General features: G+C 47.9%; 3 protein-coding genes across 6 annotated transcripts; 2 read left to right on the top strand and 1 right to left on the bottom strand.

Moving 5' to 3' along the window:
* Positions 1-16,652: 16,652 nt before the first annotated feature.
* Positions 16,653-51,159, top strand: ACOT11 (acyl-CoA thioesterase 11). 4 transcript variants are annotated; one of them, XM_078605691.1, is made up of 16 exons: positions 16,653-16,792; positions 30,981-31,213; positions 34,096-34,165; positions 35,414-35,474; positions 36,133-36,234; positions 36,366-36,501; positions 36,858-37,023; positions 38,625-38,744; positions 39,087-39,237; positions 39,692-39,747; positions 45,777-45,843; positions 47,488-47,571; positions 47,859-47,992; positions 48,461-48,592; positions 49,662-49,791; positions 50,492-51,159. In XM_078605691.1, the coding sequence occupies exons 2-16, from the start codon at positions 30,982-30,984 to the stop codon at positions 50,621-50,623; spliced, it is 1,773 nt and encodes a 590-aa protein (XP_078461817.1). In that variant the 5' UTR covers positions 16,653-16,792; position 30,981; the 3' UTR covers positions 50,624-51,159. The 4 variants fall into 4 exon arrangements, with proteins under 4 accessions (XP_078461817.1, XP_078461818.1, XP_078461816.1 ...); XM_078605692.1 differs by lacking the exon at positions 16,653-16,792 and adding an exon at positions 25,283-25,657 and having other exon boundaries at positions 50,492-50,757; XM_078605690.1 differs by lacking the exon at positions 16,653-16,792 and having other exon boundaries at positions 30,894-31,213; positions 49,665-49,791; positions 50,492-50,757.
* A 9,982-nt stretch (positions 51,160-61,141) lies between these two features.
* Positions 61,142-76,602, top strand: FAM151A (family with sequence similarity 151 member A). Its single transcript, XM_078605687.1, has 9 exons — positions 61,142-61,482; positions 66,405-66,545; positions 68,774-68,923; positions 69,914-70,076; positions 71,618-71,845; positions 72,241-72,380; positions 72,788-72,895; positions 73,644-73,816; positions 74,238-76,602. Exons 1-9 carry the CDS (start codon positions 61,281-61,283, stop codon positions 74,814-74,816), a joined length of 1,884 nt encoding a protein of 627 aa, XP_078461813.1. The 5' UTR covers positions 61,142-61,280; the 3' UTR covers positions 74,817-76,602.
* A 1,003-nt stretch (positions 76,603-77,605) lies between these two features.
* LOC144726791 (cytokine receptor-like factor 1) lies at positions 77,606-98,697 on the bottom strand. Its single transcript, XM_078605688.1, has 9 exons — positions 98,610-98,697; positions 95,923-96,031; positions 93,277-93,567; positions 88,578-88,701; positions 85,384-85,553; positions 84,297-84,454; positions 82,734-82,899; positions 80,820-80,893; positions 77,606-79,419 (listed from the first exon to the last, which is right to left on the bottom strand). Exons 2-9 carry the CDS (start codon positions 95,999-96,001, stop codon positions 79,345-79,347), a joined length of 1,137 nt encoding a protein of 378 aa, XP_078461814.1. The 5' UTR covers positions 96,002-96,031; positions 98,610-98,697; the 3' UTR covers positions 77,606-79,344.
* Between the last annotated feature and the right edge of the window lie 9,712 nt (positions 98,698-108,409).

The following is a 108,409-nucleotide window of genomic DNA, read 5'->3' as shown; positions in this document are numbered from 1 at the left end:
AGGATGGAACTGTGGGATGGAGCACGAATGCAGAATGAAGAGCTCCCATTTCCCAATAGTTGATGATGCGCTCTGTGTCTCTGCATCCTTGCTCTGGTGAATCTTGAAATTGACGTGCTCTGGAGAACGGCCTTTGCCCGAAACGTTGCCTCGTCAAAAACACATTTTCTTTTTAAGGCCACAGTCTTATTGACAAATGTGTTGTACAGTTTTCATTTTTACATCTCTAATGAGTTTTCCATTTTTTCTTTTGGTGCCAGGTCATGAGTTGAATCAATCTCCATTTGGTAATCCCAGCGAGCGGTGCACCACCCTGTTGTTTTTCGATAGGCCTCTTCATTCGTACTTTTTTTTTGCCCTGAAAAGAGTGTGATATATTGATCTGAAAGTGTTCGTTCTCCCAGCTGGGTGTAAGCTATCCACGACCCTATTTTATCCACAACTGCTGTTATCCAATCCATAGGAGCTGTAAGATCCTTCAAGACTCCTATTATCTGTCACACTTTTCTTCCTATAATCCACGAGAATATCTCTCGTGGGTAATTGGCATGAATTTGCAGACAACCCCATGGATAATAGTGTCCACGACGTCCACATCTGTGCGAATAAGAAGAGGTATTTGTAAGTGAAACACCAAATTAAGGTGATAAGTTTTCCGTGTGGAGTCACTGGTGACCAGGTTGACACCATGAAGCGACCAATATCCTTGAGAACCAGAGGCGGTTGCCTGGTGTCGAACTCGGCGACGTTGTCACTGGACACCTCACTGGACACCACACTTCAGGACAGTGACAGCGGTGACTCCCAGTGGCTTTCGTCTGCCTCTTAAAGGGTCAACAAAGGTAAAGGTGCAGCCCTGCAGTTTTTTTTGTTCACACCACTGCCCTCTAGGCTGGTGGTCTTCACTGCAAGGCCCGCGGGCCAATGGCGGCTCCTGGTGGCCTTCAGTTCGGCCCCTGACGTGAGGCCCCCGACAGTACACAGCATGTGCTGCTGTCAAACCTCAAAATGGTTTCAAATGTGTGGCGGCCCTCACACCGATTATGTCTTATCGGCGAAAGTGGCCTCCCCCCCCCCCTCCTCTGAAAATAAGTGCAGGACACACTGCTCTAGAGGGTACTTGGCCTACTCTTCTACGCAAGCCAGTGGCCCTGTACCCACACTTTATCCAACCACAAGAGACCTGCCCGCCGTTCGACTAACTGCCGGTGTGCTCATTTATACAGCTGGGTGGACAGAGGCGGGGGGGACTTCAGATGCTTATTTCACGGTGTCAACTGCTGCGCCAGGACAGTAAAATTCGAATAGGAGGCCTCTGGATTACAAGTCCAGGGTGCTAACCACCATTACACAACGGCATCATCACAAAGAAGAGAATAAATCTCAGTAAATGGGATTAAATCAAATTTATAGTTGGCGTAAATGCATTTGCCTTCATTTATCCATTGATTTTCATTAAATCTGTTGTGAGATGGTCATTAGAATTTTTTTTCTTCCGTGGGAGACGTAAAAACTATTGTTCAAAGAAAGGCAGTAATTATTACAAGCTCATAGAGCCACACTCACAAACATGGGAGAATCGTAATGCGAGACTAAAGATTGTTGTAATGGGAATTAAGTTCGAGTGAAAGGGGCACATTTCAATTGAGCATCTGACCAGCAGAAAGCCATAGCAGCAGCGTGTTTATAGCAGTTAGTTAATGATTAATTGCAATGCATTGTTGTGTCAGTGTGGCATGTTGGGATCACTCCATGGGGGATGGTAAAAGCTCTTGTGAGAAACCCCGAACCCATCGCCTCCCCTCTCTCGCTCCCTCTCACTCGACCTCCCCCCAACCCTTGATCCTCCACCCCCCCACATTCATTCCATTCCCCCAGCCACCTCCCGAACATTATCCACACCCTCCCACCTCCCGGTTCATTTAACAGGACACATCGGACTCTACCATTGAGAAGAAAGTGTGTAAAATACAGTGGATGCTGCACAAAACATGACACTATTTAGGTGCAGCGCTCGTGTGTGTATGTATGTCTGTGATATGTTCAATATGCTTCACCTTTTACGTATAATGACATTTTCAACTTGTTAGGGCATAGTATTCGCTCACTCTCGGACAAGAGAGAACGACTCGGATGCGCGAGGAACCACAGATGAGTGGGAAGCCAGCAGCCACACGGTGAGCCGGTGCCAACAATTTCCCAAGCTCTGCAGTCCTCTATATACGAAGCTGTAAACAGCCAATTGGTGACTGTTGACATGTGGGAGGAAACCGGAGCACACGGAGAAAAACCAATGCGTGCGAGGGAGCAACACTCTATCCCATACAGATGGAAGAGGTGGAGTCCACATGGTGCTGCCTTCTGTCGAGCCAGGGCACGGCTCCTCCCCGGTGCCCACAGCAAGCGAGTTCCACGACGTTCCTGTGATCCACCAACCCTCGCAGCCTCCGCGGTGCTGGATGAGAGGGCGTGCGTCACCATCTACACGAAGAGCCCTTCTGCCAATCCACGAGGGGTGGGTGTGGGGACATACCCGCGGGGAGATTTGACCATATTTCACGACGCTGATGAGCGTCGGCTGGTGAAGGCAGGCTAGCGTAGACGTGGGAGGTTATAAGAAAAGGTGAAACTTGGCAACGACCAAAAAAATCCGCCACGCACGCTCCTTTCGTTTCAGGAATCCTAAAATGTGGGGCATCCCCCAAGGTCCGTGACAATTCGTAAGTTCCGCAGAAGTCGCGCTAACAAATAACTCCTCTCGTTCGTCACGTACAGTACAGGGTGGTCCAGATGTCGGGTGACCCCGTTTATTTAAAACGTCATATTTGTGTATGCCAATGGGTGTGGAAACAGAAATGATCAAGCAAAAGAAAGAAACCGTTTAGGGGTCAATTAATTGGGGGTCACAAGACATCTGGAGCACCCTGAACACCGAAATGTCACGATGAGCACGCCATCTGGGACATGGCAGTACAGAACACAAACTAAACTAATGTTTTTATTTCACCAGGTCAAGCTCACTGAGCTATATTGCTGTGTTTTTTTTTCCAAAAGCCCCCTGTCCACAAATGATATCTCCACGAAGTGGCTCATCGCGGGGAAATGTACATCAGCCAAATTCTTCTAAACGCGCGATTCTAAATGTGGAGGGGAAACCCCCGGAGGACCTGGAGAAATATCCACGCCACCACGGGGAGAGAGACACGCAAACTACAAATACACAGCAGGGGTCAGGGTCGGGATCGAAAACCACACGACCTCCCGTATACCAGGGGAGGTAGTTAACATCTAGCCACCGTGGTGCATCTATATTGTATACAAATGTATGTAGTACACGTATATAGAGCAGAAAGGAAATTTAAAACTCAACAACCTTATAAGCGCGTGGGAAAGTGCGACCCCTTCTGTGCAAATGCCGCAAACGCCACTTGGTTTTATTGTTTAAAAAAGCCCTGCGAAAGATTTCCAAATGAATTCTTCGCCCTGTGCCCCCGATGACGAAAGCGCAATTGACATCAACAATGAGGACATTAAACACGAGCAGTAACAGGCCACAATCGAAAGTTAATTAGCACGTGCGTGTGCCCTGCACGCGTTTGTCTTTGTTAGCATATATGACACCGCAACTCATTTCAATTGCAACGGAGAGCTGACCCACCTGCGGTATTTGGACATTCATACATTTGTATCGTGCGGTATTAGAGCCTCAACAGACTGTTGGGGCAAGTGCTGTTAGCGAGCACCGATGAAGACCGGCACGGCACACGATGGGGTGGGTGACCAGCATCACGCCCGACCGCCTTTGTCTCCCAAGCCGCGATGTTTACACACCAGCTATTCATTTGAGGCTGAGTCGACCTCGGGGAGGCCCAGGAGTGGTTCAGATAATCGTCACCGGTGTTGGCGGTGAGCGGGAATCGAACTCGGGTCCCTGGGTTCGTAGCGCAGTGTGCTAATCCGCTCCACTACTGCTCATCCAATATATATGTATACACAGGCAGCTACACAGACATATATATAATCTGTCATGGAAATGCAAGCTGCATCCCAGTCATACCTAGGGGGTTGCCACCTCTTGAGGCACACAAAAAACTGGGACCCATTATTGGATGATGGATGAACGTCTCACAATACCGGAACAGGTGTAGGAATGTAGGAGCTGCATGTAAATGCATTGTCTTGAGTCACGCGTTATGAACGTTATTACTCAACTGATAACAAAAAAAAAACTGGGACATTTAATGTCCTGGGAAGACTGACAGATTTTTCCCAGGACAGCAGCGACCTCCTCAACAAGAGCACGATCCTGGGAAAACCAGGACGGGTGGGAACGCGATGGTAACACACACGTCCCAACAGCGCCAGTTTCACAGCCGGAGTGAGTGTTGCACACTTCTCACGTGCACGTGAGTGGTGCCAGTGCACCGAGCACGAACCTGGTGCACACTATTATAATTATTATAATAATTATTACCACGACGCTTGTTTATCCAGCGAAGCCTCAACGAGTCTCACGACTCGCAGGAGGGTCCTGCCAAGTATTTTTTTGGCAGTCGGAGGCAACGCTGCTACGTGGAATTCCAATCGAGCATTTTTGAAGGTGAATTGTCAGCATTTGCGGTTGTTTCGTCCAAAACCAATTACATTGCGAGTATTTTGTAGATTTGCTTTGGCAGTAAACTGGAAAAAACCCGGAGACACCCCATGCAGAACAGGAGGGAGGGACATACAATTGCACACTGAAAGGCGCCCAAGTCGGGAACTGAACCCAGGCGCTTGTTGCTGTGAGGCACGATCGTTACCACTGCCGATATTCACGTGCACAGGGCACACGCGTGTGCTCTGTGCAGATGCACGGCGCACGCCCCCACCATCACTTTCCCTGCCGCGTGTCACGCGTGCCGCTACAGTCCGTCACGCTTGCAGCACAGGTGATGCAACTGCATTCATGACCATCCGTGATCCTCGTCGTCATCATCATCACCCTCATCGTCGTCGCATTGCCCAGGAGTTGATTGGTCATCCGTGATCGTAGGTGACGCGGTGTAAATCCACGCAGGCAACTGTCAGGCGGTGTCTGAAATGAGCGAGGCAAGTAGTGGCGAATCCGCGATTTCTCGCGGATCCCGGGGGCGAGGCCTGGGATTCGAAGACTTTAGCGTGAATAATTACTCCTCGTGGTGTACACAAGTGTGCAGCAGCAGCAGCACCACCAACACAATTCGGACACCGCCCATTTTTTTAAACAAGGGTGGTTACATGGCCCAGCCGTGCAGTGGTTTGGTTATAATCGGTGACCATTTTGATCCGTTGTTGGGTGACCATTAATGGCAGCCCAAATCCACAAAGCGAACCGTGGATGAGCCGAAATGGAAAATGTAGAAATTGACTTAAATTCTCACCGCAGAATCCCACATCGCTGGTGATGTCTCCGTCCTCACCAAATTCAACACGGAAGATGATCAGAGGCCGGCGGAGATGCGAGTTACATTTCAAAATTGCCAGACAAATGATGAAGGTAATCACGGTTCAAAACTACAGTTACCATTAAAACATCTATGGCTGATGGATTATAATCGTCATCGTCGTTCAAGGATCAATGAGTATCTCAATGCGTGCTAGTGGTTGTCCTCACGAACAGCTCACGGACCTCGTAACCAACACAAATCAAAGTGGGCTTGGGCAGGAGACGTCTCGATGCAGTGGATGCCAAGTGACAGGGATGATGAGACTGGGTGGCACCACTGCCGTCGAGATGGGACCGATGAGATTAGTTCGCGTGCATTGAGTGAGACGGATTGCAGGAGCAGCAAGCAGCGCAACTGTGAGGATTGCCTCGGCCTGGAGAGGACTTCATCCAGTCGTGTGGAAACAATGGCTGATGGTGGTGATGGTGGTGGTTTATTTTTAGCCGAATGCTGTAAATTCGCCTCGTCACGCTCCCTCCCTCCCCTCCCTCTTTGCGTTTTCCCGAGTGCGGGGCTTGGCATGGATCGGATCGGCGATTGAATCGATACTTGATTATAATACTTAATATTCACGGCATAAAAAAACACCACCCACTACACCATCACCGTTTTATGATCTCTGCAGGAGGTTCTTCGCGTTTCTCTGCTCTATTGCTCTTTGCACACTTTCTCATTTTCCTCCAGCACTCTGTACCGCCGCATTCACTTGCCGTATGTTAATTTAACTTATCCATCTGCGGCACTCATTTCTCTCGAACCCGTAAGAAAAGGAACCGTTATCTCCTATCTCTCTCGTACCTCTCCATTTCCCTCCATGTCTGTTCGTTCGCTCCTCAGTCTCTTTCTCCCATCTCCTCTCTTGATGATGCTCTCCCTGCCATACATATCTCTTATTCTCTCATGCTCTCACCACACTCTCTCCCTCCCTCCCTCCCCCCTTCTCTTCCCAACCCTTACACCCCCTCCGCCGCCCTCTCCCATCCTCCTCTCCCATCCTTTCTCTCTAATCCCCTCCCCAAAACGCCAGTGCTGCTGCTGCTGCCGTGCAGTTTCAAGGCGGCCCATGGACTCTACCAACAGCCACGCACAAGCACGCGGGGACGGGGGGGGGTGATGCAGACATCTCTTAAACTTTACAACACAGACTTAAAAAAACAGTGCTAAAAAAACCCACCCCAGCCGCACACCAAACCAGATCCTACTCAAACATGCGGGGGGGCTGCCACTGTCACTACACTGGATGATGGCGTAGTACGGATCTTCAACATCCGCACACATTTGGTCCGGCGTATGGACGGGGTTTTAGCCACATGTGTGTGTGTGTCCATTCTCATTAAGATGGACAGCCTAGGGTCAAGCCACGCTGCTAAAACCATCAGTCCACCTCCTCCACCCTGCCAAGCCAGAAGGGCTGGGAGGAACGGAAGGCGGCTCAATGCACATTACTTAAACTATCAGGCTAGAGAGTGGTGGGCGGGGGGGTATTGCTAAAATTCTGGCCGTCTTTAATCGTCATTCTTCTATCTGCATTTATACCTGCATCTACGTTTTATTTCAACGAACTTACACACGCACATATACCGCCAGAGAATATGTTATAATCTACATTGTGTACACTAGTTATACTCTTACTTACACGTTAATCGCTGCAGTATGGATAATCGTATATCGAATATGCAATGTGTATTGTATACGTTATACAATATTAATTCAATGCGCGGTACACGAATTGCATTTATTCTATATATATATGTGTATACTGCGGTACACGTGTAGAATATATGGAATACGTATACCATATACTGTGTAGTTGCGTGCAAGATGTATGCTGCGTATGAGCAGTGCCGAACAGTGCTTGATATTCATATTCACAAACAACAGTACAGTTGGTACATGCGGAATATCAGCTTGCTATTTGTAAATGGTGTTTTGCTCGGCCAAATCTGGCACGCGCACACACGCCCACACACGGAATAAGAAGCAACATCAACGTGCACCACACGTGGACACGAACATCACATTGGGGCGAGGTGCATTGTGGGGGACACGTGCGCGCACACGCACACCTCGCGCACACGCACACCTCGCACACACGACCTGCCTTCCCCGCAAAGACAAAGATCCCCCGTGTAGGACTTTACAGACTGTCGGAAGCAGAGTGTAGGAGCAAGTGCGCTTGCTGTTAACCGGTTAGCCGCCTATGAAAGCGAACACGGCACGCCAGGGGCCGTGGTGAAGCCAGAACCACGCCCGGCCGCCTTTGTCTCTCCAAAAGGGGATGTTTACTCGGGAGTTATTTACAGCTGAGTCCACCTAGGGGAGGGAGCCCCTGGGACCGGCTCTGATAATCGTCACTGATGTTAGCCGTGAGCGGGAATCGAACGCGGGTCGCCCGGGATTCGTAGCGCAGTGTCGCTAACCACTGCGCCACCGCTCCCCATACACACACACACTCCACGTCAGGAGCTTCCACACGCGACACACACGCGACACACAGGACTCCCTCTGTCACCCCCACACACAGGGTGACAGCTCTCCGTCACAACCCCCACCCCCCACCGTACATCCCTCTCAAGTCACCATCAACATACTGACTGCACACACAACACACCCTCATCTCTCCCCTCCTCCTCCTCACCCACCCACCCACCACCACCACGCGCCTCCGATGCGCACGGTTGGCTACGTGCGGTGCGAAAGAAGTTCAACATATACTGTATCCACATGGGCGGGAAGTCCCTATACCCATTTAACCACTGAATGCATGCACCTCTCCGAGGCAAGGGGTATAGGGACTTCTCGCCCACACGTGTACAGTGATTTTTGTGTGTGTTTTGGCCACAGCTTCCACGCAGCACGACCACGGCTCACAAGCTGGTGGGAGGGGGGCTGGGAATGGGTGAGAGGGTCCACGCGAACCGACGGGGAGGGAGGGAGGGCATTGGAGTTGATTGAACAGATGCCAGAGATGTTGGGGGGGGGGGCAGAGTTTGCTACTGGGGAAGGGAGTTCTGTGCCAACCAAAGTTTGCAATGCTGTTGTTTTTTTTTACACCCGGGAACGTTTCAGATTGTTACATGTTGTTATTCGTAAAATAGGAGTTGTGTTCAAATTGGGTCCATTAAAAAAAATGCTGTACCGCTAACCACAAAAAAAAACAACAACCGGTAAACGGTTTTGTCACACGGATAAAGTCGACGCAAACGCGAGACATTTTTTTTAATTTCTTCTCTTTCGTAAACCCACCCAGCAATCACACCGGCAGGTCGCCGCGTGGCGGGGGGTAAAGTGTGGGCACGCCGATCTCTTCCGACGAAAGAATCCACCGCAATCGGTTACCGGTTCCCGACGTTAAGAACCGGTTTCGACACCGTTGTTACGGTTCAAACAAGCCCTGTTCACAAAGTAGCCTAGAAACGCGTGAGACGTAATCAATGATTCCACGTGAAAGCTGCAGTAGGCTCCATACACACATCTCGTCACTTTGTCCGGAAAATAAGACGCACCGAACATTGCGCCCGGTTTCAATACATATTTGGTCACACGCACACCTGATTATGAGACGCATCCAAAACGTTCCCTTTATAATCCAGATAATATGCCAACGCATGAGAAACATTTCAGCACCTCGCACACATCTCATCCTGTATACCACATCTCTATCTGGCTACGGCTGCTACTACTCTCCACCTACTACTGAGTCTCCACCTACCACTCATTCTCCACCTACCACCCACTCTCCACCACCTACCCACTCTTCCCAAGTCCACCAGATACCACGGGAAGAACAACTAATATTCGGTGACAGATGAAGCCCCGGGTCACAACCACCGCTCGCCCTGGTCGATCTCACCCGCTTGAGACGGACGTGATATTCCTCTCCAGGTTTCATTGATTAGTCGTGAATGCTATAGTTCCTCCTCCTCCCCATCCCTCTCTCCCTTCACAGCATAGACGTCTCCCACAGCATAAATGTCTCCCACTCTCCCGCCAGCTCCCCCTGCTGGTCTCACAAAAATAAAACTCAACATTCTCCAGTAACACTCGTGTGGCCTTAAAAGGAGCACACAAAAAGATAAGAGAGATACTGCATATAATAGGCGACGTTTCGGGGGATGGCCCTTCTTCACAGCACGTGAAGGGTAATTTCAATTTTTAAGGCCACGAAGTGGTATTGACGATTGCATTGTTTGTGCTTCGTGCACCACTGACAACGCAGAATCGCCGAGTAATGGGTCTCGGAGAGTGTTGCCAAACTCCTTCAACTGGCCCAGCAGCATTGGATTGAACCAATGAACCAATGCTGCTGATGAAGATGGACTTCCAGAGGGCCCGGCTGCCCATGAGTTGCGTAAAAACAACGTTTTTTAAAAATAATTGCATGCCGAGGCAAGTATGGGAAGAAGATGTTAATTCATAGTCTTTGGTTCTTTCGGTAAAGTCACGTAGATAGAAAAAATAATAAAAGTAAATTAAATAAAAACTACGACGTTTCGATCACAACACAAGCGGTCGTCATCAGGAGGATCGCTTGTGTCGTGATCGAAACGTCGTAGTTTTTTTTTTCTACCTACGTGCCTTTACCGAAATAACCACAGAATATTAATTCCTGCAGTCACGAAAGTTTTAAGTCAAGATGTTAATTCAATTAACATTGTGCACAATGATTCATGATTTTCCTTAATACGATGCTTTGTATGGCTACTAAACTGGGGGCAGGATGCAGATTAGACTGAAGGAAATGATTAAAATCGGGTAATCAAGGCCATTTGCAAAGCATAGTTACTTATAATTGGCCTAAGCAGCCAAAGCAATCGACACTAACAAAAATAAGGGCACTGAAAATAAATATTCGCGATCCGTAGTGAACACTCCCATCTAGTGGAATAGTCTCGGTAGTGTAAATGTAAATGTGTTAGAATATATTCTTTGAGTCTTTCGGTAAAGTCACGTAGATAAGAAAAACTACGACGTTTCGATCGCAACACAAGCGGTCTTCATCAGGAAAGATCTAATAGTGAGTGTGGAAACCCTCCCCGTAGAGGCGGTTCAATCTTGACTTAAAGATTTCGTATCTGCAGGAATTCATATTCTTTGGGTCTTTTGGTAAAGTCACGTAGGTAAAAAAAAGAATACTATTTTATTTTTTATTATTCTTCTACCTACGTGACTTTACCGAAATAACCAAAAAGTATGGATTCCTGCAGTCACGAAAACTTCAAATCAAGATTGACGTTTCGATCGCTTGTGTTTTACACTCGATAAGCGACTTACATATCTAAAAATGTTTTTAAAGGGCACACCCGTTGGCAGCTGCCCCTGTGCGGTATAGGTCGACTCAGCACCTGGCCTGCAAATGGGCATTAGTCTGCCAGTATGGGGCGATGATTACTGTGTATAATCCCAATTGAGTAATTTTGGGTGTAATTCTTTTTTTATATTTAGCGATCTTTAACGTCCGAAGAGAAACAGACGGCCGGTGTTTCATGGCTAATATACCCCCAGTAATGACCAGGGCGGCCTGCCGGATAAGAACCGCGTACCTCGTTAGCAAGCGGCGAACGCGCTTCCGCTGTCAATGTTCACGTATTATCATGCGACGTCCATTGTCAGCCTGAAGGTGGCAGCCAAAATCTGTACTGAATCCAACAACAACCACAACCACCACAACAGGTATTCGGGCAAAAAAACAACTACTGCAGCAAATCAGATGCCACTGGGGGTGTCCTTTGAAATGTGTTAAGATGAGGTGTAAGTCGCTTATCGCGTCTAAAGTGTTCTGACACGCCACTGTGTGAAGCAGCGCTTCTCAACCGGGGGTACGCGGATCCCGGGGGGGTCAGTGGCAATGTACCGAGGGGGTAGGCGAGGTGATTTATAAATGTGTGAAATTCTATCGTGTATGAGAGTCATTGGTGGCTCGTCATGTACGAATCTGCCAACATAAAATAACTCGGATAGCATTTCAATCCGTATGGTAGCCGAGAACGATGTCAATGACCTTTCTAAACTCATAGACCGCTAACAATGCGCGGGTTTCCAAGAGGCACCAGCGAGCGCTACAAACTTAGGTGATGCGTGCGGAGCGCCCTGTTGATTTTTATTTAATTCACTTGCAGTTACCAGGTAGCTGGGATAACTAAAAAATATGGACAACTGGTTAAAATATTGATGTTCATTATTGATATATTAATTTCTCAGAACCATGTTGTGTCAATCTTGATTTGAAGCTTTCGTGACTGCAGGAATCCATCCTCGTTGGTTCTATCGGTAAAGTCACGTAGGTAGACAAAATAAAAATAAAATAAAAAAGTGAAAAACAAATAAATTGTGATTTAATTTAGTTTTTCACTTTTTTTAATTTAAAAAAGTGAAAAACAACTCAATTGTGATTTAATTTAGTTTTTCACTTTTTTTATTTTATTTTATCATTATTTTCACCTACGTGACTTTACCGAAAGAACCAAAGAGTAATGATCGTTACGGTCACAAAAACTTCAAATCTAGAATTACGTCGTGATTTGTTTTATTTTATTTCTACCTACGTGACTTTACCGAAAGAACCAAAGAGTATGTTGTGTCAGGCAAGGGGGTCACTCGGTTGAAAGTAAATTCCACAAGGAGTTACAGTAGCCATGAAATATTGTACGGTACATCTGCGATGAACCCACTTCACCAACCTTCAATAACTAGGGTGCTCAGATATGGTCAATCAATCTCATGACCGACACGGCATTGGAAGGTCAGCAGATTGGCATATGATGTTAATACAAAAGGATAATAGTACAGTATCGCCAGAGCAGTTAATGAATATAGTAACACATTAACAAGTGTACCATTACTTCAAATAATAACAATTCACTGAAGACTAACTACAGTACTAAGAATATCAATATCCTCACAAGCAGTATGTTTAACAACTGCGGATCGCTGCCAGGTGCCTAAGTCGCATCAGACCATGTTCAGAATTCTTAAATGTCGGTATAAATCCCACAGGCTCCAAAACAGGCAAACTAAAGCGACCTACCAAAGATCATAGAGGCCAGTGGGACAGGCACACGACGCCGTTCTGCGTGGCTGCCTTGTGAAATGTGTTAGAGCATAGCAACACGACTTCTCTGTACTCCTTGCTCCCTTATTGGCACTCACAAAATACACAACTACGATTGTACAGGACGTTTAAATTAGGTTAACGCTGACTAGACAGCATTGTGAAACGTGGCAGGTTGAGAGTTACAATCTGCCCATGCAGGGATAATGCAGTTCAGGTTTGTGGAACAATTTAAAACACATGATGATGTTAATACTGCCAACTGTGCTTCGAGAATTTCGCTACAAAACCAAGCACTGTCCCATTGCCAGTCTAAAACCCTGGCGCATGAGCAGCTCTGGGGTGGACGGATAGTCCAGCATTGCGCGTGCTCACAGACTGATCAGCGTTAATTGTTGCCTGCCAACTTTTTGTTGGCATTCATGAGAGTGTGTGCGGATTTTCAGGAGAGTAATTGTGTGAGACCTTGTGCCACCTTTCACATTTCACCGCAGTGTGGACAATTTTGCGGTAGCATCATAGCAGAACATCTCAAATATGATGTTTTAATTAAAATTTACAGTATTTGAAGTGTTGAAATTAAGTATAATTAAGAAGTAGATTGGTCGAGACAGTAAGCAGGAATACAATGTAGATAGTAACACTATTAAGGTAAAGGGACACCCCAGGCATATCTTGTTAACGACACCACTGGAAAAAAGGCCGTCACTCAGTGGCAAGATGTTAACTGCCTCGCCTGGTATACAGGAGTTCGTAGGTTCAATCCAGACCCTGACGCCTGTATATTAAGAGTTTGCGTGTTCTCCCTGTGGTCGCGTGGATTTTTCTCCAGGTTCTTCAGTTTTTCCCTCCAGATTTAGAAAAATGCGTTTACAGTATTTGGCTATCCATTTCCACGTGATAAGCCACTTCGTTGAGCTATCATTTGTGGTCAGGTCGCTTCTTCAAACGAGCTACATCGCCCAGTGGGCCTTACCTGGTAAAATAAAAATAATCTATTGTTTAGTTTTACTCAGGAGAACTTTACAAAACCCCTCTTGGGTGTATTTTGGCCGACTTTTGCATGCATGCCAGACATCTTGCAAGTGCCCACACTGCACCGCACAACACGCGACTGGCCGATCGACGAATGAAAGGGACCAACATACTTAGCCTCCTTAAGCAAAGGCCTGAAGGCAGTCAGCAGCCTCCATTTCCTGGCTGCCCACCCATAACAAATTCGCACGAGACCAGGCTTCTTCAACTGGCTGTTCACTGGCCCCATCTGGTCACATAAAGGCTCTTGGAGTAGCCCACCGAAATACGGCTAATCTGTCCGCCAGCACTTGTCCAATGAGAACACAATTAAAACCCTATCCAGTGTCGGTCCACTTTCACTGAAGGTAATGTGACCCTCTCCACTCGATGCATGCCCCTCGATGGGGCCGAATTCGAATTTCCCACCAAAATTTTGAAAAATCAGCGTACTCCACATGGGGCAATTGCCGGCAAGGGCACTTCTGTGAAGTGGCAAGTGTTAAAGGATGATTTGACACTCGTCGGTGTTGCTCCATCATCTTTGAGTGCGGTCAGTGTCAGAGTCTGTGAAACCTACCATCACCCCGACTTAGATCGTGTTAACCCTTCTGTAATACGACAGAGACCCTGACCATGTTCAGGTTCCACTCTAAAGAATGGGACGGCAACAGCTTTGGACAAACAGCGACGTCCCCAATAAATATATTACCATTGACCCAAACCTTTTAACCCCCTGGGTTAAACTTGCCCACCAAAAAAAACAGAATAATCCCAAGCACTCATGGCAGATGGGGCCACCGCCTAATCAATTGAAATAAATAATAGAAAGCCCGGTGATCAGCAACTAAGAAAATTCTGACTGGGCCATTGACCACAACGCGAAAAGCTCAGCAGAGGCTTTGAAGACACCGATTCAGCCCCCCACTCCCGAAGCTGTGCCTTGACATTGGACATGGTCATAGACTTATGAGTTGCTTTAAAAAGCCACATGCAAGAAGAAGTGTCATGTGAGTGTCCGCTGAGTGGTATGGGTCACATGGAGGTAGCAACTCATGAGTCTATGTCCAGCTCTGATAGCCATAGCACATCCTTCATCACACATCACCTCTGTTATAACTGACCGCAGATAACGCAAAATAGTAATCAATCAAAAATAGTCAGGACATGGAGCAGTTGGCTGGGTTGGTGCAGCAGAAACTCCAACAGCGCTCCACCTTGGGTTGGTGCAGCCACCAATTCTGGCAAGCAGCTTTGCGACAGCAAGGCAGAGGCTTGTTGTTACTTCTCATTTGTAGCTGCTGGACAGGCCTGTGGGGTCACGTGCATCACTTGCACCGAGAGTTGAATACCCACGGGCTACCACTCTGTTTAGGGCAATCTGAAGGTCTAGGAAATAAATGGTGGTTTCGTGATCCAGGCTATAGGAAGTCACTGGAGCTATGCACTTTAAAATCTAGATTGAAAACTTTTTTTTGGGACTGCATTTTCTGTTCAGTTTTTTGTCCTTCCCGCACACCTCTGATTAGCACGTTTGGCTGCGTACGGTGCGAAAGAAGTTAAACATACAGACCTACATACGGCTTTTCACTTGCGTGCTGGAGCAGCGTTCAACTCTGGACGGGGATGGTGGATTGTGAGCGCTTTCCGAGCAACCACAATGCCCTGTGACAGGCCCACAAAGCGCATTGATGTTAAGACATTGTATTTGTTATACTGCAAGAGTTTGAGAGCAAACTCACTGAGGTATTGCGGTTTAATTGTTTATGTAAATGTTGTGAATTTCGATCTAACCCAAAACGCGATCTAACCCAAAAAAAACCTCTATTATGGATTCATATTGGTCGCGAAAGCCGACGTGTTAAATTATCAATTTGTTTGGATAATATCAAATTTAAAGTCTAACATTGAAAATAAAAGCGTGTGTGTGTGTGCATGCTCGGAGCTGCGTGTGTGACCTGACGGGGATTTTTTGGCTCGGTGTCCCCAGTCTCTGACCCCAATCACCGGCCAAAGCACTCCAGACCGACTGTAACTGAGAACACAGGGATAATTGGCTCCGTCTAGCGCAAACTGATTTACAAGGGGTTAGGTCCATAACCTATTTCTCACACAGTTGTATCAGCATAATTTGATACTAATTCAAACGTGGTTCAGACAAGGAGTGGCTCTGGTGTAAGTTAATATACAACTAAAGAATTATCACAATGCTCCTTTTAAACAATGGTCCAGAGGATCCATACATAGGTCGATGGACTAAAAACAGAAGTATTTGAAGAGATCAAATGTATATATTTGTATACGCTACAATGTTACACGTTATCCTCTGCAACAATGCAGAATGAATATTTGGCACTGAACGGGTCCCGATGGAGGCTCTTGCCAATGACATCTGGCAATACAGTGGCTTTTACTTGACAGGCTCGAATCTCTTGATGAGAGCCTGAATGTTGAGCCCTTGTCCAGAGATAATTGCTGAAATCACTGATGCTGATCCTAATGGCGCAGAAGTCCATTGGCTGATGAAACTCAACCCTGGACTGCGAACCACGACGCATTCACGAATACATTTCCTCGCTCACTTATGCCGCTGCCAGACTTGTCACACTGCAAACAACACCAACAAATTAAGTATAATACCAACAAACTAAAAGCTAATTGTAATGACGTTAGTTGTGATGACTTGCGAAACGTCGTACTCGAATTGTAAATGTTGTGGATTTTACTCTCAAACACACCAGCGCGTGCTGTATTCGTAACTAATTGGCATGTGTTGTTCACCTGACAAACCTTGCTAATGGGCTGCGTCGGGTTTAACGACGCATTTGTATTTACGCGATCTCACCCAAAAAAAATCCTCAATTGTGAGTTAATGTTGGTCGCGAAAGCCCTCCAACTCCCCCGTGTCAAACTAAAACTTCGCATTGATAAGGCCACGTGCAAGCGGCCACGCTCCACGCGCTCCACGTGCTCACGCTCGACCAATGAGAGCCGCGATGCGACTCCTGCCCCCAGCCGGGGAGGGGGGGGGTCACCGCTGAGCCAATGGGAGGCGCGTGGGGGTGGAGCCTAGGCGGTGTTGGAGGGGGGGGCTGCTACCCCCCCCCACTTCTCCACTGTGCGTTAAGCGCTCGAGTCGGGCAGCAGCAGCGGCGGCTGGCGTGGTGACCACCCCGGATTTATAAACAACATCATCATCTACAGCATCCCGAGTCTACAACATCGACTACAGCCACACAGCAGCAGCAGCAGCAGCGAGGTGAGTCAACTTTGGTTGGGCGCGTGGATTTCATTCAAAAGATCGAGTTTGCAAATCGGCCCCTGTGCGGCTGATGGAATGTGTCGAGAGAGAGAGACAAAAGAAGGCTGCGTATGACTGCGTATGGCTGGCTATAGTTTCAGGTTGTGTATCGTCAGCTGAGTTTGTTTATTTGTTATTTAGATTCTCCGCGGTGGGGCGAATTGGTTGTTTAGTGGGGAGTTGTTTTATCGCTTTGACTCGAACCCCCCCCCCCATCTCGTTCAGGGAGGGGTCATTGGGGTCAAGCGAGGCTGGCCCTGTTGCTGATGAGACACTCAATGTTGAAACCCGGACCTGTTGCTCTGCATTGAGACAATGCTGCTGGAATGATGCGCTATCAGAAGACCGTGCGGGCTGATGGGATGTGTTGACAAAAGAGTGTTGTTCTTTGTTATGCGGAGGGACAGGTGTATGTATTAGTATTCTCTGCTTTCGGTAAAGTCACGTAAAATGGAAATAATAAAATAAAACATAATAAAATAATTCTCACGACGTTTCGGCCACAACGCAAGCAGCCGTCCTCAGGTGAAGTCCAGGTCTGTCGGGGAGACAGCGTCTGAAAAAATGCACTTGAGTAGTTGAATCGCAGTGCTGCAATGCACTCGAAGCATGCAATTCGTTACAGCAGCTGCCGCTAAGACGTAGAGGTACAGCCCTGCAATTCCCTGCCCATGCCTCTTGCATTCAGGCTTGCACGACTGGTAAGTAGTAGTAGCCATAGAGAGAATATGCCCTCTCCGGGAGGGGTATTTGGGCTACTCTTTCACGCTGGCCAGAAAGATCTTGGAAAAGGGTGCCAAGAACATTTCATCGAGTCTGTTATGTATTTCCGTCCATGGCTGTGTTCACTCTCATCTTGCTTAGCACGTGTAAAGTGCCACGCTATTGACCAAGTTATGAGTTTGGAGTTCCTGTCCTGTACCCCACATTATTATTCTGTTTAACCGATGGTAATAAAAAAGGCATCTTGCAAACTTGTTCGTTGCTAAAGACTTTCAAGAGAGTGATTATCTCAAAAGGTTGGGGTTGTCTTGAAGAAATGAAAGACGTTTCTTAGAAACTAGTTTAAAATAATAAGCAATGGTTGAGTCACGCAATCTTATATATATAGCAATGTACAGCTTCCCCCATGCCACATGAGGGTTGTTCGACCATACTTCACCACGCCGGTCAGTGCGGACTGGTCAAAGGTCGTGGGATTCTGGACCGGTTCAGAGTATCGCTCGCCACTGATGTCCGCCACGGCTGGGAATCAAGAGAGGCAGGCAATTCATTCTAGATTTGAAGCTTTCGTGACTGCAAGCATTCATACTCTTAGGTTTTTTCGGTAAAGTCACGTAGGTAAATTTTAAAAAATAATAATAATTAATTAAAATAAATCAATTAAATCACGACGTTTCGGATGCAACACAAGCTTCCTTCATCAGGTGTTGTGCCTTTTTACATGTGACTTTACCGACAAAACCTAAGAGTAGGCAGGCAATTGTTGTAAGAACGTTGCATAACATCGCCTGTGTGGCATTTCCGCTACCGTTATTTGGGGAGGCCTTCATCCAGCAGTGGCTGATGACGCTGATGGTGACGAGTAATTTTGTTAAGGGAGGGAAATTTGACTTAATCTGGGATTTAATAACATCCTGGACTCACATTCTTGTGTCGAGAAAACACAGTCAGGGGTGTAATTGTGCGTTATTGGGTAACGCGGGGTTTGGATGTGAGTGCGTGAATCACTCGCTTGATGATTGATTACATCTCTTGCACAGTAACCCCTGGCTCTACACCGTCACGTTAGGCAATCCCCAGTTTGACTTGTCTGACCCATACGCACGGAGATCATTGAACTTTAAGACGAACTGTCAGCGAGCACCTATTAAGGGCGTGGGCGACACAACCTGTTAGTTTGGGGGTGTCGTCACCTTTGTCTCTCGAATTCTGACGTTTACACGCCGTGCCTGTGAATAATTTAAGGCTGAGTCGACCTAGAGGAGGTCCAGGACAAGTTGATAGTGGACACCACTTTCCACTGACTTTATCTGTGGTTCAGAGTGCAATTTACAAAGCATTGCCCAATGGCATTCCACAATCTCTCTCACCTTTGCCTGTTTAACCCCCAGCTCTCCACTGGAACATATAATAATACAGAACTGTAGTCCGAATTGGTTGTGGGTTCTAACCTTTTATATGAAGGCTATGTACCTGCACAAAAACTCTGACCCACACATACCTACAGGTACATGCACACATTAAATAATACGTTCACAAAGACAAAGATCCCCCGTATAGCCTTAACATACTGTTGGGGCAAGTGCTGTTAGCGAGCAGCTATGAAGAAGGCCGGCACGGCACACGAGGGGGTGGCTGGCCAGCACCACGTGTACAGGCACGCATAGCCACACATATGTAGTACCGTTGAGGACGCGTGGACACCCGAGTAGAGGCACACGTATTTATTTCACAACAGTCACTGGGGACATACAGTACTGGAGGGGGTATCGGCCCCCTCACCCGGATAGCTGGGAACACACGGCTAGCTACCCCTAGCCTGCCTCCTAATCCTCCAAATACTGGGCTAGGGGAGGCTGTCTGGCCCGACACTGGTCAGTCGGGCTACGGTACCCGGAGTCCCAGAGTCCTGGCTCTGGTTCACGGGACCACGCCGCTGGCTCGGTCCTGTGCGGCCCTGACAAGGGCGGCGTCCCAGGGGAGTCCAGGGCTCTAGCTAGACGATCTTCGGTCTTGACTCGTTTAGCTTTAACATTGTGCCCCGAGCCCTCTGACACATCCCCCTTTATACTCCACCCCCGCTGAGGGGTGGGGCCCCGGGCTGCCTGTTGCGGACGTCGTTGAGAGCACCCCCCCCCCCGTGCACTCACGTAGCCCCGCCCACTGTGTTTGTTTCCCATAAGCTGCCATGCATAACGGCTCTCTCTCTAACACCCCTACACATACAGCTCCTCCGTAACACCCCTACACATACATAGTCTGAGAAACAGTGGAGATTCATTCACGAACAACATCCTGTTTGTAGTGAGTTCTTGCATGGGTTTAGTATAAATACTCTAATTTGTTGTTGTTTTTGCTCGTGTAAGGGGCCGTGCATAAATGATGTCACGCACCTAGGGGGGGGGGGGTCAGACATTTGTGACGATGTGTGGCGAAGGGGGGGGGGGGTGAGAAATGTAACGTCACATCAAAATGCGCAACTTTAAATAAACAGACAACACGTTCTACTTAATTAAATAGACTTTTAGATCAATATTTTCTCCTACAACATCAGAGTGCACCGCCACATTAAATACGCACTACAATGACAATTGTTTAAAGCGATTTGAAGCATATTTTATATATATTTTTTGGGGGGGGGGGGCAGAGCTTTGTGACGTCATATTTGAGGGGGGGTCTGACTTTTTTTGGGGGGGGGATCAAAAATCGTCCAAAATCGTGTGACGTCATTTATGGACGCCCCCTAAGCACACCCCCCCCGCCACTCTACCCGCTGTGGTCTATGGATATTTATGTGACTCTTAAATGTTTATGAAACTAACGATCTCCAGTATATATAACAACTGTTAGATGGCTATGTACTGTAACTTTATGTAACGGGAATATCCTTTGACCGCCACCTCTGCCCACGGTCTAGGGCTGCGGTCGTCTCTGTAAAAGAGCTGCCAAACTCAATGGGGGGCCTCTCTCTTGACAGCAGTAGGTGCCAAGTCTTGTTGAGTCTGTGCTGAACTCTGCTGCGGACACTGGCGTGCTGGTGTCACAAGCACGAGCTTTAAACGCGGTGCCAGTTTCGTCACCGAGCTGAGTGTCAGCCTCCGTTGTGGAGGCAACCTCAGCCCCAGGTGTCAACATGCCATGTGCGACTGACCCTCACGACCTTTGACATGGTGAAACCACCAACGAATGACCCCGTGTCAAACAACGGGGCCTGGGTATTTTGCAAGGCACGTTACCGTCACTTTTGGCAGGTTAACAACTTGACGGCTTTGAAACGATGATACTGTACAGTACAAACTTGCATTCGGTTTGTTATTATTTACAAAAAAAAACATCGGATGCAGTGACGTCATTGTCTTAAAGGCAAAGGTGCAGCAATTGCGTCCTCACGCCACTGCAGGCGAAAGAGTCGTCCACTCGAGGGAAGCTCTAGGGAACCCCACTACACAGTGTATTTGGCCTACTCTTCCAGGCTGACTAGATGTCTTGATAGAGATAGACTTACCCATAACTATACTCCACCACAGGCATATGCATTGTCTTTGAAACTATCAGAGTATGTTTTTTGTTTGCATTCTGACCACAAGTATTGTGGTTAATGCAGACATGATTCCTTGTAAAAGGTTTCATTTGGGTGTTTTAACATCTTAATACCTGTTTTATTGCCAAGAATAAGGGGAAAACTTATTCTCATATTTTGGTACTGGCAAAGGAGGTCCCATGATGTAGCTGCTAACCCCGAGCTCTCATTTCTCTGGTAGTGCGTTGTCTTTGTGCTGTACGCCTTTTGGCGTCCTCTGGTCTAACACCGTCTGAGACGAGGCTCAAAAGAAATCTGCCTCTGGTGTGGACCAATTAGTTTGAAAGACAATGCATATGATATCAGAGCATGTTTTTTTTTGCATTATGACCACAAGCATTGTGGTTAATGCAGACATGATTCCTTGTAAAAGGTTTCAGTTTGGTGGTTTAACATCTTAACACAGCTGTTTTGTTGCCAGAAAAAATGGGAAAACCTATTCTCGTGCTTTGTTGAATTTGGGATTTTGGCTAAGACGGCCACAATGTTCTTCAGTGATATCTTTATCTTTACTTATCTCTCTGCTCTGTCTCACGATCTCGTATATTAGCCAGGGGGCAAACATAGATAATCGTCCTTTCCGGATTAACGAAAAAAGACTCTGTTGTTGTTATACCCTTTAGCCCGCTGTGGGAGTGAGCAATTTCCATAGTGGGGCAAGAAAAATGACCTCCGTTGGGGTTGTCCATGAGTCATCTGTGTTTGAAAACGAATTTGAATGTATTCCACGAGTTAAAAGTGTGGATTATCTGATTCAAGTGCAATGGGTGGACGGGGTGTGGAGGCATTTGGCCAACCTGTTGTGATGAATCGGTTAGCGAATGTTAATTAAGTTTTTTTTTTGGAAGAACAAACGAGCTTGTACACTTTGTTCTTCATTCCTCTGAGCGTGAGTAGGGCTGCAGTGCAGTACAGGCTGGTATGTTTAGCTGGCGTTCATGCTAAATTGTCTAGACACACAGACACGGCATCTACCCCACATGCGATGACAAGTAGTACGTCTGTGACAGCAGCAGCATCCGGATTTCGCCACTCGGTGACGTCTACATAAGTACATATTCCAGGCGATGTGTACTTGGAGGCCATGTGAAATGTCAAGGGTCATTGGACAGATCTAGGTTTTCTAGGCCAGTTTAACAAATAGGCTTTCGCGACTAATATCATCCATAGTATAGGTTTTTTTGGGTTAGATCACGTAAATATAAATGTGTCGTTAAACCCGCCACCACCCGACACAGCCAATCAGTAAGGTTTTTCACGTAAACAGAACGTGGCAATTCGTTATGAGTACAGCACACCGCTGTGTTGGAGAGCAAATCCACAACATTTACAAACTGAGCACGAAATTTCGCCAGTAATTACAAATAGCTTCATCCGATGGACAACCAGATTTGATATTATAGGTCAACTGACTGATGCGCGCACAGACTATGGATTTGCACTGGCGGAGAAAAAAATTCACGTTTTGTCGTTTGTCCGTGCGTGCATTTTATACCGTTCCAGGCCATTTGCCTGGCCGCCAACGTACGTTGTAGCATCACCACTTGTTTATAAACCAAGCCATGTAGCTCGGACTAGGATACGTTCCACCATGCTTTGGACTGTCTGCTCAGCACCTAGCCACAGCATAGCCCCAAGCGACATGCGCTGTAAATCACAGTGCACAGAATTCGTTTCTCATTACCTGTCGAGTTATTATTCTCCGTGTTTGCATGTGTGAAAATATCTCATTTCTGTTGAAAAGTGTTGTGTGAGTAGAATTTTTGGTCAGATCATCTTTTCTTAGGAACGCATCTTAGGTCATGTAATGAGACCTTATGGGAAAATACGTTTCGATTTATGATTTTGTCACTTTTACGTTCAGGTTTTTAAGAATGTCTGTGCGCGCGAGGTATTGCCCAATATTAGGGTCTAGCGAACGCACCCAGCACTCAAAGCCACAGCAGCACCGATTGAGGCTTCGTGCTGCGTATTGGTGCAGCAAGCCAAATGAATGCAAGGCAGAGAGAATGTGCGTCAGAAGCAGCAGAGTGGCCGGTGCTGGGTTTCTTGCGTGGGTGCTTATTGCGTGCAGTACTGTAATGCAATCCAAGATCACAAATGTATCTATGCATGTATATATGTAGAGTTTGATTTTATTAGATGCGTGTGTTTATCTGATCAAATCGCCCAATGATGCTGGATGTAATTACCAGCGAAACGTCACGGTACTGAAATTGAAAACGAAGTAGTCACTAATTGGCACGATTTGTTGAGTGACAAACCTTGCTGGTTGGCTCTGTCGGGTGGTGGCGGGTTAACGACACATTTATACTCGCGTGATCTAACCCCCCCAAAAAAAACCTTTATTGTGAATCATATTGGTCGCGAATGCCTACGTGTCAAACTGACACGCGTTTTTATGAGACCCTTACACCGAGCGTTGAGGACAGGGCTACAAGTCGCACTGGGAATGGCTCTGGCTCCTGCCTGCATAGCTTTACTGGGGCCAGCCCATCATCAAGGATCTGGATCATAATTTTCAGTTTAATCAGAAGAATCTGAAAGTTATGGTACGGATGCGAAGCTTCGGATGCTCTGAAAAGTTGTCTGATACTCATTCAATTAAATAATTCGATTTATTTTTTGAGTAAAAACTCGCCCCTAATAAAATGGGCATCGCAATACTTTACACTATAAATTTAAGAAAGGTCGTTCTACCTATAAAATCAAGACACGTATAAAAATATCAAATTGAGAGGACATACTTTAGGATTGATCCAAAAGTATGATGTCAAAGGAAATGACATCGCTTGCATTGCGTCACTGCCATGCTTGTCCCACCTAAAGTAGTGTCACTTGGCATGGAGCAAGTAAGGGAATTGGTGAGTGTGGTGGGAGGTTCAATGGGTAAATTGGTGAGTAATTGGGTGGGGTAGAATGAGTGAATGAATAAACGGGTTTGTCAGTTGTGAGAAGAAGAGAGTTGCGAGTGGTTGTCAAAGAGAATTAATGATTGTGTGGCAGAGCACGTGCCGAGGTGAGGGACTGCGTTTGGGCACTCAATTTAAAGAGCCCGGATGACAATTCGTCTGTGAATAACGATGTAACAACACCTCGAGATAGAGGAACAGCCCTACCTAGGAGGCTACCACAAGATACAGGAAGATCAGCCTGCTTAGCTCTTCCGCCTTCGAGACCTCTTCCTCCACTTCCTCTACCTCGCAAGTTCTCCAACTGCTCTTACAACTCCTCCACCTCAAACTGTACTGTATTGTGCAATTTATTTACGTATTGCTATGTTTTTGTTAACTATCTGAATGCGTTCATGCCTTCGTGTGGGATAATGTCTATATGAGTGGTTCTGTCAACGGGAGTGCTCCTCTACGTATGAATGACGATATCTCTGCGTGTGTTCTTACTTCTCTGTGTTCTTGTCTCTGCGCGTGTTATTGTATGTACGTAGGCGCCAATTCCCCAAGCTATGTGGCTCTATGCTTTATTGGGATATTTGGCAAATTAATAAGGAAGAATTCGATATCTGTAAACAATATATCCGTGTTTTACCTAATATACATGCGTTTATTTTTGTTTGTCCAGCCCATTATGCCAGATAATCATTGCGTTTCTTTTCCAAACTTGTTCCACAAAAAAAACAACGGAACAAACCCAAACGGGGCACGCAGGGAAACTGGTCGGCATGGGCGATGATGATGATGATGATCACGACGGCGGTGGCGGCACGGCTCTCAAAATAAATATCAGCTGCCAGCTCGAATTGTTTCACAAGTGGAACACGATCTGCCTGGATCGCAGGACGGTACACACCCCTCGCCCGCCCGCTGGCCCATCCGCCCGCCGACCCGTCCGCGTGACCGCCACCCTGCCGAAATGTCCCAGTGGAACGTGCGCGGCGCAAACTTTCCACGGCGCATGGAGCCAAGCAACCACGAGGACCTCCCGCTTTTGGCAGCACCTCGGTTCACCCGCCGCTCACGGGTGAACCGTAGAAGCACCGGAGCACTCGACAGAACAGCTGCTGCCTGCCGTGTCTCTCTCCGCGTGCGTGCGTGCGACGTCTTCCACGTGCTTAGCTCCTTCACGTGCTCCGTCGTGCGCAAGCAGCTGATCCGCTGTGTTTATCAAGCGGTGGGCTTGGGTTGAGGTTTTCATATTCACGCTTTGGCTGCTGTGAGCAGTTTCAGTTTCTATCGGGAGGCAAGCGGGAAGCCAGCTGCTCTCTCCCTCTCTATATATAAGCAGACGTTTGCCTCTGATTTAGTTTTTTCCTCTGCGACAATTGACGTCAGTCTGTGGAGCATTTTCATAATTCTCTTAAGAAAGGTGCAAGCCAAAATTTCGGCCGGATTTCAAAGCAGCGTCTTCAAAATAAAACAAGCCTCGAAGGAAAACGTCCACGTTGGAATACGAAGTAGCGCTGCTGGTAGCTTGGCTCAAGTTATTTATCTTTCGGTTTTAATTTATTTATTTGTTAAAACAATCTTCAAACCCGTGTTGGACAGCCGGGACCCACAACCCAGGTGTGTATCTTAGCGGATAAGACCTGTTCATTTTTTGAGTCTCGTCTAAGCATTGATTATATGAAGTTACTGTATATATATAAAAGACAAGACGCACTCTTAATAAACCTTGATTTGAAGCTTTCGTGACTGCAGGAATCCATACTCTTTGTTTCTTTCGGTAAAGTTTATGGATCTATTATTATCTATTATTGTTTATACCTAAGTGACTTTACCGAAAGAACCAAAGAGTATACTCTTAATCAACGTTTGCTAAAGCAATGCTTCGCATTACCATTGGCTGGTGGGTTACGGCACACAAACGCAAAGCTTTTCCAGCCCCTGTTAAGCACGGATGAGCATGGTGGTGTTCAGCGCCGCCGCCGCCGCCAGGACATCGTGTGTGCTTACAGAAGCAATGTTCCAGCAGCGGTGACAAAGGTGCCCTGTGTATTAACAAAGCCGCTTTTGTGTGGCCTGCCAATTAAACTCTGTTGCATTGTGGGGGTGCTGGCGACAGGAATGATGTCTTTAACACGGAGTAGGCTTTTGTCGCTCATATCTTTGGCTCGTAATACATTTCTGGGGTTCGGCAATGCACTGGTCAGACCAAATGTGTGTGGCTGAGAACCCTCCACCACCCGACACAGCCAAACACGTTTATTGTCACGTGGTGTACAAGCGTTTAGCGTGCCAATTATTTTTGGATCGGTGAGATGTAATGACGCCCTGGTCTTGGGGCGGTGGCGGCAGAGTGGTGGGGAGGGGGTCTCATGACCTAATGGAAACAAAGAAGCTGTGGTCTTGTGACTTATTCTGGGCACCTGATGTTTGGGTTTGACCAGGTAGGATGTGAGCTTTCCACTTGTTTGCGTGGAGGGAGCAGTTCAAGTTCAAGTTCATTTATTAGGTATAGCCCTGTGAGCCATTCGGCTCTTGAATCGGGTGCAACCGCAACAAACAAAAAACAAAAACATCAACAAAAAAACATCTTAAAGTGAATTTGTGACTGAGTGCAAACAGAAAATCCAAGAAAAGACAGCAAAATATTGCAGAAAAAAACACCGTACACCAGCGGTGATGCGGTGGTCAGTGCATTATTGCTCTATGAGCCCAGACGCCAGGGTTCAATTCCCGGCCGTGACCATATCAGTGGGGAGTTATCTCTCAACCAGTACTGGGCGCCTCCCCGTCAAAATCCCGGTGCTGACCAAGTACGGCCGTACAACCCGCATGAGTGACGCAGCAATCGTTCATTGAGTTGTGCAGCTCGCTGACAATTTTCTCTCTCGACCAAAAGGTGCAGCGGCAATCGCTTTGCTCCGCGTTGTCGCGGGGTGTTTCAGATCGCCGTGGTTCCGGAGTGCAGATCTGGTGCTGTGTAGCTCTCCATGTTCGTGCTGCGCCACGTGCTGTACGGCGCTCCGCTCGAATTCCTGCAGAAGCTGCCCGCACGTGGAGCGAAAAACGTCGAACATCACACATCAGAGAGCTAGGAAGACAATGTCTTCAGACACAGAGCTAGACATCCTGACCATTGGCGTGGTTCATGAGACCAGCACAGGTGGTGTTTGTGCGTGCAAAGGGAGCGGTAGTGTCGTGGTTCATCCATTGCGCGAGGAACCCAGCAACCCAAGTTAAGTTCCCACCCACGGCCAACATCGTTGACGAATACTTGAACGGGTGCTGGACCCTCACCTCGGTCAACTCAGGCTTACATGAGAACCTCGTGCAGTGTGTGAACATCACCAGCCACCCCCTCGTGTGCCGTGCCAGCCATAATAGGTGCTCGCTGACAGCACTTGCCCTGACAGTCTATTAAAGGGTTAAACACGGGGGCTGGGGGGTGCTGGAGTGTGTGGTGGGGGGGATCTTTGTGCAGAATTAGTCACCCTGGCAGCAGCTGGGTGGGAATGGCGCGTGGGGGGGGGGGTGTCTGGGGTCGTAGTGCGATGCCCGCTGGTGGACTCTGCGTGTCCTTGCAGACTGGGCTCCGTGCCATGTGGGCCACTGTCAACGGGTCGCAGCTCCGCGGGGTGATGGGCAGGTGGCCGCGAGATTATCTCGGCCGTGTGTTTACCCGCAGGCCCGATTTGTGCCACGGGTAACCCGGGTTAAGATACCGCTCCTCTGTTCACGTGTGCCCCCTGTCACACGTGCCGTGTGCACATTGAGCACGCGACTGTACTCATTTGTGTGTCTCCGGGATTCATGTTATTCTTGTTGGATAACATTTTCGAAACTTATTACGCCTCGAGCAGGTAATTCTACTCCGGCCCCTCTCTGTGCTTCTTGATCTCGACATTTCTCTGCAGTCACTGGTTGAGCAGCAACGTCAATTGGAGCCCAAGCCCGCTTTCCACATCCACGTTCACGTGGCCAGAGCCCTTTGTCCCATCGCGTGGCCCTGTAATCTGCTACCCTGTGTCATCCGCGCCCCCATGGCTCTCCGCGCTCTCCCCACCCGTTGTAACCCTCATGGCAAACCCTGGGAAATTGCATCGCGCGGAAGAATCTAGGTGATGGGATCAGCGTGGTGGGCGGAAGTGGTCGCGAAGTGGAGTTTTGTCAACTTTTATTGCGACGGAGCTGAACCAGAGGGGAGGATAGGCTCATGTATGGATGTATGTTGAGCGTCTTTCACACCGCACGTAGCCAACCGCGCTAATCGTCACCAGCCTCTACTGGGCGAAGGCCTCTCTCAGCTGTCTCTGCGTTGTAATAATCCAAGTGGTGCTTGTAAACGAGTTGATTCATCGCCTCTCGGAGGCGTTCCATTTCTTAGCTTGCCACTCCGATCGTCATTCTCGACCGTCGGCCATCGTCTCTGCAATTGTCCTGCCCAAGTCCCACTTCTATTCACGGGTATAAAGATCTACGGTGATTGTAACATAATTACAAACTATTTGGAAGAGTGGGGCTTGGGGCAGGGTGCGTCACTCGAGAAGGAATGATGGGCGATGGTCAAGAATAATAACCGAGTGTGGCAGCCACGAAACGGAACGCATCCAACGGGACGTCTACCTCGGAGATGGGCTAATTAAATCAGTCCATGTGCAGGTGCTGGGTGGATTGTTGCTTCACAGGATCGTGGAAGGTGGCAGTGGCCTTCCTCCAGTAGTGGATTGATCATGGCTGACGATAATTACGTCATTTTCCTGCATATGTTGTCGAATCAACGTGCACCCATTTCCGTCTTTCAGTATAATTCTGAGCGCGTGCATCGTTCCATCCCTGCCTCTTTGCACACCTGTGAGTGCGTGTTCAGCTATCAGTGCAAGAGATGCATGCATTTGGCTTGCCACCCTAACCTCTGTACGCAATGAGGGTGAACCGATAAGCTGTGCGGCGATATCTCTTGACTCCAGGCCATCCGCGACAGTGGTGTGGCCCATCTCACGCAAGGTAATTTGGACGATTAAACCGCGCGTAGCTCGTGCACATCAGAGCGTAAAAGGGGGCAACCCCTTTCATCTGAGAGTACTTGGGTGCAGCCAATGTCATCTTCATGCCACCACAAATGATTGTGCAGCTGATTGTACCTACCACTGAGCCAGAGAAAAGTCCGAAGTCTGTTTGGGTTAAGAAAGAAGCCGCTACCCAAGAGACATGGTGGTAATACTCGTGCCTCACACCAACAAGTCCCGAGGTTCGATTCCTGACTCGGGCCCCCCCTCTGTGGTGGAGGGTTTCCTCCCGGTTCTCCGCTTTTCCCCCATAGCTAAAAATAAACACAATGTAAGCCGTGTTGGGATTATACGTAGCGACATCGCCTCCTACTGGGAATTTTTGCTGTTGTCAGGATCCACTTGAAAATGAATCTTGAGACTCGGCGAGGTTCTTTCCATAATTCCGAAAACACCACGGCACCCCTGGCACTTTGCAATGTTGCATGGCATACCGGTTGCGAGGCACTCGTACAATGCACCTGATCTCACCAAATCTCACCAGATCTCGGAAGCTAAGCAGGTCGATAGCTCTCCGATGTGTTTTAAGGCTGTACCCCACCGTGTGCGGTTGAGCATATATCGGTTACCGAAAAATGCAGTTCCTAAATAAACTCCTTGCACACGGAGCAAAACCCCTTGACGCTGTGCCGACCAACGCGCGGTGCAACCCGAAACACATCGGGAGAGCCGTGCAGGACAACCGCAAAATCGTGCGCGGTCGTGTGAGCAGGGCTGAGCCCGAATAGTGCTTGGATGGGTGCCAACCAATGCATAAAATAGGTGTCGCCTGCTGCTGCTTATGCTGGGCTATGTTGCTAGCACATGGCAGAGCAGCAAAATCATTGTTGTACTGTACCATATTTCTATGTCTTCCCTTCCCCGCTTTCTCACCGACCCGCATCGCCCAGTGTGATGAAGTAGGATCATAGAGCCGCTCAGACCCGCACACAGCGGGAGTGTTCTCGTCCGGCAGTGGATTGAGTATAGTGCTGTGTGCGCGTGCACACCTATCCGTGCAGGCCGTTTCTGTGTGAAACGGCTGAATATCACATTTCTGATTCCCCTCGTGGCTACTGCCACCTCTTCCAAGACGTCCTGGACAGTGTGGAAGAGCAGGCAAAAATGACCCACGAGTGGAGGTCCTTCCACCTGCAGTGGCATGAGCAGCAGTTGCAGGGCTGCCGCTCTGTCCACGTAACTCCCCTTATCTGCACTGCGATGGGTTCATGCTATTCGAGTGTTGTTCAATACCTCCGAAGGATATGGTGATTATTAAAGATGGGAACAGTATGTACAACCACAAGGTTGCTTTTAAAGGTGCGGTTTGCTAGGGCTGATCACGTAACCTTGACAAACCAGTTGAGAGTAAATTTCAGCTTACTCCTCAGGTAAAGCAAGAGACACACTCACTGCGCAGGTCGTCGCCGGTCGTTCGCAGCCGGCGGTTATTTGTAAGTCTTAACGATAATAACACCGCTTTAAATGAATATCAACGTGCTGCATTATACTCGATGAAGCGATATGATGTAATGTCAAAGTTATCGTTTTGAAGTAGACACCGTTAAACTAGTGTGGGTTAAAGCATGTGCAGTAGATCCAAGCAAAATGACAAGCAACCCCCAGGGCTAACACAGCTAGGGAGGCATTCATCCAGCAGTGGATTTCCGGAGAGCGCAAAAACAGTGCCGGCAAGCGATGCCAAGTAGTTGCGACAAGAACAGCTCTCTGATTATGCAAGAACGGGAACTTTTGCCCCGCCTTTTGAGCAACCTTTGCCCAATTCCACGTAGGCGGTGGCTCCAAGAAGCCTTATTATATTATTATTAACGCGAAGGGCGCGTTCACGAAGTAATCGTTGCTCGCAATTATTTTCTCATGTCGGTCATTTTCATCAGAATGTCGTCCCACCCCGGAGCACCGACTCCCATGGAGAACGGAGTGGACCCCGCGGGGGTTACGCCCAACACGCGGGACGGGGAGACGGAGGTTCTGGGCGAAGCGGAGGACTGCAGGAACCCCACGGAGGTGGAAATGACCCAGCTGGTCATGCCGTGTCACGCCAACCACCTCGGGGAACTGAGCACGGGTCAGATGCTCAAGTGGATGGACGTCACTGCCTGTCTATCTGGTGAGCAGTTTCACTTTTCTTGTCACTGGACTGTCTTATCGCGACCACCATCCTGTCGCGACTCTTCCCGTGAACTTCACGCATCGATTCCTCCACCCGTGTGGAGGACTCGGTCTGCCAGACACTGTTTTGTCTCATCGACATCGTGTTCACCCGCCCACTCACTCACAACAACATTCACTCCTATACTCACTCATCCACTCACCCGCCCGCTCACTCACCATGCTGCAAGTCACAACAACACTCACTCCCATACTCACTCATCCACTCACCCGCCCACTCAGTCACCATGCTGCAGGTCACAACAACACTCACTCCCATACTCACTCATCCACTCACCCGCCTACTCACTCACCATGCTGCAAGTCACAACAACACGCACTCCTATACTCACTCATCCACTCACCCGCCCACTCACTCACAACAACACGCACTCCTATACTCACTCATCCACTCACCCACCCACTCACTCACCATGCTGCAGGTCACAACAACACTCACTCCCATACTCACTCATCCACTCACCCGCCCACTCAATCACCATACTGCAAGTCACAACAACACTCACTCCCATACTCACTCATCCACTCACCCACCCACTCACTCACCATGCTGCAGGTCACAACAACACTCACTCCCATACTCACTCATCCACTCACCCGCCCACTCACTCACCATGCTGCAGGTCACAACAACACTCACTCCCATACTCACTCATCCACTCACCCCCCCACTCACTCACCATGCTGCAGGTCACAACAACACTCACTCCTATACTCACTCATCCACTCACCCCCCCACTCACTCACCATGCTGCAGGTCACAACAACACTCACTCCTATACTCACTCTTCCACTCACCCCCCTACTCACTCACCATGCTGCAGGTCACAACAACACTCACTCCCATACTCACTCATCCACTCACCCCCCCACTCACTCACCATGCTGCAGGTCACAACAACACTCACTCCTATACTCACTCTTCCACTCACCCCCCCACTCACTCACCATGCTGCAGGTCACAACAACACTCACTCCCATACTCACTCATCCACTCACCCCCCCACTCACTCACCATGCTGCAGGTCACAACAACACTCACTCCTATACTCACTCTTCCACTCACCCCCCCACTCACTCACCATGCTGCAGGTCACAACAACACTCACTCCTATACTCACTCTTCCACTCACCCCCCCACTCACTCACCATGCTGCAGGTCACAACAACACTCACTCCTATACTCACTCTTCCACTCACCCCCCCACTCACTCACCATGCTGCAGGTCACAACAACACTCACTCCTATACTCACTCATCCACTCACCCCCCTACTCACTCACCATGCTGCAGGTCACAACAACACTCACTCCTATACTCACTCTTCCACTCACCCCCCCACTCACTCACCATGCTGCAGGTCACAACAACACTCACTCCTATACTCACTCATCCACTCACCCCCCCACTCACTCACCATGCTGCAGGTCACAACAACACTCACTCCTATACTCACTCGTCCATTCACCCACCCACTCATTCACCATGCTGCAAGTCACAACAACACTCACTCCTAGACTCACTCATCCACTCACCCGCCCACTCACTCACAACAACACTCACTCCTATACCCACCCATCCATTCACCCGCCCACTCACTCACCGTGCTGCAGGTCACAACAACACTCACTTCGATACTCACCCATCCACTCACCCGCCCACTCACTCACAACAACACTCACTCCTATACTCACTCATCCACTCACCCCCCCACTCACTCACCATGCTGCAGGTCACAACAACACTCACTCCTATACTCACCCATCCACTCCACTGCCCACTCACTCACCATACTGCAGGTCACAACAACACTCACTCCTATACTCACCCATCCACTCACCCGCCCACTCACTCACCATACTGCAGGTCACAACAACACTCACTCCTATACTCACTCATCCACTCACCCCCCCCACTCACTCACCATACTGCAGGTCACAACAACACTCACTGTCGTACTCACCCATCCACTCACCCGCCCACTCACCATGCTGTCGGTCACGACAACGCTCGCCGCACTGCAAGGCCCAACACCTCTCTGTTGACTTCTGCCCTCGCGCTGTTCCTCTTGGGAATTCTCTCCCATTGTCTCTTATCCTAAAGTTGTAATAATCCTGCTCAATTCAAGAAAAGAGTTGACTCAGCACCTCCCGTGGTGCTGTTTGCTCCCGGTCTGTGCTCAGCGACCGTAATGTAAATAAACAAAGCCACCACTGGACAGTTGTACAACCCCGGTGTGTACCGTGCACGATATGCCTCTTTACTTGCGGAGTCACACGGTGTTGCCACAGTGAAGTTGGACACAGGTGGCGGCTGTTCAAGTTTCAAGTTTATTTATTAGGTACAGCCCTGTGAGCCATTCGGCTCTTGAATCGGGTGCAACCGCAACAAACAAAAAACTAAAACATGAACAAGAAAACATCTTAAAGTGACTATGTGCAAACAGAAAATCCAAGAAAAGACAGCAAAATATCGCAGAAAAAGCACCGTACACCAACACTGTGTGCAAAAATCCCAGTGGGATGCAAGTCAAACAACAACAACCACAAGACAACTTAGATTAAGGCCATCAGTCTAACTCTGTACTACAACACACAAACATGGCCAAACCAAAAAACTTTTCGAAAATCACCAAAATAAAGCCATAAAAGCAATGGAACAGTGATCATAGGAACTGTGACCGAATTTTCACAATAAACGACGTAAACAACATGTACTACCAAACTCTGCAAAACTGTTCACGATTGCAGAGGAAGCCCCCTCCCCTCTGTCGCACGTTCACTTATCCGTGCGCCTGTCTGTGGCTTTGCGGTTCTGCAGCGGAGAGGCATGCAGGCCTGCTGTGCGTAACGGCCTCCATGGACGACTTTCAAGTAGAGGAAGCCATAAAGTAGGTGTCCTCTATATTCCACGCCTTACATGTGTTTAGTCAAACACGTGTTCGCCTAGAAGAAGCCTCCGCGGAATGTCAGGACTGTATCGTGGCGTTCTTTGGCGGCATTTGTGTTGTGTTTACGCTTGGGAAGGAGAGCATGCGCGGATGACGCACGAGAGTCGGTCGCGGCATCGCCACCGTATGTTGCCGCAGTGTGTTCACAAAAGTTACGAATCGCGTGTCTTCATTAATTCACGGTTTTGCACCTTGTAGGAATATTAACCGGGCAGGGGGAGCAGTGAAGCACGGGTTAGTTTCATTCCCGCTCACGGTAGTGGAGAGTTGGATCCAAACTCATCCCTCATTAACCAACACTAACCAGTGTGGTGAAGTATGGTCAAAAAGAACCCTCACGACTGATATAACACGGGAACGCCTAATTGTGATTGTGGATTTACAATGGATTGTAAATTACATATGAAGAAAACATTTGAAAATTTTTACTTTTGTTGTTGTTGAATGCCTTTGATTTTTGTATTTGCATCTTGACTAATTGAATATTAGGCATGCGGTTCACAATAAAATATTTATTTTGGAAAATTTTCGTATTTTTTGTACATTTATGGACAATTTTGGATATTTTTCAGATATCCCAGAGATTTGTATTTTACTGTAACTGGCAATGGCCCAAACATCCCAATGCTGAGAATGTGCCTGCAAATTACTCAACTTGGGATCATACAAAGTGACATTGCCCCCTACTGCAGACATGTCCAGGACCCTCCAGAAAATGAGTCTTGGGCAAAGTATAAATAAGTAAAGTCTGTGGAAAACATTATATATAATGTGTATTATGTATAATGTATTATAACCATACTGTATAATGTGTTCTACGGTTGTGCAATTTTATCGTTTACAAAGTAACATGGCACCGGTCGGCTTCCGCTCCGCCAGTTTTCAGGCGTGAGGCCAACCGTGATTGAACCCAGGGCCGGTGCTAGGGGCGATGCTGGGGTGGCACTGAAGCCACCAAAACGGCACTGGCGGCCCAGGGGTGAATTACTGCCACGGTTGCTCCCCCCAGACAACCTCTCGACTGCCTTCCCCCCCTCCCCCCGCTATCCTAGAGGAGCTGGAGCTCAGCCTGATTAAACGGTCTCATCATGGAAGTAGATGAAACAAAAAATAATTATAATTATCACTGTACTAAATGTCAACTTGAAACCAGTTTGACAAGGAGGACATGGTGTTTTGCCATTGCAGGGTTGGCCAGGCGGTGTACATCAAGGCCCAGGTGAACCGGGCGTTTAACACCAGCATGGAGGTGGGTTGAGTGAGACGCACGCTGGCCCCGTCCCGCTCGGTGTGAAACGTGGGCAAAGCGGCAGAGGGAAGTCAAAATTATAATAATAACAACGCTCATGTCAGGAAATTGAGCAATCGGGCTCGTCTAAAAGCATTGAAAGATGTGAACAAAGCAAAAACCAGTTGAACGTTACCACGTTAGCAGCGGAGACGCATGTAACCCGTTATATTCGTACACTTATGTTTGCATCCTTTGCTTAATAGACACTACGCGATGGCGTACTAGCTCTCCGATGTGTTTTCCGCGTGCTATTCGGCACGAGAGCTCTCAGCGCATGGAGCGAAACGTCGGATATTGTGCTGAACAACACACGGCGCAACCCGAGAGAACATGTCGGAGAGCTGTGTAGCACAACCGTGAAAACCTACGCAGCAGTATTGCCATGACGCACTCTCACGACGTGTTATAGTGGCGTACTATTAAACGTGATCTTCAGCATCCTCGCAGAACCAATCAGACCATCTTAGTACAGCATTGTCTGAAAACCTGAAGTGGAATACTTGGAGAATGGTCATTTTTACAGTTGTTTTGTATATATGTTTATGAAATGCTCTGTTCATCTCACGTTCATCTCACGCATTGCGACTAATGTACTGATTGGCGTTGTTGTTTGCAGGTGGGGATTGATGTTCGCGTTGAGGATCTGTCAACCGGCAACCAGAAGCTGGTGTGCATGGCCCACTCGACGTTCGTGGCTCGATCGCTGAGCGGCGAGAAGGTAAATCCTCTTGACACACCGCCCCTGCGATGCTTTGTGGATTACAGAACTAACCCTGTTTTACATTGTCGCGGCGACGGCGACGCACACGCTGACGCCATCGACGCGGGGCGCGCTTTGTGCGCGGGCAGGTGCAGCTGCAGGCGCTGATACCGCGCACGAGCGAGGAGAGCCTGCAGCACACGCTGGCGGCGGAGCGGCGCCGCATGCGCCTGGCCCACGCCGACACCATCCTCGAGCTGGTGCACAGCTGCCCCTTCCAGGACGGTGAGGCCCCCCCCGCCCCGCACTCGTACTGTCCGCCGCTCAGACGGGCTCGGGCCTCTCCCGCGTGGCTGTGCATACTCGGGAGTTTGTCGGGGAATTGGACGGCAGAACACGCACCACGGCACTCGGCTCACGACGATGGTGTTGTTGTTGATGACGTGGGCCCCGCCGCCCTCTGCTGCGAAGTTGCCACTCTGCGGCCCATTGCGTACGGGAGTCCTCTACGCGATGCTCTAAGCGATCCTCCACCCCTTGCTTCCAGGGCGCTGGGGGACTTAAGCACCACCATGCCCTGGCTCGCTTCGATGATGATGATGATGACGGTGGTATACCAACCTTTTCCGCCGTGTGTGAAGTGACACTGGGGCCGAACGTCGACTACGGGAAGGAGCTGGTGCCCGCGGCGCGTACGCGGGTGCACAGCGTGGAGCTAGTGCTGCCCCCTCACGCCAACCACCAGGGCAACACCTTCGGCGGGCAAATCATGGCGTGGATGGAAGCCGTCGCCACCATCTCCGCCAGGTGAGGCTGCCCCCTTGAGGTCGGATGCACAAAGTCATACGCACCCTGAACCTTATGGTCAATTTGAAAATACAATTCTTGTTATGCGTGCAAACAAAGAGAGACTCAAGGCCGGTGAGGGATTTCCTTGTTTTAATTGCAGACAAACTTGAGATGTTTACACATCAGCTATTTGGAAATCTGAATAATATGTGTTTCAGTAGTATTTGTTGTTGTTGTTTGTGTGTGTGTGTCGAAATATATATGTATTAAAAGGGAACAGAACAAAACAATAAACAGGGAGTTGTGTGTCCTCTTTTATTTAGAAATTAGAAAAGTAAACAGAAAGTGGTGGTCTCATCTGGCCGTGGTTAAGCTGGGTTCTGCAGTGCGGCGAGTTGTCACTCTCGGCCCAGTCGAAAAGGATGGCACAATAACATCGTCGTGGTAAATTTGGCTTATCACGGCCGTTTAACCTTGTCCACGCAATCGGTGGCAAAAATATTCGTCAATGAAGGGATTTACATTCATTTTTTCATATTAGTCAGCGATGAGTGGGAGTGGATTAGAGTCATCAGGAGTGTGACGATGATTAGGACTCCTGCCGACCAAATACCAAATCACGGCTGACTCTGACGAGCTGAAATTAAGTTGAATGAAGACGCAAACCAAGGTGATTTCGGGCCTGACTTTGATTCTCAGATCGTGTGCCTCTGTGTGTAGACTGTGCATATTCTCCCCTAAGTACTGCGGCGGTTTCCTTCGGGTCTGACGGTTTCCTCCCATAGTTGGAAAAAGAAAAAAAAAAGTTTAACACGTAGGAGGCTTTCGCCACCAATATCATCCAGAATAGAGGTGTTTTGGGTTAGATCGCGTAAATATATAAAAGTGTCGTTAAACCCGCCATCACCCGACACAGCCAACCAGTAAGGTTTGTCACGTAAAACAGAACGTGCCAATTCGTTACTAGTACAGCACACCGGTGTGTTGGAGAGAAAAGCCACAACATTTACAATATTTAAGTGATCTAACCCAAAAAAACCCCTCTTATGGAAGAAAATAGAAACATCCGATATTAGCCAAAACATCCAAATTCTAAAAAATTACTCAATTGGGATCACATGGCAGCAGCAGTAGCAGGACCCTCTTGAAAACAATTCTCAAGACTCGGTGAGGCTTCTCTGAGTAAACAAGTGTAGTAGTAATGTATGTACGTATGTTTAACTTTTCACCGTACGTAGCCAACCGTGCTAATCAAAGGTTCTTGGAAGGACAACATACTAAACACAAAAAGCAGTTCTAAAGAAAAGAGTTTTCAATCTAGATGATTTAAACGCGCATAGCTCCAGTGACTTCCTAATATCGGAAGGAAGAGCTTTCCTGTTGGCCGCAGAAGTGCATCCGAAGCGCGCGATGCTGTGACAGTCATTGTTCGATGGCCAGCCAATATCCGCTGCTGTAAGGATGACCGGAGTTCGCGTGATGATTTATGCTCCTTAACAACTCGACTACACGTCGCCAATGGCACGATTGGGGGGTAACGGACGCAGCGATGCGTCGTTTGCGTGCCGAGCGGCGGCCGCCGGCACGAGGATGACACTCTGCTCGCCCCGCTTGTGCAGCCGTCTGTGCCGCGCCCACGCCACCCTCCGGGACATCGACATGTTCCAGTTCCGTGGGCCGTCGCAGGTCGGCGATCGCCTCACCCTCAAGTCCATCGTCAACAACGCCTTCCGCAAGAGGTAAGCGCATGGCGCGCGCGAATCGTACGCTAACGCCAATGAAATTCGTCCACCGAGGAGATGGAGCGACGGACTCGGCTCGTGCGCGGGTGCTGGGTGGATTAATGCGTCGCAGGATCGTGAGAGGTGACGACGGCGGCCTGGGTGTCCCTTCATCCAGCAGCGGATTGATCATGGAACGATGGTGATGAATAACAACGTTATTTGCGAAGTCGCATTTTCATTCCTATTTAACCAAAAATCCTCTTGTGCGGGGTGTGACCCGGTGTGGTGTTGCGGCCTGTTACCGTTGTGGTGTCTAGGCAGTGTGGGGATGCAACGCGGTGTACTGTGTTGTTGCAGCATGGAGGTGGGGGTCTGTGTGGAGGCGTACCGCCAGGGAGACTGCAGCCCCGCGTCCCTGCGTCACATCAACAGCGCGTTCATGACGTTCGTCGTGCTGGACGACAACGGCGATGCGCGCACGCTGCCACGCATCAAGCCCTATGCTGGGGTACGATCGCTCTTGCACCTCGTTTTTATAAACAAAATTCGTGTTTTCCGTACGGTGCGAAAGAAGTGCAACATACATAATGAATCAGCCACTTGGAACTGAACTTTGCCGGCCCAGGAATGGCCCAGGGCCTGGGTCAGTCCAGGGTCTGGGTCAGTGTCCCCACGGTCCATGTGAGCAGTTCGGTAGGCCGACCCCTCTGCGGCCAGCGAGCTTAATAAAGTTAAGCAAAGGCCTAGACTATGTTAGCATAGTTGAGGTGTTTTTAACACAAACGTGGCCAAGAAGTAAAACGACGCGAGTGACGTCACGACGCTGTGCGACTCACCTGGGGAGGGCCGTCGTGGAGGCCCATGTCCAGCAGTGGATTGAACAAGGGCTGTGCATGCGCACGTACAAACAGGAAGGTGACGTTTGCTGCTCTCTGCTGAATTGATGTGGTCCCACCTCGCAGGACGGTGAGCGGCGCTACAGAGAGGCCATCGCCCGCAAGAAGATTCGTCTTGACAGGTACGAGCTCTCCGGCCAGTCGATTGACATCAACTACATCATCAACTCTTTCGACATCCACGTGCACAAGTCCGCTGTGGAGGAGGTGGTTAGGCGGCTGAGAGGCCTGATTCTGCGTCAGAGCACCGAAGAGGCACTGCTGAGATCCTGGTTTCGAATCCAGGGCAGCCGGTCGTGAAAAAAAAAGACGTTCTCCCCCATGTAGAGAGTTATATGGTCTTGACTGTAAAACTAATTGTCATGTTGAGTTTGGTTTTACGAACATTTTCGGTGGTGTTGTGCCACGATTGTCCTGCACTGACGCTTTACTCTTCTTACATCTATTTTTTTTACTTAGTCCTCTGTGCCAGATAATAACCTCAAGGATAACTATCAAGATACCTTTTATACCTGTAGAAATTATTTATCCTATTTTTTATGTAATTTTTTTTTGTTTCATTAAAAAAAATAACCCCACCGCCTGATAACAAACTACGCACGGGCGCCATTTAGCGATGGCGGACAGAGCCCTGGGAAAATTGGCTGAACTCTCAAGCTTCACCCCCACACAAGTGTCGCCTCCCGGAGGGTTCAGCAGCAAACACCTCCCATCCATCTTCCATTCAGGACATCCAGGGAACTCCGAGCACCCAATCCATTATCAGACTATTCCCAGCGGAAAGGTCGCCCGGCTCCTTGCAGATCGGCTGAATGCTTTCGAAATCCTCGCCTCATACATCTATTGTTCAACTCGCTTGAACAAAGCAAGGCAAGGTCGAGGGAAGGGCCTTCGTGTCCACGCACGTCTCTCTCCCCGGACACTGGGACCTCGCCAGGACAGATGGAATCAAATCCCAGCCTCAAGGAAGCTGGGATTACCAGTAGGAGATGGGTGTCTGGAATTCCCCTCCCCCGAGGAAACGATGGCTAATAAGGAGAAGAAAAATATCCTCTAAGGTCATCGAGGTCATCTGGGGATACCACGAAGAGAGGGAAGCTGGGAAAGAGAGGAAACTAAGCAGATGGAGAAATAAACGCACCACAGGTGCTCGCCACCAGACGGCGCCACTTGCGTTTCTCCGAGAGAAACGTTGACGATAGAGCACTGCAGCTTTCTAAACCTCATCGTTGTCGTCACGGCACTCACTTCCTGGGCTCGTGGCCCGGCTCGTAGAGGGCTCCGCCACGCGCCACACAACCCTCGGCCCCCCTGCAGCTGTGGACCCCCTCGATGCCGATGCCGTCCTCCTGTCCACGTTCACGTCTCGGACACCCGGACACGGGAGAGCTCACGTTGAGAAAGAAATCGCTGCGAGACAAAGGGCACTTCCGGCGCCGAGCCTGTCCGGCTCGAGAGAGGAAGAAGAGAGAGAGGGCATCAAACAGAGCGAGCTAAACCACGGCTGCAGATCCCAGCCGGGGAGAGGGCTCGCGCAGAACTCCCTTCCCGAGTCGACTCAACGGGAGGACGTCCTCACAGGACGGCACGCTACGAGCAGTGCTCCCCCTCAGAACCTCACACACCACGACTCTCAACCCCAGACACCACCAAAACGCTCCTCACCAAATATACCATCACCTGACCCCCCACTTTAACCCCCCTTCCCACCACCATGACCCAACCTCTATAGACCCATCCCCAAAGATACTCCACCAGCAACCCAATGCGAACCGCCGCCCCTAACGATCACCAGACCCCCCGATTCCAATCCCACCAATCGCTTCGCTCCTGTGTCAGAAGTTGTCTGGCAACTTCTACTAATTATCAACGACACTCAACACCTATAATTATACATTTTTATTATGAATTCTAATGGTACATTTTGTACCCGCGGCAAACGCCACACCTACGCCACACCTTTTATGAGAAAGCCACTACAGCTATGCACTTTTCAATCTTTAGAACAGTTTTTTATCTTTAGTTTGTTGTCCTTCCCCCGCACCTCCGATTACTTCGGTTCAACGTACACAACCCACGTGGACATGACGCAGAGATACTGGGCAGAGTATTAACCTCCATCCCACTGTCCATGTCTCTCTCAAGCCCCCCTCTCTTGTGGGGGCCTCCACACTCCTCATTCACTGCCTCCTCCCCCCACTCCTATTTCACCACCTCACCTTGTCCCCTCACCCCATGTGGCCAAGCACACGCGCACACTGTGTACGTTGAAGTGTTACCACACGTGGAGGCAGAATGTCAAGAGTAGAATTGTGTTACGTTTGTTGTGAGTTTGTCCTGTTACGGTGATCATTATTTACCTTCATCACTCAATGAAAGATATATTTACGTAATATAATATTCATCTTATTTATTGGAAATACGTACCTTAAGCACCACTTTCGCAAATATGTATAAATTAGAAATGCAGTGAACAGCAATGAAAGAAACCTTACTTACCGTACCGCAGCACTGTTAAATCGAGTATCTAACCCAGGCCCCACCAAGACAATTGCGGGAGATTAAAATATTATTATAATTTATTATATTAAAATATTGTATGGAACAAACCCATGAGGCCTGTAGACTACTGCAACTGCAACTCCCTTTTTGACCACGCAATGGGATGGAATTTGGACACATGTATTGTGGCATTAGTGCAGCACCACTTGGCCTTTATAACAATTCTCCTACATGGATCCTATCTGTCTCACGGCAAAAAATGGTGAAATATGACCCTAATACATCCCCGTTTTGTGCAGGATGCCCGATATGATCCGAAAATTGGAATCCTAAATAATTACACTCTTAAATATAATTAACTCTACCACACTTTCACCTTCCAAGCAAGCTTGCCAGGCCTCAGACAACAGGGACTATCCTGGCATAAATTTAAACTACATTTTACACCACTGCCCAGAATATTTTTGTTACACCATTGGAATCTCCACGACCCCCTCCTCAATAACCCCTCCAGGTCAATCCCCTTTGCCACCTTGCTACACCAGAACACCTTGGCAACAAAATAAGAATCAAGATTATCAACAAATCACATTTTATTCTAAACATCCCCAATTTATTTTAAGCGTCCCAAACCACCCAACCCGAACTGGATAACTTACACGAGCAGGATAACTGCTCACCAAATAAATATCCGTAAAAAAAATACGTGGATATAAAAGTACTTTTTTTCCACATCCCATCCAGCCCACGTGGTCTTCTGGCAGTGCATCATCTCAATAGCCTTGGTTCAACACAAGCTAACTGTGGACTGGTTTCGACATCCATTGTCTCATCAGCAGTCAGAATATCTGGGATCGGGATGTGTTCAGGTCCTCATATCTTCCCCCCATATAAGTATACAAGTGAACCTTATGGCGGTAAAATTTTGACTTATGGCGGTACCCCAGGGTACCATAGTACCCCGGCTCTCGCATAATGTCCGTGATGCAGTCATTTTGAGTCTGTTGATGGTCGGCGATGCGGCAATTGACTCATCTCGACGAGCTGTACACGATGCACTGTGGTACGTACCGCGAGCGTTCAGGGTTTCAGCGCAATCGTCCTCGCTGCATTTCGACATCGCAGAGTAGCACTGATTCGGATTGATTGGTACCCCAGTCGCGGAGTTAAGTACACCCTTGGAAAAAATAGTGTCCCAGAAATACAATATTTAATTGCCTCGGCCATTTTGTATTATTCGGTACCCCGGAGTACCGCCATTAGGACACTGTAAACATGTATTGAAGGATATCGCTTTGAACGCATGCACTTTAAAAATCTGCAATGTACACTGTTGTTTAGTCATAACGTATTTATTGCCGTGTCATTTTATTATTGAAATAAAGAAAGTACTACCTTTGGTTTTGCACTTAACTTGGCTAAATTCCAGCTCTCGGCATGAACAATGTCAGCTTGTCTCAGACAACCAGCGGGAAGTACCCGGCGTCGCCCGGGTCTTAAAAATATTTCAAAACTACTCTTAAAAATCTAACAGCAGTGCGTACTGACTGTGGTGGTACCTGCTATGATTACAGCAGTGCATACTGTGGTGATACCTGCTTTCACTGTAGCAGTGCATACTGTGGTGGTACCTGCTATGATTACAGCAGTGCATACTGACTGTGGTGGCACCTGCTATGATTACAGCAGTGCATACTGACTGTGGTGGTACCGACTATGATTACTGCAGTGCATACCGACTGTGGTGGTACCTGCTATCACTACAGTAGTACATGCTGACTCTATAGCAGTATTTATCGACTCTATAGCACAAAGTACTCACCTGACAAGAGTGTCGTGGTGAGGCCTAATCCCGTGCAGAGCCTCCGGCCTCGCCTAGATTGTCCAGCCGGCCGAGGTGGCACCTTGGCAGGCTGGGGCTGGGCTGCTATCCCTGACCCTCCCCCAGCCACGATCTCCCCGGCCGCTCTGCAGTAATATCTACGGCCTGTAGTGGTAGCATCTAGCGACTGTATATAGTAGTAACTGCATGCATCGGGGTGGGGGGGGACATCACACAGTGAAGATTTAAGCTCAGCGTTTAGTGTATTTCTATAGCATTTTTTACGCGAAAGAAAATGTCCCCCTCACTCCCACTGAAGGTGTGCGACTTGGCATGGCCCCCCCCCGCCCACCAAAGGCTCGTGAGTTAGTATGGCTGGGCACGCGTCATAAATAAATAAATAGATGATAAGCGCACAAAAATCACACTAAATCGCTAATTAAACAAATTAAAAGTTGACGGAAGTGAAAAAGGAATAGCGGAATAGCCCTTGCTCACTGCAGGGCTTACGGTTTGGTACCTGGATATTTTTCTTTACATAAACCCCACCGTTGGAGAGGTAAATCGTTCGCAAGCGCGCGAACAGACACAAACCCACAAACAAAGCCACAAACAGACAATTTTTTACTTTAATATATATAGATTAAAATGTGTGGCAAAAGCTCTGTGACCCGGCATCCATGGAGAATGGACGGTGCCGGTTAATCTGAGAGTTACACTCATGGTGCACCAAATTATCCAAGAACATGAAACGTTTCAAGAAAAAAACTAAATATACTCTTTTACAGAGGTACTCATCGGTTAATTGTAGAACATTCTAAGTGTATTGTAGAAAAGCGGAGCTTTTGCTGCATATCACTGTCATGCAACAGCCTTCTCTTTAGCTGGTGACATGACGGAGTGTGGATAATTATAATCGGCATTTTAAGCGATCTCGGTTGTAGTTCTGTGATATCATCTTCCAGAGGATTATCTAGCGTGGAGTAAAACAATAATAATGCTGTTGTAAAGCATTTAAGTTACTATGAGCTATATTTCATAATAATATACATTTTAGTATTATGCATGACAAAATAGACTTCTGTCCATATAAAAGTTAATATTTTATTTCATTAGAGCATTACTTAAATTTGCTGACAGTCCAAAAAAATCCGTGAATGTTTAGATGTGGCACCACCGTACATTATTCAGTGACCGCTCCGTGGATTACCCCCCCCCCCCCCGCATCTCGGCCATGAATTTTACAAACAATTACCATAACAAAATCTTAGCCTTATCTATCGATATCTGAAGATTTTCTGATATACATTTGGTTGACTGAGATGGGAAGGAACTTAATTTGCAGTGTTTCCACGCTGCGCTGTGGATTCCTGTGCAGTGCCAATGAGTTTTAGGCCCCTTGGCTCCTAAATATGGAGCACTTCGTGTGGTTAAAAATAACTTGCTGATGGCACATCACCCACGTATATTCTGTCACAAGGGTGGATCGTACGCGACTCTGTCCTGTAATTGAGCCGGGGCAGCAGTTATTCCACCTCGTGGCGTGTGGAGGGCGGTACGACGCAGCAAGCGTTAAGTTGTAAACGGACGCTGAACGCTAAACAGAATGAGTAGCGATACGATCCGCCTTTCTCCCTCGTGCATTCTGCTGTCTCACCCCCTGGTGTAAACGAGAAAAGGCTGCGACACCTATCGCGTTATTGTACGCTAATAAAGTAGACCATTGATACAAAAGAGATGCCGATTCTCAATGGGTTCTGTCTTGAGTAAATATTAGAGACGTCTCAATGAGTTGTAATTTGTCCCATTTGAATGTGCCCTTCGTAGGAAGTACATCTTGTCGTGCAAGCAGAACGAAGTGCCGCTGTCTGTTCCCTGGGACCCCAGCAACCAGGTACACACCCCATACCGTTCAAGTCACGTAGAAGGGAAATAATAAAATAATGAAAATAAAACATGATAAAATAAAATTCTCAAGACGTTTCGGCCACAACGCAAGCAGCCGTCCTCAGGTGAAGAAACAGCTGAGGAAGAAACACATGAGGACGGCTGCTTGCATTGTGGCCGAAACGTCGTGAGAATTTTTATTTTATTGTTTTATTTTTATTATTTTATTATTTCCCTTCTACGTGACTTTACCGACAGAACCAAGAATATGAATCCCTGCAGTCACGAAAGCTTTAAATCGAAAAATAAAACACCCCATACCGTCCACTCTCCCTTCCTGCCTTCATCAAATCTCCGCTCATCCATACCAACTCCTTACTACCCCCTACCACTTAATTACTGCGTCGTTTCCAGCTCCTCTCGATGCACTCGGCCAGGTTTTCAATTGATCCATGCAGACTCTGTTTTTTCGCTGTAGACAGTGGCCTACTTGCCAGTATTCAGAAAAATAACTCAACACTTCGTCAATAACACTGTGGCATTAAAAGAAAACATGTATGTTAGGCGACTATTCGGGAAATGTTCTTTCTGCATAGCGTATTATGAGTAATTTTACCAGGTAAGGCCCACTCAGCTGTAGAACTCTTTTTCAGAAGCGACCTGGCCACAAATGGTAACTCAACGAAGTGGCTTATCATGTGGAAATTTATAGCAGCCAAATGTTCTAAAAATCCACGCGGCCACGGAGAGAACATGCAAACTCCAAATATACAGGCGTCAGGGTCGGAATTGACCCCATGACCTCCTGTATACCAGGTGAGGGAAATAACATCTCGCAACCGCAGTGTCCCCATTATACAAAGTGTAATGTAAATAATTTCCCGTCCTTTGTAAAGCCACTACTGGATGAAGGCTTCCTCGTGCCATTCCAATTAAAGGGTGGTTATTTCACCCAAGGGAATGGGAGGGGGGGGGGGATTGTTTGACCACGCTTCACCACGCTGGTCAGTGTGAGTTGGTGAAGTTAGCAATGGCTGGGATTCCAGGGACAAGGTGCAGCCTCGCTATTTCACCATGGTACCGTTCCACCGCAAACACAAGGTGTGGTTTATTATTTAACTTCAGGCTCTTTCCGAGGTCAGCATGCCCTACAACAAGTGCCAGGTACATTGTGTCAAACAAGCAATGGGGAGACGTATCGCCGGACAGATTGTGCTGTCCAAGCTGTCACGACACTTGCCCCACATAGGCTGTGCGGTTAAACAGAGGATCTTTATCTCTGCTCTTCATGTTCTTTTCAGAATGTTCTTGATTGAATTTAAACGGGCGGACTTGATCTTGACTGGATTCCACGGGCAGGCACAACTCATGGGGTAACAGTGGTGGGCACGTCATCGTCCGCTCCTTATGCAGTTCTAGCGAACTCGATGTTGAATGTCGAGGAAGCTCGGGGATTGGCTCTTACCTTCTGAAAGTGGCCGGTTCCAATCCTTTTTTTGTCCGATAAATAAAACTTTGTCCGAGTTGGCGGTTGTGGGTTTTGTTACTGTATACGAAAAAAAAACCGGTTTTCTTGATGTGTTCTGGATGTACTGAGTAATGTAAGCTTCTGTGTGTGTGCGCGTGTGTGTGTGTATGCGTTCACACATAGGTCTACTTGAGCTTCAACAACGTCTTGGCTCTGACGCTATTGGCCAGCCGAGGGGCATGGGAGCTCGTTTCCGTCCAGAATGGGGTAAGGTGCTCGTTTCGGATGATTCATCCTAAACACAAAGTAGTCATGGCTGATATATCGTGCCACGGCCGCTCAGTCCACATCACACGCACCGAGGGCAACCCCTTCTATTGAACCACACGGATTGTTGCGTCTGGTGAGTGAGCATCTGGTGAGTGAGCGTCTGGTGAGTGCGTGGTGCGTGGCCACCGGTGAGCAGCGAGTATCTGTGTCTGGTGGGTGAGCGGCGAGTGACGGCTTGTGTGACTGCTCACACGTTGTGCTGTGGCTCTGCCGTGACGGTGCAGATCAAGCTGTACAGCTGCGAGGAGGGCGGCCTGTTGTCGTTCCGTATCGAGATGCGTGCCTGCGTCTCTGCTGAGCAGGCCTTCCTCCTGCTCTCTGATCTGCAGCACCGCGCCGCCTGGGACAAGCACTACCAGTGAGTCCCACGCATGTATAGAGACAAAGAACCCCCGTGCAGCCCTAACAGACTGTTCGGGCAAGTGCTGTGAGCACGCGGACAGCAAGGTGCACGAGGGGGTGGTCTGGCGAGCACCGCGCCCAACCAAATGTATTTCCCCATTGGCAATGTTTACACACGCCGTGCCAGGCACTCACTTAAGGCTAAGTCGACCTAGAGGAGGCCCAGGACCCGTTCAAATATATTCGTCACCATGTTGGCCGTGAGTGGGAATTGAACTCGGGTCACCGGGTTCGTAGCGCAGTGCGCTAACCATTCCGCCACCGCCTCCCGTGCATGCACGCTTAGAGAGATAAGTGTATATTCTGAATCGAGTGCTGGAGAAAATTCCGTGCGCGAGAATCGACATCTAAATCTAAAACTGTTCGCGTTACAAACATGCGCGCGCGCGTCTATTAGTAACAATCGTTTGCGTCCTTTGTACAGGAAATGCAGTCTGATCCAGGCGGCGGATGAAGATGATGCCATCTACAGCGTGGAGAGTCTGGCCATCCGCAAGGGCCTCAGGCCCCAGGACTTCGTGGTGCTCATGTCGCGCCGCCAGCCCTGCCAGACCAGGTTAGCAACGTCGGCGTCGTCGTTGTCTGTGATGCAGCGAAATACAAATCTCTAATAACAGTGTTAGCTCGGTGGTTAGCTTAGTGGTCAGCACGGTGGTCAGTGCAGTTGTTATCGCGGCGTTTTACGACCTCGGTTCGGAATTCCCAGCCACGGCTACCATCCGTGGCGACTGATATTTGAACCCTCACAGCCAGCACTGTCCAGCATGGTGAAGAATGTTTCAAAGAGCCCAACATGACCGATTGGGCATTGGGAGGCCTTCATCCAACAGTCGATTCATCATGGCTTTTTCTTATTCTTCTTCTCGATTGTTCTGCTTCATGGCAGGCCTTTGGCCCAAACTCCCTCCATCCTTTTGTATGGTCTTGTTTGTATTCTCTGTTTCTTTTCTTTTGTTCCATTAGCTGAAGTAAAGAGAACTTATTAAAATTACGTACCATCTGTATAAATGGTAATTCATTCTTCCATATGTATTTTGATACGTGTGCTATTATCGTAGGTCGATTTTATTATAATTATCCTCATCATCAATAATTTAATGGTCACGTGCCGAATAAACAACGCAGTATCACACACTCAAAACATCTTGAGTCCCTCATCATCATTAGACGCTTTTGGCGTCCTCTGGTCTAGCACCAGTTGGGTCGAGGCTCAAGAGAAAGCCATCCCTGGTGTGAACCAATCAGTTTCAAGGACAATGCATATACTATCATAGTGTGTTTTTTGTTTGCATTTTGACCACAAGCATGATTCCTTGGAAAAGGTTTCAGTTTTGTTGCCAGAAAAAAGGGGAAAAACCCTATTATTATATCTTGAGTCCCTTTCGCGTCGCCGTGTGGGACTGAAAAGCGCCCATTTGTGGCTCATCCTGGCCACAATTCGCACAGCTGTGATCAGAATGTACAAACTGCAGCGTGGTGCAAGTTCTGCTCCGCAGCCTGTGAGGCGTTGCCTCCTGGGGGCGGCGGGGGGGGGGGGGCATTTGACGAGACCGCACGCGATCGCGGCGTCTTGTGCCGTGCGCCGAGGAGCTTCCTCGTTGCTCACCGTGTCCTGCGCTCTCTAGCAGGGACCCGTACGTGATCGCCTTCCGCTCCGTCACCCTCCCGGCGGCGCCGCCGTCCCCGAACTTCACGCGGAGCGAGGTTCTGTGCGCCGGCTTCATCGTGCAGCAGCTCAACAGCAGCGAGACTCGGGTACGCTCGCACACTCTTGCCGATTACCACTTTGAGCGTGCCGTTTGTTGCTGACTGTTTGACGTTAATGACACGGGGGGCTCGGCAATTATTAAAATACAAATCCAAAACCCAGCACACACTCACAGGCTTCCTGTTCTCGTCCTGTGGCATTGTGGGCTGTTGGCACACAACCTTCTCCTTCGACGAAATCTCCTTGCAGTCACTTTTCACCTGAGCTTCGATCCCATTCACTGTTTGTACTCCCCTCAGATCAAGGTCCTCCCCTTCCCCTAGCACCTTCGAGTGTTAGAGTCACCATTCACCCCATGTAACCTGACCAGAATATTGTAGCTTCCCATTCTTGACCTGACTCCGTGTCCTTGAGACTTTGTCCATGTCGATTCTTTCCAGGACTCCCTTGTCCACTGCACGCTGATTTATTCCAAATGTTAACAGCTCTCCGGAAGTGATTCTCTTATTATTTCATGAATATCATAATATCAATCAACCGTATGTAATTGTTATTCATTTAATAAATTGGCATTACACATGGCAATCATTGCCTCCTTACTGAGAAAAGTTGGCAGGACCCTACTAAAAAAAGAGTCGTGAGACTAAAGTGAGGCTTTCCTGGGTAAAACAGGGGTGAATGTAATTTTTAAATTGAATAGAAATGAGCTTTGAAATTGATGTATTTATTTCTCCGTCCGTGTTGCAGATTTCTTATTACAACCAAGCCACACCGGCCGTGCTGCCGTACATTTCCAAGGACATCGCGGGCCTCTCGGTTGAGTCCCATGCACTTTTCCTGGCCTGCAAAACCTTCCTGGAGAACAACTCCAAACTGTGATCGGCGTGCGTCTGTCCGGGTCGGGGCGTGTGTGAGGCACGACGGGTTGTAAGCCCCCGACTCCCAGCACCTCGCAGACACAGAAGTCACGACTCCACAGAGAGAGGACTTGTCGCTGGCCTTTGCCCAATGATGGCGACGGTGGGTGTTTTCAAACGTGGTTTGTGTGAATAGAATCGAGGAAGTGATTGCAGCCGGAAGCTGCAGCGGCACGGACTACTTAAGACCGGATCCTTCCACAACTCGTGGAATGTGATGCAGACAAATGCACGGTGCAATTTTTTTTTGGATGAACGTCATGCAGTTTGAAACAAGGGGAGTTTGGTGCCTCCAGTTCATATTTGCAACGAGTCCCATCTGCGGATTTAGTAATTGTTAGTGATGCGTGCTGGTGATTAATTGTAGTTGAGTACAGTAAAAACCACGAGGTCAAGATGTGGGGCCTGAATATAGAACGACTTAGGCAATTATATAATTTGGAGATAGCTTATTGGTGGTTCGGACTACCCGACGGTTGATTGTCATAGTGAAAAAAAGGAAACCAATAAATCACCGGGCGATGATGTCATGGCGACCACGTTGCATGGGCGACGTTACGATAGCGATGTTGCATCGGGTTGCTTCCTGGCAACTGATTGGCTGGTGTAGTGGGAGTGATGATGCAATCCCTAGCAACCGCTGCCACACCCACATCATTGGTAACTCTGGAGAACACCTGCATTTCCTTATATTTTCCTTAGATTTTGTAAATAATTTTTTTCTGTCATTTCGGACCTTGCTATAATCGCAGCTTGCCGGATTTACTCAGGCACCTTCTGAGTCGAGCCCTTGTGTGCTGTATTACACATCACCTCTGTATGTCCTCAAAATGGAACGTAGGTTTTTTAAATGAAATAATCATAATAAAGTTAGCAATACTATGGCAATTTCTGTTCAGGTCAAAGGCAATAACTGGTGCTAGTTCTCTTGAAAGGCTATGAAGTGTTTTGTCTGGTGGGCCCTTGACAATACAGTGTGGGATCCTGGCATCGTGTGTCATAGAAGGGCTTGTCGGATAATAGGATTCGTGGGTATTAGGATCACGGATAAGAGGAGTTCTACTGTAGCAATGCATAACCCAAATATTGAGAAGGCCCCTGCTCGGCTCTCTGGCCCCTACATGAATGTATCCAGCAGAGGGCCCCTTTCTGCCAGGGTCCCCTGCTCGTGCAACAATCGCACCGTTGTTGATACCCGGCCTCCAAAGACGACACCGCATGCCGCGTGGCAATTACTGGTGAAAATACACACTTTGTAGTAATCGGTAAAGATACACAAACATATTTTCACGTTTACAAAAATAGAATGAAGGTGACTGAATAACAGTTTAGGGAACCTGTCAAGTTTTAACAGCCGATATCTTCGGCGTTCACAATAAAGAATGTTTTAATTTTTAATTTAGACTGTCCAAGCGAGACCATCACAGGCACTTTAGGTAACGTGATTAAGATTTCAGCGACGTGTTCATAAGTTCAGAGGCTGTGTTTATATTCACACACATACACAGCTACCTCCATGTCCATCCCCAACGACCGCTCCCATCGGCTTCCTGGCCGGAAGACTTCGGACATATAATGTACACTTCTAATACTGAAATAGCTAAAAGTGCATCCCTGCAATTCCTCGCTCTCGCCACTGCTGCCGGATGGCCTTAATACTGTAATGTACTTTTAAGGCAGCAATTATTCACCCGAGAGAACGCGAGGCACCAGGCCACCTCATCCCGATGACAACCGCAGCCTTTAAACCAACTGTCTGTTAAGTGAACATAGCCTTGACTTAAAGCTTTCGTGACTGCAGGAATTCATATTCTTTGGGTCTTTCGGTAAAGCCACGTAGATAGAAAAAATAATACAAATATCACGACGTTTCGATCGCAACACAAGCAATCGTCATCAGGTTTTTTAAAGGTTTTTCACCTGATGATGATTGCTTGTGTTGCGATCGAATCGTCGTGATATAAAGACCCAAAGAATATGAACATATATTTTTTGCTAATGCCCATCGGTAGAGTCGAGACATTACTTTTGCTTAATTGTTTTTTGCGTGTGTTTTTTATTGAGATGTTATAGGCGTGGGAATCCGGTGGATGCATCGTGTATTAAGTATATTGACGCCTTGTGGATTATTTTATGAAATGAGGCTGTGCTTTGTCAAGGAAAATATGTTGCCACACACTGGATATTAAAATGTAAAAAAATGTCGAACGCACAACTTTGATGGAGCCAGATCTAGCCACTGATTGTAATGTGACATTTTAAACGTATTCACTGTTACGTAACGTTATCCCTTATGAGGGAATCATTGCTTCAGTATTGCCTTGCTGTCACTGTAGCCACAGCAGTGCCCAGGGCTGTTGTACAGAAATTTGAGGTTTTGAAAATTGGCAACGGTGTAAAAAATATTCACGCTAATTTGTTATCGATATCGTCCGTGCATCGTGTACACGTGCCTGCTTTCTTGATGCGGATCATTTTGCTGTTGTTGTAAATATGCATTCGGAGTGACGTGGAGAGGCGTGCTGCCTCTGTTTTCTGCACAAAATTCCACAAATGATGATGAGATTAATTGCGCATCTTTGTGAAATTTAAATCGCGTTATTAAAAGCAGGCACATTTCCTCTAAGTCCTTCTAGATACATGGTACTTTATAATGACATCAGAAAATGTTGTGAACTTATTTTCAGGAAACACTAACATGAAGTATATATTTCTCACACCATTGTGGAGAAATCCCCATATTCCCTTCAAAGATATTTTAACGAAGTCTCACAGATTATATTTTTCCAGAAGGGAATGAGACATTGTAATAGTTGAGTTTTTATGAACTCGTAAACACTTGCTTGCATCCCACACGTACACAACTGCCTAGTTCAGATGGACATCTTCAAAGGCTTAATGACCTTTTTAATGTTTGCCTCAGTAAAAGTCGACTTTTGACAAGTTGATTCTGTGTTCTTGTAAATTGGGCTCTTGTGAATCTACTTGTTCAGTAACTTGGCGATTCTACCCTTGTACGTTTAGCTATCTCCATACGGCGGAAGTGGAGGCGCACTGGCGAGACTTTGCGAGATATGGTGGCCGGTTTCTGATGTTCTCTTTCTCCTCGGTGTGTTATGCATCGGCGTGTTTTTCTCAAGTCGGCACACGGAGTCACAGTGTTGACTCCAGATACGTCGGAGTTCGACCGCGTCAAACACTGGCATTGCCAACTTTCCCCATTTGCAAAACGTGGCCAAAAGGGTAGGGGGCAGGAGCTGATTGCTTAATGGAATGTGGCATAACGATTTGCGTGTTCATGAGTTGACTGTTATAGGGCATCGCTTAAATGCCTCGGCAACTCAAATGCGCCTTGGCATCATATCCCATCTCCACCATTCGAATGCCTTGTGGCAGTCCAGCTGAGGGGAGCCCCAAGTGGCAGCCGTCCTTACGTGGCTCAGGGTGCATGCAGTACCGGCCTGCAATTGGGCAGGAGTGTTCCAGTAGGGGTTGACTCTATGGATGGACACGTCGCTTAGTTAGAGATGGCTTTTACTGCAGAGTGCGGCCGGATTCAATGCTGTATTATTATTATTGTTGTAAAAATGAAAATATTTCCACGCTTAAGATGTCCGAGTGCAATAATCGACTTTTAGATACATATCACGAGAGGGTAGTGTGATAACAAGTGTAACTGCTTCGACGCCTGATGTGTAAGCATTACAAGTCAATAGGCCATTGATGTAAATTGTAATGAAGTTGTATAAGGGATAGAAATAGTGCAATTTGGCACAAAGTGAGGATTGTTGCATATTAACAATGGTTATATTGGTCAGGGAAAATGAAATTTGCGAAATACTACAGTAGAATGTTTAAGTAGAGATCAAAATAATGCTCCTTTACATTTTGATGACTTGATAATTGGTTTTTTACCCTTTTATCTGGCAACAAAACTGACACCTTTTTTTACGAGGAGTCATGTTTGTATATGCAAACATGACTCCTCGTAAAAAAAAAGGTGTCAGTTTTGTTGCCAGATAAAAGGGTAAAAAAACAATTATCATATTTTTTACTGGCAAATGAGGTACCAATGGTGTAAATTTTGATGACTTGTTTTTATATAAATGGATATCTTGTAAATAGGGACGATGTATGTGCTGTAGAGGTGTGGACTCGAGTCATGTGACTTGGACTCGAGTCAGACTCGAGTCATGAATTTGATGACTTGCGACTCGACTTGGACTTGCATAACAATGACTTTGTCCCACCTATGAGATGTGGACTCGAGTCATGTGACTTGGACTCGAGTCAGACTCGAGTCATGAATTTGATGACTTGCGACTCGACTTGGACTTGCATAACAATGACTTTGTCCCACCTCTGATGTGCTGTATTGGCTCATGTTAGAATGTCTCCCTTGAGCCGCTGTGGAATGTCTGCTTAATAACCGCGTGTTTCATTGGATTAGAAAAAGTAAAACCTAGCAACTTTATTGAATTTAGAAAGTTACGTCTTTAGAATAAAGGTAAGAACAAGAATTATGTTTACGAGACCTGAAACATGTCAGGATAACAGCAATAAAAAAAAAGTAAACATTCAACCCATGTAACTGTCGCCTGTTTTTTTTTGTTTCACCTCATGCATGTGACCAAATCACCCGTAATGTGCCCCATCTCCTCAGACCTCGTAGGCTCAGCAGGGACGAGCTTGTGTCAGGGTTGTCGTGGGTGGCTTGGGCAGACCATGATCCCCCCGTGAGGGACGATCGCCAATGGTCAAGAATAGCGATGGAGTGGCAGCCACGGTTCGGGGCACGCTCTAGAGGACGCGGCGTTCCGAGGAGACGGAGCGATGCAATTGGCTCCTGTGCGGCTGCCGGGTGGACAATTATATCGCGGGGTCGTGAGAGGTGGCGAGGGCCTGGGGAAGCCTTCATCCAGCAGTGGATTGTGCAAGAATGTTGATGAATGTTTGGATTGAAGCACTCCCTCCCGCCCGAGACATCTGGCTGCACACGCACAATTAAAAACCGTACCACGACAAACACCGTGAGTTTGGGGTAATTGTTTGTTTACTGCAGGATTCGTGGAAATGCATACAACTGGGACCGCTTAAGTCTCTCCAGTAAGTGGAGGAACTTGCTATGCATAAACAAATATCCACAAGGGAGATGAGAGGCTGTGTGTGTGTGGCCATGCCGAGCCAACCCGGTGTGGCTCTAGTTTTTTTTTCCACTGCAGCAGCTGAACCACAGCACTGACTATCACACGCAATGACCCTGGCCCTGCTTGGCCCCCGAACTACATTCGGTTTGTTTTGTGAGGCAACGTATCACGGTTTGGTTGTGAGGGCCCATGCCAGTGGAAAAGGGGGATATGAGGTGCCAAGGGGTGGTGCTCATGCAGAACACTGCACTTTATTAATAACACGTGTGTTCTAAAGACGCCTACATAACCACACAGTGTGATCCAGCTGCACGACTGGCAAGAAGAACATAATCGCGAGAAACAAAAGGTGTTCATAAAACAAAAACACTTAAGAACTGCATTGGTGCAAAAACACAGCTATAATTAGAGTGTGATGAATAATTCTAGATTTGAAGTTTTCGTGACTGCAAGGGTCCATACTCTTTGTTTTTTTTGGTAAAGTCAGTCATTTTGCTGTGACGGTGCCACCTGAAGACGGAAGCTTGTGTTGCCTCCGAAACGTCGTGATTTAATTAATTTTTATTTTCTTTTTTACCGACGTGACTTTACCGAGAAAAAAACAAGAGTGTGATGAATACTCCATGTAGCGGAGATACAGAACAGATTCGTCTGTTCTATAACGCCACGTGTTTTCATAACGCGAATTGGATATAACGCGATGAATGTATTAGGAAACACTTTGCATAACGCGGATGCGAATTGGATATAACGCCAATGAGTGAACATAACTACGTCAGGCGAGTAGGAATACAGCGGTCACAAGGCTGCCTCTGCGTAGCGTCATCGCGAGGCATTGGGATGCTGCTGGATGCTTCTAGACGCTATCTACAAGCCTCAGTCTTTGTGCAGCCTGCGTTATGCATCTCACGCGTTATCGCGGACTGTGCTTTCCCCTATATTATTTATTATAACGCGATTTTTCCGTAACGCGGTGTTCTTTAGAAACTCAACAACCGCATTAGGTGCCGTCCATAAATGACGTTACGCACCTAGGGGGGGGGGGGGTCAGACATTTGTTACGATGGGGGGGGTGAGACATGTGACGTCAACTCAAAATGCGCAACTTTAAATAAATATAGACAACACGTTCTACTGAATTAAATAGACGTTTTATTAAATGTTTTCTCCTACAACATCAGAGTGCAGCGCCACATTAAATACGCACTTCAATGACAATCGTTTAAAGCGATTTGAAGCATGTTTTATATTTTTTTTGGGGGGGGGCAGAGCTTTGTGACGTCATATTTGAGGGGGGGGGTCTGACTTTTTGTGACGCCGTGTGACGAAGGGAGGGGGGCCAAATATCGTCCAAAATTGCGTGACGTCATTTATGGACGGTCCCGTATAGGAGAATACACTGTATATAGATTGACAGTCTGGGAAGCGAGGAACAGTGGGACTGCGGTTTCGTGCACACTATCAAATCGATTTGAGGCCACTGCTAACATCATTGGTGAATGAAATGTGAACCAGTCCTGGCCCCCATTCACCAACCCGCACTGATCAGAATGGTGAAGTATGGTCAAAGAGGCCCCGTGACTAGTGTCGTGGAGAGGAGGCCATCTGGCAGTGAATTGACAAAGGGCTGTATTTTAATATTGTTATATTTGACATTTTCCCTTCAGAGTGGAGAGGGCAGCAATATTGTTGTATAGTTGGAATTTGCAAGTTATTTGAACCTTCCCTCATTGTCCTGTCTTACATCCTGCCCGGGAACAGTCTCATCTTGGAATGGTTCTAATTTCCTCTAGGTAAATGTTATACAATAGAAGTATCATTCACTGACGTCTTCGGTTTGAGAGTGCACGACCTTCTAAACTCTGGCATCAATCACGCTGAAGTGTGTGTGACACCTTGGACTTGTCATTTATTCCGGGCTCCCGTTCTCTTGACACAGGTATCACCTGTACAGGACCTCATTTCTCTATCAGTGGCAGGCCCAACTTAACGAATGCAAAGCTCTCCTCTACGGCCTCCCCAAATCCCTCATCTCCAGAGGGATTTTACACTGCCAAACTTCTCAACCGCACCCCTAAACGAGGCCACCTCAACCCAATACTCCGATCTTTGCCACGGCTCCCGATTAAACCCTGGAGCAATGTCAAGAGCGCATCTTTAAGATCATCCACGAAATTGCCCCTGCCTACCTCTCCCCTCTCACCTCAATCTGCTCGCACTCTCTGTCCCAGTCAACCTTCACTCAGTGGGAGATGGCTCTCTTTTTTTTTTCTGCTGCCCCAAGAGCCTGGAATTTCCTTTCCACAGCCATCCATTATGTAGACTCCCTGGCCCTGTTCAAACCGAGACTCAAGATAATTGTCATCCTCTGCCTATGCCTCTGCCTATCGAATAAACATACCACACTGAATATTGACTTAAAGCTTTCGTGACTGCAGGAATTCATATTCTTTGGGTCTTTCGGTAAAGCCACGTGACTTTACCGAAAGACTCAAAGGATATGCAAACCACACTGCTTTAGTAAAGTGTCAAAGAGATATCCTCAGGTTTAGACGTTACATCAAACTTGATGATTCAAACTAGTTTATTATTTTTATTTTACAAGGTAAGGCCCACTGAGCTTTATAGCTATTTGTCAGAAGCGACCTGGCCACAAACGAAAGCTGAAGGAAGTGGATCATCACCATGTGGAAATTCGTAGCAGCCTAATTCTCTAAACGCACGTTTACTTAATGTGGAGGGGAAAACCGGAGGACCCGGAGAAAAATCCACGCGATCACGGGGAAACAACACGCAAACTCCAAATATTCCGGCGTCAGGATCGGGATCGAACCCACGACCTCTTGAATAGCGGGTGAGGGAGTTAACATTTTGCCACGGTAGCGTCCCTTTATTAACTAACGGCAGGCTCGTGTGGTGGGGTAAAGAGTCGGCGTTCCCATCTCTTCCAAGACTTCTGGCTCGTGTGCAGTAGGAGGCCAAGTACCCTCTAGAGGGGCTGCCTCGGACTCCCTCAATTAGTTGGAGGCCTCTTCTGGCAGCAGTGGCATCAGCAAGGAAATTTAGCATGGCTGCATCTGCCCAGGAATAGACATCACGGATTATTTTGCGAGGGATTAAAGAGTAAAGACATTTATCTTGCTAACCAGTGCACCGTTTGTACAGTGCAACCTGTGATTGTGGTGAGCAAAGTTCATTTTATGGGATGTTTAGGATGTTTTAATTTAAGTCTATCACTTGTTTAAATTATGATTAGATACGTGTGCTGCAAATATCTTTGGTTGGTCAGCCCCGGTTTTAAGGTCAGTAGAGGCTTCCCGCGATCCTATTAAATGTGCGCGTGTACACACAACCCCATCATATACCGGATACCTATACAGCGCACAACACATGCAAGGACACAATTCTAGCCACAGCCTTCGAGACTGTTGGGACAAGTTGTGTTTGCGAGCACCTATGATCACTGCTCACAATGGGTAAAACATTGGGACAAAATCGTGAGCGCTCACACAGAATAACAACGACACAAACACCATCTTGACACTGTCGTTGTGAAGCAACTGCGTTGTGTCAGATGTGGTTGGGACGTTCCCCCCTTACCGAGGGACGAATTGGACATTCACACAACTTGTTGATGGGAAACCACCCATTAAACAGCATGGCTGGAGAACTCCCGTCCACCGCACGAGGCCCACGTAGTGACACAGAAGTGGCCGAGTGCAATGACAAAACGCGACATTGCCGAGTTCAAAGTGCCATCGCCTCTCTGTGCGCCTCGATTAGTTTGGCTAACATGCTTCCAGGGATGGATACATGCCATTTGGGGGGCTGTTTCCAGTCTACCGGTAACCCTATCCCCTGTGTTATGAAATTAACCAAAAAAATTATATCCAGGGTGGTTATGGAAGTGCCCATACCGCTTGGCATGAATTCTGGAATTAACCCACAGGTAAAGAAAAGGGGGAATATCGGATATTTTCGTCTACTTTGTTTACGAATTAAAAGCCAATGTTTCACTCTGAGGACCTGTCGGAAACGTTAGCCTGTGAATGTTTATGTTTTAGGGCGGTGGTTTACGTGTTCGTAACATAAGGATGTGGTATTGAATTTCTTCTGCTATTTTTAGCAAAACAATTGTAGCGGTGTAAGTTTGTTATCTTAGTTGGTCAGTGCTGCTAATTGTTATTTTATTTGGCTCGTGCTGCTAATTTGTGTTACTTTGTGTTTGTTTAATGTGCCTGACTACTGATGAGATCCCAGAAGGTCGAAACCCCTTCCCGGGGTTTGCATGCGTAACAAATTCTGGTGGACAATGCTCTGGACAGCCACTAGATAAGGCTGATGAACTACAACTTAATAATAATTATACCACATGTTTGTATGTAGAGAGACAGAATGTAAGTAGTTCTGCTTAACTTTGATTTTGCTATCCAGGGTGCATTACAATCTGGAGAATAGGGAAACAGTGCAAATAATCACCGTAAACGAATTTTTAATGACTCTGTAACTATATATTGTTTTTACTCTGAATGATTGTTACAATTTGTCTGAGCCAACTTTAATGGCAGGATATATACACATGATTAGCATCGTTTTGTTTTTGCTAGTTTATCCTGTAATGTAGTTATTTTTTTCTGTGATTGCTATTTGGCTGTTTTTTCATCTCTTCTCAAATGTCTAATTGCTTGATTGTTGTGATTTCGTTGTATGTTATTACTGTTGTCATTTTGGTCCTGTTCAGGTCAAATTCAGAACCCAGAGCTCAAGAGAACTAAAAATGTATCACCTGGTTTAACAAAATACATTTCAAACGTATCAATGAATCCATTTGACCTTTGTGCACAATGCAAACAAAAACATCAGCGGCTCCTGATGAAGGGCATTTTAGTCACCGCAAGTATTGTGGTTAATGCAGACGTGATTCCTTACAAAGGGTTTCTGTTTGGTGTTTTAACATTTTAACACCTTTTTTATTGCCACAAAGGGTAAAACTGATTCTTACAAACCACCACCCCCACCCCACCCCACCCCCACCATCATCACCCCCGTGCTGATGTCAAAACCAACAATAAGTTAAAATGCGTGGCAGTCCTCGCATTGAAGTCGTCTTGGTAGAGAACACCGCTCTCGTATATATAGAGAGATACAGAGTGGGGAAGTTGTCTTTCTAGACCGTGAGTCGTTCCCAAGATTCCTGCGGGAGGTGGAGACGATTGTCAACCAACCCACCCGCTGCGTTGATTGTCGTCGATTGCTGCTTGGCGGTGGAGGGAGGAAGAGAGAGAGAGGAGGAGGGGGGAGCAAGAGGGAGGAGGAGGCGGAGCAAGGGGGAGGAGGAAGAGGGAGCACGGGGCGGCTTTGTTGTTGTCGCTGCTGCTGCTGCTGCGACCTATAAATAATGGCACGGCCAGGGCCCCCGCTGACAGACGCCGTCGCGTCCGCTGCCAGCCCCGCGGGGAGTCCGCATCAGCCATGAGCGTGGCCAGCAGCAAGGAGCTGGAGGCGAAGAGCGTGAAGGAGGAGGGCGAGTGGAGAGGCGGCGGTGGTGGTGGTGGCGGTGTGGAGAGGCGGCAGAGAGAGAAGTCGAGGCGACGGTTCGCCGCCATCGCGGCCCTCTGCGCACTCCTCCTGCTCATCGGGACCGCGCTCGTTCTCGTGCTGCTGCTGCTGCCTGGTGCGAGATGATGGGGGGGGGGGATGATGGTGGGGGGGGATGGTGATGGGAGATGATGGGGGTGGTGATGATGGTGATGGGAGATGATGGTGATGGGAGATGATGGGGGTGGGAGATGATGGGGGTGGTGATGATGGTGATGGGAGATGATGATGGTGATGATGGTGGTGGGAGATGATGGGGGTGATGATGGGGGTGATGGGGGTGGTGATGATGGTGATGGGAGATGATGGTGATGGGAGATGATGGTGATGGGAGATGATGGGGGTGGTGATGATGGTGATGGGAGATGATGATGGTGATGATGGTGGTGGGAGATGATGGGGGTGATGATGGGGGTGATGGGAGTGATGATGATGGTGATGATGGTGGTGGGAGATGATGGGGGTGATGATGGTGATGATGGTGGTGGGAGATGATGGGAGATGATGAGGGTGATGATGGGGGTGGTGGTGAGGGAAGTGTTGTGCGTTTTATTTTACACCTCTGTGTGTTTTTGGGTAAGGGCCCGACACCATTGGCGTTGTGATGGTGCGTGACCGAGTTTCTCAAACTGTGTCTCTGAACCGGTCCTGGGCCCTCCCCTAGGTCGACTCGGCCTCAAATGAGTACCTGGTGGCGATGTGTAAATGTGTCAGCATCGCCACTTGGGGAGACAAAGGCGGCCGGGCGTGGTGTTGGCCACCCACCCCCTCGTGTGTTAACAACACTCGCCCCTACAGTGTGGTAAAGACTACACATCTTTGTATGAGTGGTGATGTGTGTGTGTCTAACCTCGTGTACAAAGTAACGAGGTCTTTCATGCTTTAGATTAAAGATTGGGCAATGTGTCTTTTTATTATTACACGCTTTCTATTAACTCACTCTGTTGTTGTATCCTCAAATCTTGTAACTCCACCCCACCCTCCCCTCCCCACCTAGCCCCTCCCTGCACGACGGACGGACACAATAATCCCCTGTGGGCTGGTGGGACCAGTGGGTTCCTTCCAGTATTAACTCACTCTGTCCGTTGTTTTATCCTCAAAGCTTGTAACTCAATTTTAACCCACTTCCCAATGTGGTATCGACTGCAAACTTGGCTTACTTATGTCATACCGATGACAATACTATATTCTATCATTAAAAATGAAAACATATATTTTTACATAATTTTTTTATATGTTATGTTTCGCCTTGGCTCTAATTGTCCACGCTCAACTCACGTTGGCTGTAAATCACCATGGCAAGCATCGGGGCCACTTCCTGGAGTCATGAAGTTCTCCCATTACTAGTAGGGTACATTTCATTACGGCGTGTTTAAAAAAAGTATTTTTAAATATTACTTATTTTCTGCCTGAACTGGGCGATGTATAAATAACTAGATGTGGTGGTTGTGATGTCTTGGACAAGAGAGATGAGGGGGCTTGTGTGTCTGTGATTCTCTGCCATGGATTCCACATCGTGATATGGACGTGTTTGCTAAACACTGCCACTAGCAGTGTTTAGTTCATCGCATCACGACCTGGGAACGATTCCCTCACCACGACCGACACGAGTGGCGAGCGATATCAGGGCCAGGTCATGAGCCCTCCCCTATGTCGAATCGGCCTTAAATGAGTCGACGGTGATGGGTGTAAAAAGCAAATCGTCAACAACTTGGAAGACAAAGGCGGGTCGGGCATGGTAATGGCCACATCACCCTCAGTCACCCTTGCTAGTACTTGCCCCCAACATGCTCTGACCAGTGCCGGATTAGGCTAGTGCGGGACTTGTACCATATATGGTTATAAAGGGGCCCTAAATGTACAAAAAAAACTAATATTAAAACACATTTTTTACTTGCACAGTAAAGTAATTGTATTTTTTAATTTGCTATACAGCCAGATAATACGACAAATCGCTAACCTTAATCACCCAGTCGTTCATAAGAGTTGAAGGCGGTATAGTACTATAGTAATAGAGCAAGTGCAGAATCACTGAACCGGAATTGATAGCTTGAAAGCATTGAGCGCGGGGCCCTTGATAGTGAGGGGCCCGTAGCATATGTAGCTACTTTTGCTACTGCTGCTAGGTCTGTCCCGTGGCCTCCTGCCAGCGGACGTTCAACACTTTCACGTGGCCTTAACGTGCACATAGCCTGGCACAAGTGCTGTGGTGACGTCACCGCCACCTATTGGCGAATGGCGGTCGTTGTTGGCTCCCAATTGGCCCTCACGTGTTTTAGAACGGAGAAGACGGGCAGTGTGTGTTTGGTCTATGCTCATTACCCAGAGCCCCTAATCCAGAAGTGGATTAACAAAACCAAAGAATCGATTGTAATGTGCGCGTGTGTGTTTTAACGTGAGTTATAAAGCAGTGCCATCTAAAACTTTTCACTTGAAAGATAGGGCTGTGAGATTATGTATTAGTCTGGTCTTGGTTATATAGCATGGACGGATGTGGTGTTGTAGACAAAGATATAGGCAATCTGTGCCTATGATTTGGTGATAAAGTGCTGGACTATGATGTTTTAGAAGTTATATGACGATACTACGATATCGTACAATATAGGATCGATGATAATCGCATCCATTTTTCTAAATATTGGTATGTGGAGGTCATCGTCGCCTGTGATATTTGTCTTAAATATGTTATTCCCTTACAAAATGTTTATCAAGTGAACAATTTAATTAGTAAATAAATAGCTATTATCCACTAAATTAATGCTTTGGAAAATGTTTTCCGGAGTAATTGATGGCATGGCGATAATATCACGACCCTAATTTTCGTAGTTACATTTTTTTATGTAACTAACAGCATGTGTGTTAGTGGATTGTAATTCGAAAAATCTCATGTTGGGTGAATTGCAGTTAAAATTACTTTGGAGTTATTTTGTTAATTAATGCTGGAAGTTCAGCAAAGCGCAAATAAAATAAAACGAAAAGGTGAAATACATTTACAACGATATTTTGAAAATCGACATAGTTTCATTTTCTGAAAAATTAACTTGGTGACACCCCAAGTATTAAATACGAGAGATAGGGTGGCAGTGTGTTTGCGCCTGTTTCTGTCTGACAGGTATCTGACAGAGGTTATGAAGTGATGTTTTAAACTAGAGATGAAACGGTTTGTGTGTCTGAGCTGGGTTATTTATAAAACTCTGGAGTCTCGTTTTTTTTATGCGAGAGAAATGGGGTTGTGTGTGTATCTTTTCCGAGATATAAAGCATTGAGGTGTGTTGTTTTACCCTAGACAGATATTAATGTTTGCGTGTGTAGTGGCCTTGCTTGAAGCGTACATGTTTTGTTATGTACCAAAAGTTGTATTCCTGTATGTACCACTTTGAATGTGTTCTATTGCAGTTTCACAACACTCTTTAACTATTCGTGAAATACTGAAAAAACCTACCTCCATGTGTGGATCATGTAATCATTGTATTATAGCACTATATATAGAATACAGAGTGATCCATTGATATATTTCTCTCAAATAATTTGCAGAAATAGTATAAAAAACGTTATTAATTCAAAGCGTCAACAGGTCTCCTCTCAATGGGACATCTTAAACTTTTAACACTCTTCATTCAGTACATAATTGATCATGCTTGACGATCCACAATTGAATCCTGAGCCTATTTTTTTTTAGCTCTTTCCGAAGAAAATTAAAATCAGGAACACATTTTGGTGACAAACTAAGCCCATGCGATCTTCAAATACTCAAAAAGCCACATTCATGGAATAAATTTGCGGCGGTGCCTACGTGACTCTAATGGCTGGCATTGTTTGTGACGAGAAAGGCAAACTTAATATGGTGCGGGTTTTTGCGTGCAGTCATTGGTGACCAGCTGCACATGTTAACTTGGCACACTTGAGAACCAAGTTTAATCGCCCAGATTCGTATCTGTTGTCTCAGAGGTGTTGGCTGCATGCTTTGACGTAGTTCGTATCCAATATGACCACCAGGCTACCCTTATCTCTTGTTTCATTTATCTCAGTTGGCTGGCAGGGTGATGCTTTGCTTCGAGACCTTAACTGACATCTATTGAGTTCAAATCTGAGTCCAGGGTCATTTCAGTCTGTTGTTCCTACAGGATTTGATACAAAGATTGGATAAGATGAGAAGTCAGCATTGATTACCCTATGGATGGACCGGTCCCTGCAATGCAAATGTGGAATTTATACGATTTGTTAAGGTCTGCCAAAGAAAATTAACATTGTCCCATGTTTGCATTGGCAGGAAGATTCTGTTTTTTTAAACACAATTTCGAATTCCTGTATTATTTAAATATTTGTAAACTAAACAAGAATGCAATTTTCCTGCTTCTGGTCCCAAGAGGCCAAAGTGGCATGCTCACAGAAACAAGTTTAAAGTACATTTTCTGTAAACAGGTGAGAGCTGGCTGACCAAACTGGCTAAAGAAAAACGAGAAAACATCTTATGCCAATGAAACAAATATAATTCAGAACAAAATCCACTGTGACAGGCCCTAACACCTGCACGGTTGGTGTTGCCTTAGTAGAGCAAAAGCATCCAGATTCTATGGAAAAGCAAACACTCTGAATACAGTATTATTTTTTGGAAATCTCAATTATTCAAATTGTAAGAAAAAAGTCAGTGGGTTTGGTCCACACACTTTGCTAGAATAGACGATGGCCCATCGTCAAGAATAATAACGGAGTGGCAGCGAAGGAATGGAATGCATGCGAGAGGACGTCCACTGAGCAATGAAATCAGTCCTTCTGCAGGTTCTGGATTGATTGTTACAACGCAGGATTGTGAAAGGTGGCAGTGACTTAGGGAGCTCTTCATCCAGCAGTGGATTGACCATAGCTGATGTTGATTATACAAAAAACTATAAAATCTTGGATCGAATGTTTGCTCCAAATTATAGCAATGTATTGAATCCAGGAGTGGAGAGTATTTATGTCAAACGGACATACTAAAACGAATGACTTCTCTTCCAGATAAACCACGGTTCGATTCAGGCGGAGACATGCTGGACTACTTGGTCGAGCAGGGTGTTCTGCAGACACGCGATGGCCTCTATGTGGGATGGGCACATGCTGCCAACAACAAAGAGGAAATGAACGCTGCGCTCGGCAACAGTGAGGATTCTTCACTTTCACCTTTGTTTACACGCTTTTTATTAACTCACTCTGTTGTTGTATCCTCAAATCTTGTAACATATGTTTTACCCACTTCCCAATGTGGTATCGACTGCAAACTTGGTATACTTATGTTATACTGATGACAATACTATATTCTATCATAATTATTTTTTTTTAAACATTCTTCTTTTATGTTATGTTTCGGCTCAACTGATGTTGGCTATAAATCACCACGGTCCCTTACATTATGGCAAGCTTCGAGGCCACTTCCTGGAGTCGTGGAGTTCTTCCATTACTAGTACGGTATATTTCATTAAAGCGTGTTTAAATTTTTTGTTGTTTAAAATATTACTTATTTTTCCTTCAAACTGCACAACCGAGCCGTGGCGGGCCAGCCTGGCACGGCTAATGAGGCACCGGATTTGAATCCCTGTAAACACGAGATGTTGTAGTCGTCGCACGCTCAGGTGTACCGACCGCCGCACGGTATGACGACAATGACACAGCGTATGACAAAAATGATTAACCCCGTCCTGGCCCTGTTTGGCCCAGAGCCAGATGATGATGATTTGCAATTTCTTGGCTTGGCAAATAAGCAGTGGAAAAGCACCCGTGCTGTGAGGGTCACAAGCTGGCGTGGCTCCGATGTGCTGGTGGGCGAGGGGCACTGGCTTGCCTCGCCAGCTACTCTTGGCCTTGACGTAAAGGCCCCGGGCCTGGACCTCAGCCTCGGTCTCCCTCCTGGGTCACGGTGGTGACGTTGGACCGGTTTACCAGCAGATAAAAACTGACCGCATGTGCATCAGTGGATAGAGTTTGCTTACTATTGGCAAACTTTGCACCGTTTTCGACACGTGGATTTGGGTCGGTTTGGTTGCCAGGTGAAACATTACAGTTATATGTCCCACAGTATAGTGAGAAATCAAAGGGCTTGTTTTGGTGAAACAACTGGTATCTGCAATATCCTAGTCGGTAAAGTTCAAACTCTTAGGGGATAAAGAAACATTGATAAGATAAAGAATATGATAAGGCAAAGTTCAGATCTAATCATTATTTTACCACTTGGGGTGTGTACTCGCATATCCATCGAGCTTCTCGTATCCACACATCGTACACAGGCGTCCTGTTTTTGGACACTGACCAGTAGTGTGTTCGCTGTAGATTTGGTTAGTCCACGATGCTATGAAAGCCCCCCGCCAGGTGTTTTTTTGATGTTGGTGCATTATTTGTGGCCTAAGTTGTGAGTTGCAGAGGGCAGTGCAGCAGAATCCGTTTTAGTGCTCTGTGCGTGCTATGCTCACCCGTCTAACTGGTTGTTTTCCCCAACCCACACTGGTCAGCGTGGGTAAGTGTGGTCCGTTAAACCCCACGACCCGCACCACGTGGAGAGGCCCTCATCCAGCAGTGGATTGTCAAAAGGGCTGCACACGTGTGTTGTAAAATTGTGCCCTGGCATTTATATGTGACCACCTACTGCTGAACAAAACTCCAGCTCAGCATTGCCGTCTTTATTGCCTCTCACTGATAATAAGAGCAGTAGCTTTGACTGCATCTCTGTGCAGGGTTTTCCCTGGCACAGTATTATCTCAAGCGACATTTCTCTTTGAGTTGAACAGGCCCATTCAGTATCCAACTATCTCCAAGATAACGCTGCCCTTGTGTAATGGTTAACGCAGTGGAGCCGAGCGGTTGCCGGCACGAATTCGATTCCCAGGCAGGGCCAACATTGCTGGTGAATAATCGGAACCGGTTCTAGCTCCCACTGCCTTCACCAACCCTCGCTTACCAACGTGATGAAGTATAGCTCAACACCCCCAGTAATGGACACGGGGGGGGGGTGTAGAGGCCTTCATCCAGGTGTGGATTGATAAATGCCTGTGAATTATTTTACAATATGCATGGAAAGTTTTTTTGTTGTGCAGTAGCACACTACGTATTTTACTCGATTTGGATGACACGCCAATCATCACCCCTACTGCCAGCCTAATGTCCGTTTGCATGCCAGATTCTGGAGTTACCTTGTACCCACAGGGACAGTTGCCACTGGGGGTGCCCTTTTAAATTCTTTGACATGAGATGTGATGCAAGTTGCACGTCGTGTGTAGAGTGTCCTGAGATACCGCCGGTGTAAAGGGCGCTCAAACAAAAACAAATAATTCCTTCAATTAACTTCCTTGCCCTGGCCGTGTCGCTGTTTTGCACCACATCCGCGCGTGCGCCCCTAGGAGAGGTGATGGTGCTGGAGGCAGACGTGAACATTGAAGGATTGGGCACGGCCAGTGAGACCGGGCGACCCATCATGGCGCATCCACCCGACGTCACGAGCGACAACAGCCTCTCCGACTGGCTCTCCGCCGTGCTGAAGAGCAATAAGGGTAGGAGCCGCTCGTGTGGTATTTGGGGCGCTGGCATGGCCCGGCGGTAGCGCATCCGTGGTTCGAATCCAGCTGGCCGCCCTGGTTATCGCTGCGAGTGTATTAGCCTTAGAAGTGCGTGCCCTCCGTTTCGCAGTGGATATTAAAGATCCCCGAAACGAATCGGCCATCTTGTGCCAGCGTCACGATCCAATTTTGCCAAATTTGAAAAATAATCCCCACGTTACTGAGTTGAGATTACACATAGTAACATCGCCTACTGCAGACTGTCTGTTAAACGTTGCACCTTTATTTAAGATAGCTTTGCGCTGAGGATGGCGTGAATGCCATATGTACTAGATTATTATTGGAGACTCCTTTAATGATGCGCAGTCAATACAATACAATGTAAAGGCATCTATCGTTATGGTGCGACTACATCTTAAGACGCTGTACAGAAAAAGTAGGCATATTTATTTCTAGAGGCAGTCAGGCAGATGTAAAAAGCAAGGTCTGGAGCCTGAACTTGAACGGGCAGGAAGTCGACAGCACAGATGGCAGGGAGGAGCTTTCCAGAATGTTTTATATATTTGTCAATAAAAGTGTCCTTTTAAATTTCGTGGTAGCAAAGCGACATGCTAATTTATATTGGTGCCTCCATTATTGTAGGTCTTCAGTACAATATAGATGTGTCCCCCTATTATCAGCGGGGGTTCTTTCACCCTACTTGCCATACTTCACCACACAAGTAATTTCGTGTTGGTGGAAGTGGGAAACATAGGAATGGGAGAGTGTCTGTAAGCATCCTTGGTCTTCGGGAGGACAAGATCTTAACATCACAACATTAGCATGAGACCATCATTCGTTAAGAGTGCCTCTGTGTTTAATTCCATAACGTTTCTCTCAATGGACCATCACAAGGCTTTAAGTGTCATGTGCAAGTGAAGGTGTTTTCTACAACTCCAGGCAATGTTTAACCATATCCGACGTGTATGTCTTATGGTTGTTCAGGAATTAAACTGGACTTTAAGAGCCTCAAGGCGTTGGGGCCTTCGTTGGACATCCTGCTCGAGCGGGTAGCTCGGGCGCCCCTTGACCGCCCGATCTGGCTCAACGCAGATATCATCCGGGGGCCCAACGTCCCGGCATTCGTCGATCCCATCGACGCCACGGGGTGAGTAGCAGTGCCACGGCCACGCAGAGCTCCAATCGCCCGTTTCGCCAGTTACGATGCCCGTAGGGTTGCCACCAAATATGCACTCGATTGATGATCCAGCACTCACTGATTCACTCAAGTCAATCGCTCACCGGTGGCCAGTCTCCTCCTTATCACTCTCCTGTTGCTACTACCCTGGTTAACGGTCGCCGTGAACTTCACTCGTTAATTTCTCCACCCGTTCCACGAGGCTGACTGTTTTGTCTCATCCACATGGTGATCACTCGCCACACTGCAGCTCACAACAACCTTTAGTTCTGCTTCTTCCCTCGCACTGCTGCATTTCGGAATTCCCTCCTCCCATGGTCTCTTCTAATAATAATAACCTTTTTCGATTTAAAGCTTTCGTGACTGCAGGGATTCATCTTCTTGGTTCTTTCGGTAAAGTCACGTAGAAGGGAAATAATAAAAGAATAAAACGAAAACATAATAAAATAAAAATTATCACGACGTTTCGGCCACAACACAAGCAGCCGTCCTCAGGTGGAGAAACAGAGCTGTCGGAAAGACAGCGTCCGAAATAATAACCTTGCTCAATTACACAAGCTTACGTGTTAAACTAACCTTGGCCAATTACACCGCATCTATTACAACTTTGATAGGGCTTCTGGTTACTGTCCCCAACTTGTTTTGCGCCTTTCGGCCTGTGCTCACAAACTGTGTGTCTCACAACTTTGTAATTGAATTAATAACGTTCTGTTTATGTTTGGTCATTCGGTTAAGTCACGTAGATAGTTTCAACGAAAATAACAAAAAACTACGACTTTTCGATCGCAACACAAGCGGTCGTTATCAGGAGGAAAAAGATGACAATCGCTTGTGTTGTGATCGAAACGTCATAGTTTTTTGTTATTTTCCCTTTAGCTTCGCAACATAAAACCTCCGCTATTGGTAGCATGCCAATCGGTGTCGTAAACCTCCTGAGCCTCGGCCTCCTCATTCGTTCTCGGCCGTGAGATGTGGATGGGCTTCACATTGCTCACGTTGGGAACCACTGCGAAAAATCTAAAGGGAGGCATGAAACACATCTTCTGCACATGAGCTAAAGCCATTGCCCAACGCCATGCGAAAAAGAGTCGGCCCCGTGTGCCCCCGTCACGATCCAAGTTTGCCGTTTTTAAAGAGTGCTTGCAAATTGCTTAATTGGGTAAAACTATTAAAGCACCATTGCCCCCTACTGGCAGAAAACACTCATCTGTGAAACATAGCACCTCCGATTAGCATGATTGTCCGAAAGAAGTTCAACACACGTATACAGCGCATTTTCATTTAAAGAATGACACCGAGACCAAACGTAGTCTGGTATTATTACCATGAAGATGAGCTGGTAATTTCAGAACACTTGCACCTCAGGGTACAGCTGGGGCTAGAGCTTCAGAAGCACTGGGCTGTTAGACCACTCCGCCATTTTTATGACCATGGCCCAAACACAAGTCTGACTCCTTGGCACAGGTCTGACCCCATGTTGCTCTCACTCTTTTGGTATCGCGCTCCCGCAGGTTTCTGTCGCTGATCACGGAACGCTTCCCCAACGTGACGCTGTCGCCCGGCTGGCTGGTGGCGTTTGTTCCGGCGCTGGGCCTGAATGCGACGTACACGGCGGCGATGGTGCGCGACATGCACGGGCTGGTGGCGGCGCTGCCCCAGCGCGTCACGTTCCCCGTGCGGGCACCGCTGCTGCGTCGCGCCTGGACGCACTTCCGCTGGCTGCTCGACCAGAGCGACAGGTCAAAAGTCTAAAAGTTATTTCCTGCTTACTGCCCTCAATGCCAAATTCGCAAGCTGTTTGTGTTTATTGAACAACGGTCGCTCGGATTACCACAGTTGCATGATTTTTAAATAAAGGGATTTGAGTTGGTGGTCTCATACCAGTCACCAATGAATGACGGCATAGAAATCCATGTCATTAAAATTTATTTTGTGCAGTTAATTTGGCTAAATTTTAGCTCCGATAATGAACATATCACGTTGACTGCCATGTGACGAACATTGCTCTCGTGGGCAGAGCAGATGGGAAGTGCTGCCCCTTCTACTACGTGGACCAAAGTGAACTCGAAGGTAGCTGCGGTATCCGATTCCGTCTCAAACGTTGATGATTGTGTTGTGGGTGGGGTGCGTCCAGGTTCTCGCTCACGCTGTGGCAGGGCAAGTCGGATGTCATTGCGCTGGAAGACATGTTGTTTGTTCGTGACGGCACTGACCCCACTGAGGTCTACTATGACATCTACGATCCGCTGCTCTCCGAACTGCGCGACGCTGACAGTGAGTAAAGTAACATTCGCAGAGGCTGTCGGCGAATTAACAGAAAGTCCCACCCAAAGAACAACGCTTTGTCCTTTTTATAGAGGCTGTCTATTGCGGGTTTTAAGCATATGTCATATAGTTGTTAAATAGCTTTTGTGTGTTATTGATAATCGCGTGAAAATAACGCAATAGACATTGATTATCGATTTGTGGCACGTATTGAAATGTGTTTGTGTAAAGAAGGCTGCTAAATTGGGTGCAGGAAAATTTTAGAGTAGAAAAAAGGTCATGAACAACAAGCAGCAGTTTGAGTTATCTGTCAGAGGGACACAAATGGAGAACACAGCAGGCGTGTGTACCTAGGATGGCGAGTGAAGGCGTGGTTGTCCTCCTCCATGTGCTGTTATTCCTTCTCCTTTGTTCAGAGAACGCTGAACGGCCCAAGCTGTTCCACACGGCGGTGAGTCTACTGCGCTATTTTGGCACGCGCGATGGGCTGGATGTCCTGTGGCACCAGGAGCCCAGCTCTCTGGGTGAGTGGCACTCAGGGTTGGGTTGACTTACCACGTGCTTTTACTCACTGGTGCCATCTGTAGAATTTTTCTCCAGGTTACGGGTCAAGGTTCTTTTGGACCAAATAGGAGCACATGGGCTAGCACAATGTTCAGTTTGTTGTCCTTCCCCCGCACCTCCGATTAGCACGGTTGGCTACGTATGTATGTTGAACTTCTTTTGCACCGTACGTAAGACGTTCAACATACATACACATCAATGCGTATCGCACGGTCACGCACAGCTTGGTTTCTACCCACAGTCGTACTAAAGAGCCCCTTACTACCATGGGCAGAACAAGAGAAAGAAACAGCCTTTAACGCTTTGAGCATGACGTTTGAGAAGCCTGGTGTGGTGACACGGTTGTTCTGACTTCCTGGTATTTTAATTCTGATCATGTCCTGGTGAGATTTGACGAAGTTTCAACTGGAATTGTCGCATCTGCTATATTTGTTTGTTAGAATTGTTCTGCAACTCCCCGGTGAGATGAATCGGCGACAATAATTGTTGCATTAAACGCTCGTACACGTGTTTAGCTGCACGAGGTGGTGGAAGCTCGTTACGGCACGAATTTGGCTAGATCATTACTTGGCCGAGGCCAAAAATCTATGAATAAAATGAGGGTCACCGGTTGAACAATTTGACTTGTGTCACGGTTCTTTTCTGAGCGGGCTCTGCCCTCTGTGGTGCTGGCGATGCGTGTCCCGTCGTGTGTCCCCACCCACACAGGTCGTGGCACGGGTGGCATGCTGGTGCTGAACGTGCTGCTCGGCCCTGGCGATGCCGGTGGCGACCGTGCCACGGCCGTGCCCCGGGCTGTGTTTGGCAGCGCCAACAGCAACGCGGATTCGGCAGCAGCTCCGATAACCCTGAGCGGCTACCTGGACTACATTGACACTTTGGTATGAGTCTCAAGGATCGTTTTTCTAGAGGTGCCTGCCACAGAGTGTTTGGCAAGTGATTTGTAATTTATTCTTTAGGTTGGGCTACGTCACGATCTGGCGAAATGTATGTCCTTAAGAACCCTGCACAACTCGACACAGCCAAACGAATTGATTGTCACGTGTACAAGCATTTCACGCCCCATTTGCTATCGTTTCAGCTCCGGAATAAGCTGAAGAACATCTCTCACAACCAAATTTGGAACCGATTTCCATTCCGAACTAACTTCAGTTCCTGTAACCGCACCGGAGAGCTGTAACCCGCACCACCTCGAAAGTCCCCGCAGTCGTACCGAAGAATCCATGCTCTTGCCCACGACTTGACGATTTTGTACGTTGTCTCTTGTTTTGTCCTCCGACCTACAAAATCCTCGTCACGCAGGCTGCCGGCTCTCAAAAAACTGCCCTCTTCCTGCGGATCCTGAGCCGCGACGCCCTGCGTCCCACGCTTCAGGTGCTGCGCGACCGCGCTCGCCCGCTCGCCCGCCCCGTCTGGCTCTCGGCTACCGTCGCTCCCGGCGGCGGCGGCGGTGCCGCGGGCGTTCTCGGCGCCACCGAGCTGCTGAGCGCCGTCGCGGATATTTTTCCCGACGTGACTCTCGCGCCGGCCTGGCCCGAGGCGGACGTGGCGGCGACTTCGGCGGTCGTCGGCGGTGGCGGACAGCGATACGGCGAGGCGTCGCTTGCGGCTATGCGGGACGCGTTTGCCGAGGTCACGCAGCCGGTGTCCTATCAGCTGGATGCGGCGGGGGGGGAGCTGGCCCGCGGCGGTTACCGCCTGGCGAGGTCGTTGCTGCTGGATGGCACGCCGACCCGCTCGGTCACGATCAGCGTGCCGAGCTACGAGGAAGCGTTCGAGGTCCTCACCAAGGTCCGCAATCATTTCCCGGCCAGCGCCGTGTTTTACAACGTGTCGCCGGACACGCACAACAAGTTTGCGATCAGTGTCTTCTCGTCGTAGGTTTAAAAGGCGGAGGGTTGTGCACAGGTCGGCTACTGTTTTGCACCAAACTTGCTATGCATTGCTGTAGATGCTGTAGAGCATTATGGGTAAGGGCACTTATGAGGAGATGTAAGTTCCGTGTTTCCACATGTTAAAATATTTTTGAGTGCCATTCGCTTGTCTTACACCGAGCATTACGCTGTCAAGAAAGGAACCGCCACTGATACCTAATTTATACCTGAGCATGGGGCTGCCAAAGACCTGCATTCATTGCAAGGACAAAATGTTTATTTTTTTATCGGATGTAACAAATCGATGGTCTTGTCTGTCACCAATGAATGGGCCAATGAATGCAGGCTAAATAAAAACCAACGTATCAATTCGGTTTTGCACTTGATTTGGCCAAATTTCAGGTCTGAGAATTAACAATAATAATAATACAGGTCTGACAGTTGGGCAACACAATCTCATAGCAGAGTTCGTGGGGAATGTGTGCCCCCTACTGTGTGAAGGGTAAACAATCCCCCTTCTCCAGAGAAGTCATGTGACAGATGTCTTCCATGGACCGTTGTGATACTGCTTCTTTATATAAAGAGTAGGAGGATGCTCGATCTGTGTCCAGCCTTTGAACTGCAGTATTCTCTGGATTATAGGGTGCACTTTTCCCCCTCTGTTTTACAACACAAGTTGGTTGATGCATCTTATAATCCAGTAGGTGTGTGCGTATGTGCGCGAGAGAACAGATTTGCATAACACTACTGATATCATCGGGTAAAAGTTTACTTTCCAGAGCCTCTTATAATCCAGATAATACGGTAGAAATTCCCAACGTGCCGTTTTGGTTGTCGGTGCTGCCACACAGCATCATGGGTCCCCTATCAACGGGTCTTCCCATGAGCATCTGCTCGACTATGCAAATATTATTGAAAGTAAAAAAGGAAAACTTTTAGTAAACTTGCAACAATTACAACTCTCTGTTGGTTTATAAAATGTAAAAATACCTGGTGGGCGATTTTGTAAAAAAAAACTATAGATTTGCTGGATAAAATGTTTATTTGGATGTACTTTTTGCACTTTTATATTGGCAAAAGTATTTCTAAACATTTTGTAAACGTTTAAAAGCTGTATCCGAATACAGTACACTGTTAATTTGGACGTTATTTCCTTTACTGATGTAGTTCATGTATTGCATACTGTATTGGTATTAACATGAATAAAATCTGCACGTGATATGTAACGGACAAACATGAGAAAGTCATATATAATGTTATAATACAACAGCACAGAGACAAACACACATGCATTCAAACCTGTGCAGCATATTGGACTTGTATATACCATTAAATTAATCGGAACATGCCGATATTGCCACATTGGCACAGCCAACGTAAGTGCATGGATGGCTGTGACCACTGTTGTTATAACAGCCTGATGTGCCTCACCCCGTTGGTGGGCAGCAGAGGGCAGTGTAGCTAAATCCATCATTGTACAAGGTTTTCATTGCTCTGCGGGGTTGGTTTGTACAATTCCGCGTATATGCCGCTAACATTTCTTCCCCCAAATCGCTTCGTGCGGTTTGAATTCACGAATATGCGGCTTCAGACGGTCGAATGTGGGACAGCATTGTGTGGTGTACTGTGGGCGCTCCTCGGCGGGCAGCTGTCTCGCGCAGTGCATTGTGGGTAGGTTGACTGCTCCGTGCTACTGCAATTTCGCTTTGCGTGCCCCCTGTTTTTGGAACCCATCTAGCGCATAAAGGCGAGACAAACCTGCATTGTACATCTGTAATAAACCTTGAGACGGCTTCCGGAATCAGTCCTTTTTATTTTCAACTTCCACAGTTACACTTTACACACACTCCCCGTTGCTGGCAGACAACGGAGAGAGGGCAGACTTCTCGCCAAGTCCCCACCGCGCACGTGGCACCCAGAGCCCCGTACGCGCGTGACTCTTCCTCTTGTCGTTCCCAAGTCTGCTCACGACTGTCCTCTCTCCCTCTCTCTTAATCCCTTCGTCACGTGGTACCCCCCAGCCAATCATCTATAGACAGCGTTGACCGTTCCCGATGATTCCCTGTCAATCCCGGGACCACGCCTCTGATCCGGCTCCCCATTAGCTGAGGCCCCGATTGGCTAGGCCAACCACCCCTGCTAACACGCCGCGATCACGCCGAGGCCATGCTCCCTGGCTCATCCCTTATTGGATACAAAGCAGGACCGGCAAGCCAATCCCCACGTGAACCCTCTGGCTGTTATTACACATCTATATTGCCAAAGCTATGCTACCATTACCCCCATAGACACAACACCGAGTGGCACGAAGAGGGTTATAACCATCACAATAAATAACCAATGTCTCTTTTTGTCCCTTCACAAATAAAAAAGTTTTTTTTACACATCCCATCAGTGATATGGGCTTTTGGGGAGCGCATAGAAATTCGGCAGCATCAGTTCAACGCAAGAAAATTATGCACTAGTTATGATGTTCAGTGTCTCATCGGCAGAGATTCTGTGGAAATTATGCAGTCCTGGAAGGTCGTGTGGCTGATGGGATGTGTGAAGGAGGCAAATTCTGTCTGTTAAATTGATTGCGTGATTTCTGTTTGCAACAAGGAGGCTCATGGTTTGTGTTGCGAGCACGGCAGGCTTGGGCTGACCGCCACGCTTTGGACCGTTGTGCGACACTTGTTCTGAACAAAACAGGATCAATCTGCATTCATAGTGGAGCATTCATAGTGGAGGAATGCGATGAGCTATACTGCTCTTTTTCACAGATGTCCAGTAGGCAGTAAAACAACAAAGCAGCGCGATTTTCAACGTGTTTTATTTACTTGGGTTACATGAGCATGAGCGTTACGTTGTTGACATTGTAGCGGTTAGTCTGTACGAGTCTGCAGAGCTATCGTGGAGATGAACTCTTCAAGAACGGCGGCGATTGCACTTCCCTCAGGTGGACTCCAGCAAAGTGAAACTCTCAACTAACTTTTTGTTTTAGATGTTTGCCGTGTGCAGAGTACCTGGCCGACGGTGCGTACATTTTTAAAATTTTAATTTTCTCATCGATGTTGAACATTTGCTCGACTTGGTCCCTGAGCTCGCTCTCTGACCAGGTGGTAAAGCGGCAGAGTTGGGGTGACCGGCACCAAACGGGAACAATTCTGACAAATATAAAGAATCCCCACTCCCATTTCCTACGCTGTGGAGTAATGTGCCGCCAATGGTAAAAAGGTTAAAGGTGCAGCCCTGCAATGTCTTGCTCGGGCCACTGCTGGCGGGGAAGGGCCTCCACTCAAGGCAGGTCTAGAGATGTTCTCTCGAGGGTGTGTGGCCGACTTTCTTCACGCTGGCCGAATGCTTTAGAAAAGGTGTGAGCACCCACACGTTACCCCGACACACGTGACCTGCCAATCGCTGCTGCGTGGACCTGCGGGGAGATTTACAAAACCTTGGTGGTGCCCATTGTCTCAAGTGCCGGGCCAAGACGGCGGCGAACTGGCGACCTCTGGATTGCACGTCGAGTGATGAGCAAACCATCACAGTACGGCAGCTTCCTACTAGCAATGGGGCAGATGAACAATTTTGATGTTCATTGTGCGTCAGTTATTCCTTTCAAAGGTTAGACTCTCCAACTGGTCTTTGGGTAATGTATTTGGTGGTCAAATCCGCAATGAAAGGGAACAACACGGCGAACAAGTTCATTCTCCCTGATGAGCGTGCTGATCTGAGAATCCAGTAACATGGTGGTTTCTCCTCCAAAGTCTTTAACTTATGACTTTTTTGTTGAAATGAGATTTCACATGGATTCGAGTGCATATTGTGTGCACCTTTAGGATGATGAAAGTCCACAAAATCACCTGGAGCGATGACGCGAGCGCATCTGCAAGAGCTTCGGGGCTTGTTGCATTGCGAGGCCACGAGAGATGGTGGCGTCCTGGGGAGGCCTTCATCCAGCAGTGGATTGGTCATGGTTGACGAGGTTGCTGATGATCTTTATCATGGCCCGGCTACTACACAATGAACACTGTAGACTACAAAACGTAACCATTTGTTGTGCGTATATAATGAAATAATTTGTTAGTCATCACGAGTTCCTAATAATTGTTATACAGACATTCAATATAAATATATGCAATGAGGCAGTCTATCATCTTGCATTGAACACTGTGCACGCATATGTAAAGGTGCAATCGATATATATATGAAAGGGGCAACGCAGCAAGATGTAAGAAGACGTGATGAGCAGAGCTAAGGAGAGACCACCGGTGGAGGGAGGAGGGAGTCGTGGAGGGCGAGGCTGGAGTTTGGATCGAGATGTGAGCACGGCGCGTGCAACTGGAGTAGAAGAGGCGCGGTCTAGAAGCTCCGTGGGGAGAGAGAAAGCACGAGCAGCTGACCGCGTGCGAAGATGGAACCTCGTAGCTTGAGAGGAGGAAGGGGGGGGAGAAGGAGAAGAAGCAGAGGAGGAGAGTCGCAGCGGTGGGCACTGCCGTCATGGCCAGGAGCTCTGGGAAACGTTGCAGCGTGGCTTGGCACCGTCCCCACCACGCTCAGGGTCCCTCCGGTGCCAGCTGCTTCCTCGGGCCATTGCGCCCTCTCCGCCGTCCTCCCTGGTTCAGTCGTCTCTTTGGGTGCGGAAATAAATGAAAATTTAAATGTGGGATTTAAAAACAAAATGCAATGTGACAGTGCGTTGTGTTCGGCGCCGAAGTGATCATCGGATTACTTAAAATGTATGCAACTATACTCTTTGGTTCTTTCGGTAAAGTCATGTAGGTACCGAAAAAACCAAAGAGTATGGATCCCTGCAGTCACGAAAACTTCAAATATAGATTGTATGCAACCATCTTAAGAGGCCAAGGTGCAGCGCTGTAAATTCTTGGCCACGCCATTGTTGGCGGAAGGACCTCCACCCTCGGGGGCTGTCGAGATGTTCTCTCGTGGGAATTTGGCCTCTCCGCTTTCCAAGCTAATGACGAATGCGTTCTGATAGGTTACCCTGTCTGGAAATAAATCAGGTGGAAAGATGTTAAAAAAACAAATACATTCCTTTTGCAAAAGGTATATATTTCGTGTTTGAACGTCTTAACACATTCTGGTTTATTGCCAGAAAGGGTAAAACATTATTCTTAGACTTCATAATTTTTGACGCTGGCAAAAAGGTCCCGCAGATACTAATGACTTCGTGCCGAGTCCACAGTGAGTGTGCTTCTGTGCAGTAAAAAGGTTCCGTCGTCAGCATTTATGTCACCTTTTAGAAGGCGGAGAAAAAAAATTCAGACTCGAGAAAACCACGATTTGCTTTTCTTCTGAAACTCTGCGGCCGTTTCTTAGCCAAATCTAAACACAAACCCTCGCTTTGGCTGCACTGCCGCCGCCACGCGCCACGTCTAAGACTCCCTGGCATAGCAACACCTCGAGTCGGGGCGGTAGCCCAGTGGTTGACGCCCTGCTCTTTGAGCCCGGTGACCCGAGTTTGATGCCTGGCCACGGCTCTCTGCATGTGCCGCGTAGGCGTGGGGAGACAAAGGCGGCCTGGCGCGGCGCTCTGGCCACATCACCCTCTCGTGCGCCGTGCCGGCCTTCATAGGTGCTACTCGCCAACAGCACTTGGCCCAACAGTCTGTTCAGACTACACGGTGGAACTTTGTCTCGGTGTCTGCGTGGGGAGCAGTGCTGAGTGGTTTACGCGCCGTGCTCCCGTAGCGCACCCACGAGTGGGGGCTGGAGGGGGAGTGATCGTCCCCTCCCCCTCGGGGCCCCGAATATTGGTATTGATATTTAGCAGAGAAAGACAAGTAATTATATACTTACTTATTGACGTAGGGCTCCATTACAAGGCTTGAAATTTCTGGACCACTATCCCCTCCCCCACCTTGGAAAATGTCTGTATCAGATTCTGTTGTACTACGAACAATGGCCACGTGAATTCGAGTCCCAGCCACGGTTAACGTCAATGGTGCTCATTATCCCCTTGATCCGTGTAGCCACCTCTTGTCTCTTTATGGCGCTTATTGGGTTTTACCATCATCGAAGTTCCATGGATCGGGAGCATTTTGCGCTGCTTCAGGGGCATCTGCTGAGACTTCTGCTTGAGTGCTGGGGGAGAGAAACGGAGAGAGCGGCAGAAGGATTTGACTAAGAGGCAACTGGTTTTGCGAACAGCGATGAAGAGATGTGTAGATGCTTCACGGCGAAGTGGGAAACAATTTTCTCCGACTCTATTTCAGCAGTGGCGGCTCTCGGCATAAGCAACCAAGTAAAATATAACGGCCCCAAGTAGCTAAAGGGGGGCTCAGGACTCGTGACAACATCCGGTTGCACCAAATATCAACTCAATTACACATCCGAATGAACACAAGCCAATTCACATAAAACGGTACATTTATCTGTCTCCACGTCACTCAATCTCTGTCTCCTGTCCATCGCTTGTTGTCTTGTTTGAGTCTCTCCCCTCCCATTACCACCTCTCTAACTTTGGTCCAAATATTAATCGTCTCTGCTACAACTCTATCACTTACAACTCTATAGTTATCATCTGGCCAGGAGTTCACGAATTGAAAGGGAGGGCCCTCGAATTTAATTAATTATTTGTGTGGAGGGCTCCCAATGGCAGTGCCACCAATGCTGCACAGGACCTGAATGAGATGTCACACGTGGCCATCGGCTCGGCTGATTAGAACCACAGCGCAGCTCTTGACGAAGGTTTGTACATTCTTCAAAAGTGCTACAAATAGCCGTCGGTTTCCTCTGCTGGCGATATTAAAACAACGATCACGAGCAACACTCCACAAAGGCCGACGACGGTGATTGTGCGAGCTTCCGTCGTTGTCGTGTTGCGGGCATGCCGACGATTCCCACGTGTGCCCGATTGTGTAGAAAGCGTGCTTGATGTGTGCGTCGTATTTATAATGAATGTTGTTTTTGCTTATGTTGTGCATTCGCAGGTCGATGAGTTTTGTTCATTTCGATGCCCATTCGTTAATTTACGATGTGGGCTGCAGAGGGGAACCGCAGAAAACAATCACAGTTGTACTCTACTTCTATGACCCCCACATAATACGCTGCCCTTCCTCAACAGTCCGCACTGACCAGCGTGGTGAAGTATGGCCAAATGACCGCCACGTCCCGCACACGGCACGAGCAGGCGCTCATCCAGCAGTAGATGATCAAATCGAGTCATCTGCTGCAGGCCAGGTGTTAATAACCTTCGAGTATAATTGTCAAGATTCGGCCGTTCTGTGCTGACATCAAAGCCGGATATAGAGCTCTGCAACGACCTGCGGTTCGCGGGACGTGTGTGATAATGCCAATTGCGGTGGCTGGGACCCTTTCAAAGGTCCCCCTTTAGAGAAAGGATAATAAATCTCACGGGGCTTACGGCTTCAAAAGGTTACCGAATTCAAGTTGAATCGTAATGCTTTCATAAAAAGTGTGAGTAAATCTGCTTCTACCTACAGCACAGTTATTGTATTTGGGGCGCATGGCGTTTTTTCCCAAAATGAAATTCCACTTCTTGCTTCGTGTGGGCACAATTCCCCCATTTGCTCGCGGGCCACTGCCGGCAAACGAGAAGCGACCTCTGAGGGCCCCTGGCCTCCCTCTCCCACGCCTGTCGACCACGTTGGAAGAGGTCGGAGTTGACCCACCCTCTCTACAACGCAAGCAGCCGTCCTCAGGTGAAGAACAGGTCTGTCGGAAAGACAGACCTGTAAAGTCACGTAGACAGCTGTCTTTCCGACAGACTTGTTCTTCACCTGAGTTCGGCTGCTTGCGTTGTGGCCGAAACGTCGTGAGAATTATTTTATTATGTTTTGTTTTTATTATTTTATTATTTCCCTTCTACGTCACTTTACCGAAAGAACCAATAACAACTGCGAGATATTTGACGCGGACGAGCTCGGGCGACGATTCCGCGGCGCGTGCGTGCGCGCGCTACCGGGCGCGGTGCTCGCCGTGACGGTGCCGCTCCACTCGCTCCAGTGGCCCCTGCCCCCCGAGGAGGAGGACGAGGAGGAGTGGCGGCAGCGCAGCTCCACGTGGTGGCGCGTCCCGGCACGCAGCCCGTACAGGCCGTACGTCACCTGCGTGCCCACCTCCTTCGTCTGTCCACGCACGCACGAAAGACAAAGACGCCACCCCCCGTGTAGCCTTCATAGGCTGTTGGGGCAAGTGCTGTTAGCGAGCACCTATGAAGGGCACACGAGGGGATGGGTGGCCAGCACCATGCCCGAACGCCTTTGTCTCCCTAGTGGCGATGTTTACACACCGCGCCAGGTACTCATTTGAGGCTGAGTCGACACTGCAACACACACACACACGACCCATCTACCATCCACACAAACACCCCCCGTGTAGCCTTTTACAGACTGCCGGGGCAAGTGCTGTTCACGAGTAGCACGGTTGGCTGCAGTTCGGTGGCGATATAAGTTCAATCTACGAACGGCACACCTAGGGGGTGGGTGTCCCGGCCGCTTTTGTCTCCCCAGTGGCGATGTTTACTACACACCGCACCAGGTACTCATTTGAGGCTGAGTCGACCTAGGGGAGGCCCAGGAAGGGTTCAGATAATCGTCACCGGTGGTGTTGGCCGTGAGCTGGACTAGAACTCGGGTTGCCGGGTTCGTAGCGCAGCGTAGCGCTAACCACTACACCCACCGCTCCCCTAAGACACGCACGCAGGTCGTGGTGACACTTTGGCGTCGTCGTCAGCCGTGGTCAATCCGCTGCCGCCACCACCTCGTTGTGAGCTTGCGAAACGACGATCCGCCTTGCAGCGGCACATCGCTCCATCTCCTCGAAGGAGGGACTCTAAGGCACGTTCCCTCCTTTGGCTGCCGCTATGTCGTTAGTCTCAACCACAGCATCATTATCCTTCCCTGCGAGTGACGGTGTCCCGCCCACGTTGTTTTATTGCGACAACCTTTCCAATGTCACTTTCGTATCATCATTTTAAATGTTGGTTGACTTCTTCAGCCCCTGTGGTTCACGGCAGGACAATCACAAACCTGTCAACCCCGTTTCAGTGCCTACCTTATTACAGACCAATTCAGAACTTATTGGTCATCCCGTGACCTTATAAATCTCAACGTTCACCCGACAAAGCCTCATCATAAGGGGGAAACACAAACAAATAAAAATGTTTGTCCATATTGCAACGGCTGTACGCCGTGTCGACCTACAAACTCAATTTTCCTGCACAAGAATACGGGGTAAACCGTACGGGTTTACAACTGTGCGATCAAATTTTGATTTAAAGCTTTCGTGACTGCAGGGATTCATCTTCTTGGTTCTTTCGGTAAAGTCACGTAGAATGGAAATAATAAAATAATAAAAATAAAACATAATAAAGTAATATAATATAACGTTTTATTTGTATTATTTTATTATTTCCATTCTACGTAAAATAATATAATATAACGTTTTATTTGTATTATTTTATTATTTCCATTCTACGTGACTTTACCGAAAGAACCAAGAAGAAGCTGTGCGATCATCTCACCTGCCAATCAGACGCGCCGTGCCTGCGGTAGCGCAGCTGGAACTGCAGCGGGTAGAAGGAGGGGTCAGCGGCAGAAGGGTACGTCCAGCTCACGTACAGCTGCTTGGGGTATTTGGGAGGCCCAACCACAAGCACGTTGGCTGGCGGTGGTGGTTGCGCTGTAACAACATACGGGCACGACGATTATCACTTCACCCGTAGAGACGATTTAAAAATCACTTTTCTTTTTAACCAGGTAAAGCCCACTGGAGCTATTGAGCTCTTCTTCAGAAGCAACCTGGCCACAAATGTTTGGGTTTTTCCCTACTATGAGGAAGGTTATGCCCTGCAAATCGTTTTTTTACCCATGTCTGCCTTTCAAGAGACTTCCTGTCTCTATGGGCATGAAGCAGCTTCCATAGAATGAAGCCCAACTACCCATGACCACTGCCGTTTTTGGTCCGTGCGGGTGAAGGCGCAGCCCTGCAATTGCCTGCTCACGCGACTGCTGGTGGAAGGAACACTGGAGGTGGAACACGAGAAAAGCCCCTCGAGAGTGGTACAGGATTAGATGCTGGCCAGGATTCTTAGAAGAGGTGGGAAACCCCCCACACTTTACTCCCACGACCCACGACCTACCCATTATTCACGGTGACGGTGATGCACCCCTGTGCACTGCTGGGTCGTCAGAGGTGGCAGGGGGGGGGTTAAGAAATGGTCTCGTTGTTACAACTTCCACGCCAGGCTATTGAACCGGCGACAGCGTCCAGTGTGCTGACCATTACAGTCCAGTGTGTTAACCAATCCAGTCCAGTGTGCTGACCATTATAGTCCAGTGTGTTAACCAATCCAGTCCAGTGTGCTGACCAATCCAGTCCAGTGTGTTAACCAATCCAGTCCAGTGTGTTAACCAATCCAGTCCAGTGTGCTGACCAATCCAGTCCAGTGTGTTAACCAATCCAGTCCAGTGTGTTAACCAATCCAGTCCAGTGTGCTGACCATTAACACAGCGGCCAAGGCTGTAAACGTCAGTCTGACGATGACGATCGTCGGCGAGGGAAGGTCACCCGCGCCCTCGCATGTTTCACCAAACGACGGCAAGACCGACCGACGTTCATGGGGTCGACGGACAGCACCGCCGAGGTGGCGTTGCCCAGCAGGTTGTGGGCGACCACCCAGATCCTGTACGTCACGAACAGGTAGAGGTTTTCCCGTCGGAAGAAGCACGAGTTGGCCCCGCTCGTCTCGTAGTCCTCGCACTCGGCCTCCGTGCCGTCTCTGCCGTGAGATGAATACAGAAGAGTTCAACATTGGAACCTCATTTGCCAGTAGAAAATATGATAATTGGTTTTTTACCCTTCTATCTGCTGTCTCGGGTGTGGACCAATCAACTTCAAGGACAGTGCATACATTATCAGAGTAATGTTTTTTGTTTGCATTATGACTGCAGGTATTGTGGTCTATGCAAACATGACTCCTTGTAAAAAAGGTGTCCGTTTTGTTGCCAGATAGAAGGGTAAAAAAGCAATTATCAAAGAAGAGTTCGTTGAGGCCCTTCGAGGGAGGGGGCATCGCAAGGCCAACATTTATTTGGCAGATTTGGAATCGTGTGCGTTTACATTCTGATGCACTGCATTTGTTTCGTTGCCCGTGATCCTCCGAGACAACACTTGATGATGCGTTAGTTTATTTCTGCACTGTCAAGAGCCCCGTAGTTTACATGGAGTGCTCTTGCCAATAACACCCACTGGCTCGGCAGTATTTGTTTAACAAGACCGACTGCCTTCGTAGATGATTAGCATTGCACACGTAGTGGGATTGCATTGGAACTAATGGTCAAAAAAACAGCAGTGGCGAATATACAACTCAATAATAATAATCTGCAGCCATTAATAAATCAAATACTGGAAGAAGCCCTCCCCCATATCGTGTCAGCCGTGGGTGTTGTTATGACCATACTTCCCCACACTTTTCATTGGTGGTATCTCTCTCCACTGATGCTCGTGGCTGGGAATCAAACCTAGGTCACAGGACTCAAAGCGCAGCGCGCTATACACCGCACCAGGACCGCAAATATACCACTGGACAGGGAGTATGTGATGTGCTGTTGGTGCCAATCTGGTCGGTGATCTGCCCCGGTGGGCCGTAATGGGGTAACGGGCAGAGACAGATCCGAGGAGGGTTAAGCTCCAGATTTAGGGTCGCACACAAATCGATCCAGAGAGGGGGGAGATGGACCAAGGGTGTTTAGCGAGGCGTCCGCAGTAAACAATCGGGACGAACGGTCCCTGCCAGCGCCAGAGAGAGCAGCTTCGCCCTAAATATGTGATCAGGAAGTCACAATTTACATTCCGCTGCTGTCGATACGGAACCGTGAGAGGCAGTGGCATTGGTCAACGAACTGCGCTTTGAACGTCTGGGCCCAGCCACCCCAATCACCCCCACCACCCCCACACCCCTCTACCAACCCGCACAGTGCAGCGTGAAGCATGGTGGAGCAACCCCCGCGTCCAACACGGTGGCCGTGTGGCTCTACAAAGACCATCAAGGGGAAGGGGGTGTATGTACTCTTAGTTTTTTCGGTAAAGTCACGTAGGTAAATAAATGAAATGAAAATAAATGTTTATTATTATTTTTTTTAATTAATTTTAATTAAATTTTTTTACCTACGTGACTTTACCGGAAATTAATTTTTATTATTTTATTTTTTATTAATTTTTATTTCATTTTTTTACCTACGTGACTTTACCGAAAAAACTAAGAGTATGAATCCTTGCAGTCACGAAAGCTTCAAATCTAGAAGGGCGATTGAGGGTTCGCATTATGTATTTGTTTGTTTTGGTTTACGCTGCGGGTGGAGGCAGCGGCCGCCACCGGCTTCTTGGCTGTGGCGAAGGTCATTGCGTGGACCTGCGGCATCAAACTGCTTCACCCGTCGCCGAGGCAGGCGCGCATCACGATCTCGAGGGTCGATGGAAGAGGGGAGCTCGATTTGGGGGGCCTCGTTTGGGTGCTCGGGGTCAAGGTTGGGTTGCCGAGGAGTGGGTGCTCGAGATGCTGTCTTGGCGTTGCGCCCTCACACCTCGCTTGATACTCTCGGCAAAATGAGTCACAAGAGATACGCGAACAATGCCTCCTTCGCCTCTCTCTATCTCTCCACGTGGGTGTTTTTTTTAGTTTTGACACATATCCAATCAACCACACGGCCTTCTGGGAATGTATAAAATGAGCAGCATTGATCCAGTACTGCACTACAAGCAAACTCTGGATAAAGTTCTCAACTTCCAGTCTCAGGAGCTGAGTCAGGCTTACTACAAAATCAATGATCGGGAACTGCCAAATCTCAAATGTTCAACGCTAAATTCTTACGTAAAAAAAAAATTCGAAAGACATTGGTTATATATTCCTTGAGTCTTTCGGTAATGTCACGTAGATAGGTTTATTTTAACCTATCTACGTGACGTAGAAGGGAAATAATAAAATAATAAAAATACAACACTAAAATTCTCACGACGTTTCGGCCACAACACAGCCGAAACGTCGTGAGAATGTATTGTTTATTTTTATTATTTTATTATTTTCCTTCTACGTGACTTTACCGAAAGACTCAAAGAATATGAATTCCTGCAGTCACGAAAGCTTGAAGTCAACATTGATTCTATGTCATTTATATTCTCCACGAGGACGCTTATGCTTGTTTTGTAATTATACAATTATTGCGTCAAACGATAGAATCGATGTCTTAAACAGAGGCTCCTTGCCAGCAACATCTGGCAGTTCACTGGCATTGATTCAAGTGAGCCTGCCTGCTGATGAGTCAAACGCCGTTCCGCAGTGTTGCTTGCGCTGATTCAATGCTGCTCAAGTTGTGCGCCCCTCGAAGAAGACTGTGGGTGCTGATGGGATGAGTCAAGCAGACTTGTGTTTATTTGTTGTTGTGTGGTGGGAGACCGCTACGTGAACTAGAGACACTGCTCGTTAACTTGGTCTCTTGGGAGAATAAAACAAATATACGACCCTTTGACATTATTTTTCATTGTGAGTTTAAGCATGAAAGTCCAGGTTGAGAATATGAAATTGGATTATTTTTCCTTCTCGGCACGCAGTTTGCTGGGCGGTGACTCCCACGCCTCTGGGCCCGCGTTGGAAAAGGCGCCCTGCCCACTCTGGTCCTGTGGACGCCTGCAGGGCGAACAGCGGCCAGGCCGTGATATTTGAGGTCCGCTCTGGGCGTGAGGGAGTGAGGGTCTCCCGTGATGCGTTATGCCAGGGTGTGCGTGGTGTGCGTGGTGTGGGTCTCACGTGAGACGGTACGCCAGGGTGTGCCTGGTGTGAATGTGGGTCTCGCCCGAGGGTCTCCACGTGCACGTCATGTCCTCCGACAGCTTCGAGCGGCACTGCAGCTCCGTCGGAGCCGTGGGGGGCTCTGCGGGCGGCAGGTCGCGACGTGAACAACGTTCCGAAAACAAAACCTTGAACCGCGTTACTTTGGCCGAGTCTCAATCCCGCGGCACCCGGTAGGCGCTTGGCTCGATCGACTTTTCGCTGCATTCGCCATTCTCTCACGCGCTGCGAAGAAGTGGCACTGTGCCCCAAAACTGTCGCCCGTTGTCTCTCTCTCTCTCTGTAGAGAGAGCCACGGAGAGAGACTCTCTTAAATTTTTGATCGCCGGCGCGATCTCGCACCTTCCCCCCGGCCGGTGCGATGGCTCCGGCGGGCGGCGCCACACCAGGGCGGCGGCGGTGCCTCCTGGCGCAGCGCGCCCTGCCACAGCCAGTGGCAGCGGTTGTGGGTCACTCGCAGCCAGCGGTAACTCAATCCTGAATGCGTTTGTGTTAAAGGCAGACCCTCGACTGTCTCTGTACATTGTACCCTGATGGCCATTGTGTGTGTGTCGTAGCCCGCCACTCTTTATCTGTGCCGGCCGCTCTCCGCGTCTCTCTGCTTCTGCGTCTATCTCCACGTCTTGATGTCTCTTTGTGCATCAATGTCTCTCCTGTCACCCCTTTGTCTGTCTGTGTGTGTGTCTCTCTCTCCACGTCTTGATGTCTCTTTGTGTATCAATGTCTCTCTGCCGTCACCCCTTTGTCTGTCTGTGTGTGTGTCTCTCTCTGCACGTCTCCGCCTGTCTTTCTACCGTGGCTCTCCGCGGCTGCCTCTGGCTCCCCGCTGTTCTCTATATCGTATCACCCCAATCCACAGAACACTCCACAATCATCCTATTCCAATCTGGGGAGCCATTACAATATCGCCACACGGTCTCCAACAGCGAATGGGGTTATCCATGCCGAACCTTCCCATCTCAACTCATTACAGTCTCCGTGCCCCCCCCCCCCATTGCCCCCTACTTTAGCAGCCAAGGCCTTTTCTTGACACGATACAATTTGGATTTATGGAGCGTGTAAACGCACCTGGAGATAGCCGCGCGATGCAGCGGGACTCGTGTGCTCCGGCCCCCCTCTCTTCTTCTCTCCCCCGTGTGCTTCCTTTGCCAGACTCCCGCCAGCCACCCACCCACCCACTCACCTTCTGCCCGCGCGAATGTCTTCACCCCTGTAAAGCGTCTTGCGATGCAGTTGCATTTAGACACGGCGTGCATTGGAATTGTGTGTTGTTGTTCATCAGGAGGGGACATGGCGGGGTGTGTGTGTGAGTGTGCGGTACACGTGTGCTCGTGTAATAGATTTGACGGTCAGTCCGAGCAGAGGAGGAGAGGGAGGACTTAAACCCGAACTTTAACAGGGGCAGGGAGTCAAGTGCTCTGATGGCCCGGGGTTAGAGTTCAAACTATGGGACCACGAGACAGGCCCAATGCCCCCCCCCCCAAGCCCGCTTCCGATATCACGGAAAATCTGCCGAATGGCAACGGAACCGCTTTTAAAAAAAAATCCACCGACGGCGACACAAAAGTTGTGGCGAGCACGGCTCACCACACCAACCACGGACTTCACAACGCACAGCGACCTGGAGACGTTTACATCACCAACATGCGGAGGAAGTGGGGCTACTCTAGCAACCCACTCACTCACTCACACTCCCACTCACCCAGTCACACACTCACCCACCCACCCACGCATTAATTCAACTCACGTGGAGCGAGAGTGGGCAGGTCAGAAGTCAACGTGCACAAGAGCGCACGTTGACAGGGGCCAGGGGACATCTCTGACCCAGCCGCCTCCCGCATTGAGGAGGCCCTCTTCGGGGCTACGGACCGAGCCACGTCAACGTCATCATCATGAGCCCGATACTAAATAAACATATATGACTGTGGTGACAGGACGCGAAAACAAGAAGATTGAAATATAAACAAAACTATTAATATACCCAGTAATTAATTGGTCATGAAAAGCAACCAGTCGACCCGAGATCGATTCCCGTTCACGGCCAACACCGGTGACGATTATCTGAACCGGTCCTGGGCTTCTCCTAGATCGACTCGGTCTCAAATGAGCACCTGGTGCGGTGTGCAAACATCGCCGCTGGGGAGACAGAGGAGGCCGGGCGTGGTTTTGGCCACCAACCCCCTCGCGTGCCGTCTGTTGAGGCTACACGGGGGATCTTTGTCTTTATGTGGGGGGAGGGGGCGGTGTGGGGGGGACAGCTGAAACGGCTCGACGTCATTTCTGGGATTACCGCAGGATGTTGCGAGCTCGTCGCGAGACGCTTTTGTGTCTCTCGCCGCTCAGCAGCAGCAGAAGCAAAGCAGAACAGAGAGAGACAAACGACAGCGCCTCGCGCAGCAGCAGCAGCAGAGAAGCAGAGAGCAGCAGCAGAGAGCAGCAGCAGAGAAGCAGAGAGCAGCAGCAGAGAAGTAGAGATCAGCAGCAGCAAAGTAGCAGCAGCAGAGAAGCAAAGAGCAGCAGCAGCAGAGAAGCAGAGAAGCAAAGAGCAGCAGTTTCACTGCTGGGTGCTCGTGCAGCGGCCCTTGGGGGTGCAGCTGCGGCGCCCTGCGCTACGAACCCGGCGCTGTGGGTTCGGCTTCCCGGCCACGGCGAACATCAGTGGCGGATGACCTTGACCGGTTATGGGTTAACTGCGGTCTTATGAATGAGTATCTGATGCGATGCGTAAACATATAACTATTGGGAAAGACAAAGATGGCACGGGCGTGGTGCTGGACACAGCATTCTCCCGTGCGTCGTCGTTCCGGCCTTAATAGGTGCTCGCCAACAGCACTTTCCCCAACAGTGTGTACGGCTATAAGGGGGATCTATAAGGGTGCCACGTTTATGAGATGTTAACTACCTCTCCTGGTGTACAGGAGGCCGCCTGCTATACAGGAGGCCGTGGGTTCGATCCCGACCCTGACGCCTGCTATATATTTTGAGTTTGCATGTTCTCCCCGTGGTCACGTGGAATTTTCTCCTGGTCCTCCGGTTTTCCCCTCCACATTGAGACACGTGCGTTTAGAGCATTTTTTTCGATAAATGTCCACATGTTGATAAGCTACTTCATTGAGCTATCATTTGTGATAGTCAGGTCGCTACTGAAGAAGAGCTATACAGCTCAGTGGGCTTTACCTGGTAAAATAAAAAAAAATACTTTAATAGTTTCGCATGTCTTTGTTCTAAGGGTTCGTGTTGTCCTCACCATTGTTACTTTGCACGAATTCTGGCCCTAGGCCAGATGCGGAGGGGATTGCATCGTTTCAAGTGGACGAGCCGCGGAATTGTGTGTCGAGTTCTGGTAATGACAACAATATCCTTTATTTATGCTCGGATGAAAGTCCATTGCAACTGGAAGCCTCCTTTCTTTTTTAATGGAGCTTTGGGACAAACAAGCACGAGCATCAACTATGACGAGTTGCCGCTGATTCCTTACGGGGCACATTGAACAAGAACAACAACAACAACAACCGTGTAACAAGAAAAAAGTGCAACAGAAAACTTTACAGCAATGCGGCAAACAGGGTTACATCGAAACGATGCAGGGGATGAGCCAAATAAATTACGGGCAATTGAAAGTACACAATCGGGTTTTCAACAGCAGAGAGTGAAACTCGGAGAAGGCACAAACAGTCCTGTATTTGGGAATAATAATCAGAAGTTTATTATCCGAGTAAATTACCTATTGAGCTATAGAGCTATGTTTCAAGGGTGATTCAGCCTGCAGACGGACACGGCATCAAGAGTTAATGATCACAATAAGCCACGAGGTATTAGTGCACAAAGGACAAGTCCCTGGGCGTCAGCGTTGGACGAGCGAAATTTAAAAGACCTCTCTTCATGAAGCCCAAGCAACGAGTCTGATAACTCATCCAAGCGATACGGCAGCCTTAACCCTGCCTGGTTTCAGAGACTCACCGATTTAATTCCGTCGAATCGTGGGTGATTTGGTCATGGACCGATCCATGAATGTTTTTTGTAAACATATTCACATTCGCATGATTAACATTTGCAGCATTTTCAAATTTGACGATTGCGTCCCAATTGTATTGTTCGTATCTGGGCACAAACCCAAAGCAACCCGATCCACTGTGGTTCGCCCTCCTTCCACCATCAACTGTGAGACTGCACCCAAACACATCACCCACTCTGGGGCACTCACTCAACAAATGCATCTCTCAGCCTCATTACCCCAACCGTTAACCCCCACCGCACATTTCCCAACATCCTCTTTCCGATTAACTACGCAATTCATTTCGGCCCCATCGCCACCTCGTGAACTTCCAGTTTTTTTTTTATGACGGTTTATTGTATTTTTACCAGATTAAGTCCATGGAGCAACTATGGCTTTTTTTCAGAAGCGACCCGGCCACAAATGATACCCTAACGAAACGGCGTATCACGTGGACATTTACAGCAGCAAAATACTCTAAACGCATGTTGATTCTAACTGTGGGGGGGCTGGAGGACCCGGAGAAAAATCATCGCTACCACTGCGAGAGAAAGAGAGAGAAAAGCATGCAAATATACAGCAGGCGTCATGGGGTCGGGTTCGAACGCACGACCTCCTGCATACCAGGCGAGGTAGTTAACGTCTCGGGCGGGCCTGACTCACCGCCCACGTAGACCACGGAGCCGGCGAGCAAGACGTCTCCATCGCGATGCACGCACAGGAGGTTGTGTCCGCTGGGCAGCGAGGGCGCGAGCGCCGTCAGGGTCACCTCGGAGCGCCGCGCGTCCAGCACGCGGACTGCCGGCGCGCCCAGCGGGGTGGCGTTCAGAACCCAGCGCAGATCCGCGGCCCCCAGGCCCGCGCCGTCACGCACCTCGCACACGGCCGTGAGGTCGTGGCCCACGCGCACCGCGCTGTCCTGCGGCGAGACGCTGGCCGCGTTCTTGTACCTCGCTACGTTTGGGGGAGGTGGAGGTGGGGTGAAGGAGTGGGGGGGGCAGTGTTAATGAGGCGGAAAGGGTAAAGGTGCAGCCCTGCAATTTCTCGCTCGCGCCACTGCTGGTGGAATGGCCTCCGATTTGGCACGGTTGGCTACGTACGGTGCGAAAGAAGTTCAACATACATACACGAGAGCGAGCTCCGTATTAGAAGCCCTTGCGGAGTTTGGCCTCGTCTTCCACGGTGACTTTACGTCTTAGAGGAGGTGGGGTTGGCCACGCTTTACCCCACCAGCGCGACCTGCTGATCAAGCACGGTCTGTCTACTCGGTGATGCTCCTGCTAAGTGGACACGCGATGCGAGATGGAGTTGAACCCGGCGACTTCTGCTTTGCAAGGTCCAGTGTGACACGACCCATTATATCGCGGCAGCATCCCTTCATGTCACGCCATGAGTTAAAACAATATCTTGATTTGAAGCTTTCGTGACTGCAGGAATCCATACTCTTTGGTTCTTTCGGTAAAGTCACGTGGGTAGAAAATAATATAAATCACGACGTTTCGATCGCAACGCAAGCGGTCGTCTCTCTCACCTGAAGACGGCCGCTGGCGTTGCGATCGAAACGTCGTGATGTATTATTCTGTCTACCTACGTGACTTTACCGAAAGAACCAAAGAGTATTACAACAATATGTACATGTATTTATATTGGGTTGCTATTATAATTAATAATAATTTTAAGCCCACTGCTTTCCACTGCTGAATGAAAGCCTCCCCATTTTGTGTTGGTCATAGGGGTTGTTTGACCATACTTCACTACGCTGGTCAGCGTGGGTTGGTGAAGGGTGCGCGCAGGACTGATTCACGTATCACTCGCCACTGATGTCAGCTGTGGCAGGGAATCGAACTTGGGTCGCTGGATTCGCGTGAACCACTCAGGCACCGCTCAACACCCCTGATTATGCTTTGTCTGAATTGTTCATCTAACAGCATTGTAATGCTTTTATTGCTCAGCGCTAGCAAGTCAACTGAGTGCCATCCTTATTAAAATAAAGCTTTTTAAATTATAATAATAAGCATGACATTTGTGTGACTTCATCTGTTAAATTATCACAAAGTGACCTTACAAATAATTGAGGCTACATTGAGGCATTTATTAGTTTATATATATGCACAGTATGTATACAGTACTCTATTTTAGTTGTTTTACCACATAATTGACTCATGATTCATAGAAAAAAAATCCAAAATACTTGATGGATTATTCTAAGAAATGCGACTATGTTTGGACACGTCCTGCTCTTGCGAAAGAGGCAAAAGGGGGCTTTCAAGACCACTTCAAAACAGCTGACATCGCTGCCTTAATTCCAACGAACCAATGGGGGGGGGGGTGACATTGCAGAGGTTCGCGGTTCGAGCCTGGACGGCCACCCTGGTCGATACTGCGGGTGTAAAAACTATACAACTATTTTCTTCTAATTTTACCAGGTAAGGCCTACTGAGCTACGTAGCTCTTTTTCAGAAGAAAATTCTCGAAACGCGTGGTGATGGCGATTCTAAATGTGGAGGGGAAAACCCTGAGGACTCAGAAAAAAATCCACGCGACCACGGGGAGAGAGACGTGCAAACTCCAAATATACAGCAGGCGTCAGGGTCTGGCTCGAACCCACTACCTCCTGCAAACCAGGCGAAGTAGTTAACATCTCGCCGCTGTAATAACCGTAGACAGTCCAAGCGCCGTCTGCTTCATAGTTGACCTCAAAGATCCCGTGACATCTTTCTGAACGAGTGGGCCACCGGCTGACGGCGACAAGGTTTTCCCGTTTGCAAAAATAAAAATAAAAAAACCGCAAATGACTCAGCTGGGATTACGCACAGCAGTCATCATCGTTCCCGTACTGGCAGTCGAATGTCCACCTGCAGGTCCGCTTCGAGCCGCCTTGTGCTGCACGTTCTGTTCACGTGACAAATCTTACTAATTGGCCGTGTCGGGTGGTGGCGGCTTTAACGACACGTTCATATTTTTACGCGATCTAATCCCACCAAAAGAACCTGTATTATGGACGATATTGGTCGCGAAAGCCTCCTCCTCGTACTCGGCGTTAAACTTTACCAACCATTTATCGATTTAAAGCTTTCGTGACTGCAGGGATTCATCTTTTTGGTTCTTTCGGTAAAGTCACGTAGAAGGGAAGTAATAAAATATTTTTTTTTTATTTAAAATGAAACAAAACAATATAATAATATTATTATATAATATAATATAATTATTATATTATATGATTGCATTATGTTTTATTTTTATTATTTTATTACTTCCCTTCTACGTGACTTTACCGACAGAACCAAGAAGATTTACCGACCATCTCACCGTAAGCGTTGGCCAACGCTCTTCCGTGCAGGTGCAAGACGACGAGGGCCCATGCCGCCAGCTGGAGTCCGCTCTGCATGGCTGCCCACCTCTTCTTTTCTAGCCACTCCTTCACACAAACAAGACAAAGATCTAGATTTGAAGCTTTCGTGACTGCAAGGATTCATATTCTTAGGTGTTTTCGGTAAAGTCACGTAGGTAAAAATTTAAAATTAAAATTAATAAAAGTAAATAAAAATTAAATAAAAATCACGACGTTTCGGAGGCAGCACAAGCTTCCGTCTTCAGGTGGAACCGTCACAGCACGATAGCTGTATCAAGAGAGAGCTCTCACTTGATACAGCTATCGTGCTGTGACGGTTCCACCTGAAGACGGAAGCTTGTGCTGCCTCCGAAACGTCGTGATTTTAATTTAATTTTTTATTTTACTTTTATTCATTTTAATTTTTTACCTACGTGACTTTACCGAAACAACCTAAGAATATAAGACAAAGATCCACAGTGCAGCCTTAACAGGACTGCTGGGGCAAGTGCTGTTAGCGAGCACATGTGAAGGCAGGAATGGTACACGAGGGGGTGGGTGGCCAGGACCATGCCCGAGCGCCTTTGTCTCCCCAGTGGCGATGTTTACACACCGCACCAGGTACTCATTTGAGGCCGAGTCGACCTAGGGGAGGCCCAGGACCGGTTCAGATAATCGTCACCGGTGTTGGCCGTGAGCGGGAATCGAACCCGGGTCGCCGGGTTCGTAGCGCTAACCACTGCACCACCGCTCTCCACTCCTTCACAAGACACTCGCACATGTGGGCGGGCGTCACATTTCTCACACAATGATTTTGTCAACGTGCTCTGTGAAAAAAACAACGCAGATCAAACTGGTCACGGTGTAATCTCAGAATCGAAATGGCACCGAATAGCAAAATGTCAAACTCCGTTTGTGCCCCCAATGTTGTTGTTATTATAATAATTGGTGATGTATTATTTTTTATTTTATTTTATTTTTCTACCTACGTGACTTTACCGAAAGAACCAAAGAGGATAATAATTGCGGTACATAATATGTTAACTCATGGAGGAAGGCGACCCGATGTGATGTCGGTCATGGGAGTTGGATGAGCAGACACCACCACCACGTTGGGCCGTGTTGGTGGGCGAAGGGGAAAATCCCCAAGACTGGTTCAATATAATCATTCGCCACTGATGTCAGCCATGGCTACGAAATGAAACTCGGGTTTCCGCTTTCATAGCGCATGTGCCATGAATTGGACGACCACGCCGCTACAATGAGCTTGAGAATAATTCAAATGTCTAATGCGAATTACATCCTCGGATCCCAATGTGCAATGCATGAGAAGCAGGAAACAAATATAGATCCCACGGGCAACCGACCAAACTAAAGAGGGGAGGCCACTTTAGAGAGATGAGGTTTCAAAGCAGACAAACATATCTCGTGGGCGCTGCGAGACGACTGCGCACGAGAGGGAACGGATGGATGATAGACGATACGAACGGGACGGCGAAATCGAGACGGATATATTGTGTCGTTGAATCGCGACCCAGGATCATCAATTCATCATCGCCCGGTGGCAAATAGGAGCGCGGTGAGTTCACCACTCGCCAAATAGCAACTAAGGTGACGGTACCATTTGTTCAGTGGCTACGCTGACATCGCCAGCATCCTACAACGCAATGGGAGACACGTCCCCGTTGTCATCGGACGGGAGGTTCAATTTGTGCTCGTCATTTTCGCTCTCACAAATACACCGTGATCATGGGCTAAAGGCTAAAACGAATTAAAAAAGAGAAGTGCGAATAACGAATTATGTTTTTATTATTTCATTTAATAACGACGCTGTCGGAGCGAGTTAAGACCACCATCATCATGCCAACGATGGAGAAATTGGTTTGTAGTTTTGAGCACCCGTCTCGATTCTAATACGTAATTATTTTACATCAAGGATTACGATTGCGCTGATGTGGCGATGCTCGGACCCATGGTACGATAAGAGATCCACGACACTCGATTCGTCCCCTTAATAAAATATCGTTGTATCTTGATTATCATTGCTCATTTTTTTTGTCAAACATTTTAGTCACTCATAATGTCTGTGTGATACAATTACATTTCACAAAAGTAATAAAATTCCGAAAGAAAGAGCAATTTGTCCCCCATTCAATTAGTGCTAATTATTCAAAATTTGCCGGATAAGTTGACCGTACCATATTTGTGTGACGTGCATTTCGTAAATCAATTAATTATGCGCTGTGTAACTGACATAATGTGAGTTACACAGGATATATATATTATAAAGGTCCACCTGTTATCGGGCTTTCAGCGAGCTGCAGTTGGAAAACTATTGAACAATCTCTACGTCTACTCGAAGTCCATCAAACACAAAATAGGGAATACACAAAATCACAACGGTGAGAGGAAACTAATACGGTGATAATCGTCATGTCGTCACATCTAATATCGTTACGTACCATGTCGTGATCGTCGATTAGCACGGTTGGCTACGTACGGTGCGACAGACGTTTAACATACGTACGTACATACAAGTGACATTGCGGTAACCCCACGACAACTCACATTGTAAGAACACGCGGTAACATTGCCCACCGCCAGTGCAGAGACGGACCTTCAAACGACCGATGTATTCAATTGTCCAACGCAAAACGGTACTCACGGCGGAGCGGTGGTGGCTTGGGTGGTGAGAAAGCCGGCACGCCGAAACTCGACGCGACCTGGGGTATATATTGCCTCACCAGGACGCCCAGAACGACGAGATCATTTCCTTGTTTTACAATGAGTAGAACGCTTTCGCTTTCGGTTCAGCTTGTAAGAGCCACTGAACTTCACGAAACACGCAGTGGCGAGTGATATCCCAACTGTGACCCGGCGTGGTGAAGTATGGCCAAACAATCCCCCCTCCACCCCCCCGTGACCGACACAGCATAAAGAGACTTTCAATCAGCAGTTGATTCACAAAAGGCCGCACAAAAACTAAACTGGTAGTATCACTGGACAGTAAGTTCATGAGTATTGAATTCCGAGCGAGTAAGCGCTGACTTAATAATACACATACTCTATACCTACCGACCATGCATTCCAATAACACCATTGACCTATGTGACAGTTGTATCGATTTCTTCTCAGATGATAAAACACGCGGCTTACAATGGGAGGTAAAGGTGCAGCCCTTCAATTGCTTTCTCTCGCCACTGCTGGGGGAATGACCTCTCCTAGCTGAATCTCTAGAGCGGTGACCTTCACTTCAAGGCCCCCGGGGGCCTCTGACAGCCTCTGGTGGCCTATCGCGCGGCCCCTGATGTGCAGCCCCCGAAAATACACATCATGTGAAACACCGCCCATGATCATCTTGCTGTCAAACCCCAATGGTTTCAAATGTGTGGCGGCCCTCACACCGATGTCTTATTGGCGAAAGTGGCCCTCCTGTGAGAATTAGTGAAGAATACTGCTCTAATTCTAGATTTGAAGCTTTCGTGACTGCAAGGATTCATACTCTTTGTTCTTTTCGGTAAAGTCACGTAGGTAAACAATAAAATAAAATGAATAAAGGTGGAAGACGGAAGCTTGTGTTGCCTCCGAAACGTCGTGATTTCATTTCGCTTTGATTTATTTAATTTAACTTTTTCCTATGTGACTTTACCGAAAAAAAAGTATGAACACTGCTCTACTCTTTCATGCTGACCAGACGTCTCGAAAGAAGTGGTAGAACCCACACTTTACCTAACCACGCATCACCTCGTTTATTCTCATGGGTGAGCGGAAGCACGCCGTCTATAATTTGTGATGTATTAAGAATTTACAAATGGATTATTGGACCGCTGGAACATACCCCCTGCATTTGAGTTAATTATTATGGAAAGTAGCTGATCAGTTAACGTCGCATCCGTTTTAAGTCGTGTTATCCAGGAACGTAAGCGCGACTTAAACCGATCTTCGTGTTATCCGTACGAGTCTGGGCAGGCTGCCGTGGGTGCTAATGACGGACGCGGCAACGCTCTCTACCATGCGGCTATGGCCAAAGCAGCAGCGGCAGCGGTATTGACAGGCGATGAGGTTGCGGCATTAGCGACAGCAGCAGCGACGATGGCAACAACAATCATCAATATCGTCATCCGTCATTGTCAATTTGTATCTGGTGACAGGCAGACTGGTGACAGGCAAGTGGCGTCAGCAGCAAGTACGATTAGCTACCCTCCATAATCCATTATTGGCATTGCCGTCAGCCACCACTACCACCACCACCACCATCGTCCATCAACATTGCATTGGCAGGGGTGACGATGGCTGTTGTATTCGGCGGATCGCCGTCTTGGCTAAAGATCAGTGTCAGAATGAGAATATGTATTTAGACTGGAGGAATCCGATGAGCTATAAAGCTCTTTTTCCACAGATGTCCAATGAGAAGTGGCCCACCGTGGCCGTCGATGCCGCTGAGTCGTCCTGATTCTATGGCAGCTGCTGCAGATTATGGAGCAATTTTGAAATGTCCGCTTGTGCAATGTCCCAAGATGTGGACTTGCGTCACATCGACTGTCGACCTGTGGTAGCAAACGCAAGCAGAGGTCATCACTTCCATTGATAATCATCATAATCATCATTATCATTGCCATCCATTACCAACACCATCATCATCATCTATTTATTTTTCCCCTGTGGAGAGGAACTTATGGTAGGACTCAGATGCTCCGCTCAATGTCATCCTTTAATATATCAGGGGTCTTGGATAATAAGTTTAACCTCCCAGGGAATATGTGCATTAGAAATGTGCGTTTAGATTATTTGGCTGCTATGCATTTCTGCATGATAAACTACTTCGTTGAGCTATCATTTGTGGCCAGGTTGCTTCTGAAAAGTAACGAATAGCTCAGTAGACATTACCTGATAAAATAAAAAGTGGAGTCTTAGTTTACATCAGTGTAACACGTAGGCTTTCGCGACCAATATAATCCATAATATAGGTTTGTTTTGGGTTAAATCGCGTAAATATAAGCGTGTCGTTAAACCCGCCACGACCCGACACAGCCAATTAGTAAGGTTTGTCACGCAAACAGAACGTGACAATTCGTCACTCGTGCAGCACACCGGTGTGTTGGAGAGCCAAGCCACAACATTTACAATCCGAGTACGACGTTTTGCCAGTAATTAGAACTAGCTTCATCAGGCAACAGACAGATTTGTGGAGAAATATTCCTGTTTCGGCCCTTAAATAGAGGGCTAGATGTGATGATTAATGATTGCATCTAAATTACCATGGGTACCCATTGCTGGTTGGGTTATTCATATGGTAATTATCAACGTCCATGATGCATGCACATTGTTCATGTACCTCCTGTCGTTTGCCTGCAGTAAGATAGCAGTTACTGTTATTGTCCTCAAACAGGTAATCCCCATTGACGTATGGTGGCCTGTATAGGCATGCATTTAAACAATGCATTGTTTGATGTTTCGCTTCCAAGCAGGACGAAGCCTGTAGCTCTCCGAACGGTTTAAACAATTAGAATTTCTCTCAATTTCGATAGATTAGCTCATTAGTCTTGGCCAGTAGTAACTAGTTTTTCACAGAACTTCAACAACTGAGTGTCCTTGTTGGCACGCGTGTTCTGCCACTGCCGACAGTTGTGTCTGGGAGTGTTTAATATTTCTTTGGTGATCTTTTAGTCTCGCGCTCATCATTCATCATGTGTGCCCAACATTTCATTTGCAACAAGTGCAATTAATCCTGTAGCTTCGGTAATACATATTTAGTGCCATATAACAGTTTCTATATTTTATGTACCGTGTCACATCTGACTCGGATGCTTTGTTTTTCCCAAAATCTGACTATATTATCAGTTACTCCCGCAATGTACGGTATTTTAATAGCTGTAATTACTTGGTTAGTTTAAACTCTCGTATTATTTTATTTCGTTTTAGTTTACATATTTTTTTTTGTGATGTGCTTACATTTCCTATACTTTTCACTCCAATCTTTTTGTTGTATTGTTGTAACTTTATGGCCAGCCCCTACTGGACATCTGTGAAAAAGAGCTTCATAGCTCATCGGATTTCTCCATGATGAATACATATTCTGATTTTGACACCTAATGCACACATTGGGCATCAGAGACTCTCCGCCTGTGTGCGACTGTGGCTACGAAGACCAAACCATGGGCCATGCACAATCGCTCTGCCCCAATATACATGTCAAGGTTTGTGGGTGGGTGAGCGAGTATGTGGGCAAGTGGGCGAGTGGTTGAGCGGGTGATGGAGTGAGTGCGTGGATGTGTGATTCTGCAATTCACCCACTCTAGAATTGAATGGCTTTGTCAAATAGGAGTTAATCTCTAAAAGTTGCTCTTCGCTGGCCACATGAAAGAAAGAAGTTTGTCTTTTTTATTCGCCAAATGTTCATCTCCCTTGCGAATCTGCACACACCCGATGGAAGTCGGGCATAACCTCACGTCCCATTTGGGACTGCATTTTTTTCCACAGAGGACTGAGCACCGTCTCTCAGTTTAAACCTAAAACTTTCCCGAGAGCAAAAGAGGTTTTAGTCGCCGTCTGTGATTTCCAGAACATTGCGGGGAAAAGGAGAGGTCGGTTTGGAGATGATGGCGGATAATTTCTGGACAAGTTCTCACAGATAAGGAAGGGAGCCAGGGACACGAGCTTGTTCATATGGTTGCCACCTTTCCCAGTTTCCCAGGATCTCATTGAAGTAACTATGCTGGGAAATCTATAAGCGTTCCCGCAACATGAAGAGCCCTGGCCTTTGACGGTTGCATAACAACACTCCGCTCCAGACAATGCGATTACACGCAGTTCTTCCCCTCTTCCGCTCTTGTGAGATTCTTTTTGCTCTCATGAAATGTTCCGTTTTCTTTGTTTTACTCCGGCTCTTTCCGGTATAAAACACAAACCAGGGGTTAGAGAGCCTAATGCCCTTTAGTAGCCCCTGCAGCCAGCGTCTGAGAATACGTGTATGTGTGTTGAAATTGTTTTGCACCGTACATAACCAACCGTGCTAATCGGACGACAAACTAAACGCCAAAAGCTGTTAAAAAGAAATGAGTTTTCAATCTATTGGAAGAAAGAGCGTTCCAGACGGCCGCGGAAGCGCATCTGAAAGCACGTGATGTCGTGGCCGTCTTTGAGGCTAAGTCGACCTAAGGGGGGACCAGAACCGATTCAGATACTCGTCACTGGTGTTGAACTCGGGTCCAGGTTATCGCTACAATTGGCATCACCGTCACCAATACCAATATCTGCCAATCGCCACGAAGTGACGGTGACGTCACCACGGCGCCTGTACCAGGCTAGGTGCACTTCGAGGCCACGTGAAGTGTCGAAGGCTCGCTGACAGGAGGTCACGGGGCAGACCCAGCAGATGCCACAGGTCGACTGACTGAGACGACTGGCTGATGCACCACCTGTGCCCACGACTGTGCCAACTTGCTGCATTTTAACCGCCCGGCGCTCCGCTCGTTGTTGTGAGCGTCGCTCCTCTGCCCTCCGTTGTTGCTGGAGGGCGACTGCCTCCAACTGCCCAGCAGCAACGGCGTCCTTCACGAGCCTCCTCCACAGAGGTCGATCTTGACACCATCACCGTCACAACCACCGTCAATCGTCCATCAAAGTTATTGCATTGGCAGCGATCACCGCTCGGGTTCCACTAGAGGGCGCGATTGTGCACTCAGAGCCCGGGTATGGCAACGCAACCAGAGAGCGCAATGCGGTTCCGTTGAGCTCCCTCTTTCTCACAGCGCGGAGATAATTCGATGAACGCATGAGGCATGCGTGGTGCTTATACAGCATTAGGGGGGAGTAGATGGAAGATGCCAAAAGGAGGTTGTTGGGGTGCGGGCAGGCAGGAATATCACCCCCCTCTTCTCAACTTGATACTACAATTGGGAAGACAATGGAGCGGTTAGGACGCCACTTTTAAATCTAGATTTTAAACTCGTGTTGTTATCACAGTTTTTTGCTGTTTAGTTTGTTGTCCTTCCCCCGCACCTCCGATTAGCACGGTTGGCTACGTACGGCGCGAAAGAAGTTCAGCGTACTTACGTACATACTGAACCCCCAACAATTGGTCGAGCATGTTGTTGATATTCATTGAATGCGTTTCGTATTCACGAATGGCCAGATTGAAAAAAATATTTTGACATTGTGGGTCCGTCTCCGTGGTGATCCCTGTCTCGAGAACGTCCCCGATTCGCCGTCTGAGCGGGGATCAGGCAGCGCTGTCACACCGGGCCATGCCGTTGCGTCTCGGGCCATGCGCATTCGTTTGCGAGAAGCCTTGTCACGCAACTGTTGTGCATCGAGAATCATTGGAATGTCACAGACTCTTCCAGATGATCGCGACCGGCGTCGGGACCCCGATAGAGGGGGGAGGGGATACACGTGGAGGGATGACGAGCGAAAGAAATGGCGAGATGACAGAAAAAAACCCCCATTGGAGTGCGATAATAAACGGGACGAGCGGTGTTTTTATTTTTATTTTGTACGCACCGCAGTGGAGTGTGCGAGATGAAATCAAATAAACGCAGGTGCCCGCTACTGGAGAGGAGAGAGGGGGGGGGTGAGAGAGGCCATTTCCCAGCAGTGGGAAGTTTACAGGCTGCTGACAACAGCAGCAGCAGCAGCACGATTTATCAACAGGACCGCCTGGCTGTAGCTCTACCATGCCTGCACCACTGATGTCGTTAGCTGTGGTTTCTCAAAGTCCACGTCCAACGGCAAGACGGCCAAGTCTTTGAAAACGTCGGAATGCATGAAACGCCACTCACCGTAACACAAGGGGCTTAACAATAGCATTGTGACTACCTCCAGTGTAGATAAAACCCGGACATGCAGTACATCTCGGTCAGCCAAGGTCTAACCCAGTGGATGTTAACCTGGGCTGCGAGATGCCCTTTCTGGGGGTGCTAGATATGGTCAGATTTATTTAGAAGGTTGATTATAGAAAACACAAATTAAAGAAATCGGTCTGTGGCCTGATGAAGCTAGTTGTAATTACTGGCGAAACGTCGTACTCAGATTGTAATTGTTGTGGCTTGGCTCTCCAACACACCGGTGTGCTGTACTAGTGACGAATTAGCACGTTCTGTTTACATGACAACCCTTACTAATTGGCTGTGTCGGGTGGTGGTGGGTTTAACGACACGTTTATATATTTACGCGATCTAACCCAAAAAAAACCTGTATTGTGCATTGTTTTTAACGATTGAATATCAAAGGGGTTAGGTCAACACAACGCCACCAGTTCTCGGTACAAATCAATTCCTGCCACCCGAAGCAACAAAACGCGCCACAGATGTGTCCGGGTTGCACCCGGACAGTTGGCAACCCTCGCTATGGTCTGATTGAGGGATGTCAATTTTTTATTGTAATTGCCTGAAACGTCACCTATTGTGTATTTTCCTTTTAAGGCCACTGTTTTAGTGACGAATGTGTAGAGTTAGTTTGCTGTTTCGATATTTTTTGCCTCTACACCGCTGCCAACGCAGCAGCATCGCCAAATAACTCATCCAGACAGTTCTGTTTTAACTCCGTGACTAAAACATCTTTTATGCTGGAAATAAACGATGGCTGGGGCAACACGCATACTCACACCTTCGTTTTGAACGGTCTGCCACGTTTACCCCCCTCTTGTTCGCTGTTCTAACTCCCAACATTCTCTGCGGCCGCACAGATGCATGATGCTTCCCCTTGGACGGTTATTGCATGCTTGCTATCCATGCAATGCAGTGTCAATCTGATCGTATCTCATCAATCTCACCGAAATGACATCGAGTATCTTAGGCCTTCAGAGGTGTGAAGATTCAGGAATCTCAGCCGACTCCAGTCTACCTGCGACACGGTGAATATCGAATTATCACTTCATCTAAGTAAATCGACGAATTGATGCATTGGCACACCAAACATAGATCTTCCTCGACATCAAAGACCAAGACGTCATCGTGGCCAAAGCCCTTGATGGCCACCATCCTTGCCAGCGCTTTTCTGCCCTCCGCTGGTTCTCTGCCACACAAGAGACAGGCAGCAAACTCCAAAATCTGCCCTCAAGAGCTTCTCAACATTTCGTCTTAGGCCATCTCTTCCCCTTGGATGCCGGCTTCATGGAGCCATCGTGTGCACGTGTCCCCTCCCACAACACTCACCTGCCGCGTTCCTTTCTGGACTTCCGCGTTGCTTAACACGTCTTGCCATGACGTTCCAAGCATCCGTGTCAAGACGCAAGTGCTTCAAAATGCCAGCAACGTCTTTGTTGTTGTTGTTGACAAGTGAGAATTCTCAAGTCGCATCGTCACGCCACACAGGCCAAGTTTGCCGGACTCTCTGTTGACTCGAGAACAACATCTCAAACGCTTGTCACATGGAACAATGCAATGCCCGCGTCGGTCGTGCACGCGGGGCACGCACGCACAGAGGACCTGCAGCTCACGGTTGTCGCGTTTATGTCTGGGAGGACGGTGGTGACCTTTTAGCGGAAAAACCGTGGCATTTTCTCCGCTTGAGATTCACCCAGGTTGGTCTTCCTCCTTTCGGGGAAAGGTCTCCCATTGTTTGGGCGCTGTGCACAACAAGGCCGAGAAATACTGAAGAATTTCCCCGCAACTCATGGGGGTGGTGGTGGGGTTCTGCATCAATGTCTGTGGCTGCTAGAGTGAGCGACGGGAGGGAAATGTTGACTTGGTCGCCCGCTGAGCACGTGGCTTTCTCATCAAGTCGGATGCATTTTGACAATCTGTACCCAAACTAGACAATGGGGGTCTTAAGGTGAACGTGTGTATAAATAGAGGCGGTGACAGTTGGTGATGGATGTGCCTCTGGAAGCTTTGTCGCATGAATGGCAATTAATGATATTTAATAGCATATATGCCATCTGTCTCTTACCTATGATTGTTAAACACGTGATTGTTCGTTCTAATGTTAGTTTAGAAACATTTAGTCTGCGTTGCTCTCCAGTTGCCTGAGTATAAAATGAGATAGGATTTGCCAAATCTTGATAGCTGGCTCAAAAACGTAATAAACTGACAATCCACGGATAATTATGTATCATAAATAGGGAACGTGGCGGCAAAGTGGTTAACACGCTGTGCTATCAAGCCGGCTACCTGAGTTCGATTCCCAGTCAGGGCTAACAGTGGTGAGCGATATGGGCTTCCCACTTCACTAACCCGCACTGCACCCAGCCTGGTGAAGTATGGTCAAACAATCCCATGAACGACACGGCATGTGGAGGCCATCATCCAACAATGGATGGACAGAGGAAGGGCTGCACATTTTTATAATTTTTTAAGTAAAGATGACCGTCACTTTCTGATCTAGATTCCAGTCCTGTTCTATACAGATGGCCACAAAACAAAAAGAGCATAAACTAAATGTTTCGATTTTGGGCCACCAAATATCAACACCCTGGGTTTTATTGGGTTTACTCGTGCGGTCGGCCTGACGTTCTAAATAGTTTCAAGTCTCGTGTGAAAACAATTATTGATTCGTTGACTTTTGTTTTACCAGGTGAGAACTTAAAACATATAAATATGATCACCAATATCCGTGACCCAATGAATGCTGTGTCTCACATTGCATGTGACACCGACGAGAGGGGTGGGCAGTCTGCGGCTCTTTCAGCACTGCTGCTTTGCGACGTTTTTCACAATGCATCGCGGCTCTTGAAATACAGTATTGAGTGTTTTTGTTTTTACCTAATTCGACAAAAATGGCAAAATTATTAGATTGGTTACCGACCCATGTACTAACGCCAAGACAAAGCAGTTACGGGCACAGTATTGTCTACAAATGATATGAGGTGTGCAATAAAAAGGCGTAACAGCAAATCTTTCAGTGGGTTTAATCACTTGAAAACATGTAATATTGGTTTTACATAAACCACGCTACAGATTTCGGCATAAACTACATTGTAAAACCCCTAAACACACCTACATCCTACGGTCAAAACGTAAGCATGTTCAGGAGCATTGTGGATTAGTAAAGAAATGTGATTATTTTAATAAAAAAGAATCACATTGTGGTGAATGTAACGCCCCTAGTGGCTGGAGGGATTCCCTGTACCCATTACATACAACGTATACAAATCAGACAGCTGAGTGGTGAGCGTCTGGTGAGAATCATCTGAGTGCTGAGTGTGTCTGGTGAGTGCTTGGTGAGTATCTGGTTATGATCAGCTGTCGCATCACCCCACGTGTAGGACGGACTGCCCTCTTGATAATACTATCAGCACAATCACAAACACAACAACTCACAGCCGTCAACCCATACGGTTTACCCGTATTCTTCTTGTTACAGGGACATTGCGTTTTCAGGTTCATACGGCGTACATCCGTTTCAATACGGACAAAACCCCGCATGAGTTTTGTCTATTTGTTAGTGTTTCTCCCTTGTGGTGGTACTTTGTAAGATGAACGTTGAGGTTTATTAGGGGCACGGGTTGACCAATAAGGTCTGTAT

Source organism: Lampetra planeri, chromosome 24, assembly GCF_965212315.1.
Source record: "Lampetra planeri chromosome 24, kcLamPlan1.2.h2, whole genome shotgun sequence".
Taxonomy (NCBI): Eukaryota; Metazoa; Chordata; class Hyperoartia; order Petromyzontiformes; family Petromyzontidae; genus Lampetra; species Lampetra planeri.
The sequence above is the reverse complement of the archived record's forward strand: the minus strand, read 5'-3'. Positions and strand labels throughout refer to the sequence as shown.

Coding starts and splice junctions, on each gene's coding strand:
- FAM151A (XM_078605687.1), top strand. CDS start 61,281: ATGAGCGTGGCCAGCAGCAAGGAGCTGGAGGCGAAGAGCGTGAAGGAG. Junction 68,924..69,913: donor CGTGCTGAAGAGCAATAAGG/GTAGGAGCCGCT, acceptor ATGGTTGTTCAG/GAATTAAACTGGACTTTAAG. Junction 73,817..74,237: donor TGGACTACATTGACACTTTG/GTATGAGTCTCA, acceptor CTCGTCACGCAG/GCTGCCGGCTCTCAAAAAAC.
- LOC144726791 (XM_078605688.1), bottom strand. CDS start 96,001: ATGCAGAGCGGACTCCAGCTGGCGGCATGGGCCCTCGTCGTCTTGCAC. Junction 88,702..93,276: donor CTCCGTGGTCTACGTGGGCG/GTGAGTCAGGCC, acceptor TGCCGCCCGCAG/AGCCCCCCACGGCTCCGACG. Junction 79,420..80,819: donor TCCATGGAACTTCGATGATG/GTAAAACCCAAT, acceptor CCGCACCCAAAG/AGACGACTGAACCAGGGAGG.
- ACOT11 (XM_078605689.1), top strand. CDS start 30,961: ATGTCGGTCATTTTCATCAGAATGTCGTCCCACCCCGGAGCACCGACT. Junction 36,502..36,857: donor CAGCTGCCCCTTCCAGGACG/GTGAGGCCCCCC, acceptor CCGTGTGTGAAG/TGACACTGGGGCCGAACGTC. Junction 45,844..47,487: donor CCTGGGACCCCAGCAACCAG/GTACACACCCCA, acceptor GTTCACACATAG/GTCTACTTGAGCTTCAACAA.